The sequence below is a fragment of the Musca autumnalis genome, unplaced genomic scaffold (assembly GCF_047663935.1).
Source record: "Musca autumnalis isolate F117 unplaced genomic scaffold, ASM4766393v1 scaffold_4, whole genome shotgun sequence".
In the NCBI taxonomy this organism is placed as follows: domain Eukaryota; kingdom Metazoa; phylum Arthropoda; class Insecta; order Diptera; family Muscidae; genus Musca; species Musca autumnalis.
In genome coordinates, this window is record NW_027411977.1 from 192,489,481 (window position 1) to 192,633,659 (window position 144,179).

The following is a 144,179-nucleotide window of genomic DNA, read 5'->3' on the forward strand; positions in this document are numbered from 1 at the left end:
AAGTTCACCGGGCATGACTTTCCCAATACAAAAGTTCACCGGGCATGACTTTCCCAATACAAAAGTTCACCGGAGATGACTTTTCCCATACAAAAGTTCACCGGGCATGACTTTCCCAATACAAAAGTTCACCGGGCATGACTTTTCCCATACAAAAGTTCACCGGGCATGACTTTCCCAATACAAAAGTTCACCGGGCATGACTTTTCCCATACAAAAGTTCACCGGGCATGACTTTCCCAATACAAAAGTTCACCGGGCATGACTTTTCCCATACAAAAGTTCACCGGAGATGACTTTTCCCATACAAAAGTTCACCGGGTATGACTTTTCCAATACAAAAGTTCGCCGGGCATGACTTTCCCAATACAAAAGTTCACCGGAGATGACTTTTCCCATACAAAAATTCACCGGGCATGACTTTCCCAATACAAAAGTTCACCGGGCATGACTTTTCCCATACAAAAGTTCACCGTAGATGACTTTCCCATACAAAAGTTCACCGGGCATGACTTTCCCATACAAAAGTTCACCGGGCATGACTTTCCCAATACAAAAGTTCACCGGGCATGACTTTCCCAAAACAAAAGTTCACCGGGCATGACTTTTCCCATACAAAAGTTCACCGGAGATGACTTTCCCAATACAAAAGTTCACCGGGCATGACTTTCCCAATACAAAAGTTCACCGGGCATGACTTTCCCAAAACAAAAGTTCACCGGGCATGACTTTTCCCATACAAAAGTTCACCGGGCATGACTTTCCCAATACAAAAGTTCACCGGGCATGACTTTCCCCATACAAAAGTTCACCGGAGATGACTTTTCCCATACAAAAGTTCACCGGGCATGACTTTTCCAATACAAAAGTTCACCGGGCATGACTTTCCCAATACAAAAGTTCCCAATACAAAAGTTCACCGGAGATGACTTTTCCCATACAAAAGTTCACCGGGCATGACTTTCCCAATACAAAAGTTCACCGGGCATGACTTTCCCAATACAAAAGTTCACCGGGCATGACTTTCCCAATATAAAAGTTCACCGGAGATGACTTTTCCAATACAAAAGTTCACCGGGCATGACTTTCCCAATACAAAAGTTCACTGGGCATGACTTTCCCAATACAAAAGTTCACCGGGCATGACTTTCCCAATACAAAAGTTCACCGGGCATGGCTTTCCCAATACAAAAGTTCACCGGAGATGATTTTCCCAATACAAACTTTCACCGGGCATGACTTTCCCAATACAAAAGTTCACCGGGCATGACTTTACCAATACAAAAGTTCACCGGACATGACTTTTCTCATACAAAAGTTCACCGGAGATGACTTTCCCAATACAAAATTTCACCGGGCATGACTTTCCCAATACAAAAGTTCACCGGGCATGACTTTCCCAATACAAAAGTTCACCGGGCATGACTTTCCCAATACAAAAGTTCACCGGGCATGACTTTCCCAATACAAAAGTTCACCGGGCATGACTTTCCCAATACAAAAGTTCACCGGGCATGACTTTCCGAATACAAAAGTTCACCGGGCATGGCTTTCCCAATACAAAAGTTCACCGGAGATGATTTTCCCAATAAAAAAGTTCACCGGGCATGACTTTCCCAATCCAAAAGTTCACCGGGCATGACTTTCCCAATACAAAAGTTCACCGGACATGACTTTTCCCATACAAAAGTTCACCGGAGATGACTTTTTCCATACAAAAGTTCACCGGGCATGACTTTCCCAATACAAAAGTTCACCGGGCATGACTTTTCCAATACAAAAGTTCACCGGGCATGACTTTCCCAATACAAAAATTCACCGGAGATGACTTTTCCCATACAAAAGTTCACCGGAGATGACTTTCCCAATACAAAAGTTCACCGGTCATGACTTTTCCCATACAAAAGTTCACCGGAGATGACTTTCCCAATACGAAAGTTCACCGGGCATGACTTTCCCAATACAAAAGTTCACCGGAGATGAATTTTCCCATACAAAAGTTCACCAGGAATGACTTTCCCAATACAAAAGTTCACCGGGCATGACTTTCCAAATACAAAAATTCACCGGGCATGACTTTCCCAATATAAAAGTTCACCGGAGATGACTTTCCCAATACAAAAGTTCACCGGACATGACTTTCCCAATACAAAAGTTCACCGGAGATGACTTTCCCAATACAAAAGTTCACCGCGCATGACTTTCCCAATACAGAAGTTCACCGGGCATGACTTTTCCCATACAAAAGTTCACCGGGCATGACTTTCCCAATACAAAAGTTCACCGGGCATGACTTTTCCCATACAAAAGTTCACCGGGCATTCTTTTCCAATACAAAAGTTCACCGGGCATGACTTTCCCAATACAAAAGTTCACCGGACATGACTTTCCCAATACAAAAGTTCACTGGGCATGACTTTTCCAATACAAAAGTTCACCGGGCATGACTTTCCCAATACAAAAGTTCATCAGGAATTACTTTCCCAATACAAAAGTTCACCGGGCATGACTTTCCAAATACAAAAATTCACCGGGCATGACTTTCCCAATATAAAAGTTCACCGGAGATGACTTTCCCAATACAAAAGTTCACCGGGCATGACTTTCCTAATACAAAAGTTCACCGGAGATGACTTTCCCAATACAAAAGTTCACCGCGCATGACTTTCCCAATACAGAAGTTCACCGGGCATGACTTTTCCCATACAAAAGTTCACCGGGCATGACTTTCCCAATACAAAAGTTCACCGGGCATGACTTTTCCCATACAAAAGTTCACCGGGCATGACTTTCCCAATACAAAAGTTCACCGGGCATGACTTTCCCAATACAAAAGTTCACCGGGCATGACTTTCCCAACACAAAAGTTCACCGGGCATGACTTTCCCAATACAAAAGTTCACCGGGCATGACTTTCCCAATACAAAAGTTCACCGGAGATGACTTTTCCCATACAAAAGTTCACCGGGCATGACTTTCCCAATACAAAAGTTCACCGGGCATGACTTTTCCCATACAAAAGTTCACCGGGCATGACTTTCCCAATACAAAAGTTCACCGGGCATGACTTTTCCCATACAAAAGTTCACCGGGCATGACTTTCCCAATACAAAAGTTCACCGGGCATGACTTTTCCCATACAAAAGTTCACCGGAGATGACTTTTCCCATACAAAAGTTCACCGGGCATGACTTTTCCAATACAAAAGTTCACCGGGCATGACTTTCCCAATATAAAAGTTCACCAGAGATGACTTTTCCAATACAAAAGTTCACCGGGCATGACTTTCCCAATACAAAAGTTCACCGGAGATGACTTTTCCCATACAAAAGTTCACCGGGCATGACTTTCCCAATACAAAAGTTCACCGGGCATGACTTTTCCCATACAAAAGTTCACCGGGCATGACTTTCCCAATACAAAAGTTCACCGGGCATAACTTTCCCAATACAAAAGTTCACCGGGCATGACTTTCCCAATACAAATGTTCAACGGGCATGACTTTCCCAATACAAAAGTTCACCGGGCATAACTTTCCCAATACAAAAGTTCACCGGAGATGACTTTTCCCATACAAAAGTTCACCTGGCATGACTTTCCCAATACAAAAGTTCACCGGGCATGACTTTTCCCATACAAAAGTTCACCGGGCATGACTTTTCCAATACAAAAGTTCACCGGGCATGACTTTCCCAATACAAAGGTTCACCGGGCATGACTTTCCCAATACAAAAGTTCACCGGGCATGACTTTTCCCATACAAAAGTTCACCGTAGATGACTTTCCCATACAAAAGTTCACCGGGCATGACTTTCCCAATACAAAAGTTCACCGGGCATGACTTTCCCAATACAAAAGTTCACCGGGCATGACTTTCCCAATACAAAAGTTCACCGGAGATGACTTTTCCCATACAAAAGTTCACCGGAGATGACTTTCCCAATACAAAAGTTCACCGGGCATGACTTTCCCAATACAAAAGTTCACCGGGCATGACTTTCCCAATACAAAAGTTCACCGGGCATGACTTTCCCAATACAAAAGTTCACCGGGCATGACTTTCCCAATACAAAAGTTCACCGGGCATGACTTTTCCAATACAAAAGTTCACCGGGCATGGCTTTCCCAATACAAAAGTTCACCGGGCATGGCTTTCCCAATACAAAAGTTCACCGGAGATGATTTTCCCAATACAAAAGTTCACCGGGCATGACTTTCCCAATACAAAAGTTCACCGGGCATGACTTTCCCAATACAAAAGTTCACCGGGCATGACTTTCCCAATACAAAAGTTCACCGGACATGACTTTTCCCATACAAAAGTTCACCGGAGATGACTTTCCCAATACAAAAGTTCACCGGGCATGACTTTCCCAATACAAAAGTTCACCGGGCATGACTTTCCCAATACAAAAGTTCACCGGGCATGACTTTCCCAATACAAAAGTTCACCGGGCATGGCTTTCCCAATACAAAAGTTCACCGGAGATGATTTTCCCAATACAAAAGTTCACCGGGCATGACTTTCCCAATACAAAAGTTCACCGGGCATGACTTTCCCAATACAAAAGTTCACCGGAGATGACTTTTCCCATACAAAAGTTCACCGGAGATGACTGTCCCAATACAAAAGTTGACCGGGCATGACTTTTCCCATACAAAAGTTCACCGGAGATGACTTTCCCAATACAAAAGTTCACCGGGCATGACTTTCCCAATACAAAAGTTCACCGGAGATGACTTTTCCCATACAAAAGTTCACCGGGCATGACTTTCCCAATACAAAAGTTCACCGGGCATGACTTTTGCCATACAAAAGTTCACCGGAGATGACTTTTCCCATACAAAAGTTCACCGTGCATGACTTTTCCAATACAAAAGTTCACCGGGCATGACTTTCCCAATACAAATGTTCCCAATACAAAAGTTCACCGGAGATGACTTTTCCCATACAAAAGTTCACCGGGCATGACTTTCCCAATAGAAAAGTTCACCGGGCATGACTTTCCCAATACAAAAGTTCACCGGGCATGACTTTCCCAATATAAAAGTTCACCGGAGATGACTTTCCCAATACAAAAGTTCACCGGGCATGACTTTCCCAATACAAAAGTTCACCAGAGATGACTTTTCCCATACAAAAGTTCACCGGGCATGACTTTTCCCATACAAAAGTTCACCGGAGATGACTTTTCCCATACAAAAGTTCACCGGGCATGACTTTTCCAATACAAAAGTTCACCGGGCATGACTTTCCCAATACAAAAGTTCACCGGGCATGACTTTCCCAATACAAAAGTTCACCGGAGATGACTTTTCCCATACAAAAGTTCACCGGGCATGACTTTTCCAATACAAAAGTTCACCGGGCATGACTTTTCCCATACAAAAGTTCACCGGAGATGACTTTTCCCATACAAAAGTTCACCGGGCATGACTTTTCCAATACAAAAGTTCACTGGGCATGACTTTCCCAATACAAAAGTTCACCGGGCATGACTTTTCCAATATAAAAGTTCACCGGGCATGATTTTCCCATACAAAAGTTCACCGGGCATGACTTTCCCAATACAAAAGTTCACCGGGCATGACTTTCCCAATACAAAAGTTCACCGGGCATGACTTTCCCAATACAAAAGTTCACCGGGCATGACTTTCCCAATACAAAAGTTCACCGGGCATGACTTTCCCAATACAAAAGTTCACCGGAGATGACTTTTCCCATACAAAAGTTCACCGGGCATGACTTTCCCAATACAAAAGTTCACCGGGCATGACTTTTCCCATACAAAAGTTCACCGGAGATGACTTTTCCCATACAAAAGTTCACCGGGCATGACTTTTCCAATACAAAAGTTCACCGGGCATGAGTTTCCCAATACAAAAGTTCACCGGAGATGACTTTCCCAATACAAAAGTTCACCGGGCATGACTTTCCCAATACAAAAGTTCACCGGGCATGACTTTCCCAATACAAAAGTTCACCGGGCATGACTTTCCCAATACAAAAGTTCACCGGGCATGACTTTCCCAATACAAAAGTTCACCGGAGATGACTTTTCCCATACAAAAGTTAACCGGAGATGACTTTCCCAATACAAAAGTTCACCGGGCATGACTTTCCCAATACAAAAGTTCACCGGGCATTACTTTCCCAATATAAAAGTTCACCGGGTATGACTTTCCCAATACAAAAGTTCACCGGGCATGACTTTCCCAATACAAAAGTTCTCCGGAGATGTCTTTCCCAATACAAAAGTTCACCGGGCATGACTTTCCCAATACAAAAGTTCACCGGGCATGACTTTCCCAATATAAAAGTTCACCGGGCATGACTTTCCCAATAAAAAAGTTCACCGGGCATGACTTTCCCAATACAAAAATTCACCGGCATGACTTTCCCAATACAAAAGTTCACCGGGCATGACTTTTCCCATACAAAAGTTCACCGGAGATGACTTTTCCCATAGAAAAGTTCACCGGGCATGACTATCCCAATACAAAAGTTCACCGGGCATGACTTTTCCCATACAAAAGTTCACCGGGCATGACTTTTCCCATACAAAAGTTCACCGGGCATGACTTTTTCAATATAAAAGTTCACCGGTCATGACTTTTTCAATATAAAAGTTCACCGGGCATGACTTTTCCCATACAAAAGTTTACCGGGCATGACTTTTCCAATACAAAAGTTCACCGGGCATGACTTTCCTAATACAAAAATTCACCGGAGATAACTTTCCCAATACAAAAATTCACCGGGCATGACTTTCCCAATACAAAAGTTCACCGGGCATGACTTTCCCAATACAAAAGTTCACCGGGCATGACTTTCCCAATACAAAAGTTCACCGGGCATGACTTTCCCAATACAAAAGTTCACCGGACATGACTTTTCCCATACAAAAGTTCACCGGAGATGACTTTTCCAATACAAAAGTTCACCGGGCATGACTTTCCCAATACAAAAGTTCACCGGGCATGACTTTCCCAATACAAAAGTTCACCGGGCATGACTTTCCCAAAACAAAAGTTCACCGGGCATGACTTTCCTAATACAAAAATTCACCGGAGATAACTTTCCCAATACAAAAGTTCACCGGGCATGACTTTCCCAATACAAAAGTTCACCGGGCATGACTTTCCCAATACAAAAGTTCACCGGGCATGACTTTCCCAATACAAAAGTTCACCGGGCATGACTTTCCCAATACAAAAGTTCACCGGACATGACTTTTCCCATACAAAAGTTCACCGGAGATGACTTTCCCAATACAAAAGTTCACCGGGCATGACTTTCCCAATACAAAAGTTCACCGGGCATGACTTTCCCAATACAAAAGTTCACCGGGCATGACTTTCCCAATACAAAAGTTCACCGGGCATGGCTTTCCCAATACAAAAGTTCACCGGAGATGATTTTCCCAATACAAAAGTTCACCGGGCATGACTTTCCCAATACAAAAGTTCACCGGAGATGACTTTTCCCATACAAAAGTTCACCGGAGATGACTGTCCCAATACAAAAGTTGACCGGGCATGACTTTTCCCATACAAAAGTTCACCGGAGATGACTTTCCCAATACAAAAGTTCACCGGGCATGACTTTCCCAATACAAAAGTTCACCGGAGATGACTTTTCCCATACAAAAGTTCACCGGGCATGACTTTCCCAATACAAAAGTTCACCGGGCATGACTTTTGCCATACAAAAGTTCACCGGAGATGACTTTTCCGATACAAAAGTTCACCGTGCATGACTTTTCCAATACAAAAGTTCACCGGGCATGACTTTCCCAATACAAAAGTTCCCAATACAAAAGTTCACCGGAGATGACTTTTCCCATACAAAAGTTCACCGGGCATGACTTTCCCAATAGAAAAGTTCACCGGGCATGACTTTCCCAATACAAAAGTTCACCGGGCATGACTTTCCCAATATAAAAGTTCACCGGAGATGACTTTCCCAATACAAAAGTTCACCGGGCATGACTTTCCCAATACAAAAGTTCACCGGAGATGACTTTTCCCATACAAAAGTTCACCGGGCATGACTTTCCCAATACAAAAGTTCACCGGCATGACTTTTCCCATACAAAAGTTCACCGGAGATTTCCCATACAAAAGTTCACCGGGCATGACTTTTCCAATACAAAAGTTCACCGGGCATGACTTTCCCAATACAAAAGTTCACCGGGCATGACTTTCCCAATACAAAAGTTCACCGGAGATGACTTTTCCCATACAAAAGTTCACCGGGCATGACTTTTCCCATACAAAATTTCACCGGAGATGACTTTTCCCATACAAAAGTTCACCGCGCATGACTTTTCCAATACAAAAGTTCACTGGGCATGACTTTCCCAATACAAAAGTTCACCGGGCATGACTTTCCCAATATAAAAGTTCACCGGGCATGATTTTCCCATACAAAAGTTCACCGGGCATGACTTTCCCAATACAAAAGTTCACCGGGCATGACTTTCCCAATACAAAAGTTCACCGGGCATGACTTTCCCAATACAAAAGTTCACCGGGCATGACTTTCCCAATACAAAAGTTCACCGGGCATGACTTTCCCAATACAAAAGTTCACCGGAGATGACTTTTCCCATACAAAAGTTCACCGGGCATGACTTTTCCAATACAAAAGTTCACCGGGCATGACTTTTCCAATACAAAAGTTCACCGGGCATGACTTTTCCCATACAAAAGTTCACCGGAGATGACTTTTCCATACAAAAGTTCACCGGGCATGACTTTTCCAATACAAAAGTTCACCGGGCATGAGTTTCCCAATACAAAAGTTCACCGGAGATGACTTTCCCAATACAAAAGTTCAGTGGGCATGACTTTCCCAATACAAAAGTTCACCGGGCATGACTTTCCCAATACAAAAGTTCACCGGGCATGACTTTCCCAATACAAAAGTTCACCGGACATGACTTTCCCAATACAAAAGTTCACCGGAGATGACTTTTCCCATACAAAAGTTAACCGGAGATGACTTTCCCAATACAAAAGTTCACCGGGCATGACTTTCCCAATACAAAAGTTCACCGGGCTTTACTTTCCCAATATAAAAGTTCACCGGGTATGACTTTCCCAATACAAAAGTTCACCGGGCATGACTTTCCCAATACAAAAGTTCACCGGAGATGTCTTTCCCAATACAAAAGTTCACCGGGCATGACTTTCCTAATACAAAAATTCACCGGAGATAACTTTCCCAATACAAAAGTTCACCGGGCATGACTTTCCCAATACAAAAGTTCACCGGGCATGACTTTCCCAATACAAAAGTTCACCGGGCATGACTTTCCCAATACAAAAGTTCACCGGGCATGACTTTCCCAATACAAAAGTTCACCGGACATGACTTTTCCCATACAAAAGTTCACCGGAGATGACTTTCCCAATACAAAAGTTCACCGGGCATGACTTTCCCAATACAAAAGTTCACCGGGCATGACTTTCCCAATACAAAAGTTCACCGGGCATGACTTTCCCAATACAAAAGTTCACCGGGCATGACTTTCCTAATACAAAAATTCACCGGAGATAACTTTCCCAATACAAAAGTTCACCGGGCATGACTTTCCCAATACAAAAGTTCACCGGGCATGACTTTCCCAATACAAAAGTTCACCGGGCATGACTTTCCCAATACAAAAGTTCACCGGGCATGACTTTCCCAATACAAAAGTTCACCGGACATGACTTTTCCCATACAAAAGTTCACCGGAGATGACTTTCCCAATACAAAAGTTCACCGGGCATGACTTTCCCAATACAAAAGTTCACCGGGCATGACTTTCCCAATACAAAAGTTCACCGGGCATGACTTTCCCAATACAAAAGTTCACCGGGCATGGCTTTCCCAATACAAAAGTTCACCGGAGATGATTTTCCCAATACAAAAGTTCACCGGGCATGACTTTCCCAATACAAAAGTTCACCGGAGATGACTTTTCCCATACAAAAGTTCACCGGAGATGACTGTCCCAATACAAAAGTTGACCGGGCATGACTTTTCCCATACAAAAGTTCACCGGAGATGACTTTCCCAATACAAAAGTTCACCGGGCATGACTTTCCCAATACAAAAGTTCACCGGAGATGACTTTTCCCATACAAAAGTTCACCGGGCATGACTTTCCCAATACAAAAGTTCACCGGGCATGACTTTTGCCATACAAAAGTTCACCGGAGATGACTTTTCCGATACAAAAGTTCACCGTGCATGACTTTTCCAATACAAAAGTTCACCGGGCATGACTTTCCCAATACAAAAGTTCCCAATACAAAAGTTCACCGGAGATGACTTTTCCCATACAAAAGTTCACCGGGCATGACTTTCCCAATAGAAAAGTTCACCGGGCATGACTTTCCCAATACAAAAGTTCACCGGGCATGACTTTCCCAATATAAAAGTTCACCGGAGATGACTTTCCCAATACAAAAGTTCACCGGGCATGACTTTCCCAATACAAAAGTTCACCGGAGATGACTTTTCCCATACAAAAGTTCACCGGGCATGACTTTCCCAATACAAAAGTTCACCGGCATGACTTTTCCCATACAAAAGTTCACCGGAGATTTCCCATACAAAAGTTCACCGGGCATGACTTTTCCAATACAAAAGTTCACCGGGCATGACTTTCCCAATACAAAAGTTCACCGGGCATGACTTTCCCAATACAAAAGTTCACCGGAGATGACTTTTCCCATACAAAAGTTCACCGGGCATGACTTTTCCAATACAAAAGTTCACCGGGCATGACTTTTCCCATACAAAATTTCACCGGAGATGACTTTTCCCATACAAAAGTTCACCGCGCATGACTTTTCCAATACAAAAGTTCACTGGGCATGACTTTCCCAATACAAAAGTTCACCGGGCATGACTTTCCCAATATAAAAGTTCACCGGGCATGATTTTCCCATACAAAAGTTCACCGGGCATGACTTTCCCAATACAAAAGTTCACCGGGCATGACTTTCCCAATACAAAAGTTCACCGGGCATGACTTTCCCAATACAAAAGTTCACCGGGCATGACTTTCCCAATACAAAAGTTCACCGGGCATGACTTTCCCAATACAAAAGTTCACCGGAGATGACTTTTCCCATACAAAAGTTCACCGGGCATGACTTTTCCAATACAAAAGTTCACCGGGCATGACTTTTCCCATACAAAAGTTCACCGGAGATGACTTTTCCCATACAAAAGTTCACCGGGCATGACTTTTCCAATACAAAAGTTCACCGGGCATGAGTTTCCCAATACAAAAGTTCACCGGAGATGACTTTCCCAATACAAAAGTTCAGTGGGCATGACTTTCCCAATACAAAAGTTCACCGGGCATGACTTTCCCAATACAAAAGTTCACCGGGCATGACTTTCCCAATACAAAAGTTCACCGGACATGACTTTCCCAATACAAAAGTTCACCGGAGATGACTTTTCCCATACAAAAGTTAACCGGAGATGACTTTCCCAATACAAAAGTTCACCGGGCATGACTTTCCCAATACAAAAGTTCACCGGGCTTTACTTTCCCAATATAAAAGTTCACCGGGTATGACTTTCCCAATACAAAAGTTCACCGGGCATGACTTTCCCAATACAAAAGTTCACCGGAGATGTCTTTCCCAATACAAAAGTTCACCGGGCATGACTTTCCCAATACAAAAGTTCACCGGGCATGACTTTCCTAATACAAAAATTCACCGGAGATAACTTTCCCAATACAAAAGTTCACCGGGCATGACTTTCCCAATACAAAAGTTCACCGGGCATGACTTTCCCAATACAAAAGTTCACCGGGCATGACTTTCCCAATACAAAAGTTCACCGGGCATGACTTTCCCAATACAAAAGTTCACCGGACATGACTTTTCCCATACAAAAGTTCACCGGAGATGACTTTCCCAATACAAAAGTTCACCGGGCATGACTTTCCCAATACAAAAGTTCACCGGGCATGACTTTCCCAATACAAAAGTTCACCGGGCATGACTTTCCCAATACAAAAGTTCACCGGGCATGGCTTTCCCAATACAAAAGTTCACCGGAGATGATTTTCCCAATACAAAAGTTCACCGGGCATGACTTTCCCAATACAAAAGTTCACCGGAGATGACTTTTCCCATACAAAAGTTCACCGGAGATGACTGTCCCAATACAAAAGTTGACCGGGCATGACTTTTCCCATACAAAAGTTCACCGGAGATGACTTTCCCAATACAAAAGTTCACCGGGCATGACTTTCCCAATACAAAAGTTCACCGGAGATGACTTTTCCCATACAAAAGTTCACCGGGCATGACTTTCCCAATACAAAAGTTCACCGGGCATGACTTTTGCCATACAAAAGTTCACCGGAGATGACTTTTCCGATACAAAAGTTCACCGTGCATGACTTTTCCAATACAAAAGTTCACCGGGCATGACTTTCCCAATACAAAAGTTCCCAATACAAAAGTTCACCGGAGATGACTTTTCCCATACAAAAGTTCACCGGGCATGACTTTCCCAATAGAAAAGTTCACCGGGCATGACTTTCCCAATACAAAAGTTCACCGGGCATGACTTTCCCAATATAAAAGTTCACCGGAGATGACTTTCCCAATACAAAAGTTCACCGGGCATGACTTTCCCAATACAAAAGTTCACCGGAGATGACTTTTCCCATACAAAAGTTCACCGGGCATGACTTTCCCAATACAAAAGTTCACCGGCATGACTTTTCCCATACAAAAGTTCACCGGAGATTTCCCATACAAAAGTTCACCGGGCATGACTTTTCCAATACAAAAGTTCACCGGGCATGACTTTCCCAATACAAAAGTTCACCGGGCATGACTTTCCCAATACAAAAGTTCACCGGAGATGACTTTTCCCATACAAAAGTTCACCGGGCATGACTTTTCCAATACAAAAGTTCACCGGGCATGACTTTTCCCATACAAAATTTCACCGGAGATGACTTTTCCCATACAAAAGTTCACCGCGCATGACTTTTCCAATACAAAAGTTCACTGGGCATGACTTTCCCAATACAAAAGTTCACCGGGCATGACTTTCCCAATATAAAAGTTCACCGGGCATGATTTTCCCATACAAAAGTTCACCGGGCATGACTTTCCCAATACAAAAGTTCACCGGGCATGACTTTCCCAATACAAAAGTTCACCGGGCATGACTTTCCCAATACAAAAGTTCACCGGGCATGACTTTCCCAATACAAAAGTTCACCGGGCATGACTTTCCCAATACAAAAGTTCACCGGAGATGACTTTTCCCATACAAAAGTTCACCGGGCATGACTTTTCCAATACAAAAGTTCACCGGGCATGACTTTTCCCATACAAAAGTTCACCGGAGATGACTTTTCCCATACAAAAGTTCACCGGGCATGACTTTTCCAATACAAAAGTTCACCGGGCATGAGTTTCCCAATACAAAAGTTCACCGGAGATGACTTTCCCAATACAAAAGTTCAGTGGGCATGACTTTCCCAATACAAAAGTTCACCGGGCATGACTTTCCCAATACAAAAGTTCACCGGGCATGACTTTCCCAATACAAAAGTTCACCGGACATGACTTTCCCAATACAAAAGTTCACCGGAGATGACTTTTCCCATACAAAAGTTAACCGGAGATGACTTTCCCAATACAAAAGTTCACCGGGCATGACTTTCCCAATACAAAAGTTCACCGGGCTTTACTTTCCCAATATAAAAGTTCACCGGGTATGACTTTCCCAATACAAAAGTTCACCGGGCATGACTCTCCCAATACAAAAGTTCACCGGAGATGTCTTTCCCAATACAAAAGTTCACCGGGCATGACTTTCCCAATACAAAAGTTCACCGGGCATGACTTTCCCAATATAAAAGTTCACCGGGCATGACTTTCCCAATAAAAAAGTTCACCGGGCATGACTTTCCCAATACAAAAGTTCACCGGGCATGACTTTCCCAATACAAAAGTTCACCGGGCATGACTTTTCCCATACAAAAGTTCACCGGAGATGACTTTTCCCATACAAAAGTTCACCGGGCATGACTATCCCAATACAAAAGTTCACCGGGCATGACTTTTCCCATACAAAAGTTCACCGGAGATGACTTTTCCCATACAAAAGTTCACCGGGCATGACTTTTTCAATATAAAAGTTCACCGGTCATGACTTTCCCAATACAAAAGTTTACCGGGCATGACTTTTCCAATACAAAAGTTCACCGGGCATGACTTTCCCAATACAAAAGTTCACCGGAGATGACTTTCCCAATACATAAGTTCACCGGGCATGACTTTCCCAATACAAAAGTTCACCGGGCATGACTTTCCCAATACAAAAGTTCACCGGGCATGACTTTCCCAATACAAAAGTTCACCGGGCATGACTTTCCCAATATAAAAGTTCACCGGGCATGACTTTCCCAATAAAAAAGTTCACCGGGCATGACTTTCCCAATAAAAAAGTTCACCGGGCATGACTTTCCCAATACAAAAGTTCACCGGGCATGACTTTTCCCATACAAAAGTTCACCGGAGATGACTTTTCCCATACAAAAGTTCACCGGGCATGACTTTCCCAATACAAAAGTTCACCGGGCATGACTTTCCCAATACAAAAGTTCACCGGGCATGACTTTCCCAATACAAAAGTTCACCGGGCATGACTTTCCCAATACAAAAGTTCACCGGGCATGACTTTTCCCATAAAAAAGTTAACCGGAGATGAATTTCCCAATACAAAAGCTCACCGGGCATGACTTTCCCAATACAAAAGTTCACCGGGCATGACTTTCCCAATATAAAAGTTCACCGGGCATGACTTTCCCAATACAAAAGTTCACCGGGCATGACTTTCCCAATACAAAAGTTCACCGGGAATGACTTTCCCAATACAAAAGTTCACCGGAGATGACTTTTCCAATACAAAAGTTCACCGGGCATGACTTTCCCAATACAAAAGTTCACCGGTATGACTTTCCCAATACAAAAGTTCACCGGAGATGACTTTTCCAATACAAAAGTTCACCGGGCATGACTTTCCCAATACAAAAGTTCACCGGTATGACTTTCCCAATACAAAAGTTCACCGGAGATGACTTTTCCCATACAAAAGTTCACCGGGCATGACTTTCCCAATACAAAAGTTCACCGGGCATGACTTTTTCCATACAAAATTTCACCGGAAATGACTTTTCCCATACAACAGTTCATCGGGCATGACTTTCCCAATACAAAAGTTCACCGGGCATGACTTTCCCAATACAAAAGTTCACCGGGCATGACTTTCCCAATACAAAAGTTCACCGGGCATGACTTTCCCAATACAAAAGTTCACCGGGCATGACTTTTCCCATACAAAAGTTAACCGGAGATGACTTTCCCAATACAAAAGTTCACCGGGCATGACTTTCCCAATATAAAGGTTCACCGGGCATGACTTTCCCAATACAAAAGTTCACCGGGCATGACTTTCCCAATACAAAAGTTCCCCGGGCATGACTTTCCCAATACAAAAGTTCACCGGGCATGACTTTCCAAATACAAAAGTTCACCGGGCATGACTTTCCCAATACAAAAGTTCACCGGGCATGACTTTTCCCATACAAAAGTTAACCGGAGATGACTTTCCCAATACAAAAGTTCACCGGGCATGACTTTCCCAATACAAAAGTTCACCCGGCATGACTTTCCCAAAACAAAAGTTCACCGGGCATGACTTTCCCAATGTAAAAGTTCACCGGGCATGACTTTCCCAATACAAAAGTTCACCGGGCATGACTTTCCCAATACAAAAGTTCACCCGGCATGACTTTCCCAATACAAAAGTTCACCAGGCATGACTTTCCCAATACAAAAGTTCACCGGGCATGACTTTCCCAATATAAAAGTTTACCGGGCATGACTTTCCCAATACAAAAGTTCACCGGGCATGACTTTCCCAATACAAAAATTCACCGGGCATGACTTTCCCAATACAAAAGTTCACCGGGCATGAATTTCCCAATACAAAAGTTCACCGGGCATGACTTTCCCAATACAAAAGTTCACCGGGCATGACTTTCCCAATACAAAAGTTCACCGGGCATGACTTTCCCAATACAAAAGTTCACCGGGCATGACTTTTCCCATACAAAAGTTAACCGGAGATGACTTTCCCAATACAAAAGTTCACCGGGCATGACTTTCCCGATACAAAAGTTCACCGGGCATGACTTTTCCCATACAAAAGTTAACCGGAGATGACTTTCCCAATATAAAAGTTCACCGGGCTTGACTTTCCCAATACAAAAGTTCACCGGGCATGACTTTCCCAATACAAAAGTTCACCGGGCATGACTTTCCCAATACAAAAGTTCACCGGGCATGACTTTCCCAATATACAAGTTCACCGGGCATGACTTTCCCAACACAAAAGTTCACCGGGCATGACTTTCCCAATACAAAAGTTCACCGGGCATGACTTTTCCAATACAAAAGTTCAACGGGCATGACTTTCCCAATACAAAAGTTCACCGGGCATGACTTTCCCAATACAAAAGTTCACCGGGCATGACTTTCCCAATATAAAAGTTCGCCGGAGATGACTTTCCCAATACAAAAGTTCACCGGGCATGACTTTCCCAATACAAAAGTTCACCGGAGATGACTTTCCCAATACAAAAGTTCACCGGGAATGACTTTCCCAATACAAAAGTTCACCGGGCATGACTTTCCCAATACAAAAGTTCACCGGAGATGACTTTTCCCATACAAAAGTTCACCGGAGATGACTGTCCCAATACAAAAGTTGACCGGGCATGACTTTTCCCATACAAAAGTTCACCGGAGATGACTTTCCCAATACAAAAGTTCACCGGAGATGACTTTCCCAATACAAAAGTTCACCGGGCATGACTTTCCCAATATAAAAGTTCACCGGGCATGACTTTCCCAATATACAAGTTCACCGGGCATGACTTTCCCAATACAAAAGTTCCCCGGGCATGACTTTCCCAATACAAAAGTTCACCGGGCATGACTTTCCCAATATAAAAGTTCGCCGGGCATGGGTTTCCCAATACAAAAGTTCACCGGGCATGACTTTCCCAATACAAAAGTTCACCGGGCATGACTTTCCCAATATAAAAGTTCGCCGGAGATGACTTTCCCAATACAAAAGTTCACCGGGCATGACTTCCCCAACACAAAAGTTCACCGGGCATGACTTTCCCAATACAAAAGTTCACCGGGCATGACTTTTCCAATACAAAAGTTCACCGGGCATGACTTTTCTCATACAAAAGTTCACCGGAGATGACATTTCCCATACAAAATTTCACCGGGCATGACTTTCCCAACACAAAAGTTCACCGGGCATGACTTTTCCCATACAAAAGTTTACCGGAGATGACTTTTCCCATACAAAAGTTCACCGGGCATGACTTTCCCAATACAAAAGTTCACCGGGCATGACTTTTCCCATACAAAAGTTCACCGGAGATGACTTTTCCCATACAAAAGTTCACCGGGCATGACTTTCCCAATACAAAAGTTCACCGGGCATGACTTTCCCAATACAAAAGTTCACCGGGCATGACTTTACCAATACAAAAGTTCACCGGGCATGACTTTCCCAATATAAAAGTTCACCGGGCATGACTTTCCCAATATAAAAGTTCGCCGGAGATGACTTTCCCAATACAAAAGTTCACCGGGCATGACTTTCCCAATACAAAAGTTCACCGGAGATGACTTTCCCAATACAAAAGTTCACCGGGCATGACTTTTCCAATACAAAAGTTCACCGCGCATGACTTTTCTCATACAAAAGTTCACCGGAGATGACTTTTCCCATACAAAATTTCACCGGGCATGACTTTCCCAACACAAAAGTTCACCGGGCATGACTTTTCCCATACAAAAGTTTACCGGAGATGACTTTTCCCATACAAAAGTTCACCGGGCATGACTTTCCCAATACAAAAGTTCACCGGGCATGACTTTCCCAATACAAAAATTCACCGGGCACGACTTTCCCAATACAAAAGTTCACCGGGCATGAATTTCCCAATACAAAAGTTCACCGGGCATGACTTTCCCAATACAAAAGTTCACCGGGCATGACTTTCCCAATGCAAAAGTTCACCGGGCATGACTTTCCCAATACAAAAGTTCACCGGGCATGACTTTTCCCATACAAAAGTTAACCGGAGATGACTTTCCCAATACAAAAGTTCACCGGGCATGACTTTCCCGATACAAAAGTTCACCGGGCATGACTTTTCCCATACAAAAGTTAACCGGAGATGACTTTCCCAATATAAAAGTTCACCGGGCTTGACTTTCCCAATACAAAAGTTCACCGGGCATGACTTTCCCAATACAAAAGTTCACCGGGCATGACTTTCCCAATACAAAAGTTCACCGGGCATGACTTTCCCAATATACAAGTTCACCGGGCATGACTTTCCCAACACAAAAGTTCACCGGGCATGACTTTCCCAATACAAAAGTTCACCGGGCATGACTTTTCCAATACAAAAGTTCAACGGGCATGACTTTCCCAATACAAAAGTTCACCGGGCATGACTTTCCCAATACAAAAGTTCACCAGGCATGACTTTCCCAATATAAAAGTTCGCCGGAGATGACTTTCCAAATACAAAAGTACACCGGGCATGACTTTCCCAATACAAAAGTTCACCGGAGATGACTTTCCCAATACAAAAGTTCACCGGGAATGACTTTCCCAATACGAAAGTTCACCGGGCATGACTTTCCCAATACAAAAGTTCCCCGGGCATGACTTTCCCAATACAAAAGTTCACCGGGCATGACTTTCCCAATATAAAAGTTCACCGGGCATGGCTTTCCCAATACAAAAGTTCACCGGGCATGACTTTCCCAATACAAAAGTTCACCGGGCATGACTTTCCCAATATAAAAGTTCGCCGGAGATGACTTTCCCAATACAAAAGTTCACCGGGCATGACTTTCCCAACACAAAAGTTCACCGGGCATGACTTTCCCAATACAAAAGTTCACCGGGCATGACTTTTCCAATACAAAAGTTCACCGGGCATGACTTTTCTCATACAAAAGTTCACCGGAGATGACTTTTCCCATACAAAATTTCACCGGGCATGACTTTCCCAACACAAAAGTTCACCGGGCATGACTTTTCCCATACAAAAGTTTACCGGAGATGACTTTTCCCATACAAAAGTTCACCGGGCATGACTTTCCCAATACAAAAGTTCACCGGGCATGACTTTTCCCATACAAAAGTTCACCGGAGATGACTTTTCCCATACAAAAGTTCACCGGGCATGACTTTCCCAATACAAAAGTTCACCGGGCATGACTTTCCCAATACAAAAGTTCACCGGGCATGACTTTACCAATACAAAAGTTCACCGGGCATGACTTTCCCAATATAAAAGTTCACCGGGCATGACTTTCCCAATATAAAAGTTCGCCGGAGATGACTTTCCCAATACAAAAGTTCACCGGGCATGACTTTCCCAATACAAAAGTTCACCGGAGATGACTTTCCCAATACAAAAGTTCACCGGGCATGACTTTTCCAATACAAAAGTTCACCGCGCCTGACTTTTCTCATACAAAAGTTCACCGGAGATGACTTTTCCCATACAAAATTTCACCGGGCATGACTTTCCCAATACAAAAGTTCACCGGGCATGACTTTCCCAATACAAAAGTTCACCGGGCATGACTTTCCCAATACAAAAGTTCACGGGAGATGACTTTCCCATACAAAAGTTTACCGGAGATGACTTTTCCCATACAAAAGTTCACCGGAGATGACTTTTCCCAATACAAAAGTTCACCGGGCATGACTTTTCCCATACAAAAGTTCACCGGAGATGACTTTTCCCATACAAAAGTTTACCGGAGATGACTTTTCCCATACAAAAGTTCACCGGAGATGACTTTTCCCAATACAAAAGTTCACCGGAGATGACTTTTCCCAATACAAAAGTTCACCGGGCATGACTTTCCCAATACAAAATTTCACCGGGCATGACTTTCCCAATACAAAAGTTCACCGGGCATGACTTTCCCAATACAAAAGTTCACCGGGCATGACTTTCCCAATACAAAAGTTCACCGGAGATGACTTTCCCATACAAAAGTTTACCGGAGATGACTTTTCCCATACAAAAGTTCACCGGAGATGACTTTTCCCAATACAAAAGTTCACCGGAGATGACTTTTCCCAATACAAAAGTTCACCGGGCATGACTTTTCCCATACAAAAGTTCACCGGAGATGACTTTTCCCATACAAAAGTTCACCGGGCATGACTTTCCCAATACAAAAGTTCACCGGGCATGACTTTCCCAATACAAAAGTTCACCGGGCATGACTTTACCAATACAAAAGTTCACCGGGCATGACTTTCCCAATATAAAAGTTCACCGGGCATGGCTTTCCCAATACAAAAGTTCACCGGGCATGACTTTCCCAATACAAAAGTTCACCGGGCATGACTTTTCCCATACAAAAGTTAACCGGAGATGACTTTCCCAATATAAAAGTTCACGGGGCATGACTTTCCCAATACAAAAGTTCACCGGGCATGACTTTCCCAATACAAAAGTTCACCGGGCATGACTTTCCCAATACAAAAGTTCACCGGGCATGACTTTCCCAATACAAAAGTTCACCGGGCATGACTTTCCCAATACAAAAGTTCACCGGGCATGACTTTCCCAATACAAAAGTTCACCGGAGATGACTTTTCCCATACAAAAGTTCACCGGGCATGACTTTCCCAATACAAAAGTTTACCGGGCATGACTTTTTCTATACAAAAGTTTACCGGAGATGACTTTTCCATACAAAAGTTCACTAGGTATGACTTTCCCAATACAAAAGTTCACCGGGCATGACTTTCCCAATACAAAAGTTCACCGGGCATGACTTTCCCAATATAAAAGTTCGCCGGAGATGACTTTCCCAATACAAAAGTTCACCGGGCATGACTTTCCCAATACAAAAGTTCACCGGAGATGACTTTCCCAATACAAAAGTTCACCGGGCATGACTTTCCCAATACAAAAGTTCACCGGAGATGACTTTCCCAATATAAAAGTTCACCGGGCATGACTTTCCCAATACAAAAGTTCACCGGGCATGACTTTCCCAATACAAAAGTTCACCGGGCATGACTTTCCCAACACAAAAGTTCACCGGGCATGACTTTTCCCATACAAAAGTTTACCGGAGATGACTTTTCCCATACAAAAGTTCACCGGGCATGACTTTCCCAATACAAAAGTTCACCGGGCATGACTTTTCCCATACAAAAGTTCACTGGAGATGACTTTTCCCATACAAAAGTTCACCGGGCATGACTTTCCCAATACAAAAGTTCACCGGGCATGACTTTCCCAATACAAAAGTTCACCGGGCATGACTTTACCAATACAAAAGTTCACCGGGCATGACTTTCCCAATATAAAAGTTCACCGGGCATGGCTTTCCCAATACAAAAGTTCACCGGGCATGACTTTCCCAATACAAAAGTTCACCGGGCATGACTTTTCCCATACAAAAGTTAACCGGAGATGACTTTCCCAATATAAAAGTTCACCGGGCATGACTTTCCCAATACAAAAGTTCACCGGGCATGACTTTCCCAATACAAAAGTTCACCGGGCATGACTTTCCCAATACAAAAGTTCACCGGGCATGACTTTCCCAATACAAAAGTTCACCGGGCATGACTTTCCCAATACAAAAGTTCACCGGGCATGACTTTCCCAATACAAAAGTTCACCGGAGATGACTTTTCCCATACAAAAGTTCACCGGGCATGACTTTCCCAATACAAAAGTTTACCGGGCATGACTTTTCCCATTCAAAAGTTTACCGGAGATGACTTTTCCATACAAAAGTTCACTAGGCATGACTTTCCCAATACAAAAGATCACCGGGCATGACTTTCCCAATACAAAAGTTCACCGGGCATGACTTTCCCAATATAAAAGTTCGCCGGAGATGACTTTCCCAATACAAAAGTTCACCGGGCATGACTTTCCCAATACAAAAGTTCACCGGAGATGACTTTCCCAATACAAAAGTTCACCGGGCATGACTTTCCCAATACAAAAGTTCACCGGAGATGACTTTCCCAATATAAAAGTTCACCGGGCATGACTTTCGCAATACAAAAGTTCACCCGGCATGACTTTCCCAATACAAAAGTTCACCGGGCATGACTTTCGCAATACAAAAGTTCACCCGGCATGACTTTCCCAATACAAAAGTTCACCGGGCATGACTTTCCCAATACAAAAGTTCACCGGGCATGACTTTCCCAATACAAAAGTTCACCGGAGATGACTTTTCCCATACAAAAGTTCACCGGGCATGACTTTCCCAATACAAAAGTTTACCGGGCATGACTTTTCCCATACAAAAGTTTACCGGAGATGACTTTTCCATACAAAAGTTCACTAGGCATGACTTTTCCAATACAAAAGTTCACCGGGCATGACTTTCCCAATACAAAAGTTCACCGGGCATGACTTTCCCAATACAAAAGTTCACCGGGCATGACTTTCCCAATACAAAAGTTCACCGGGCATGACTTTTCCCATACAAAAGTTCACCGGAGATGACTTTTCCCATACAAAAGTTCACCGGGCATGACTTTCCCAATACAAAAGTTCACCGGGCATGACTTTCCCAATACAAAAGTTCACCGGGCATGACTTTCCCAATATAAAAGTTCACCGGGCATGACTTTCCCAATATAAAAGTTCGCCGGAGATGACTTTCCCAATACAAAAGTTCACCGGGCATGACTTTCCCAATACAAAAGTTCACCGGAGATGACTTTCCCAATACAAAAGTTCACCGGGCATGACTTTTCCAATACAAAAGTTCACCGCGCATGACTTTTCTCATACAAAAGTTCACCGGAGATGACTTTTCCCATACAAAATTTCACCGGGCATGACTTTCCCAACACAAAAGTTCACCGGGCATGACTTTTCCCATACAAAAGTTTACCGGAGATGACTTTTCCCATACAAAAGTTCACCGGGCATGACTTTCCCAATACAAAAGTTCACCGGGCATGACTTTTCCCATACAAAAGTTCACCGGAGATGACTTTTCCCATACAAAAGTTCACCGGGCATGACTTTCCCAATACAAAAGTTCACCGGGCATGACTTTCCCAATACAAAAGTTCACCGGGCATGACTTTACCAATACAAAAGTTCACCGGGCATGACCTTCCCAATATAAAAGTTCACCGGGCATGGCTTTCCCAATACAAAAGTTCACCGCGCATGACTTTCCCAATACAAAAGTTCACCGGGCAAGACTTTTCCCATACAAAAGTTAACCGGAGATGACTTTCCCAATATAAAAGTTCACCGGGCATGACTTTCCCAATACAAAAGTTCACCGGGCATGACTTTCCCAATACAAAAGTTCACCGGGCATGACTTTCCCAATACAAAAGTTCACCGGGCATGACTTTCCCAATACAAAAGTTCACCGGGCATGACTTTCCCAATACAAAAGTTCACCGGGCATGACTTTCCCAATACAAAAGTTCACCGGAGATGACTTTTCCCATACAAAAGTTCACCGGGCATGACTTTCCCAATACAAAAGTTTACCGGGCATGACTTTTTCCATACAAAAGTTTACCGGAGATGACTTTTCCATACAAAAGTTCACTAGGCATGACTTTCCCAATACAAAAGTTCACCGGGCATGACTTTCCCAATACAAAAGTTCACCGGGCATGACTTTCCCAATATAAAAGTTCGCCGGAGATGACTTTCCCAATACAAAAGTTCACCGGGCATGACTTTCCCAATACAAAAGTTCACCGGAGATGACTTTCCCAATACAAAAGTTCACCGGGCATGACTTTCCCAATACAAAAGTTCACCGGAGATGACTTTCCCAATATAAAAGTTCACCGGGCATGACTTTCCCAATACAAAAGTTCACCGGGCATGACTTTCCCAATACAAAAGTTCACCGGGCATGACTTTCCCAACACAAAAGTTCACCGGGCATGACTTTTCCCATACAAAAGTTTACCGGAGATGACTTTTCCCATACAAAAGTTCACCGGGCATGACTTTCCCAATACAAAAGTTCACCGGGCATGACTTTTCCCATACAAAAGTTCACCGGAGATGACTTTTCCCATACAAAAGTTCACCGGGCATGACTTTCCCAATACAAAAGTTCACCGGGCATGACTTTCCCAATACAAAAGTTCACCGGGCATGACTTTACCAATACAAAAGTTCACCGGGCATGACTTTCCCAATATAAAAGTTCACCGGGCATGGCTTTCCCAATACAAAAGTTCACCGGGCATGACTTTCCCAATACAAAAGTTCACCGGGCATGACTTTTCCCATACAAAAGTTAACCGGAGATGACTTTCCCAATATAAAAGTTCACCGGGCATGACTTTCCCAATACAAAAGTTCACCGGGCATGACTTTCCCAATACAAAAGTTCACCGGGCATGACTTTCCCAATACAAAAGCTCACCGGGCATGACTTTCCCAATACAAAAGTTCACCGGGCATGACTTTCCCAATACAAAAGTTCACCGGGCATGACTTTCCCAATACAAAAGTTCACCGGAGATGACTTTTCCCATACAAAAGTTCACCGGGCATGACTTTCCCAATACAAAAGTTTACCGGGCATGACTTTTCCCATTCAAAAGTTTACCGGAGATGACTTTTCCATACAAAAGTTCACTAGGCATGACTTTCCCAATACAAAGTTCACCGGGCATGACTTTCCCAATACAAAAGTTCACCGGGCATGACTTTCCCAATATAAAAGTTCGCCGGAGATGACTTTCCCAATACAAAAGTTCACCGGGCATGACTTTCCCAATACAAAAGTTCACCGGAGATGACTTTCCCAATACAAAAGTTCACCGGGCATGACTTTCCCAATACAAAAGTTCACCGGAGATGACTTTCCCAATATAAAAGTTCACCGGGCATGACTTTCCCAATACAAAAGTTCACCGGGCATGACTTTCCCAATACAAAAGTTCACCGGGCATGACTTTCCCAATACAAAAGTTCACCGGGCATGACTTTCCCAATACAAAAGTTCACCGGGCATGACTTTCCCAATACAAAAGTTCACCGGAGATGACTTTTCCCATACAAAAGTTCACCGAGCATGACTTTCCCAATACAAAAGTTTACCGGGCATGACTTTTCCCATACAAAAGTTTACCGGAGATGACTTTTCCATACAAAAGTTCACTAGGCATGACTTTTCCAATACAAAAGTTCACCGGGCATGACTTTCCCAATACAAAAGTTCACCGGGCATGACTTTCCCAATACAAAAGTTCACCGGGCATGACTTTCCCAATACAAAAGTTCACCGGGCATGACTTTCCCAATACAAAAGTTCACCGGGCATGACTTTCCCAATACAAAAGTTCACCGGGCATGACTTTCCCAATACAAAAGTTCACCGGGCATGACTTTCCCAATACAAAAGTTCACCGGGCATGACTTTCCCAATACAAAAGTTCACCGGGCATGACTTTCCCAATACAAAAGTTCACCGGGCATGACTTTCCCAATACAAAAGTTCACCGGGCATGACTTTCCCAATACAAAAGTTCACCGGGCATGACTTTCCCAATACAAAATTTCACCGGAGATGACTTTTCCCAATACAAAAGTTCACCGGGCATGACTTTTCCAATACAAAAGTTCACCGGGCATGACTTTCCCAATACAAAAGTTCACCGGAGATGACTTTCCCAATACAAAAGTTTACCGGAGATGACTTTTCCATACAAAAGTTCACTGGGCATGACTTTTCCAATACAAAAGTTCACCGGGCATGACTTTCCCAATACAAAAGTTCACCGGAGATGACTTTCCCAATACAAAAGTTCACCGGGCATGACTTTTCCTATACAAAAGTTCACCGGAGATGACTTTCCCAATACAAAAGTTCACCGGGCATGACTTTCCCAATACAAAAGTTCACCGGGCATGACTTTCCCAATACAAAAGTTCACCGGGCATGACTTTCCCAATACAAAAGTTCACCGGGCATGACTTTCCCAATACAAAAGTTCACCGGGCATGACTTTCCCAATATAAAAGTTCACCGGGCATGACTTTCCCAATACAAAAGTTCACCGGGCATGACTTTCCCAATACAAAAGTTCACCGGGCATGACTTTCCCAATACAAAAGTTCACCGGGCATGACTTTCCCAACACAAAAGTTCACCGGGCATGACTTTCCCAATACAAAAGATAACCGGGCATGACTTTTCCCATACAAAAGTTCACCGGAGATGACTTTTCCCATACAAAAGTTCACCGGGCATGACTTTCCCAATACAAAAGTTCACCGGGCATGACTTTCCTAATACTAAAGTTCACCGGGCATGACTTTCCCAATACAAAAGTTCACCGGGCATGACTTTCCCAATACAAAAGTTCACCGGGCATGACTTTCCCAATACAAAAGTTCACCGGGCATGACTTTCCCAATACAAAAGTTCACCGGGCATGACTTTCCCAATACAAAAGTTCACCGGGCATGACTTTCCCAATACAAAAGTTCACCGGGCATGACTTTTCCCATACAAAAGTTAACCGGAGATGACTTTCCCAATATAAAAGTTCACCGGGCATGACTTTCCCAATACAAAATTTCACCGGGCATGACTTTCCCAATACAAAAGTTCACCGGGCATGACTTTCCCAATACAAAAGTTCACCGGGCATGACTTTCCCAATATAAAAGTTCGCCGGAGATGACTTTCCCAATACAAAAGTTCACCGGGCATGACTTTCCCAATACAAAAGTTCACCGGAGATGACTTTCCCAATACAAATGTTCACCGGGCATGACTTTCCCAATACAAAAGTTCACCGGGCATGACTTTCCCAATACAAAAGTTCACCGGGCATGACTTTCACAATACAAAAGTTCACCGGGCATGACTTTCCCAATATAAAAGTTCACCGGGCATGGCTTTCCCAATACAAAAGTTCACCGGGCATGACTTTCCCAATACAAAAGTTCACCGGGCATGACTTTCCCAATACAAAAGTTCACCGGAGATGACTTTCCCAATACAAAAGTTCACCGGGCATGACTTTTCCAATACAAAAGTTCACCGGGCATGACTTTTCCCATACAAAAGTTCACCGGAGATGACTTTTCCCATACAAAATTTCACCGGGCATGACTTTCCCAACACAAAAGTTCACCGGGCATGACTTTTCCCATACAAAAGTTTACCGGAGATGACTTTTCCCATACAAAAGTTCACCGGGCATGACTTTCCCAATACAAAAGTTCACCGGGCATGACTTTTCCCGTACAAAAGTTCACCGGAGATAACTTTTCCCATACAAAAGTTCACCGGGCATGACTTTCCCAATACAAAAGTTCACCGGGCATGACTTTCCCAATACAAAAGTTCACCGGGCATGACTTTCCCAATACAAAAGTTCACCGGGCATGACTTTCCCAATATAAAAGTTCACCGGGCATGGCTTTCCCAATACAAAAGTTCACCGGGCATGACTTTCCCAATACAAAAGTTCACCGGGCATGACTTTCCCAATATAAAAGTTCGCCGGAGATGACTTTCCCAATACAAAAGTTCACCGGACATGACTTTCCCAATACAAAAGTTCACCGGGCATGACTTTCCCAATACAAAATTTCACCGGAGATGACTTTTCCCATACAAAAGTTCACCGGGCATGACTTTCCGAACACAAAATTTTCACCGGGCATGACTTTTCCCATACAAAAGTTCACCGGAGATGACTTTTCCCATACAAAAGTTCACCGGGCATGACTTTCCCAATACAAAAGTTCACCGGGCATGACTTTTCCCATACAAAAGTTCACCGGAGATGACTTTTCCCATACAAAAGTTCACCGGGCATGACTTTCCCAATACAAAAGTTCATCGGGCATGACTTTTCCAATACAAAAGTTCACCGGACATGACTTTCCCAATACAAAAGTTAACCGGGCATGACTTTCCCAATACAAAAGTTCACCGGGCATGTCTTTCCCAATACAAAAGTTCACCGGGCATGACTTTCCCAATACAAAAGTTCACCGGGCATGACTTTCCCAATATAAAAGTTCACCAGGCATGACTTTCCCAATACAAAAGTTCACCGGGCATGACTTTCCCAATACAAAAGTTCACCGGGCATGACTTTCCCAATACAAAAGTTCACCGGGCATGACTTTCCCAATATAAAAGTTCACCGGGCATGACTTTCCCAACACAAAAGTTCACCGGGCATGACTTTCCCAATACAAAAGTTCACCGGGCATGACTTTTCCAATACAAAAGTTCAACGGGCATGACTTTCCCAATACAAAAGTTCACCGGGCATGACTTTCCCAATACAAAAGTTCACCGGGCATGACTTTCCCAATATAAAAGTTCGCCGGAGATGACTTTCCCAATACAAAAGATCACCGGGCATGACTTTCCCAATACAAAAGTTCACCGGGCATGACTTTCCCAATAGAAAAGTTCACCGGGCATGACTTTCCCAATACAAAATTTCACCGGAGATGACTTTTCCCATACAAAAGTTCACCGGGCATGACTTTCCCAACACAAAAGTTCACCGGGCATGACTTTTCCCATAAAAAAATTTTACCGGAGATGACTTTTCCCATACAAAAGTTCACCGGGCATGACTTTCCCAATACAAAAGTTCACCGGGCATGACTTTTCCCATACAAAAGTTCACCGGAGATGAATTTTCCCATACAAAAGTTCACCGGGCATGACTTTCCCAATACAAAAGTTCACCGGGCATGACTTTTCCAATACAAAAGTTCACCGGGCATGACTTTCCCAATACAAAAGTTAACCGGGCATGACTTTCCGAATACAAAAGTTCACCGGGCATGACTTTCCCAATACAAAAGTTCACCGGGCATGACTTTCCCAATACAAAAGTTCACCGGGCATGACTTTTCCCATACAAAAGTTAACCGGAGATGACTTTCCCAATACAAAAGTTCACCGGAGATGACTTTTCCCATACAAAAGTTCACCGGGCATGACTTTCCCAATACAAAAGTTCACCGGGCATGACTTTCCCAATACAAAAGTTCACCGGGCATGACTTTCCCAATACAAAAGTTCACCGGGCATGACTTTCCCAATACAAAAGTTCAGCGGGCATGACTTTCCCAATACAAAAGTTCACCGTGCATGACTTTCCCAATACAAAAGTTCACGGCATGACTTTCCCAATACAAAAGTTCACCGGAGATGACTTTTCCCATACAAAAGTTCACCGGGCATGACTTTCCCAATACAAAAGTTTACCGGGCATGACTTTTCCCAATACAAAAGTTCACCGGGCATGACTTTCCCAATACAAAAGTTCACCGGGCATGACTTTCCCAATACAAAAGTTCACCGGGCATGACTTTCCCAATACAAAAGTTCAGCGGGCATGACTTTCCCAATACAAAAGTTCACCGTGCATGACTTTCCCAATACAAAAGTTCACCGGAGATGACTTTTCCCATACAAAAGTTCACCGGGCATGACTTTCCCAATACAAAAGTTTACCGGGCATGACTTTTCCCATACAAAAGTTTACCGGAGATGACTTTTCCATACAAAAGTTCACTGGGCATGACTTTTCCAATACAAAAGTTCACCGGGCATGACTTTCGCAATACAAAAGTTCACCGGGCATGACTTTCCCAATACAAAAGTTCACCGGAGATGACTTTTCCCATACAAAAGTTCACCGGGCATGACTTTCCCAATACAAAAGTTCACCGGGCATGACTTTCCCAATTAAAAAGTTCACCGGGCATGACTTTCCCAATACAAAAGTTCACAGGGCATGACTTTCCCAATATAAAAGTTCACCGGGCATGACTTTCCCAATACAAAAGTTCACCGGGCATGACTTTCCCAATACAAAAGTTCACCGGGCATGACTTTCCCAATACAAAAGTTCACCGGGCATGACTTTCTCAATATAAAAGTTCACCGGGCATGACTTTCCCAACACAAAAGTTCACCGGGCATGACTTTCCCAATACAAAAGTTCACCGGGCATGACTTCTCCAATACAAAAGTTCAACGGGCATGACTTTCCCAATACAAAAGTTCACCGGGCATGACTTTCCCAATACAAAAGTTCACCGGGCATGACTTTCCTAATACAAAAGTTCACCGGGCATGACCTTCCCAATACAAAAGTTCACCGGGCATGATTTTCCCAATATAAAAGTTCACCGGAGATGACTTTCCCAATACAAAAGTTCACCGGGCATGACTTTCCCAATACAAAAGTTCACCGGAGATGACTTTCCCAATACAAAAGTTCACCGGGCATGACTTTCCCAATACAAAAGTTCACCGGGCATGACTTTCCCAATACAAAAGTTCACCGGGCATGACTTTCCCAATACAAAAGTTCACCGGGCATGACTTTCCCAATACAAAAGTTCACCGGGCATGACTTTTCCCATACAAAAGTTCACTGGAGATGACTTTTTCCATACAAAAGTTCACCGGGCATGACTTTTCCAATACAAAAGTTCACCGGGCATGACTTTCCCAATACAAATTTCACCGGGCATGACTTTCCCAATACAAAAGTTCACCGGGCATGACTTTTTCAATACAAAAGTTCACCGGGCATGACTTTCCCAATACAAAAGTTCACCGGGCATGACTTTTCCCATACAAAAGTTCACCGGAGATGACTTTTCCCATACAAAATTCACCGGGCATGACTTTTCCAATACAAAAGTTCACCGGGCATGACTTTCCCAATACAAAAGTTCACCGGGCATGACTTTCCCAATACAAAAGTTCACCGGGCATGACTTTTCCCATACAAAAGTTCACCGGGCATGACTTTCCCAATACAAAAGTTAACCGGGCATGACTTTCCCAATACAAAAGTTCACCGGGCATGACTTTTCCTATACAAAAGTTCACCGGGCATGACTTTCCCAATATAAAAGTTCACCGGGCATGACTTTCCCAATACAAAAGTTCACCGGGCATGACTTTCCCAATACAAAAATTCACCGGGCATGACTTTCCCAATACAAAAGTTCACCGGGCATGACTTTCCCAATACAAAAGTTCACCGGGCATGATTTTCCCAATACAAAAGTTCACCGGGCATGACTTTCTCAATATAAAAGTTCACCGGGCATGACTTTCCCAACACAAAAGTTCACCGGGCATGACTTTCCCAATACAAAAGTTCACCGGGCATGACTTTTCCAATACAAAAGTTCAACGGGCATGACTTTCCCAATACAAAAGTTCACCGGGCATAACTTTCCCAATACAAAAGTTCACCGGGCATGACTTTCCCAATACAAAAGTTCACCGGGCATGACTTTCCCAATACAAAAGTTCACCGGGCATGACTTGCCCAATATAAAAGTACACCGGAGATGACTTTCCCAATACAAAAGTTCACCGGGCATGACTTCCCCAATACAAAAGTTCACCGGAGATGACTTTCCCAATACAAAAGTTCACCGGGCATGACTTTCCCAATACAAAAGTTCACCGGGCATGACTTTCCCAATACAAAAGTTCACCGGAGATGATTTTCCCAATACAAAAGTTCACCGGGCATGACTTTCCCAATACAAAAGTTCACCGGGCATGACTTTCCCAATACAAAAGTTCACCGGGCATGACTTTCCCAATATAAAAGTTCACCGGAGATGACTTTCCCAATACAAAAGTTCACCGGGCATGACTTTCCCAATACAAAAGTTCACCGGAGATGACTTCCCAATACAAAAGTTCACCGGGCATGACTTTCCCAATACAAAAGTTCACCGGGCATGACTTTCCCAATACAAAAGTTCACCGGGCATGACTTTCCCAATACAAAAGTTCACCGGGCATGACTTTTCACATACAAAAGTTCAGTGAGATGACTTTTCCCATACAAAAGTTCACCGGGCATGACTTTTCCAATACAAAAGTTCACCGGGCATGATTTTCCAATACAAAAGTTCACCGGGCATGACTTTCCCAATACAAATGTTCACCGGAGATGACTTTCCCAATACAAAAGTTCACCGGGCATGACTTTCCCAATACAAAAGTTCACCGGGCATGACTTTCCCAATACAAAAGTTCACCGGGCATGACTTTCCCAATACAAAAGTTCACCGGGCATGACTTTCCCAATACAAAAGTTCACCGGGCATGACTTTCCCAATACAAAAGTTCACCGGGCATGACTTTCCCAATATAAAAGTTCACCGGAGATGACTTTCCCAACACAAAAGTTCACCGGGCATGACTTTCCCAATACAAAAGTTCACCGGAGATGACTTTCCCAATACAAAAGTTCACCAGGCATGACTTTCCCAATACAAAAGTTCACCGGAGATGACTTTCCCAATACAAAAGTTCACCGGGCATGACTTTCCCAATACAAAAGTTCACCGGGCATGACTTTCCCAATATAAAAGTTCACCGGGCATGATTTTTCCCATACAAAAGTTCAGTGGAGATGACTTTTCCCATACAAAAGTTCACCGGGCATGAGTTTTCCAATACAAAAGTTCACCGGGCATGACTTTCCCAATACAAAAGTTCACCGGAGATGACTTTCCCAATACAAAAGTTCACCGGGCATGACTTTCCCAATACAAAAGTTGACCAGGCATGACTTTTCCCATACAAAAGTTCACCGGAGATGACTTTTCCCATACAAAAGTTCACCGGGCATGACTTTTCCAATACAAAAGTTCACCGGAGATGACTTTCCCAATACAAAAGTTCACTTTTCCTATACAAAAGTTCACCGGGCACGACTTTCCCAATACAAAAGTTCACCGGGCATGACTTTCCCAATACAAAAGTTCACCGGGCATGACTTTCCCAATACAAAAGTTCACCGGGCATGATTTTCCCAATACAAAAGTTCACCGGGCATGACTTTCCCAATACAAAAGTTCACCGGGCATGACTTTCCCAATACAAAAGTTCACTGGGCATGACTTTCCCAATACAAAAGTTCACCGGGCATGACTTTCCCAATATAAAAGTTCACCGGGCATGACTTTCCCAATACAAAAGTTCACCGGGCATGACTTTCCCAATACAAAAGTTCACCGGGCATGACTTTCCCAATACAAAAGTTCACCGGGCATGACTTTCCCAATACAAAAGTTCACCGAGCATGACTTTCCCAATACAAAAGTTCACCGGGCATGACTTTCCCAATATAAAAGTTCTCCGAGCATGACTTTCCCAATACAAAAGTTCACCGGGCATGACTTTTCCCATACAAAAGTTCACCGGAGATGACTTTCCCAAAACAAAAGTTCACTGGGCATGACTTTTCCCATACAAAAGTTCACCGGGCATGACTTTCCCAATACAAAAATTCACCGGGCATGACTTTTCCCATACAAAAGTTCACCCGGCTTGACTTTCCCAATACAAAAGTTCACCGGGCATGACTTTCCCAATACAAAAGTTCACCGGGCATGACTTTCCCAATACAAAAGTTCACCGGGCATGACTTTCCCAATACAAAAGTTCACCGGGCATGACTTTCCCAATACAAAAGTTCACCGGGCATGACTTTCCCAATACAAAAGTTCACCGGGCATGACTTTCCCAATACAAAAGTTCACCGGGCATGACTTTTCCCATACAAAAGTTCAGTGGAGATGACTTTTCCCATACAAAAGTTCACCGGGCATGACTTTTCCAATACAAAAGTTCACCGGGCATGACTTTTCCAATACAAAAGTTCACCGGGCATGACTTTCCCAATACAAAAGTTCACCGGGCATGACTTTCCCAATACAAAAGTTCACCGGGCATGACTTTTCCCATACAAAAGTTCAGTGGAGATGACTTTTCCCATACAAAAGTTCACCGGGCATGACTTTTCCAATACAAAAGTTCACCGGGCATGACTTTTCCAATACAAAAGTTCACCGGGCATGACTTTCCCAATACAAATGTTCACCGGAGATGACTTTCCCAATACAAAAGTTCACCGGGCATGACTTTCCCAACACAAAAGTTCACCGGGCATGACTTTCCCAATACAAAAGTTCACCGGGCATGACTTTCCCAATACAAATGTTCACCGGGCATGACTTTCCCAATACAAAAGTTCAACGGACATGACAAAAGTTCACCGGAGATGACTTTCCCAATACAAAAGTTCACCGGGCATGACTTTCCCAATACAAAAGTTCACCGGGCATGATTTTCCCAATACAAAAGTTCACCGGGCATGACTTTCCCAATACAAAAGTTCACCGGGCATGACTTTCCCAATACAAAAGTTCACTGGGCATGACTTTTCCCATACAAAAGTTAACCGGAGATGACTTTCCCAATGCAAAAGTTCACCGGGCATGACTTTCCCAATACAAAAGTTCACCGGGCATGACTTTCCCAATATAAAAGTTCACCGGGCATGACTTTCCCAATACAAAAGTTCACCGGGCATGACTTTCCCAATACAAAAGTTCACCGGGCATGACTTTCCCAATACAAAAGTTCACCGGGCATGACTTTCCCAATACAAAAGTTCAACGAGCATGACTTTCCCAATACAAAAGTTCACCGGGCATGACTTTCCCAATATAAAAGTTCTCCGAGCATGACTTTCCCAATACAAAAGTTCACCGGGCATGACTTTCCCAATACAAAAGTTCACCGGGCATGACTTTTCCCATACAAAAGTTCACCGGAGATGACTTTCCCAAAACAAAAGTTCACTGGGCATGACTTTTCCAATACAAAAGTTCACCGGGCATGACTTTCCCAATACAAAAATTCACCGGGCATGACTTTTCCCATACAAAAGTTCACCGGGCTTGACTTTCCCAATACAAAAGTTCACCGGGCATGACTTTCCCAATACAAAAGTTCACCGGGCATGACTTTCCCAATACAAAAGTTCACCGGGCATGACTTTCCCAATACAAAAGTTCACCGGGCATGACTTTCCCAATACAAAAGTTCACCGGGCATGACTTTCCCAATACAAAAGTTCACCGGGCATGACTTTCCCAATACAAAAGTTCACCGGGCATGACTTTCCCAATACAAAAGTTCACCGGGCATGACTTTCCCAATACAAAAGTTCACCGGGCATGAATTTTCCCAATACAAAAGTTCACCGGGCATGACTTTTCCCATACAAAAGTTCAGTGGAGATGACTTTTCCCATACAAAAGTTCACCGGGCATGACTTTTCCAATACAAAAGTTCACCGGGCATGACTTTTCCAATACAAAAGTTCACCGGGCATGACTTTCCCAATACAAATGTTCACCGGAGATGACTTTCCCAATACAAAAGTTCACCGGGCATGACTTTCCCAATACAAAAGTTCACCGGGCATGACTTTCCCAATACAAAAGTTCACCGGGCATGACTTTCCCAATACAAAAGTTCACCGGGCATGACTTTCCCAATACAAAAGTTCACCGGGCATGACTTTCCCAATACAAAAGTTCACCGGGCATGACTTTCCCAATATAAAAGTTCACCGGAGATGACTTTCCCAATACAAAAGTTCACCGGGCATGACTTTCCCAATACAAAAGTTCACCGGAGATGACTTTCCCAATACAAAAGTTCACCGGGCATGACTTTCCCAATACAAAAGTTCACCGGGCATGACTTTCCCAATACAAAAGTTCACCGGGCATGACTTTCCCAACACAAAAGTTCACAGGGCATGACTTTCCCAATATAAAAGTTCACCGGGCATGACTTTTCCAATACAAAAGTTCACCGGGCATGACTTTCCCAATACAAAAGTTCACCGGAGATGACTTTCCCAATACAAAAGTTCACCGGGCATGACTTTCCCAATACAAAAGTTCACCAGGCATAACTTTTCCCATACAAAAGTTCACCGGAGATGACTTTTCCCATACAAAAGTTCACCGGGCATGACTTTTCCAATACAAAAGTTCACCGGAGATGACTTTCCCAATACAAAAGTTCACTTTTCCTATACAAAAGTTCACCGGGCATGACTTTCCCAATATAAAAGTTCACCGGGCATGACTTTCCCAATACAAAAGTTCACCGAGCACGACTTTCCCAATACAAAAGTTCACCGGGCATGACTTTTCCAATACAAAAGTTCACCGGGCATGACTTTCCCAATACAAAAGTTCACCGGGCATGACTTTCCCAATACAAAAGTTCACCGGACATGACTTTCCCAATACAAATGTTCACCGGGCATGTCTTTCCCAATACAAAAGTTCAACGGGCATGACAAAAGTTCGCCGGAGATGACTTTCCCAATACAAAAGTTCACCGGGCATGACTTTCTCAATACAAAAGTTCACCGGGCATGATTTTCCCAATACAAAAGTTCACCGGGCATGACTTTCCCAATACAAAAGTTCACCGGGCATGACTTTCCCAATACAAAAGTTCACTGGGCATGACTTTTCCCATACAAAAGTTAACCGGAGATGACTTTCCCAATGCAAAAGTTCACCGGGCATGACTTTCCCAATACAAAAGTTCACCGGGCATGACTTTCCCAATATAAAAGTTCACCGGGAGATGACTTTCCCAATACAAAAGTTCACCGGGCATGACTTTCCCAATGCAAAAGTTCACCGGGCATGATTTTCCCAATACAAAAGTTCACCGGGCATGACTTTCCCAATACAAAAGTTCACCGAGCATGACTTTCCCAATAGAAAAGTTCACCGGGCATGACTTTCCCAATATAAAAGTTCACCGAGCATGACTTTCCCAATACAAAATTTCACCGGGCATGACTTTCCCAATACAAAAGTTCACCGGGCATGACTTTTCCCATACAAAAGTTCACCGGAGATGACTTTCCCAAAACAAAAGTTCACTGGGCATGACTTTTCCCATACAAAAGTTCACCGGGCATGACTTCCCCAATACAAAAATTCACCGGGCATGACTTTTCCCATACAAAAGTTCACCGGGCTTGACTTTCCCAATACAAAAGTTCACCGGGCATGACTTTCCCAATACAAAAGTTCACCGGGCATGACTTTCCCAATACAAAAGTTCACCGGGCATGACTTTCCCAATACAAAAGTTCACCGGGCATGACTTTCCCAATACAAAAGTTCACCGGGCATGACTTTCCCAATACAAAAGTTCACCGGGCATGACTTTCCCAATACAAAAGTTCACCGGGCATGACTTTCCCAATACAAAAGTTCACCGGGCATGACTTTCCCAATACAAAAGTTCACCGGGCATGACTTTCCCAATACAAAAGTTCACCGGGCATGACTTTCCCAATACAAAAGTTCACCGGGCATGACTTTTCCCATACAAAAGTTCAGTGGAGATGACTTTTCCCATACAAAAGTTCACCGGGCATGACTTTTCCAATACAAAAGTTCACCGGGCATGACTTTTCCAATACAAAAGTTCACCGGGCATGACTTTCCCAATACAAATGTTCACCGGAGATGACTTTCCCAATACAAAAGTTCACCGGGCATGACTTTCCAAATACAAAAGTTCACCGGGCATGACTTTCCCAATACAAAAGTTCACCGGGCATGACTTTCCCAATACAAAAGTTCACCGGGCATGACTTTCCCAATACAAAAGTTCACCGGGCATGACTTTCCCAATATAAAAGTTCACCGGAGATGACTTTCCCAATACAAAAGTTCACCGGGCATGACTTTCCCAATACAAAAGTTCACCGGGCATGACTTTCCCAATACAAAAGTTCACCGAGCATGACTTTCCCAATACAAAAGTTCACCGGGCATGACTTTCCCAATATAAAAGTTCACCGAGCATGACTTTCCCAATACAAAAGTTTACCGGGCATGACTTTCCCAATACAAAAGTTCACCGGGCATGACTTTTCCCATACAAAAGTTCACCGGAGATGACTTTCCCAAAACAAAAGTTCACTGGGCATGACTTTTCCCATACAAAAGTTCACCGGGCATGACTTTCCCAATACAAAAATTCACCGGGCATGACTTTTCCCATACAAAAGTTCACCGGGCTTGACTTTCCCAATACAAAGGTTCACCGGGCATGACTTTCCCAATACAAAAGTTCACCGGGCATGACTTTCCCAATACAAAAGTTCACCGGGCATGACTTTCCCAATACAAAAGTTCACCGGGCATGACTTTCCCAATACAAATGTTCACCGGGCATGACTTTCCCAATACAAAAATTCACCGGAGATGACTTTCCCAATACAAAAGTTCACCGGGCATGACTTTCCCAATACAAAAGTTCACCGGAGATGACTTTCCCAATACAAAAGTTCACCGGGCATGACTTTCCCAATACAAAAGTTCACCGGGCATGACTTTTCGCATACAAAAGTTCACCGGAGATGACTTTCCCAATACAAAAGTTCACCGGGCATGACTTTCCCAATACAAAAGTTCACTGGGCATGACTTTTCCCATACAAAAGTTAACCGGAGATGACTTTCCCAATACAAAAGTTCACCGGGCATGACTTTCCCAATATAAAAGTTCACCGGGCATGACTTTCCCAATACAAAAGTTCACCGGACATGACTTTCCCAATACAAAAGTTCACCGGGCATGACTTTCCCAATACAAAAGTTCAACGGGCATGACAAAAGTTCACCGGAGATGACTTTCCCAATACAAAAGTTCACCGGGCATGACTTTCCCAATACAAAAGTTCACCGGAGATGACGTTTCCCATACAAAAGTTCACCGGAGATGACATTTCCCATACGAAAGTTCACCGGGCATGACTTTTCCAATACAAAAGTTCACCGGGCATGACTTTCCCAATACAAAAGTTCACCGAGCATGACTTTCCCAATACAAAAGTTCACCGGGCATGACTTTCCCAATATAAAAGTTCACCGAGCATGACTTTCCCAATACAAAAGTTCACCGGGCATGACTTTCCCAATACAAAAGTTCACCGGGCATGACTTTTCCCATACAAAAGTTCACCGGAGATGACTTTCCCCATACAAAAGTTCACCGGGCATTCTTTTCCAATACAAAAGTTCACCGGGCATGAATTTCCCAATACAAAAGTTCACCGGGCATGACTTTCCCTAAACAAAAGTTCACTGGGTATGACTTTTCCCATACAAAAGTTCACCGGGCATGATTTTCCCAATACAAAAATTCACCGGAGATGACTTTCCCAACACAAAAGTTCACCGGGCATGACTTTTCCCATACAAAAGTTCACCGGAGATGAGTTTTCCCATACAAAAGTTCAATGGGCATGACTTTCCCAATATAAAAGTTCACAGAGCATGACTTTCCCAATACAAAAGTTCACCGGGCATGACTTTCCCAATACAAAAGTTCACCGGGCATGACTTTCCCAACACAAAAATTCACCGGGCATGACTTTCCCAATATAAAAGTTCACCGGGCATGACTTTCCCAATACAAAAGTTCACCGGGCATGACTTTCCCAATACAAAAGTTCACCGGGCATGACTTTTCCAATACAAAAGTTCACCGGGCATGACTTTCTCAATACAAAAGTTCACCGGGCATGACTTTCCCAATACAAAAGTTCACCGGGCATGACTTTCCCAATACAAAAGTTCACCGGGCATGACTTTCCCAATACAAAAGTTCAACGGACATGACAAAAGTTCACCGGAGATGACTTTCCCAATACAAAAGTTCACCGGGCATGACTTTCCCAATACAAAAGTTCACCGGGCATGATTTTCCCAATACAAAAGTTCACCGGGCATGACTTTCCCAATACAAAAGTTCACCGGGCATGACTTTCCCAATACAAAAGTTCACTGAGCATGACTTTTCCCATACAAAAGTTAACCGGAGATGACTTTCCCAATACAAAAGTTCACCGGGCATGACTTTCCCAATACAAAAGTTCACCGGGCATGACTTTCCCAATATAAAAGTTCACCGGGCATGACTTTCCCAATACAAAAGTTCACCAGGCATGACTTTCCCAATACAAAAGTTCACCGGGCATGACTTTCCCAATATAAAAGTTCACCGGGCATGACTTTCCCAATACAAAAGTTCACCGGGCATGACTTTCCCAATACAAAAGTTCACCGGAGATGACTTTTCCCATACAAAAGTTCACCGGGCATGACTTTCCCAATACAAAAGTTCACCGGGCATGACTTTTCCCATACAAAAGTTCACCGGGCATGACTTTCCCAATACAAAAGTTCACCGGAGATGACTTTTCCCATACAAAAGTTCACCGGGCATGACTTTTCCAATTCAAAAGTTCACCGGGCATGACTTTCCCAATACAAAAGTTCACCGAGCATGACTTTCCCAATACAAAAGTTCACCGGGCATGACTTTCCCAATATAAAAGTTCACCGAGCATGACTTTCCCAATACAAAAGTTCACCGGGCATGACTTTCCCAATACAAAAGTTCACCGGGCATGACTTTTCCCATACAAAAGTTCACCGGAGATGACTTTCCCCATACAAAAGTTCACCGGGCATTTTTTCCAATACAAAAGTTCACCGGACATGACTTTCCCAATACTAAAGTTCACCGGGCATGACTTTCCCAAAACAAAAGTTCACTGGGCATGACTTTTCCCATACAAAAGTTCACCGGGCATGACTTTCCCAATACAAAAATTCACCGGGCATGACTTTTCCCATACAAAAGTTCACCGGGCTTGACTTTCCCAATACAAAAGTTCACCGGGCATGACTTTCCCAATACAAAAGTTCACCGGGCATGACTTTCCCAATACAAAAGTTCACCGGGCATGACTTTCCCAATACAAAAGTTCACCGGGCATGACTTTCCCAATACAAAAGTTCACCGGGCATGACTTTCCCAATATAAAAGTTCACCGGAGATGACTTTCCCAATACAAAAGTTCACCGGGCATGACTTTCCCAATACAAAAGTTCACCGGAGATGACTTTCCCAATACAAAAGTTCACCGGGCATGACTTTCCCAATATAAAAGTTCACCGGGCATGACTTTCCCAATACAAAAGTTCAACGGGCATGACTTTCCCAATATAAAAGTTCACCGGAGATGACTTTCCCAATACAAAAGTTCACCGGGCATGACTTTCCCAATACAAAAGTTCACCGGAGATGACTTTCCCAATACAAAAGTTCACCGGGCATGACTTTCCCAATACAAAAGTTCACCGGGCATGACTTTCCCAATACAAAAGTTCACCGGGCATGACTTTCCCAATACAAAAGTTCACCGGGCATGACTTTCCCAATATAAAAGTCCACCGGAGATGACTTTCCCAATACAAAAGTTCACCGGGCATGACTTTCCCAATACAAAAGTTCACCGGGCATGACTTTCCCAATACAAAAGTTCACCGGGCATGACTTTCCCAATATAAAAGTTCACCGGAGATGACTTTCCCAATACAAAAGTTCACCGGGCATGACTTTCCCAATATAAAAGTTCACCGGAGATGACTTTCCCAATACAAAAGTTCACCGGGCATGACTTTCCCAATACAAAAGTTCACCGGAGATGACTTTCCCAATACAAAAGTTCACCGGGCATGACTTTCCCAATACAAAAGTTCACCGGGCATGACTTTCCCAATACAAAAGTTCACCGGGCATGACTTTCCCAATACAAAAGTTCACCGGGCATAACTTTCCCAATACAAAAGTTCACCGGGCATGACTTTTCCCATACAAAAGTTCAGTGGAGATGACTTTTCCCATACAAAAGTTCACCGGGCATGACTTTTCCAATACAAAAGTTCACCGGGCATGAATTTTCCAATACAAAAGTTCACCGGGCATGACTTTCCCAATACAAATGTTCACCGGAGATGACTTTCCCAATACAAAAGTTCACCGGGCATGACTTTCCCAATACAAAAGTTCACCGGGCATGACTTTCCCAATACAAAAGTTCACCGGGCATGACTTTCCCAATACAAAAGTTCACCGGGCATGACTTTCCCAATACAAAAGTTCACCGGGCATGACTTTCCCAATACAAAAGTTCACCGGGCATGACTTTCCCAATATAAAAGTTCACCGGAGATGGCTTTCCCAATACAAAAGTTCACCGGGCATGACTTTCCCAATACTAAAGTTCACCGGAGATGACTTTCCCAATACAAAAGTTCACCGGGCATGACTTTCCCAATACAAAAGTTCACCGGGCATGACTTTCCCAATACAAAAGTTCACCGGGCATGACTTTCCCAATACAAAAGTTCACCGGGCATGACTTTCCCAATATAAAAGTTCACCGGGCATGACTTTTCCCATACAAAAGTTCAGTGGAGATGACTTTTCCCATACAAAAGTTCACCGGGCATGACTTTTTCAATACAAAAGTTCACCGGGCATGACTTTCCCAATACAAAAGTTCACCGGAGATGACTTTCCCAATACAAAAGTTCACCGGGCATGACTTTCCCAATACAAAAGTTCACCAGGCATGACTTTTCCCATACAAAAGTTCACCGGAGATGACTTTTCCCATACAAAAGTTCACCGGGCATGACTTTTCCAATACAAAAGTTCACCGGAGATGACTTTCCCAATACAAAAGTTCACTTTTCCTATACAAAAGTTCACTGGGCATGACTTTCCCAATATAAAAGTTCACCGGGCATGACTTTCCCAATACAAAAGTTCGCCGAGCATGACTTTCCCAATACAAAAGTTCACCGGGCATGACTTTTCCAATACAAAAGTTCACCGGGCATGACTTTCCCAATACAAAAGTTCACCGGGCATGACTTTCCCAATACAAAAGTTCACCGGGCATGACTTTCCCAATACAAAAGTTCAACGGGCATGACAAAAGTTCACCGGAGATGACTTTCCCAATACAAAAGTTCACCGGGCATGACTTTCCCAATACAAAAGTTCACCGGGCATGATTTTCCCAATACAAAAGTTCAACGGGCATGACTTTCCCAATACAAAAGTTCACCGGGCATGACTTTCCCAATACAAAAGTTCACTGAGCATGACTTTTCCCATACAAAAGTTAACCGGAGATGACTTTCCCAATACAAAAGTTCACCGGGCATGACTTCCCCAATACAAAAGTTCACCGGGCATGACTTTTCCCATACAAAAGTTCACCGGAGATGACTTTCCCCATACAAAAGTTCACCGGGCATTTTTTCCAATACAAAAGTTCACCGGGCATGATTTTTCCAATACTAAAGTTCACCGGGCATGACTTTCCCAAAACAAAAGTTCACTGGGCATGACTTTTCCCATACAAAAGTTCACCGGGCATGACTTTCCCAATACAAAAATTCACCGGGCATGACTTTTCCCATACAAAAGTTCACCGGGCTTGACTTTCCCAATACAAAAGTTCACCGGGCATGACTTTCCCAATATAAAAGTTCACCGGGCATGACTTTCCCAATACAAAAGTTCACCGGGCATGACTTTCCCAATATAAAAGTTCACCGGAGATGACTTTCCCAATACAAAAGTTCACCGGGCATGACTTTCCCAATATAAAAGTTCACCGGAGATGACTTTCCCAATACAAAAGTTCACCGGGCATGACTTTCCCAATACAAAAGTTCACCGGAGATGACTTTCCCAATACAAAAGTTCACCGGGCATGACTTTCCCAATACAAAAGTTCACCGGGCATGACTTTCCCAATACAAAAGTTCACCGGGCATGACTTTCCCAATACAAAAGTTCACCGGGCATGACTTTCCCAATACAAAAGTTCACCGGGCATGACTTTCCCAATATAAAAGTTCACCGGAGATGACTTTCCCAATACAAAAGTTCACCGGGCATGACTTTCCCAATACAAAAGTTCACCGGATATGACTTTCCCAATACAAAAGTTCACCGGGCATGACTTTCCGAATACAAAAGTTCACCGGGCATGACTTTTCGCATACAAAAGTTCACCGGAGATGACTTTCCCAATACAAAAGTTCACCGGAGATGACTTTCCCAATACAAAAGTTCACCGGGCATGACTTTCCCAATACAAAAATTCACCGGGCATGACTTTTCCCATACAAAAGTTCACCGGGCTTGACTTTCCCAATACAAAAGTTCACCGGGCATGACTTTCCCAATACAAAAGTTCACCGGGCATGACTTTCCCAATACAAAAGTTCACCGGAGATGACTTTTCCCATACAAAAGTTCACCGGGCATGACTTTCCCAATACAAAAGTTCACCGGGAATGACTTTTCCCATACAAAAGTTCACCGGAGATGACATTTCCCATACAAAAGTTCACCGGAGATGACATTTCCCATACAAAAGTTCACCGGGCATGACTTTTCCAATACAAAAGTTCACCGGGCATGACTTTCCCAATACAAAAGTTCACCGAGCATGACTTTCCCAATACAAAAGTTCACCGGGCATGACTTTCCCAATATAAAAGTTCACCGAGCATGACTTTCCCAATACAAAAGTTCACCGGGCATGACTTTCCCAATACAAAAGTTCACCGGGCATGACTTTTCCCATACAAAAGTTCACCGGAGATGACTTTCCCCATACAAAAGTTCACCGGGCATTCTTTTCCAATACAAAAGTTCACCGGGCATGACTTTCCCAATACAAAAGTTCACCGGGCATGACTTTCCCAAAACAAAAGTTCACTGGGCATGACTTTTCCCATACAAAAGTTCACCGGGCATGACTTTCCCAATACAAAAATTCACCGGGCATGACTTTTCCCATACAAAAGTTCACCGGGCTTGACTTTCCCAATACAAAACTTCACCGGGCATGACTTTCCCAATACAAAAGTCCACCGGGCATGACTTTCCCAATACAAAAGTTCACCGGGCATGACTTTCCCAATACAAAAGTTCACCGGGCATGACTTTCCCAATATAAAAGTTTACCGGAGATGACTTTCCCAATACAAAAGTTCACCGGGCATGACTTTCCCAATACAAAAGTTCACCGGAGATGACTTTCCCAATACAAAAGTTCACCGGGCATGACTTTCCCAATACAAAAGTTCACCGGGCATGACTTTTCGCATACAAAAGTTCACCGGAGATGACTTTTCCCATACAAAAGTTCACCGGAGTTGACTTTTCCCATACAAAAGTTCACCGGGCATGACTTTCCCAATACAAAAGTTCACTGGGCATGACTTTCCCAATACAAAAGTTCACCGGGCATGACTTTCCCAATATAAAAGTTCACCGGGCATGAGTTTCCCAATACAAAAGTTCACCGGGCATGACTTTCCCAATACAAAAGTTCGCCGGGCATGACTTTCCCAATACAAAAGTTCACCGGGCATGACTTTCCCAATACAAAAGTTCACCGGGCATGACTTTTCCAATACAAAAGTTCACAGGGCATGACTTTCCCAATACAAAAGTTCACCGGGCATGACTTTTCCCATACAAAAGTTCACCGGGCATGACTTTCCCAATACAAAAGTTCACCGGGCATGACTTTTCCCATACAAAAGTTCACCGGAGATGACTTTTCCCATACAAAAGTTCACCGGGCATGACTTTTCCAATACAAAAGTTCACCGGGCATGACTTTCCCAATACAAAAGTTCATCGGGCATGGCTTTCCCAATACAAAAGTTCACCGGAGATGACTTTTCCCATACAAAAATTCACCGGGCATGACTTTCCCAATACAAAAGTTCACCGGGCATGACTTTTCCCATACAAAAGTTCACCGGAGATGACTTTCCTCATACAAAAGTTCATCGGGCATCCTTTTCCAATACAAAAGTTCACCGGGCATGACCTTTCCCATACAAAAGTTCACCGGGCATGACTTTCCCAATACAAAAGTTCACCGGGCATGATTTTTCCCATACAAAAGTTCACCGGGCATGACTTTCCCAATACAAAAGTTCACCGGGCATGACTTTTCCCATACAAAAGTTCACGGATATGACTTTCCCAAACAAAAGTTCACCGGGCATGACTTTTCCAATACAAAAGTTCACCGGGCATGACTTTCCCAATACAAAAGTTCACCGGGCATGGCTTTCCCAATACAAAAGTTCACCGGATATGACTTTTCCCATACAAAAGTTCACCGGGCATGATTTTCCCATACAAAAGTTCACCGGGCATGATTTTCCCATACAAAAGTTCACCGGAGATGAATTTCCCCATACAAAAGTTCACCGGGTATTCTTTTCCAATACAAAAGTTCACCGGGCATGGCTTTCCCAATACAAAAGATCACCGGGCATGACTTTCCCAATACAAAAGTTCACCGTGCATGACTTTCCCAATACAAAAGTTCACCGGGCATAAGTTTCCCAATTCAAAAGTTCACCGGGCATGACTTTCCCAATACAAAAGTTCACCGAGCATGACTTTCCCAATACAAAAGTTTACCGGGCATGACTTTCCCAATACAAAAGTTCACCGGGCATGACTTTCCCAATACAAAAGTTACCGGGCATGACTTTTCCCATACAAAAGTTAACCGGAGATGACTTTCCCAATACAAAAGTTCACTGGGCATGACTTTCCCAATATAAAAGTTCACCCGGCATTACTTTCCCAATACAAAAGTTCACCGGGCATGACTTTCCCAATATAAAAGTTCACCCGGCATGACTTTCCCAATACAAAAGTTCACCGGGCATGACTTTCCCAATACAAAAGTTCACCGGAGATGACTTTTCCCATACAAAAGTTCACCGGGCATGACTTTTCGCATACAAAAGTTCACCGGAGATGACTTTTCCCATACAAAAGTTCACCGGGCATGACTTTTCCAATACAAAAGTTCACCGGGCATGACTTTTCCAATACAAAAGTTCACCGGGCATGACTTTCCCAATACAAAAGTTCACCGAGCATGACTTTCCCAATACAAAAGTTCACCGGGCATGACTTTTCCCATACAAAAGTTCACCGGGCATGACTTTCCCAATACAAAAGTTCACCGGGCATGACTTTTCCCATACAAAAGTTCACCGGAGATGACTTTTCCCATACAAAAGTTCACCGGGCATGACTTTTCCAATACAAAAGTTCACCGGGTATGACTTTCCCAATACAAAAGTTCACCGGGCATGGCTTTCCCAATACAAAAGTTCACCGGAGATGATTTTTCCCATACAAAAGTTCACCGGGCATGACTTTCCCAATACAAAAGTTCACCGGGCATGACTTTTCCCATACAAAAGTTCACCGGAGATGACTTTCCCCATACAAAAGATCATCGGGCATTCTTTTCCAATACAAAAGTTCACCGGGCATGACTTTTCCTATACAAAAGTTCACCGGGCATGACTTTCCCAATACAAAAGTTCACCGGGCATGACTTTCCTAATACAAAAGTTCACCGGGCATGACTTTCCCAATACAAAAGTTCACCGGGCATGACTTTTCCCATACAAAAGTTCACCGGGCATGACTTTCCCAATACAAAAGTTCACCGGGCATGACTTTCCCAATACAAAAGTTCACCGGGCATGACTTTTCCCATACAAAAGTTCACCGGGCATGACTTTTCCAATACAAAAGTTCACCGGGCATGACTTTCCCAATACAAAAGTTCACCGGGCATGGCTTTCCCAATACAAAAGTTCACCGGGTATGACTTTTCCCATACAAAAGTTCACCGGGCATGACTTTCCCAATACAAAAGTTCACCGGGCATGACTTTTCCCATACAAAAGTTCACCGGGCATGACTTTTCCAATACAAAAGTTCACCGGGCATGACTTTCCCAATACAAAGTTCACCGGGCATGACTTTCCCAATACAAAAGTTCACCGGGCATGACTTTTCCCATACAAAAGTTCACCGGGCATGACTTTTCCAATACAAAAGTTCACCGGGCATGACTTTCCCAATACAAAAGTTCACCGGGCATGACTTTCCCCATACAAAAGTTCACGGGGCATTCTTTTCCAATACAAAAGTTCACCGGGCATGACTTTCCCAATACAAAAGTTCACCGGGCATGACTTTCCCAATACAAAAGTTCACCGGGCATGACTTTCCCAATTCAAAAGTTCACAGGGCATGACTTTCCCAATACAAAAGTTCACCGGGCATGACTTTCGCAATACAAAAGTTCACCGGGCATGACTTTCCCAATACAAAAGTTCACCGGACATGACTTTCCCAATACAAAAGTTCACCGGGCATGACTTTTCCCATACAAAAGTTAACCGGAGATGACTTTCCCAATACAAAAGTTCACCGAGCATGGCTTTCCCAATACAAAAGTTCACCGGGTATGACTTTTCCCATACAAAAGTTCACCGGGCATGACTTTCCCAATACAAAAGTTCACCGGGCATGACTTTTCCCATACAAAAGTTCACCGGAGATGACTTTCCCCATACAAAAGTTCACCGGGCATTCTTTTCCAATACAAAAGTTCACCGGGCATGACTTTCCCAATACAAAAGTTCACCGGGCATGACTTTCCCAATACAAAAGTTCACCGGGCATGACTTTTCCCATACAAAAGTTAACCGGAGATGACTTTCCCAATACAAAAGTTCACCGGGCATGACTTTCCCAATACAAAAGTTCACCGGGCATGACTTTCCCAATACAAAAGTTCTCCGGGTATGACTTTTCCCATACAAAAGTTCACCGGGCATGACTTTCCCAATACAAAAGTTCACCGGGCATGACTTTCCCATACAAAAGTTCACCGGGCATGACTTTCCCAATACAAAAGTTCACCGGGCATGACTTTCCCAATACAAAAGTTCACCGGGCATGACTTTCCCAATACAAAAGTTCACCGGGCATGACTTTTCCCATACAAAAGTTCACCGGGCATGACTTTCCCAATACAAAAGTTCACCGGGCATGACTTTTCCCATACAAAAGTTCACCGGATATGACTTTTCCCATACAAAAGTTCACCGGGCATGACTTTTCCAATACAAAAGTTCACCCGGCATGACTTTCCCAATACAAAAGTTCACCGGGCATGGCTTTCCCAATACAAAAGTTCACCGGATATGACTTTTCCCATACAAAAGTTCACCGGGCATGACTTTCCCAATACAAAAGTTCACCGGGCATGACTTTTCCCATACAAAAGTTCACCGGAGATGACTTTCCCCATAAAAAAGTTCACCGGGCATTCTTTTCCAATACAAAAGTTCACCGGGCATGACTTTCCCAATACAAAAGATCACCGGGCATGACTTTCCCAATACAAAAGTTCACCGTGCATGACTTTCCCAATACAAAAGTTCACCGGGCATAAGTTTCCCAATTCAAAAGTTCACCGGGCATGACTTTCCCAATACAAAAGTTCACCGGGCATGACTTTCCCAATACAAAAGTTCACCGGGCATGACCTTCCCAATACAAAAGTTACCGGGCATGACTTTTCCCATACAAAAGTTCACCGGAGATGACTTTCCCCATACAAAAGTTCACCGGGCATTCTTTTCCAATACAAAAGTTCACCGGGCATGACTTTCCCAATACAAAAGATCACCGGGCATGACTTTCCCAATACAAAAGTTCACCGTGCATGACTTTCCCAATACAAAAGTTCACCGGGCATAAGTTTCCCAATTCAAAAGTTCACCGGGCATGACTTTCCCAATACAAAAGTTCACCGGGCATGACTTTCCCAATACAAAAGTTCACCGGGCATGACTTTCCCAATACAAAAATTCACCGGGCATGACTTTCCCAATACAAAAGTTCACCGGGCATGACTTTCCCAATATAAAAGTTCACCCGGCATGACTTTCCCAATACAAAAGTTTACCGGAGATGACTTTTCCCATACAAAAGTTCACCGGGCATGACTTTTCGCATACAAAAGTTCACCGGAGATGACTTTTCCCATACAAAAGTTCACCGGGCATGACTTTTCCAATACAAAAGTTCACCGGGAATGACTTTTCCAATACAAAAGTTCACAGGGCATGACTTTCCCAATACAAAAGTTCACCGAGCATGACTTTCCCAATACAAAAGTTCACCGGGCATGACTTTTCCCATACAAAAGTTCACCGGGCATGACTTTCCCAATACAAAAGTTCACCGGGCATGACTTTTCCAATACAAAAGTTCACCGGGAATGACTTTTCCAATACAAAAGTTCACCGGGCATGACTTTCCCAATACAAAAGTTCACCGAGCATGACTTTCCCAATACAAAAGTTCACCGGGCATGACTTTCCCAATACAAAAGTTCACCGGGCATGACTTTTCCCATACAAAAGTTCACCGGAGATGACTTTTCCCATACAAAAGTTCACCGGGCATGACTTTTCCAATACAAAAGTTCACCGGGTATGACTTTCCCAATACAAAAGTTCACCGGGCATGGCTTTCCCAATACAAAAGTTCACCGGAGATGATTTTTCCCATACAAAAGTTCACCGGGCATGGCTTTCCCAATACAAAAGTTCACCGGGCATGACTTTTCCCATACAAAAGTTCACCGGAGATGACTTTCCCCATACAAAAGATCATCGGGCATTCTTTTCCAATACAAAAGTTCACTGGGCATGACTTTTCCTATACAAAAGTTCACCGGGCATGACTTTCCCAATACAAAAGTTCACCGGGCATGACTTTCCCAATACAAAAGTTCACCGGGCATGACTTTTCCCATACAAAAGTTCACCGGGCATGACTTTCCCAATACAAAATATTCACCGGGCATGACTTTTCCCATACAAAAATTCACCGGAGATGACTTTTCCCATACAAAAGTTCACCGGGCATGACTTTTCCAATACAAAAGTTCACCGGGCATGACTTTCCCAATACAAAAGTTCACCGGGCATGGCTTTCCCAATACAAAAGTTCACCGGGTATGACTTTTCCCATACAAAAGTTCACCGGGCATGACTTTCCCAATACAAAAGTTCACCGGGCATGACTTTCCCAATACAAAAGTTCACCGGGCATGACTTTTCCCATACAAAAGTTCACCGGAGATGACTTTCCCCATACAAAAGTTCACCGGGCATTCTTTTCCAATACAAAAGTTCACCGGGCATGACTTTCCCAATACAAAAGTTCACCGGGCATGACTTTCCCAATACAAAAGTTCACCGGGCATGACTTTCCCAATTCAAAAGTTCACCGGGCATGACTTTCCCAATACAAAAGTTCACCGGGCATGACTTTCCCAATACAAAAGTTCACCGGGCATGACTTTCCCAATACAAAAGTTCACCGGACATGACTTTCCCAATACAAAAGTTCACCGGGCATGACTTTTCCCATACAAAAGTTAACCGGAGATGACTTTCCCAATACAAAAGTTCACCGAGCATGGCTTTCCCAATACAAAAGTTCACCGGGTATGACTTTTCCCATACAAAAGTTCACCGGGCATGACTTTCCCAATACAAAAGTTCACCGGGCATGACTTTTCCCATACAAAAGTTCACCGGAGATGACTTTCCCCATGTAAAAGTTCACCGGGCATTCTTTTCCAATACAAAAGTTCACCGGGCATGACTTTCCCAATACAAAAGTTCACCGGGCATGACTTTCCCAATACAAAAGTTCACCGGGCATGACTTTTCCCATACAAAAGTTAACAGGAGATGACTTTCCCAATACAAAAGTTCACCGGGCATGACTTTCCCAATACAAAAGTTCACCGGGCATGACTTTCCCAATACAAAAGTTCACCGGGCATGACTTTCCCAATATAAAAGTTCACCGGTTATGACTTTCCCAATACAAAAGTTCACCGGGCATGACTTTCCCAATACAAAAGTTCACCGGAGATGACTTTTCTCATACAAAAGTTCACTGGGCATGACTTTCCCAATACAAAAGTTCACCGGACATGACTTTTCCCATACAAAAGTTCACCGGAGATGACTTTTCCCATACAAAAGTTCACCGGGCATGACTTTCCCAATACAAAAGTTCACCGGGCATGACTTTCCCAATACAAAAGTTCACCGGGCATGACTTTCCCAATACAAAAGTTCACCGGGCTTACTTTCCCAATACAAAAGTTCACCGGGCATGACTTTCCCAATACAAAAGTTCACCGGAGATGACTTTTCCCATACAAAAGTTCACCGGGCATGACTTTTCCAATACAAAAGTTCACCGGGCATGACTTTCCCAATACAAAAGTTCACCGGGCATGACTTTCCCAATACAAAAGTTCACCGGAGATGACTTTTCCCATACAAAAGTTCACCGCGCACGAATTTCCCAATACAAAAGTTCACTGGGCATGACTTTTCCCATACAAAAGTTCACCGGAGATGACTTTTCCCATACAAATGTTCACCGGGCTTGACTTTTCCAATACAAAAGTTCACCGGGCATGACTTTCCCAATACAAAAGTTCACCGGGCATGACTTTCCCAATACAAAAGTTCACCGGGCATGACTTTCCCAATACAAAAGTTGACCGGGCATGACTTACCCAATACAAAAGTTCACCGGGCATGACTTTCCCAATACAAAAATTCACCGGGCATGACTTTCCCAATACAAAAGTTCACCGGGCATGACTTTCCCAATACAAAAGTTCACCGGGCATGACTTTTCCCATACAAAAGTTAACCGGAGATGACTTTCCCAATACAAAAGTTCACCGGGCATGACTTTCCAATATAAAAGTTCACCGGGCATGACTTTCCCAATACAAAAGTTCACCGGGCATGACTTTCCCAATACAAAAGTTCACCGGAGATGACTTTTCCCATACAAAAGTTCACTGGGCATGACTTTCCCAATACAAAAGTTCACCGGGCATGACTTTCCCATACAAAAGTTCACAGGAGATGACTTTTCCCATACAAAAGTTTACCGGGCATGGCTTTCCCAATACAAAAGTTCACCGGAGATGACTTTTCCCATACAAAAGTTCACCGGAGATGACTTTTCCCATACAAAAGTTCACCGGGCATGACTTTCCCAATACAAAAGTTCACCGGGCATGACTTTTCCCATACAAAAGTTCACCGGAGATGACTTTCCCCATACAAAAGATCATCGGGCATTCTTTTCCAATACAAAAGTTCACCGGGCATGACTTTTCCTATACAAAAGTTCCCCGGGCATGACTTTCCCAATACAAAAGTTCATCGGGCATGACTTTCCCAATAAAAAGTTCACCGGGCATGACTTTCCCAATACAAAAGTTCACCGGAGATGACTTTTCCCATACAAAAGTTCACCGGGCATGACTTTTCCAATACAAAAGTTCACCGGGAATGACTTTTCCAATACAAAAGTTCACAGGGCATGACTTTCCCAATACAAAAGTTCACCGAGCATGACTTTCCCAATACAAAAGTTCACCGGGCATGACTTTTCCCATACAAAAGTTCACCGGGCATGACTTTCCCAATACAAAAGTTCACCGGGCATGACTTTTCCAATACAAAAGTTCACCGGGAATGACTTTTCCAATACAAAAGTTCACCGGGCATGACTTTCCCAATACAAAAGTTCACCGAGCATGACTTTCCCAATACAAAAGTTCACCGGGCATGACTTTCCCAATACAAAAGTTCACCGGGCATGACTTTTCCCATACAAAAGTTCACCGGAGATGACTTTTCCCATACAAAAGTTCACCGGGCATGACTTTTCCAATACAAAAGTTCACCGGGTATGACTTTCCCAATACAAAAGTTCACCGGGCATGGCTTTCCCAATACAAAAGTTCACCGGAGATGATTTTTCCCATACAAAAGTTCACCGGGCATGACTTTCCCAATACAAAAGTTCACCGGGCATGACTTTTCCCATACAAAAGTTCACCGGAGATGACTTTCCCCATACAAAAGATCATCGGGCATTCTTTTCCAATACAAAAGTTCACTGGGCATGACTTTTCCTATACAAAAGTTCACCGGGCATGACTTTCCCAATACAAAAGTTCACCGGGCATGACTTTCCCAATACAAAAGTTCACCGGGCATGACTTTTCCCATACAAAAGTTCACCGGGCATGACTTTCCCAATACAAAATATTCACCGGGCATGACTTTTCCCATACAAAAATTCACCGGAGATGACTTTTCCCATACAAAAGTTCACCGGGCATGACTTTTCCAATACAAAAGTTCACCGGGCATGACTTTCCCAACACAAAAGTTCACCGGGCATGGCTTTCCCAATACAAAAGTTCACCGGGTATGACTTTTCCCATACAAAAGTTCACCGGGCATGACTTTCCCAATACAAAAGTTCACCGGGCATGACTTTCCCAATACAAAAGTTCACCGGGCATGACTTTTCCCATACAAAAGTTCACCGGAGATGACTTTCCCCATACAAAAGTTCACCGGGCATTCTTTTCCAATACAAAAGTTCACCGGGCATGACTTTCCCAATACAAAAGTTCACCGGGCATGACTTTCCCAATACAAAAGTTCACCGGGCATGACTTTCCCAATTCAAAAGTTCACCGGGCATGACTTTCCCAATACAAAAGTTCAGCGGGCATGACTTTCCCAATACAAAAGTTCACCGGGCATGACTTTCCCAATACAAAAGTTCACCGGACATGACTTTCCCAATACAAAAGTTCACCGGGCATGACTTTTCCCATACAAAAGTTAACCGGAGATGACTTTCCCAATACAAAAGTTCACCGAGCATGGCTTTCCCAATACAAAAGTTCACCGGGTATGACTTTTCCCATACAAAAGTTCACCGGGCATGACTTTCCCAATACAAAAGTTCACCGGGCATGACTTTTCCCATACAAAAGTTCACCGGAGATGACTTTCCCCATGTAAAAGTTCACCGGGCATTCTTTTCCAATACAAAAGTTCACCGGGCATGACTTTCCCAATACAAAAGTTCACCGGGCATGACTTTCCCAATACAAAAGTTCACCGGGCATGACTTTTCCCATACAAAAGTTAACAGGAGATGACTTTCCCAATACAAAAGTTCACCGGGCATGACTTTCCCAATACAAAAGTTCACCGGGCATGACTTTCCCAATACAAAAGTTCACCGGGCATGACTTTCCCAATATAAAAGTTCACCGGTTATGACTTTCCCAATACAAAAGTTCACCGGGCATGACTTTCCCAATACAAAAGTTCACCGGAGATGACTTTTCTCATACAAAAGTTCACTGGGCATGACTTTCCCAATACAAAAGTTCACCGGACATGACTTTTCCCATACAAAAGTTCACCGGAGATGACCTTTCCCATACAAAAGTTCACCGGGCATGACTTTCCCAATACAAAAGTTCACCGGGCATGACTTTCCCAATACAAAAGTTCACCGGGCATGACTTTCCCAATACAAAAGTTCACCGGGCTTACTTTCCCAATACAAAAGTTCACCGGGCATGACTTTCCCAATACAAAAGTTCACCGGAGATGACTTTTCCCATACAAAAGTTCACCGGGCATGACTTTTCCAATACAAAAGTTCACCGGGCATGACTTTCCCAATACAAAAGTTCACCGGGCATGACTTTCCCAATACAAAAGTTCACCGGAGATGACTTTTCCCATACAAAAGTTCACCGCGCACGAATTTCCCAATACAAAAGTTCACTGGGCATGACTTTTCCCATACAAAAGTTCACCGGAGATGACTTTTCCCATACAAATGTTCACCGGGCTTGACTTTTCCAATACAAAAGTTCACCGGGCATGACTTTCCCAATACAAAAGTTCACCGGGCATGACTTTCCCAATACAAAAGTTCACCGGGCATGACTTTCCCAATACAAAAGTTGACCGGGCATGACTTACCCAATACAAAAGTTCACCGGGCATGACTTTCCCAATACAAAAATTCACCGGGCATGACTTTCCCAATACAAAAGTTCACCGGGCATGACTTTCCCAATACAAAAGTTCACCGGGCATGACTTTTCCCATACAAAAGTTAAGCGGAGATGACTTTCCCAATACAAAAGTTCACCGGGCATGACTTTCCAATATAAAAGTTCACCGGGCATGACTTTCCCAATACAAAAGTTCACCGGGCATGACTTTCCCAATACAAAAGTTCACCGGAGATGACTTTTCCCATACAAAAGTTCACTGGGCATGACTTTCCCAATACAAAAGTTCACCGGGCATGACTTTCCCATACAAAAGTTCACAGGAGATGACTTTTCCCATACAAAAGTTCACCGGGCATGACTTTTACAATACAAAAGTTCACCGGGCATGATTTTCCCAATATAAAAGTTCACCGGGCATGACTTTCCCAATACAAAAGTTCACCGGGCATGACTTTCCCAATACAAAAGTTCACCGGAGATGACTTTTCCCATACAAAAGTTTACCGGGCATGGCTTTCCCAATACAAAAGTTCACCGGAGATGACTTTTCCCATACAAAAGTTCACCGGAGATGACTTTTCCCATACAAAAGTTCACCGGGCATGACTTTCCCAATACAAAAGTTCACCGGGCATGACTTTTCCCATACAAAAGTTCACCGGAGATGACTTTCCCCATACAAAAGATCATCGGGCATTCTTTTCCAATACAAAAGTTCACCGGGCATGACTTTTCCTATACAAAAGTTCCCCGGGCATGACTTTCCCAATACAAAAGTTCATCGGGCATGACTTTCCCAATAAAAAGTTCACCGGGCATGACTTTCCCAATACAAAAGTTCACCGGGCATGACTTTTCCCATACAAAAGTTCACCGGGCATGACTTTCCCAATACAAAAGTTCACCGGGCATGACTTTTCCCATACAAAAGTTCACCGGGCATGACTTTCCCAATACAAAAGTTCACCGGGCATGGCTTTCCCAATACAAAAGTTCACCGGGTATGACTTTTCCCATACAAAAGTTCACCGGGCATGATTTTCCCAATACAAAAGTTCACCGGGCATGACTTTTCCCATACAAAAGTTCACCGGAGATGACTTTCCCCATACAAAAGTTCACCGGGCATTCTTTTCTAATACAAAAGTTCACCGGGCATGACTTTCCCAAAACAAAAGTTCACCGAGCATGACTTTCCCAATACAAAAGTTCACCGGGCATGACTTTCCCAATACAAAAGTTCACCGGGCATGACTTTCCCAATACAAAAGTTCACCGGGCATGACTTTCCCAATACAAAAGTTCACCGGGCATGACTTTCCCAATACAAAAGTTCACCGGACATGACTTTCCCAATACAAAAGTTCACCGGGCATGACTTTTCCCATACAAAAGTTAACCGGAGATGACTTTCCCAATACAAAAGTTCACCGAGCATGGCTTTCCCAATACAAAAGTTCACCGGGTATGACTTTTCCCATACAAAAGTTCACCGGGCATGACTTTCCCAATACAAAAGTTCACCGGGCATGACTTTTCCCATACAAAAGTTCACCGGAGATGACTTTCCCCATGTAAAAGTTCACCGGGCATTCTTTTCCAATACAAAAGTTCACCGGGCATGACTTTCCCAATACAAAAGTTCACCGGGCATGACTTTCCCAATACAAAAGTTCACCGGGCATGACTTTTCCCATACAAAAGTTAACAGGAGATGACTTTCCCAATACAAAAGTTCACCGGGCATGACTTTCCCAATACAAAAGTTCACCGGGCATGACTTTCCCAATACAAAAGTTCACCGGGCATGACTTTCCCAATATAAAAGTTCACCGGTTATGACTTTCCCAATACAAAAGTTCACCGGGCATGACTTTCCCAATACAAAAGTTCACCGGAGATGACTTTTCTCATACAAAAGTTCACTGGGCATGACTTTCCCAATACAAAAGTTCACCGGACATGACTTTTCCCATACAAAAGTTCACCGGAGATGACTTTTCCCATACAAAAGTTCACCGGGCATGACTTTCCCAATACAAAAGTTCACCGGGCATGACTTTCCCAATACAAAAGTTCACCGGGCATGACTTTCCCAATACAAAAGTTCACCGGGCTTACTTTCCCAATACAAAAGTTCACCGGGCATGACTTTCCCAATACAAAAGTTCACCGGAGATGACTTTTCCCATACAAAAGTTCACCGGGCATGACTTTTCCAATACAAAAGTTCACCGGGCATGACTTTCCCAATACAAAAGTTCACCGGGCATGACTTTCCCAATACAAAAGTTCACCGGAGATGACTTTTCCCATACAAAAGTTCACCGCGCACGAATTTCCCAATACAAAAGTTCACTGGGCATGACTTTTCCCATACAAAAGTTCACCGGAGATGACTTTTCCCATACAAATGTTCACCGGGCTTGACTTTTCCAATACAAAAGTTCACCGGGCATGACTTTCCCAATACAAAAGTTCACCGGGCATGACTTTCCCAATACAAAAGTTCACCGGGCATGACTTTCCCAATACAAAAGTTGACCGGGCATGACTTACCCAATACAAAAGTTCACCGGGCATGACTTTCCCAATACAAAAATTCACCGGGCATGACTTTCCCAATACAAAAGTTCACCGGGCATGACTTTCCCAATACAAAAGTTCACCGGGCATGACTTTTCCCATACAAAAGTTAACCGGAGATGACTTTCCCAATACAAAAGTTCACCGGGCATGACTTTCCAATATAAAAGTTCACCGGGCATGACTTTCCCAATACAAAAGTTCACCGGGCATGACTTTCCCAATACAAAAGTTCACCGGAGATGACTTTTCCCATACAAAAGTTCACTGGGCATGACTTTCCCAATACAAAAGTTCACCGGGCATGACTTTCCCATACAAAAGTTCACAGGAGATGACTTTTCCCATACAAAAGTTCACCGGGCATGACTTTTACAATACAAAAGTTCACCGGGCATGATTTTCCCAATATAAAAGTTCACCGGGCATGACTTTCCCAATACAAAAGTTCACCGGGCATGACTTTCCCAATACAAAAGTTCACCGGAGATGACTTTTCCCATACAAAAGTTTACCGGGCATGGCTTTCCCAATACAAAAGTTCACCGGAGATGACTTTTCCCATACAAAAGTTCACCGGAGATGACTTTTCCCATACAAAAGTTCAACGGGCATGACTTTCCCAATACAAAAGTTCACCGGGCATGACTTTTCCCATACAAAAGTTCACCGGAGATGACTTTCCCCATACAAAAGATCATCGGGCATTCTTTTCCAATACAAAAGTTCACCGGGCATGACTTTTCCTATACAAAAGTTCCCCGGGCATGACTTTCCCAATACAAAAGTTCATCGGGCATGACTTTCCCAATAAAAAGTTCACCGGGCATGACTTTCCCAATACAAAAGTTCACCGGGCATGACTTTTCCCATACAAAAGTTCACCGGGCATGACTTTCCCAATACAAAAGTTCACCGGGCATGACTTTTCCCATACAAAAGTTCACCGGGCATGACTTTCCCAATACAAAAGTTCACCGGGCATGGCTTTCCCAATACAAAAGTTCACCGGGTATGACTTTTCCCATACAAAAGTTCACCGGGCATGATTTTCCCAATACAAAAGTTCACCGGGCATGACTTTTCCCATACAAAAGTTCACCGGAGATGACTTTCCCCATACAAAAGTTCACCGGGCATTCTTTTCTAATACAAAAGTTCACCGGGCATGACTTTCCCAATACAAAAGTTCACCGAGCATGACTTTCCCAATACAAAAGTTCACCGGGCATGACTTTCCCAATACAAAAGTTCACCGGGCATGACTTTCCCAATACAAAAGTTCACCGGGCATGACTTTCCCAATACAAAAGTTCACCGGGCATGACTTTCCCAATACAAAAGTTCACCGGGCATGACTTTCCCAATACAAAAGTTCACCGGGCATGACTTTCCCAATACAAAAGTTCACCGGGCATGACTTTTCCCATACAAAATTAACCGGAGATGACTTTCCCAATACAAAAGTTCACCGGGCATGACTTTCCCAATACAAAAGTTCACCGGGCATGACTTTCCCAATACAAAAGTTCACCGGGCATGACTTTTCCCATACAAAATTAACCGGAGATGACTTTCCCAATACAAAAGTTCACCGGGCATGACTTTCCCAATACAAAAGTTCACCGGGCATGACTTTCCCAATACAAAAGTTCACCGGGCATGACTTTCCCAATATAAAAGTTCACCGGGCATGACTTTCCCAATACAAAAGTTCACCGGGCATGACTTTCCCAATACAAAAGTTCACCGGAGATGACTTTTCTCATACAAAAGTTCACTGGGCATGACTTTCCCAATACAAAAGTTCACCGGGCGTGACTTTCCCATACAAAAGTTCACAGGAGATGACTTTTCCCATACAAAAGTTCACCGGGCATGACTTTTACAATACAAAAGTTCACCGGGCATGATTTTCCCAATATAAAAGTTCACCGGGCATGACTTTCCCAATACAAAAGTTCACCGGGCATGACTTTCCCAATACAAAAGTTCACCGGAGATGACTTTTCCCATACAAAAGTTCACCGGGCATGACTTTTCCTATACAAAAGTTCCCCGGGCATGACTTTCCCAATACAAAAGTTCATCGGGCATGACTTTCCCAATACAAAAGTTCACCGGGCATGACTTTCCCAATACAAAAGTTCACCGGGCATGACTTTTCCCATACAAAAGTTCACCGGGCATGACTTTCCCAATACAAAAGTTCACCGGGCATGACTTTTCCCATACAAAAGTTCACCGGGCATGACTTTCCCAATACAAAAGTTCACCGGGCATGGCTTTCCCAATACAAAAGTTCACCGGGTATGACTTTTCCCATACAAAAGTTCACCGGGCATGACTTTCCCAATACAAAAGTTCACCGGGCATGACTTTTCCCATACAAAAGTTCACCGGAGATGACTTTCCCCATACAAAAGTTCACCGGGCATTCTTTTCTAATACAAAAGTTCAGCGGGCATGACTTTCCCAATACAAAAGTTCACCGAGCATGACTTTCCCAATACAAAAGTTCACCGGGCATGACTTTCCAAATACAAAAGTTCACCGGGCATGACTTTCCCAATTCAAAAGTTCACCGGGCATGACTTTCCCAATACAAAAGTTCACCGGGCATGACTTTCCCAATACAAAAGTTCACCGGGCATGACTTTCCCAATACAAAAGTTCACCGGGCATGACTTTCCCAATACAAAAGTTCACCGGGCAGGACTTTTCCCATACAAAATTAACCGGAGATGACTTTCCCAATACAAAAGTTCACCGGGCATGACTTTCCCAATACAAAAGTTCACCGGGCATGACTTTCCCAATACAAAAGTTCACCGGGCATGACTTTCCCAATATAAAAGTTCACCGGGCATGACTTTCCCAATACAAAAGTTCACCGGGCATGACTTTCCCAATACAAAAGTTCACCGGAGATGACTTTTCTCATACAAAAGTTCACTGGGCATGACTTTCCCAATACAAAAGTTCACCGGGCATGACTTTTCCCATACAAAAGTTCACCGGAGATGACTTTTCCCATACAAAAGTTCACCGGGCATGACTTTTCCAATACAAAAGTTCACCGGGCATGACTTTTCCAATACAAAAGTTCACCGGACCTGACTTTCCCAATACAAAAGTTCACCGGGCTTACTTTCCCAATACAAAAGTTCACCGGGCATGACTTTCCCAATACAAAAGTTCACCGGAGATGACTTTTCCCATACAAAAGTTCACCGGGCATGACTTTTCCAATACAAAAGTTCACCGGGCATGACTTTCCCAATACAAAAGTTCACCGGGCATGACTTTCCCAATACAAAAGTTCACCGGAGATGACTTTCCCAATACAAAAGTTCACCGGGCATGACTTTCCCAATACAAAAGTTCACCGGGCATGACTTTTCCCATACAAAAGTTCACCGGAGATGACTTTCCCCATACAAAAGTTCACCGGGCATTCTTTTCCAATACAAAAGTTCACCGGGCATGACTTTCCCAATACGAAAGTTCACCGGGCATGACTTTCCCAATACAAAAGTTCACCGGGCATGACTTTCCCAATTCAAAAGTTCACCGGGCATGACTTTCCCAATACAAAAGTTCACCGGGCATGACTTTCCCAATACAAAAGTTCACCGGGCAAGACTTTCCCAATACAAAAGTTCACCGGGCATGACTTTCCCAATACAAAAGTTCACCGGGCATGACTTTCCCAATACAAAAGTTCACCGGAGATGACTTTTCTCATACAAAAGTTCACTGGGCATGACTTTCCCAATACAAAAGTTCACCGGGCATGACTTTTCCCATACAAAAGTTCACCGGAGATGACTTTTCCCATACAAAAGTTCACCGGGCATGACTTTTCCAATACAAAAGTTCACCGGGCATGACTTTTCCAATACAAAAGTTCACCGGACATGACTTTCCCAATACAAAAGTTCACCGGGCTTACTTTCCCAATACAAAAGTTCACCGGGCATGACTTTCCCAATACAAAAGTTCACCGGAGATGACTTTTCCCATACAAAAGTTCACCGGGCATGACTTTTCCAATACAAAAGTTCACCGGGCATGACTTTCCCAATACAAAAGTTCACCGGGCATGACTTTCCCAATACAAAAGTTCACCGGAGATGACTTTCCCAATACAAAAGTTCACCGGGCATGACTTTCCCAATACAAAAGTTCACCGGGCATGACTTTTCCCATACAAAAGTTCACCGGAGATGACTTTTCCCATACAAAAGTTCACCGGGCATGACTTTTCCAATACAAAAGTTCACCGGGCATGACTTTTCCCATACAAAAGTTAACCGGAGATGACTTTCCCAATACAAAAGTTCACCGGGCATGACTTTCCCAATACAAAAGTTCACCGGGCATGACTTTCCCAATACAAAAGTTCACCGGGCATGACTTTTCCCATACAAAAGTTCACCGGAGATGACTTTCCCCATACAAAAGTTCACCGGGCATTCTTTTCCAATACAAAAGTTCACCGGGCATGACTTTCCCAATACAAAAGTTCACCGGGCATGACTTTCCCAATACAAAAGTTCACCGGGCATGACTTTCCCAATTCAAAAGTTCACCGGGCATGACTTTCCCAATACAAAAGTTCACCGGGCATGACTTTCCCAATACAAAAGTTCACCGGGCATGACTTTCCCAATACAAAAGTTCACCGGACATGACTTTCCCAATACAAAAGTTCACCGGGCATGACTTTTCCCATACAAAAGTTAACCGGAGATGACTTTCCCAATACAAAAGTTCACCGAGCATGGCTTTCCCAATACAAAAGTTCACCGGGTATGACTTTTCCCATACAAAAGTTCACCGGGCATGACTTTCCCAATACAAAAGTTCACCGGGCATGACTTTTCCCATACAAAAGTTCACCGGAGATGACTTTCCCCATGTAAAAGTTCACCGGGCATTCTTTTCCAATACAAAAGTTCACCGGGCATGACTTTCCCAATACAAAAGTTCACCGGGCATGACTTTCCCAATACAAAAGTTCACCGGGCATGACTTTTCCCATACAAAAGTTAACAGGAGATGACTTTCCCAATACAAAAGTTCACCGGGCATGACTTTCCCAATACAAAAGTTCACCGGGCATGACTTTCCCAATACAAAAGTTCACCGGGCATGACTTTCCCAATATAAAAGTTCACCGGTTATGACTATCCCAATACAAAAGTTCACCGGGCATGACTTTCCCAATACAAAAGTTCACCGGAGATGACTTTTCTCATACAAAAGTTCACTGGGCATGACTTTCCCAATACAAAAGTTCACCGGACATGACTTTTCCCATACAAAAGTTCACCGGAGATGACTTTTCCCATACAAAAGTTCACCGGGCATGACTTTCCCAATACAAAAGTTCACCGGGCATGACTTTCCCAATACAAAAGTTCACCGGGCATGACTTTCCCAATACAAAAGTTCACCGGGCTTACTTTCCCAATACAAAAGTTCACCGGGCATGACTTTCCCAATACAAAAGTTCACCGGAGATGACTTTTCCCATACAAAAGTTCACCGGGCATGACTTTTCCAATACAAAAGTTCACCGGGCATGACTTTCCCAATACAAAAGTTCACCGGGCATGACTTTCCCAATACAAAAGTTCACCGGAGATGACTTTTCCCATACAAAAGTTCACCGCGCACGAATTTCCCAATACAAAAGTTCACTGGGCATGACTTTTCCCATACAAAAGTTCACCGGAGATGACTTTTCCCATACAAATGTTCACCGGGCTTGACTTTTCCAATACAAAAGTTCACCGGGCATGACTTTCCCAATACAAAAGTTCACCGGGCATGACTTTCCCAATACAAAAGTTCACCGGGCATGACTTTCCCAATACAAAAGTTGACCGGGCATGACTTACCCAATACAAAAGTTCACCGGGCATGACTTTCCCAATACAAAAATTCACCGGGCATGACTTTCCCAATACAAAAGTTCACCGGGCATGACTTTCCCAATACAAAAGTTCACCGGGCATGACTTTTCCCATACAAAAGTTAACCGGAGATGACTTTCCCAATACAAAAGTTCACCGGGCATGACTTTCCAATATAAAAGTTCACCGGGCATGACTTTCCCAATACAAAAGTTCACCGGGCATGACTTTCCCAATACAAAAGTTCACCGGAGATGACTTTTCCCATACAAAAGTTCACTGGGCATGACTTTCCCAATACAAAAGTTCACCGGGCATGACTTTCCCATACAAAAGTTCACAGGAGATGACTTTTCCCATACAAAAGTTCACCGGGCATGACTTTTACAATACAAAAGTTCACCGGGCATGATTTTCCCAATATAAAAGTTCACCGGGCATGACTTTCCCAATACAAAAGTTCACCGGGCATGACTTTCCCAATACAAAAGTTCACCGGAGATGACTTTTCCCATACAAAAGTTTACCGGGCATGGCTTTCCCAATACAAAAGTTCACCGGAGATGACTTTTCCCATACAAAAGTTCACCGGAGATGACTTTCCCCATACAAAAGATCATCGGGCATTCTTTTCCAATACAAAAGTTCACCGGGCATGACTTTTCCTATACAAAAGTTCCCCGGGCATGACTTTCCCAATACAAAAGATCATCGGGCATTCTTTTCCAATACAAAAGTTCACCGGGCATGACTTTTCCTATACAAAAGTTCCCCGGGCATGACTTTCCCAATACAAAAGTTCATCGGGCATGACTTTCCCAATACAAAAGTTCACCGGGCATGACTTTCCCAATACAAAAGTTCACCGGGCATGACTTTTCCCATACAAAAGTTCACCGGAGATGACTTTCCCCATACAAAAGATCATCGGGCATTCTTTTCCAATACAAAAGTTCACCGGGCATGACTTTTCCTATACAAAAGTTCCCCGGGCATGACTTTCCCAATACAAAAGTTCATCGGGCATGACTTTCCCAATACAAAAGTTCACCGGGCATGACTTTCCCAATACAAAAGTTCACCGGGCATGACTTTTCCCATACAAAAGTTCACCGGGCATGACTTTCCCAATACAAAAGTTCACCGGGCATGACTTTTCCCATACAAAATTTCACCGGGCATGACTTTCCCAATACAAAAGTTCACCGGGCATGGCTTTCCCAATACAAAAGTTCACCGGGTATGACTTTTCCCATACAAAAGTTCACCGGGCATGATTTTCCCAATACAAAAGTTCACCGGGCATGACTTTTCCCATACAAAAGTTCACCGGAGATGACTTTCCCCATACAAAAGTTCACCGGGCATTCTTTTCTAATACAAAAGTTCACCGGGCATGACTTTCCCAATACAAAAGTTCACCGAGCATGACTTTCCCAATACAAAAGTTCACCGGGCATGACTTTCCCAATACAAAAGTTCACCGGGCATGACTTTCCCAATACAAAAGTTCACCGGGCATGACTTTCCCAATACAAAAGTTCACCGGGCATGACTTTCCCAATACAAAAGTTCACCGGGCATGACTTTCCCAATACAAAAGTTCACCGGGCATGACTTTCCCAATACAAAAGTTCACCGGGCATGACTTTTCCCATACAAAATTAACCGGAGATGACTTTCCCAATACAAAAGTTCACCGGGCATGACTTTCCCAATACAAAAGTTCACCGGGCATGACTTTCCCAATACAAAAGTTCACCGGGCATGACTTTTCCCATACAAAATTAACCGGAGATGACTTTCCCAATACAAAAGTTCACCGGGCATGACTTTCCCAATACAAAAGTTCACCGGGCATGACTTTCCCAATACAAAAGTTCACCGGGCATGACTTTCCCAATATAAAAGTTCACCGGGCATGACTTTCCCAATACAAAAGTTCACCGGGCATGACTTTCCCAATACAAAAGTTCACCGGAGATGACTTTTCTCATACAAAAGTTCACTGGGCATGACTTTCCCAATACAAAAGTTCACCGGGCGTGACTTTCCCATACAAAAGTTCACAGGAGATGACTTTTCCCATACAAAAGTTCACCGGGCATGACTTTTACAATACAAAAGTTCACCGGGCATGATTTTCCCAATATAAAAGTTCACCGGGCATGACTTTCCCAATACAAAAGTTCACCGGGCATGACTTTCCCAATACAAAAGTTCACCGGAGATGACTTTTCCCATACAAAAGTTCACCGGGCATGACTTTTCCTATACAAAAGTTCCCCGGGCATGACTTTCCCAATACAAAAGTTCATCGGGCATGACTTTCCCAATACAAAAGTTCACCGGGCATGACTTTCCCAATACAAAAGTTCACCGGGCATGACTTTCCCAATACAAAAGTTCACCGGGCATGACTTTTCCCATACAAAAGTTCACCGGGCATGACTTTCCCAATACAAAAGTTCACCGGGCATGACTTTTCCCATACAAAAGTTCACCGGGCATGACTTTCCCAATACAAAAGTTCACCGGGCATGGCTTTCCCAATACAAAAGTTCACCGGGTATGACTTTTCCCATACAAAAGTTCACCGGGCATGACTTTCCCAATACAAAAGTTCACCGGGCATGACTTTTCCCATACAAAAGTTCACCGGAGATGACTTTCCCCATACAAAAGTTCACCGGGCATTCTTTTCTAATACAAAAGTTCAGCGGGCATGACTTTCCCAATACAAAAGTTCACCGAGCATGACTTTCCCAATACAAAAGTTCACCGGGCATGACTTTCCCAATACAAAAGTTCACCGGGCATGACTTTCCCAATTCAAAAGTTCACCGGGCATGACTTTCCCAATACAAAAGTTCACCGGGCATGACTTTCCCAATACAAAAGTTCACCGGGCACGACTTTCCCAATACAAAAGTTCACCGGGCATGACTTTCCCAATACAAAAGTTCACCGGGCAGGACTTTTCCCATACAAAATTAACCGGAGATGACTTTCCCAATACAAAAGTTCACCGGGCATGACTTTCCCAATACAAAAGTTCACCGGGCATGACTTTCCCAATACAAAAGTTCACCGGGCATGACTTTCCCAATATAAAAGTTCACCGGGCATGACTTTCCCAATACAAAAGTTCACCGGGCATGACTTTCCCAATACAAAAGTTCACCGGAGATGACTTTTCTCATACAAAAGTTCACTGGGCATGACTTTCCCAATACAAAAGTTCACCGGGCATGACTTTTCCCATACAAAAGTTCACCGGAGATGACTTTTCCCATACAAAAGTTCACCGGGCATGACTTTTCCAATACAAAAGTTCACCGGGCATGACTTTTCCAATACAAAAGTTCACCGGACATGACTTTCCCAATACAAAAGTTCACCGGGCTTACTTTCCCAATACAAAAGTTCACCGGGCATGACTTTCCCAATACAAAAGTTCACCGGAGATGACTTTTCCCATACAAAAGTTCACCGGGCATGACTTTTCCAATACAAAAGTTCACCGGGCATGACTTTCCCAATACAAAAGTTCACCGGGCATGACTTTCCCAATACAAAAGTTCACCGGAGATGACTTTTCCCATACAAAAGTTCACCGGGCATGAATTTCCCAATACAAAAGTTCACCGGGCATGACTTTTCCCATACAAAAGTTCACCGGAGATGACTTTGCCCATACAAATGTTCACCGGGCATGACTTTTCCAATACAAAAGTTCACCGGGCATGACTTTCCCAATACAAAAGTTCACCGGGCATGACTTTCCCAATACAAAAGTTCACCGGGCATGACTTTCCCAATACAAAAGTTCACCGGGCATGACTTTCCCAATACAAAAGTTCACCGGGCATGACATTCCCAATACAAAAGTTCACCGGGCAAGACTTTCCCAATACAAAAGTTCACCGGGCATGACTTTCCCAATACAAAAGTTCACCGGGCATGACTTTTCCCATACAAAAGTTAACCGGAGATGACTTTCCCAATACAAAAGTTCACCGGGCATGACTTTCCCAATACAAAAGTTCACCGGGCATGACTTTCCCAATACAAAATTTCACCGGGCATGACTTTCCCAATATAAAAGTTCACCGGGCATGACTTTCCCAATACAAAAGTTCACCGGGCATGACTTTCCCAATACAAAAGTTCACCGGAGATGACTTTTCCCATACAAAAGTTCACCGGGCATGACTTTCCCAATACAAAAGTTCACCGGGCATGACTTTCCCATACAAAAGTTCACCGGAGATGACTTTTCCCATACAAAAGTTCACCGGGCACGACTTTTCCAATACAAAAGTTCACCGGGCATGACTTTCCCAATACAAAAGTTCACCGGGCATGACTTTCCCAATACAAAAGTTCACCGGGCATGACTTTCCCAATACAAAAGTTCACCGGGCATGACTTTCCCAATACAAAAGTTCACCGGAGATGACTTTTCCCATACAAAAGTTCATCGGGCATGACTTTCCCAATACAAAAGTTCACCGGGCATGACTTTTCCCATACAAAAGTTAACCGGAGATGACTTTCCCAATACAAAAGTTCACCGGGCATGACTTTCCCAATATAAAAGTTCACCGGGCATGACTTTCCCAATACAAAAGTTCACCGGGCATGACTTTCCCAATACAAAAGTTCACCGGGCATGACTTTCCCAATACAAAAGTTCACCGGGCATGGCTTTCCCCATACAAAAGTTCACCGGGCATGACTTTCCCAATATAAAAGTTCACCGGGCATGACTTTCCCAATACAAAAGTTCACCGGGCATGACTTTTCCAATACAAAAGTTCACCGGGCATGACTTTTCCAATACAAAAGTTCACCGGGCATGACTTTCCCAATACAAAAGTTCCCCGGGCATGATTTTTCCCATACAAAAGTTAACCGGAGATTTCTTTCCCAATACAAAAGTTCACCTGGCATGACTTTCCCAATACAAAAGTTCACCGGGCATGACTTTCCCAATATAAAAGTTCACCGGGCATGACTTTCCCAATACAAAAGTTCACCGGGCATGACTTTCCCAATACAAAAGTTCACAGGGCATGATTTTCCCAATACAAAAGTTCACCGGGCATGACTTTTCCAATACAAAAGTTCACCGGGCATGACTTTTCCCATAAAAAAGTTCACCGGGCATGACTTTTCCAATACAAAAGTTCACCGGGCATGACTTTTCCCAATACAAAAGTTCACCGGGCATGACTTTCCCAATACAAAAGTTCACCGGGCATGACTTTCCCAATACAAAAGTTCACCGGAGATGACTTTCCCAATACAAAAGTTCACCGGGCATGACTTTTCCCAATACAAAAGTTCACCGGAGATGACTTTCCCAATACAAAAGTTCATCGGGCATGACTTTCCCAATACAAAAGTTCACCGGGCATGACTTTCCCAATACAAAAGTTCACCGGGCATGACTTTCCCAATATAAAAGTTAACCGGGCATGACTTTTCCCATACAAAAGTTCACCGGAGATGACTTTTCCCATACAAAAGTTCACCGGGCATGACTTTTCCAATATTAAAGTTCACCGAACATGACTTTCCCAATACAAAAGTTCACCGGGCATGACTTTCCCAATACAAAAGTTCACCGGGCATGACTTTCCCAATATAAAAGTTCACCGGGCATGACTTTCCCAATACAAAAGTTCACCGGGCATGACTTCTCCAATACAAAAGTTCACCGGGCATGACTTTTCCAATATAAAAGTTCACCGGGCATGACTATCCCAATGCAAAAGTTCACCAGGCATGACTTTCCCAATACAAAAGTTCACCGGGCATGACTTTCCCAATACAAAAGTTCACCGGGCATGACTTTCCCAATACAAAAGTTCACCGGGCATGATTTTCCCATACAAAAGTTCACCGGGCATTACTTTCCCAATACAAAAGTTCACCGGAGATGACTTTCCCAATACAAAAGTTCTCCGGGCATGACTTTCCCAATACAAAAGTTCACCGGGCATGACTTTCCCAATACAAAAGTTCACCGGAGATGACTTTCCCAATACAAAAGTTCACCGGGCATGACTTTCCCAATACAAAAGTTCACCGGGCATGACTTTTCCCATACAAAAGTTCACCGGAGATGACTTTTCCCATACAAAAGTTCACCGGGCATGACTTTCCCAATACAAAAGTTCACCGGGCATGACTTTTCCCATACAAAAGTTCACCGGAGATGACTTTTCCCATACAAAAGTTCACCGGGCATGACTTTCCCAATACAAAAGTTCACCGAGCATGACTTTCCCAATACAAAAGTTCACCGGGCATGCCTTTCCCAATACAAAAGTTCACCGGGCATGACTTTTCCCATACAAAAGTTCACCGGGCATTCTTTTCCAATACAAAAGTTCACCGGGCATGACTTTCCCAATACAAAAGTTCACCGGGCATGACTTTCCCAATACAAAAGTTCACTGGGCATGACTTTTCCCATACAAAAGTTCACCGGGCATGACTTTCCCAATACAAAAGTTCACCGGGCATGACTTTTCCCATGCAAAAGTTCACCGGGCATGACTTTCTCAATACAAACTTCACCGGGCATGACTTTCCCAATACAAAAGTTCACCGGGCATGACTTTCCCAATACAAAAGTTCACTGGGCATGACTTTCCCAATACAAAAGTTCACCGGGCATGACTTTCCCAATACAAAAGTTCACCGGGCATGACTTTCCCAATATAAAAGTTCACCGGAGATGACTTTCCCAATACAAAAGTTCACCGGGCATGACTTTCCCAATACAAAAGTTCACCGGAGATGACTTTCCCAATACAAAAGTTCACCGGGCATGACTTTCCCAATACAAAAGTTTACCGGGCATGACTTTTCCCATACAAAAGTTCACCGGGCATGACTTTTCCAATACAAAAGTTCACCGGGCATGACTTTCCCAATACAAAAGTTCACCGGGCATGACTTTCCCAATACAAAAGTTCACCGGAGATGACTTTTCCCATACAAAAGTTCACCGGGCATGACTTTCCCAATACAAAAGTTCACCGGGCATGACTTTCCCAATACAAAAGTTCTCCGGGCATGACTTTCCCAATACAAAAGTTCACCGGGCATGACTTTCCCAATACAAAAGTTCACCGGGCATGACTTTCCCAATACAAAAGTTCACCGGGCATGACTTTCCCAATACAAAAGTTCACCGGGCATGACTTTCCGAATACAAAAGTTCACCGGGCATGACTTTCCCAATACAAAAGTTCACCGGGCATGACTTTCCCAATACAAAAGTTCACCGGGCATGACTTTCCCAATACAAAAGTTCACCGGATATGACTTTCCCAATACAAAAGTTCACCGGGCATGACTTCCCCAATACAAAAGTTCACCGGAGATGACTTTCCCAATACAAAAGTTCACCGGGCATGACTTTCCCAATACAAAAGTTCACCGGGTATGACTTTCCCAATACAAAAGTTCACCGGGCATGACTTTCCCAATACAAAAGTTCACCGGGCATGATTTTCCCTTACAAAAGTTCACCGGGCATTACTTTCCCAATACAAAAGTTCACCGGAGATGACTTTCCCAATACAAAAGTTCACCGGGCATGACTTTCCCAATACAAAAGTTCACCGGGCATGACTTTTCCCATACAAAAGTTCACCGGAGATGACTTTTCCCATACAAAAGTTCACCGGGCAGGACTTTCCCAATACAAAAGTTCACCGAGCATGACTTTCCCAATACAAAAGTTCACCGGGCATGACTTTCCCAATACAAAAGTTAACCGGGCATGACTTTTCCCATGCAAAAGTTCACCGGACATTCTTTTCCAATACAAAAGTTCACCGGGCATGACTTTCCCAATACAAAATTTCACCGGGCATGACTTTCCCAATACAAAAGTTCACTGGGCATGACTTTTCCCATACAAAAGTTCACCGGGCATGACTTTCCCAATACAAAAGTTCACCGGGCATGACTTTTCCCATACAAAAGTTCACCGGGCATGACTTTCCCAATACAAATTTCACCGGGCATGACTTTCCCAATACAAAAGTTCACCGGGCATGACTTTCCCAATACAAAAGTTCACCGGGCATGACTTTCCCAATACAAAAGTTCACCGGGCATGACTTTCCCAATACAAAAGTTCACCGGGCATGACTTTCCCAATATAAAAGTTCACCGGAGATGACTTTCCCAATACAAAAGTTCACCGGGCATGACTTTCCCAATACAAAAGTTCACCGGAGATGACTTTCCCAATACAAAAGTTCACCGGGCATGACTTTCCCAATACAAAAGTTCACCGGGCATGACTTTTCCCATACAAAAGTTCACCGGGCATAAATTTTCCAATACAAAAGTTCACCGGGCATGACTTTCCCAATACAAAAGTTCACCGGGCATGACTTTTCCAATACAAAAGTTCACCGGAGATGAATTTTCCCACACAAAAGTTCACCGGGCATGACATTCCCAATACAAAAGTTCACCGGGCATGACTTTCCCAATACAAAAGTTCTCCGGGCATGACTTTCCCAATACAAAAGTTCACCGGATATGACTTTCCCAATACAAAAGTTCACCGGGCATGACTTCCCCAATACAAAAGTTCACCGGAGATGACTTTCCCAATACAAAAGTTCACCGGGCATGACTTTCCCAATACAAAAGTTCACCGGGCATGACTTTCCCAATACAAAAGTTCACCGGGCATGACTTTCCCAATACAAAAGTTCACCGGGCATGATTTTCCCTTACAAAAGTTCACCGGGCATTACTTTCCCAATACAAAAGTTCACCGGGCATGACTTTCCCAATACAAAAGTTCACCGGGCATGACTTTCCCAATATAAAAGTTCACCGGAGATGACTTTCCCAATACAAAAGTTCACCGGGCATGACTTTCCCAATACAAAAGTTCACCGGAGATGACTTTCCCAATACAAAAGTTCACCGGGCATGACTTTCCCAATACAAAAGTTTACCGGGCATGACTTTTCCCATACAAAAGTTCACCGGGCATGACTTTTCCAATACAAAAGTTCACCGGGCATGACTTTCCCAATACAAAAGTTCACCGAGCATGACTTTCCCAATACAAAAGTTCACCGGAGATGACTTTCCCATACAAAAGTTCACCGGGCATGACTTTCCCAATACAAAAGTTCACCGGGCAGGACTTTTCCCATACAAAAGTTCACCGGGCATGACTTTTCCAATACAAAAGTTCACCGGGCATGACTTTCCCAATACAAAAGTTCACCGGGCATGACTTTCCCAATACAAAAGTTCACCGGGCATGACTTTTCCCATACAAAAGTTCACCGGAGATGACTTTTCCCATACAAAAGTTCACCGGGCAGGACTTTCCCAATACAAAAGTTCACCGAGCATGACTTTCCCAATACAAAAGTTCACCGGGCATGACTTTCCCAATACAAAAGTTAACCGGGCATGACTTTTCCCATGCAAAAGTTCACCGGACATTCTTTTCCAATACAAAAGTTCACCGGGCATGACTTTCCCAATACAAAATTTCACCGGGCATGACTTTCCCAATACAAAAGTTCACTGGGCATGACTTTTCCCATACAAAAGTTCACCGGGCATGACTTTCCCAATACAAAAGTTCACCGGGCATGACTTTTCCCATACAAAAGTTCACCGGGCATGACTTTCCCAATACAAATTTCACCGGGCATGACTTTCCCAATACAAAAGTTCACCGGGCATGACTTTCCCAATACAAAAGTTCACCGGGCATGACTTTCCCAATACAAAAGTTCACCGGGCATGACTTTCCCAATACAAAAGTTCACCGGGCATGACTTTCCCAATATAAAAGTTCACCGGAGATGACTTTCCCAATACAAAAGTTCACCGGGCATGACTTTCCCAATACAAAAGTTCACCGGAGATGACTTTCCCAATACAAAAGTTCACCGGGCATGACTTTCCCAATACAAAAGTTCACCGGGCATGACTTTTCCCATACAAAAGTTCACCGGGCATAAATTTTCCAATACAAAAGTTCACCGGGCATGACTTTCCCAATACAAAAGTTCACCGGGCATGACTTTTCCAATACAAAAGTTCACCGGAGATGAATTTTCCCACACAAAAGTTCACCGGGCATGACATTCCCAATACAAAAGTTCACCGGGCATGACTTTCCCAATACAAAAGTTCTCCGGGCATGACTTTCCCAATACAAAAGTTCACCGGATATGACTTTCCCAATACAAAAGTTCACCGGGCATGACTTCCCCAATACAAAAGTTCACCGGAGATGACTTTCCCAATACAAAAGTTCACCGGGCATGACTTTCCCAATACAAAAGTTCACCGGGCATGACTTTCCCAATACAAAAGTTCACCGGGCATGAGTTTCCCAATACAAAAGTTCACCGGGCATGATTTTCCCTTACAAAAGTTCACCGGGCATTACTTTCCCAATACAAAAGTTCACCGGGCATGACTTTCCCAATACAAAAGTTCACCGGGCATGACTTTCCCAATATAAAAGTTCACCGGAGATGACTTTCCCAATACAAAAGTTCACCGGGCATGACTTTCCCAATACAAAAGTTCACCGGAGATGACTTTCCCAATACAAAAGTTCACCGGGCATGACTTTCCCAATACAAAAGTTTACCGGGCATGACTTTTCCCATACAAAAGTTCACCGGGCATGACTTTTCCAATACAAAAGTTCACCGGGCATGACTTTCCCAATACAAAAGTTCACCGGGCATGACTTTCCCAATACAAAAGTTCACCGGAGATGACTTTTCCCATACAAAAGTTCACCGGGCATGACTTTCCCAATACAAAAGTTCACCGGGCATGACTTTCCCAATACAAAAGTTCTCCGGGCATGACTTTCCCAATACAAAAGTTCACCGGGCATGACTTTCCCAATACAAAAGTTCACCGGGCATGACTTTCCCAATACAAAAGTTCACCGGGCATGACTTTCCCAATACAAAAGTTCACCGGGCATGACTTTCCGAATACAAAAGTTCACCGGGCATGACTTTCCCAATACAAAAGTTCACCGGGCATGACTTTCCCAATACAAAAGTTCACCGGGCATGACTTTCCCAATACAAAAGTTCACCGGATATGACTTTCCCAATACAAAAGTTCACCGGGCATGACTTCCCCAATACAAAAGTTCACCGGAGATGACTTTCCCAATACAAAAGTTCACCGGGCATGACTTTCCCAATACAAAAGTTCACCGGGCATGACTTTCCCAATACAAAAGTTCACCGGGCATGACTTTTCCCATACAAAAGTTCACCGGAGATGACTTTTCCCATACAAAAGTTCACCGGGCAGGACTTTCCCAATACAAAAGTTCACCGAGCATGACTTTCCCAATACAAAAGTTCACCGGGCATGACTTTCCCAATACAAAAGTTCACCGGGCATGACTTTTCCCATGCAAAAGTTCACCGGACATTCTTTTCCAATACAAAAGTTCACCGGGCATGACTTTCCCAATACAAAATTTCACCGGGCATGACTTTCCCAATACAAAAGTTCACTGGGCATGACTTTTCCCATACAAAAGTTCACCGGGCATGACTTTCCCAATACAAAAGTTCACCGGGCATGACTTTTCCCATACAAAAGTTCACCGGGCATGACTTTCCCAATACAAATTTCACCGGGCATGACTTTCCCAATACAAAAGTTCACCGGGCATGACTTTCCCAATACAAAAGTTCACCGGGCATGACTTTCCCAATACAAAAGTTCACCGGGCATGACTTTCCCAATACAAAAGTTCACCGGGCATGACTTTCCCAATATAAAAGTTCACCGGAGATGACTTTCCCAATACAAAAGTTCACCGGGCATGACTTTCCCAATACAAAAGTTCACCGGAGATGACTTTCCCAATACAAAAGTTCACCGGGCAATACTTTCCCAATACAAAAGTTCACCGGGCATGACTTTTCCCATACAAAAGTTCACCGGGCATAAATTTTCCAATACAAAAGTTCACCGGGCATGACTTTCCCAATACAAAAGTTCACCGGGCATGACTTTTCCAATACAAAAGTTCACCGGAGATGAATTTTCCCACACAAAAGTTCACCGGGCATGACATTCCCAATACAAAAGTTCACCGGGCATGACTTTCCCAATACAAAAGTTCTCCGGGCATGACTTTCCCAATACAAAAGTTCACTGGGCATGACTTTCCCAATACAAAAGTTCACCGGGCATGACTTTCCCAATACAAAAGTTCACGGGGCATGACTTTCCCAATACAAAAGTTCACCGGGCATGACTTTCCCAATACAAAAGTTCACCGGGCATGACTTTTCCCATAAAAAAGTTCACCGAGCATGACTTTTCCAATACAAAAGTTCACCGGGCATGACTTTCCCAATACAAAAGTTCACCGGGCATGACTTTCCCAATACAAAAGTTCACCGGGCATGACTTTCCCAATACAAAAGTTCACCGGAGATGACTTTCCCAATACAAAAGTTCACCGGGCATGACTTTTCCCAATACAAAAGTTCACCGGAGATGACTTTCCCAATACAAAAGTTCACCGGGTATGACTTTCCCAATACAAAAGTTCACGGGGCATGACTTTCCCAATACAAAAGTTCACCGGGCATGACTTTCCCAATACAAAAGTTCACGGGGCATGACTTTCCCAATACAAAAGTTCACCGGGCATGACTTTCCCAATACAAAAGTTCACCGGGCATGACTTTTCCCATAAAAAAGTTCACCGGGCATGACTTTTCCAATACAAAAGTTCACCGGGCATGACTTTTCCAATACAAAAGTTCACCGGGCATGACTTTCCCAATACAAAAGTTCACCGGGCATGACTTTCCCAATACAAAAGTTCACCGGAGATGACTTTCCCAATACAAAAGTTCACCGGGCATGACTTTCCCAATACAAAAGTTCACCGGGCATGACTTTCCCAATACAAAAGTTCACCGGGCATGACTTTCCCAATATAAAAGTTCACCAGGCATGACTTTTCCCATACAAAAGTTCACCGGAGGTGACTTTTCCCATACAAAAGTTCACCGGGCATGACTTTTCCAATATTAAAGTTCACCGGGCATGACTTTCCCAATACAAAAGTTCACCGGGCATGACTTTCCCAATACAAAAGTTCACCGGGCATGACTTTCCCAATATAAAAGTTCACCGGGCATGACTTTCCCAATACAAAAGTTCACCGGGCATGACTTTCCCAATACAAAAGTTCACCGGGCATGACTTTCCCAATACAAAAGATCACCGGGCATGACTTTCCCAATACAAAAGTTCACCGGAGATGACTTTCCCAATACAAAAGTTCACCGGGCATGACTATCCCAATACAAAAGTTCACCAGGCATGACTTTCCCAATACAAAAGTTCACCGGGCATGACTTTCCCAATACAAAAGTTGACCGGGCATGACTTTCCCAATATAAAAGTTCACCGGGCATGACTTTCCCAACACAAAAGTTCACCGGGCATGACTTTCCCAATACAAAAGTTCACCGGGCATGACTTTTCCAATACAAAAGTTCAACGGGCATGACTTTCCCAATACAAAAGTTCACCGGGCATGACTTTCCCAATACAAAAGTTCACCGGGCATGACTTTCCCAATACAAAAGTTCACCGGGCATGACTTTCCAATACAAAAGTTCACCGGGCATGACTTTCCCAATACAAAAGTTCACCGGGCATGACTTTCCCAATACAAAAGTTCACCGGGCATGATTTTCCCATGCAAAAGTTCACCGGGCATTACTTTCCCAATACAAAAGTTCACCGGAGATGACTTTCCCAATACAAAAGTTCACCGGGCATGACTTTCCCAATACAAAAGTTCACCGGGCATGACTTTTCCCATACAAAAGTTCACCGGAGATGACTTTTCCCATACAAAAGTTCACCGGGCATGACTTTCCCAATACAAAAGTTCACCGAGCATGACTTTCCCAAAACAAAAGTTCACCGGGCATGACTTTCCCAATACAAAAGTTCACCGGGCATGACTTTTCCCATACAAAAGTTCACCGGGCATTCTTTTCCAATACAAAAGTTCACCGGGCATGACTTTCCCAATACAAAAGTTCACCGGGCATGACTTTCCCAATACAAAAGTTCACTGGGCATGACTTTTCCCATACAAAAGTTCACCGGGCATGACTTTCCCAATACAAAAGTTCACCGGGCATGACTTTCCCAATACAAATTTCACCGGGCATGACTTTCCCAATACAAAAGTTCACCGGGCATGACTTTCCCAATATAAAAGTTCACCGGAGATGACTTTCCCAATACAAAAGTTCACCGGGCATGACTTTCCCAATACAAAAGTTCACCGGAGATGACTTTCCCAATACAAAAGTTCACCGGGCATGACTTTCCCAATACAAAAGTTCACCGGGCATGACTTTTCCCATACAAAAGTTCACCGGGCATGACTTTTCCAATACAAAAGTTCACCGGGCATGACTTTCCCAATACAAAAGTTCACCGGGCATGACTTTCCCAATACAAAACTTCACCGGAGATGACTTTTCCCATACAAAAGTTCACCGGGCATGACTTTCCCAATACAAAAGTTCACCGGGCATGGCTTTCCCAATACAAAAGTTCTCCGGGCATGACTTTCCCAATACAAAAGTTCACCGGGCATGACTTTCCCAATATAAAAGTTCACCGGGCATGACTTTCCCAATACAAAAGTTCACCGGGCATGACTTTCCCAATACAAAAGTTCACCGGGCATGACTTTCCCAATACAAAATTTCTCCGGGCATGACTTTCTCAATATAAAAGTTCACCGGGCATGACTTTCCCAACACAAAAGTTCACCGGGCATGACTTTCCCAATACAAAAGTTCACCGGGCATGACTTTTCCAATACAAAAGTTCAACGGGCATGACTTTCCCAATAGAAAAGTTCACCGGGCATGACTTTCCCAATACAAAAGTTCACCGGGCATGACTTTCCCAATACAAAAGTTCACCGGGCATGACTTTCCCAATATAAAAGTTCACCGGAGATGACTTTCCCAATACAAAAGTTCACCGGGCATGACTTTCCCAATACAAAAGTTCACCGGAGATGACTTTCCCAATACAAAAATTCACCGGGCATGACTTTCCCAATACAAAAGTTCACCGGGCATGACTTTCCCAATACAAAAGTTCACCGGGCATGACTTTCCCAATACAAAAGTTCACCGGGCATGACTTTCCCAATATAAAAGTTCACCGGACATGACTTTTCCCGTACAAAAGTTCAGTGGAGACGACTTTTCCCATACAATAGTTCACCGGGCATGACTTTTCCAATACAAAAGTTCACCGGGCATGACTTTCCCAATACAAAAGTTCACCGGAGATGACTTTCCCAATACAAAATTTCACCGGGCATGACTTTCCCAATACAAAAGTTCACCGGGCATGACTTTTCCCATACAACAGTTCACCGGAGATGACTTTTCCCATACAAAAGTTCACCGGGCATGACTTTTCCAATACAAAGTTCACCGGAGATGAATTTACCAATACAAAAGTTCACCGGGCATGACTTTTCCTATACAAAAGTTCACCGGGCATGACTTTCCCAATATAAAAGTTCACCGGGCATGACTTTCCCAAAACAAAAGTTCACCGGGCATGACTTTCCCAATACAAAAGTTCACCGGGCATGACTTTTCCAATACAAAAGTTCACCGGGCATGACTTTCCCAATACAAAAGTTCACCGGGCATGACTTTCCCAATACAAAAGTTCACCGGGCATGACTTTCCCAATACAAAAGTTCACCGGGCATGACTTTCCCAATACAAAAGTTCACCGGGCATGACTTTCCCAATATAAAAGTTCACCGGGCATGACTTTCCCAATACAAAAGTTCACCGGAGATGACTTTCCCAATACAAAAGTTCACCGGGCATGACTTTCCCAATACAAAAGTTCACCGGGCATGACTTTTCCCATACAAAAGTTCACCGGAGATGACTTTTCCCATACAAAAGTTCACCGGGCATGACTTTTCCAATACAAACGTTCACCGGAGATGACTTTCCCAATACAAAAGTTCACCGGGCATGACTTTTCATATACAAAAGTTCACCGGGCATGACTTTCCCAATATAAAAGTTCACCGGGCATGACTTTCCCAATACAAAAGTTCACCGGGCATGACTTTCCCAATACAAAAGTTCACCGGGCATGACTTTTCCAATACAAAAGTTCACCGGGCATGACTTTCCCAATACAAAAGTTCACCGGGCATGACTTTCCCAATACAAAAGTTCACCGGGCATGACTTTCCCAATACAAAAGTTCACCGGGCATGACTTTCCCAATACAAAAGTTCAACGGGCATGACTTTCCCAATATAAAAGTTCACCGGAGATGACTTTCCCAATACAAAAGTTCACCGGGCATGACTTTCCCAATACAAAAGTTCACCGGAGATGACTTTCCCAATACAAAAGTTCACCGGGCATGACTTTCCCTGTACAAAAGTTCACCGGGCATGATTTTAACAATACAAAAGTTCACCGGGCATGACTTTCCCAATACAAAAGCTCACCGGGCATGACTTTCCCAATACAAAAGTTCACTGGGCATGACTTTTCCCATACAAAAGTTAACCGGAGATGACTTTCCCAATACAAAAGTTCACCGGGCATGACTTTCCCAATACAAAAGTTCACCGGGCATGACTTTCCCAATATAAAAGTTCACCGGGCATGACTTTCCCAATACAAAAGTTCACCGGGCATGACTTTCCCAATACAAAAGTTCACCGGGCATGACTTTCCCAATACAAAAGTTCACCGGAGATGACTTTTCCCATACAAAATTTCACCGGAGATGACTTTCCCAATACAAAAGTTCACCGGAGATGACTTTTCCCATACAAAAGTTCACCGGGCATGACTTTCCCAATACAAAAGTTCACCGGGCATGACTTTCCCAATACAAAAGTTCACCGGAGATGACTTTTCCCATACAAAATTTCACCGGAGATGACTTTCCCAATACAAAAGTTCACCGGAGATGACTTTTCCCATACAAAAGTTCACCGGGCATGACTTTCCCAATACAAAAGTTCACCGGGCATGACTTTCCCAATACAAAAGTTCACCGGAGATGACTTTTCCCATACAAAAGTTCACCGGGCATGACTTTCCCAATACAAAAGTTCACCGGGCATGACTTTCCCAATACAAAAGTTCACCGGGCATGACTTTTCCAATACAAAAGTTCACCGGGCATGACTTTCCCAATACAAAAGTTCACCGGGCATGACTTTCCCAATACAAAAGTTCACCGGAGATGACTTTTCCCATACAAAAGTTCACCGGGCATGACTTTCCCAATTGAAAAGTTCACCGGGCATGACTTTTCCCATACAAAAGTTCACCGGAGATGACATTTCCCATACAAAAGTTCACCGGAGATGACTTTTCCCATACAAAAATTTCCCAATACAAAAGTTCACCGGGCATGACTTTCCCAATACAAAAGTTCACCGGGCATGACTTTCCCAATATAAAAGTTCACCGGAGATGACTTTCCCAATACAAAAGTTCACCGGGCATGACTTTCCCAATACAAAAGTTCACCGGAGATGACTTTCCCAATACAAAAGTTCACCGGGCATGACTTTCCCAATACAAAAGTTCACCGGGCATGACTTTTCCCATACAAAAGTTCACCGGGCATGACTTTTCCAATACAAAAGTTCACCGGGCATGACTTTCCCAATACAAAAGTTCACCGGGCATGACTTTCCCAATACAAAACTTCACCGGAGATGACTTTTCCCATACAAAAGTTCACCGGGCATGACTTTCCCAATACAAAAGTTCACCGGGCATGGCTTTCCCAATACAAAAGTTCTCCGGGCATGACTTTCCCAATACAAAAGTTCACCGGACATGACTTTCCCAATATAAAAGTTCACCGGGCATGACTTTCCCAATACAAAAGTTCACCGGGCATGACTTTCCCAATACAAAAGTTCACCGGGCATGACTTTCCCAATACAAAATTTCACCGGGCATGACTTTCTCAATATAAAAGTTCACCGGGCATGACTTTCCCAACACAAAAGTTCACCGGGCATGACTTTCCCAATACAAAAGTTCACCGGGCATGACTTTTCCAATACAAAAGTTCAACGGGCATGACTTTCCCAATACAAAAGTTCACCGGGCATGACTTTCCCAATACAAAAGTTCACCGGGCATGACTTTCCCAATACAAAAGTTCACCGGGCATGACTTTCCCAATATAAAAGTTCACCGGAGATGACTTTCCCAATACAAAAGTTCACCGGGCATGACTTTCCCAATACAATAGTTCACCGGAGATGACTTTCCCAATACAAAAATTCACCGGGCATGACTTTCCCAATACAAAAGTTCACCGGGCATGACTTTTCCAATACAAAAGTTCACCGGGCATGACTTTCCCAATACAAAAGTTCACCGGGCATGACTTTCCCAATATAAAAGTTCACCGGACATGACTTTTCCCGTACAAAAGTTCAGTGGAGACGACTTTTCCCATACAATAGTTCACCGGGCATGACTTTTCCAATACAAAAGTTCACCGGGCATGACTTTCCCAATACAAAAGTTCACCGGAGATGACTTTCCCAATACAAAAGTTCACCGGGCATGACTTTCCCAATACAAAAGTTCACCGGGCATGACTTTTCCCATACAAAAGTTCACCGGAGATGACTTTTCCCATACAAAAGTTCACCGGGCATGACTTTTCCAATACAAAGTTCACCGGAGATGAATTTCCCAATACAAAAGTTCACCGGGCATGACTTTTCCTATACAAAAGTTCACCGGGCATGACTTTCCCAATATAAAAGTTCACCGGGCATGACTTTCCCAAAACAAAAGTTCACCGGGCATGACTTTCCCAATACAAAAGTTCACCGGGCATGACTTTTCCAATACAAAAGTTCACCGGGCATGACTTTCCCAATACAAAAGTTCACTGGGCGTGACTTTCCCAATACAAAAGTTCACCGGGCATGACTTTCCCAATACAAAAGTTCACCGGGCATGACTTTCCCAATACAAAAGTTCACCGGGCATGACTTTCCCAATACAAAAGTTCACCGGGCATGACTTTCCCAATACAAAAGTTCAACGGGCATGACTTTCCCAATATAAATGTTCACCGGAGATGACTTTCCCAATACAAAAGTTCACCGGGCATGACTTTCCCAATACAAATGTTCACCGGAGATGACTTTCCCAATACAAAAGTTCACCGGGCATGACTTTCCCTGTACAAAAGTTCACCGGGCATGATTTTCCCAATACAAAAGTTCACCGGGCATGACTTTCCCAATACAAAAGTTCACCGGGCATGACTTTCCCAATACAAAAGTTCACTGGGCATGACTTTTCCCATACAAAAGTTAACCGGAGATGACTTTCCCAATACAAAAGTTCACCGGGCATGACTTTCCCAATACAAAAGTTCACCGGGCATGACTTTCCCAATATAAAAGTTCACCGGGCATGACTTTCCCAATACAAAAGTTCACCGGGCATGACTTTCCCAATACAAAAGTTCACCGGGCATGACTTTCCCAATTCAAAAGTTCACCGGAGATGACTTTTCCCATACAAAATTTCACCGGAGATGACTTTCCCAATACAAAAGTTCACCGGAGATGACTTTTCCCATACAAAAGTTCACCGGGCATGACTTTCCCAATACAAAAGTTCACCGGAGATGACTTTTCCCATACAAAAGTTCACCGGGCATGACTTTCCCAATACAAAAGTTCACCGGGCATGACTTTCCCAATACAAAAGTTCACCGGAGATGACTTTTCCCATACAAAAGTTCACCGGGCATGACTTTCCCAATACAAAAGTTCACCGGGCATGACTTTCCCAATACAAAAGTTCACCGGGCATGACTTTTCCAATACAAAAGTTCACCGGGCATGACTTTCCCAATACAAAAGTTCACCGGGCATGACTTTCCCAATACAAAAGTTCACCGGAGATGACTTTTCCCATACAAAAGTTCACCGGGCATGACTTTCCCAATTGAAAAGTTCACCGGGCATGACTTTTCCCATACAAAAGTTCACCGGAGATGACATTTCCCATACAAAAGTTCACCGGAGATGACTTTTCCCATACAAAAATTTCCCAATACAAAAGTTCACCGGGCATGACTTTCCCAATACAAAAGTTCACCGGGCATGACTTTCCCAATATAAAAGTTCACCGGAGATGACTTTCCCAATACAAAAGTTCACCGGGCATGACTTTCCCAATACAAAAGTTCACCGGAGATGACTTTCCCAATACAAAAGTTCACCGGGCATGACTTTCCCAATACAAAAGTTCACCGGGCATGACTTTTCCCATACAAAAGTTCACCGGGCATGACTTTTCCAATACAAAAGTTCACCGGGCATGACTTTCCCAATACAAAAGTTCACCGGGCATGACTTTCCCAATACAAAACTTCACCGGAGATGACTTTTCCCATACAAAAGTTCACCGGGCATGACTTTCCCAATACAAAAGTTCACCGCGCATGGCTTTCCCAATACAAAAGTTCTCCGGGCATGACTTTCCCAATACAAAAGTTCACCGGACATGACTTTCCCAATATAAAAGTTCACCGGGCATGACTTTCCCAATACAAAAGTTCACCGGGCATGACTTTCCCAATACAAAAGTTCACCGGGCATGACTTTCCCAATACAAAATTTCACCGGGCATGACTTTCTCAATATAAAAGTTCACCGGGCATGACTTTCCCAACACAAAAGTTCACCGGGCATGACTTTCCCAATACAAAAGTTCACCGGGCATGACTTTTCCAATACAAAAGTTCAACGGGCATGACTTTCCCAATACAAAAGTTCACCGGGCATGACTTTCCCAATACAAAAGTTCACCGGGCATGACTTTCCCAATACAAAAGTTCACCGGGCATGACTTTCCCAATATAAAAGTTCACCGGAGATGACTTTCCCAATACAAAAGTTCACCGGGCATGACTTTCCCAATACAATAGTTCACCGGAGATGACTTTCCCAATACAAAAATTCACCGGGCATGACTTTCCCAATACAAAAGTTCACCGGGCATGACTTTTCCAATACAAAAGTTCACCGGGCATGACTTTCCCAATACAAAAGTTCACCGGGCATGACTTTCCCAATATAAAAGTTCACCGGACATGACTTTTCCCGTACAAAAGTTCAGTGGAGACGACTTTTCCCATACAATAGTTCACCGGGCATGACTTTTCCAATACAAAAGTTCACCGGGCATGACTTTCCCAATACAAAAGTTCACCGGAGATGACTTTCCCAATACAAAAGTTCACCGGGCATGACTTTCCCAATACAAAAGTTCACCGGGCATGACTTTTCCCATACAAAAGTTCACCGGAGATGACTTTTCCCATACAAAAGTTCACCGGGCATGACTTTTCCAATACAAAGTTCACCGGAGATGAATTTCCCAATACAAAAGTTCACCGGGCATGACTTTTCCTATACAAAAGTTCACCGGGCATGACTTTCCCAATATAAAAGTTCACCGGGCATGACTTTCCCAAAACAAAAGTTCACCGGGCATGACTTTCCCAATACAAAAGTTCACCGGGCATGACTTTTCCAATACAAAAGTTCACCGGGCATGACTTTCCCAATACAAAAGTTCACTGGGCGTGACTTTCCCAATACAAAAGTTCACCGGGCATGACTTTCCCAATACAAAAGTTCACCGGGCATGACTTTCCCAATACAAAAGTTCACCGGGCATGACTTTCCCAATACAAAAGTTCACCGGGCATGACTTTCCCAATACAAAAGTTCAACGGGCATGACTTTCCCAATATAAAAGTTCACCGGAGATGACTTTCCCAATACAAAAGTTCACCGGGCATGACTTTCCCAATACAAATGTTCACCGGAGATGACTTTCCCAATACAAAAGTTCACCGGGCATGACTTTCCCTGTACAAAAGTTCACCGGGCATGATTTTCCCAATACAAAAGTTCACCGGGCATGACTTTCCCAATACAAAAGTTCACCGGGCATGACTTTCCCAATACAAAAGTTCACTGGGCATGACTTTTCCCATACAAAAGTTAACCGGAGATGACTTTCCCAATACAAAAGTTCACCGGGCATGACTTTCCCAATACAAAAGTTCACCGGGCATGACTTTCCCAATATAAAAGTTCACCGGGCATGACTTTCCCAATACAAAAGTTCACCGGGCATGACTTTCCCAATACAAAAGTTCACCGGGCATGACTTTCCCAATTCAAAAGTTCACCGGAGATGACTTTTCCCATACAAAATTTCACCGGAGATGACTTTCCCAATACAAAAGTTCACCGGAGATGACTTTTCCCATACAAAAGTTCACCGGGCATGACTTTCCCAATACAAAAGTTCACCGGGCATGACTTTCCCAATACAAAAGTTCACCGGAGATGACTTTTCCCATACAAAATTTCACCGGAGATGACTTTCCCAATACAAAAGTTCACCGGAGATGACTTTTCCCATACAAAAGTTCACCGGGCATGACTTTCCCAATACAAAAGTTCACCGGGCATGACTTTCCCAATACAAAAGTTCACCGGAGATGAATTTTCCCATACAAAAGTTCACCGGGCATGACTTTCCCAATACAAAAGTTCACCGGGCATGACTTTCCCAATACAAAAGTTCACCGGGCATGACTTTTCCAATACAAAAGTTCACCGGGCATGACTTTCCCAATACAAAAGTTCACCGGGCATGACTTTCCCAATACAAAAGTTCACCGGAGATGACTTTTCCCATACAAAAGTTCACCGGGCATGACTTTCCCAATAGAAAAGTTCACCGGGCATGACTTTTCCCATACAAAAGTTCACCGGAGATGACATTTCCCATACAAAAGTTCACCGGAGATGACTTTTCCCATACAAAAATTCACCGGGCATGACTTTTCCAATACAAAAGTTCACCGAGCATGACTTTCCCAATACAAAAGTTCACCGGGCATGACTTTCCCAATATAAAAGTTCACCGAGCATGACTTTCCCAATACAAAAGTTCACCGGGCATGACTTTCCCAATACAAAAGTTCACCGGGCATGACTTTTCCCATACAAAAGTTCACCGGTGATGACTTTCCCCATACAAAAGTTCACCGGGCATTCTTTTCCAATACAAAAGTTCACCGGGCATGACTTTCCCAATACAAAAGTTCACCGGGCATGACTTTCCCAAAACAAAAGTTCACTGGGCATGACTTTTCCCATACAAAAGTTCACCGGGCATGACTTTTCCAATACAAAAATTCACCGGGCATGACTTTTCCCATACAAAAGTTCACCGGGCTTGACTTTCCCAATACAAAAGTTCACCGGGCATGACTTTCCCAATACAAAAGTTCACCGGGCATGACTTTCCCAATACAAAAGTTCACCGGGCATGACTTTCCCAACACAAAAGTTCACCGGGCATGACTTTCCCAATACAAAAGTTCACCGGGCATGACTTTTTCAATACAAAAGTTCACCGGGCATGACTTTCCCAAAACAAAAGTTCACTGGGCATGACTTTTCCCATACAAAAGTTCACCGGGCATGACTTTCCCAATACAAAAATTCACCGGGCATGACTTTTCCCATACAAAAGTTCACCGGGCTTGACTTTCCCAATACAAAAGTTCACCGGGCATGACTTTCCCAATACAAAAGTTCACCGGGCTTGACTTTCCCAATACAAAAGTTCACCGGGCATGACTTTCCCAACACAAAAGTTCACCGGGCATGACTTTCCCAATACAAAAGTTCACCGGGCATGACTTTCCCAATACAAAAGTTCTCCGGGCATGACTTTCCCAATACAAAAGTTCACCGGGCATGACTTTTCCCATACAAAAGTTCACCGGAGATGACTTTTCCCATACAAAAGTTCACCGGGCATGTCTTTCCCAATACAAAAGTTCGCCAAGCATGACTTTCCCAATACAAAAGTTCACCGGGCATGACTTTCCCAATACAAAAGTTCACCGGGCATAACTTTTCCCATACAAAAGTTCACCGGACATGACTTTCCCAATACAAAAGTTCACTGGGCATGACTTTTCCCATACAAAATTTCACCGGGCATGACTTTCCCAATACAAAAGTTCACCGGGCATGACTTTTCCCATACAAAAGTTCACCGGGCATGACTTTCCCAATACAAATTTCACCGGGCATGACTTTCCCAATACAAAAGTTCACCGGGCATGACTTTTCCCATACAAAAGTTCACCGGGCATGACTTTCCCAATACAAATTTCACCGGGCATGACTTTCCCAATACAAAAGTTCACCGGGCATGACTTTCCCAATACAAAAGTTCACCGGAGATGACTTTCCCAATACAAAAGTTCACCGGAGATGACTTTCCCAATAAAAAAGTTCACCGGACATGACTTTTCCCATACAAAAGTTCACGGGCATGACTTTTCCAATACAAAAGTTCACCGGGCATGATTTTCCCAATACAAAAGTTCACCGGGCATGACTTTCCCAATACAAAAGTTCACCGGAAATGACTTTTCCCATACAAAAGTTCACCGGGCATGACTTTCCCAATACAATAGTTCACCGGGCATGACTTTCCCAATACAAAAGTTCTCCGGGCATGACTTTCCCAATACAAAAGTTCACCGGGCATGACTTTCCCAATATAAAAGTTCACCGGGCATGACTTTCCTAATACAAAAGTTCACCAGGCATGACTTTCCCAATACAAAAGTTCACCGGGCATGACTTTCCCAATACAAAAGTTCACCGGGCATGACTTTCTCAATATAAAAGTTCACCGGGCATGACTTTCCCAACACAAAAGTTCACCGGGCATGACTTTCCCAATACAAAAGTTCACCGGGCATGACTTTTCCAATATAAAAGTTCACCGGAGATGACTTTCCCAATACAAAAGTTCACCGGGCATGACTTTCCCAATACAAAAGTTCACCGGGCATGACTTTCCCAATACAAAAGTTCACCGGGCATGACTTTCCCAATACAAAAGTTCACAGGAGATGACTTTTCCCATACAAAAGTTCACCGGGCATGACTTTTCCAATACAAAAGTTCACCGGGCATGATTTTCCCAATACAAAAGTTCACCGGGCATGACTTTCTCAATACAAAAGTTCACCGGAGATGACTTTCCCAATACAAAAGTTCACCGGGCATGACTTTCCCAATACAAAAGTTCACCGGGCATGACTTTCCCAATACAAAAGTTCACCGGAGATGACTTTCCCAATACAAAAGTTCACCGGGCATGACTTTCCCAATACAAAAGTTCACCGGGCATGACTTTCCCAATACAAAAGTTCTCCGGGCATGACTTTCCCAATACAAAAGTTCACCGGGCATGACTTTCCCAATATAAAAGTTCACCGGGCATGACTTTCCCAATACAAAAGTTCACCGGGCATGACTTTCCCAATACAAAAGTTCACCGGGCATGACTTTCCCAATACAAAAGTTCACCGGGCATGACTTTCTCAATATAAAAGTTCACCGGGCATGACTTTCCCAACACAAAAGTTCACCGGGCATGACTTTCCCAATACAAAAGTTCACCGGGCATGACTTTCCCAATACAAAAGTTCACCGGGCATGACTTTCCCAATACAAAAGTTCACCGTGTATGACTTTCCCAATACAAAAGTTCACCGGGCATGACTTTCCCAATATAAAAGTTCACCGGAGATGACTTTCCCAATACAAAAGTTCACCGGAGATGACTTTCCCAATACAAAAGTTCACCGGAGATGACTTTCCCAATACAAAAGTTCACCGGGTATGACTTTCCCAATACAAAAGTCCACCGGGCATGACTTTCCCAATACAAAAGTTCACCGGGCATGACTTTCCCAATACAAAAGTTCACCGGGCATGACTTTCCCAATACAGAAGTTCACCGGGCATGACTTTCCCAATATAAAAGTTCACCGGGGATGATTTTTCCCATACAAAAGTTCAGTGGAGACGACTTTTCCCATACAAAAGTTCACCGGGCATGACTTTTCCAATACAAAAGTTCACCGGGCATGACTTTCCCAATACAAAAGTTCACCGGAGATGACTTTCCCAATACAAAAGTTCACCGGGCATGACTTTCCCAATACAAAAGTTCACCGGGCATGACTTTTCCCATACAAAAGTTCACCGGAGATGACTTTTCCCATACAAAAGTTCACCGGGCATAACTTTTCCAATACAAAAGTTCACCGGAGATGACTTTCCCAATACAAAAGTTCACCGGGCATGACTTTTCCTATACAAAAGTTCACCGGGCATGACTTTCCCAATATAAAAGTTCACCGGGCATGACTTTCCCAATACAAAAGTTCACCGGGCATGACTTTCCCAATACAAAAGTTCACCGGGCATGACTTTTCCAATACATAAGTTCACCGGGCATGACTTTCCCAATACAAAAGTTCACCGGGCATGACTTTCCCAATACAAAAGTTCACCGGAAATGACTTTTCCCATACAAAAGTTCACCGGGCATGACTTTCCCAATACAAATTTCACCGGGCATGACTTTCCCAATACAAAAGTTCACCGGGCATGACTTTCCCAATACAAAAGTTCACCGGAGATGACTTTCCCAATACAAAAGTTCACCGGACATGACTTTTCCCATACAAAAGTTCACGGGCATGACTTTTCCAATACAAAAGTTCACCGGGCATGATTTTCCCAATACAAAAGTTCACCGGGCATGACTTTCCCAATACAAAAGTTCACCGGAAATGACTTTTCCCATACAAAAGTTCACCGGGCATGACTTTCCCAATACAATAGTTCACCGGGCATGACTTTCCCAATACAAAAGTTCTCCGGGCATGACTTTCCCAATACAAAAGTTCACCGGGCATGACTTTCCCAATATAAAAGTTCACCGGGCATGACTTTCCCAATACAAAAGTTCACCGGGCATGACTTTCCCAATACAAAAGTTCACCGGGCATGACTTTCCCAATACAAAAGTTCACCGGGCATGACTTTCTCAATATAAAAGTTCACCGGGCATGACTTTCCCAACACAAAAGTTCACCGGGCATGACTTTCCCAATACAAAAGTTCACCGGGCATGACTTTTCCAATATAAAAGTTCACCGGAGATGACTTTCCCAATACAAAAGTTCACCGGGCATGACTTTCCCAATACAAAAGTTCACCGGAGATGACTTTCCCAATACAAAAGTTCACCGGGCATGACTTTCCCAATACAAAAGTTCACAGGAGATGACTTTTCCCATACAAAAGTTCACCGGGCATGACTTTTCCAATACAAAAGTTCACCGGGCATGATTTTCCCAATACAAAAGTTCACCGGGCATGACTTTCTCAATACAAAAGTTCACCGGAGATGACTTTCCCAATACAAAAGTTCACCGGGCATGACTTTCCCAATACAAAAGTTCACCGGGCATGACTTTCCCAATACAAAAGTTCACCGGAGATGACTTTCCCAATACAAAAGTTCACCGGGCATGACTTTCCCAATACAAAAGTTCACCGGGCATGACTTTCCCAATACAAAAGTTCTCCGGGCATGACTTTCCCAATACAAAAGTTCACCGGGCATGACTTTCCCAATATAAAAGTTCACCGGGCATGACTTTCCCAATACAAAAGTTCACCGGGCATGACTTTCCCAATACAAAAGTTCACCGGGCATGACTTTCCCAATACAAAAGTTCACCGGGCATGACTTTCTCAATATAAAAGTTCACCGGGCATGACTTTCCCAACACAAAAGTTCACCGGGCATGACTTTCCCAATACAAAAGTTCACCGGGCATGACTTTCCCAATACAAAAGTTCACCGGGCATGACTTTCCCAATACAAAAGTTCACCGTGTATGACTTTCCCAATACAAAAGTTCACCGGGCATGACTTTCCCAATATAAAAGTTCACCGGAGATGACTTTCCCAATACAAAAGTTCACCGGAGATGACTTTCCCAATACAAAAGTTCACCGGAGATGACTTTCCCAATACAAAAGTTCACCGGGCATGACTTTCCCAATACAAAAGTTCACCGGGCATGACTTTCCCAATACAAAAGTTCACCGGGCATGACTTTCCCAATACAAAAGTTCACCGGGCATGACTTTCCCAATACAAAAGTTCACCGGGCATGACTTTCCCAATATAAAAGTTCACCGGGCATGATTTTTCCCATACAAAAGTTCAGTGGAGACGACTTTTCCCATACAAAAGTTCACCGGGCATGACTTTTCCAATACAAAAGTTCACCGGGCATGACTTTCCCAATACAAAAGTTCACCGGAGATGACTTTCCCAATACAAAAGTTCACCGGGCATGACTTTCCCAATACAAAAGTTCACCGGGCATGATTTTTCCCATACAAAAGTTCACCGGAGATGACTTTTCCCATACAAAAGTTCACCGGGCATAACTTTTCCAATACAAAAGTTCACCGGAGATGACTTTCCCAATACAAAAGTTCACCGGGCATGACTTTTCCTATACAAAAGTTCACCGGGCATGACTTTCCCAATATAAAAGTTCACCGGGCATGACTTTCCCAATACAAAAGTTCACCGGGCATGACTTTCCCAATACAAAAGTTCACCGGGCATGACTTTTCCAATACATAAGTTCACCGGGCATGACTTTCCCAATACAAAAGTTCACCGGGCATGACTTTCCCAATACAAAAGTTCACCGGGCATGACTTTCCCAATACAAAAGTTCGCCGGGCATGACTTTCCCAATACAAAAGTTCAACGGGCATGACTTTCCCAATATAAAAGTTCACCGGGCATGACTTTCCCAATACAAAAGTTCACCGGGCATGACTTTCCCAATACAAAAGTTCACCGGGCATGAATTTCCCAATACAAAAGTTCACCGGGAATGACTTTCCCAATACAAAAGTTCACCGGCATGACTTTTCCCATACAAAAGTTAACCGGAGATGACTTTCCCAACACAAAAGTTCACCGGGCATGACTTTCCCAATACAAAAGTTCACCGGGCATGACTTTCCCATACAAAAGTTCACCGGGCATGACTTTCCCAATACAAAAGTTCACCGGGTATGACTTTCCCAATACAAAAGTTCACCGGGCATGACTTTCCCAATACAAACGTTCACCGGGCATGACTTTCCCAATGCAAAAGTTCACCGGGCATGACTTTCCCAATACAAAAGTTCACCGGAGATGACTTTCCCAATACAAAAGTTCACCGGAGATGACTTTCCCAATACAAAAGTTCACCGGGCATGACTTTCCCAATACAAAAGTTCACCGGGCATGACTTTCCCAATACAAAAGTTCACCGGGCATGACTTTCCCAATATAAAAGTTCACCGGGCATGACTTTCCCAATATAAAAGTTCACCGGGCATGACTTTCCCAAAACAAAAGTTCACCGGGCATGACTTTCCCAATACAAAAGTTCACCGGAGATGACTTTTCCCAAACAAAAGTTCACCGGGCATGAATTTCCCAATACAAAAGTTCACCGGGAATGACTTTCCCAATACAAAAGTTCAGCGGCATGACTTTTCCCATACAAAAGTTAACCGGAGATGACTTTCCCAATACAAAAGTTCACCGGGCATGACTTTCCAAATACAAAAGTTCACCGGGCATGACTTTCCCATACAAAAGTTCACCGGGCATGACTTTCCCAATACAAAAGTTCACCGGGTATGACTTTCCCAATACAAAAGTTCACCGGGCATGACTTTCCCAATACAAAAGTTCACCGAGCATGACTTTCCCAATACAAAAGTTCACCGGGCATGACTTTCCCAATACAAAAGTTCACCGGGCATGACACTTCCCATACAAAAGTGAACCGGAGATGACTTTCCCAATACAAAAGTTCACCGGGCATGACTTTCCCAATACAAAAGTTCACCGGGCATGACTTTCCCAATACAAAAGTTCACCGAGCATGACTTTCCCAATACAAAAGTTCACCGGGCATGACTTTCCCAATACAAAAGTTCACCGGGCATGACACTTCCCATACAAAAGTGAACCGGAGATGACTTTCTCAATATAAAAGTTCACCGGGCATGACTTTCCCAACACAAAAGTTCACCGGGCATGACTTTCCCAATACAAAAGTTCACCGGGCATGACTTTTCCAATATAAAAGTTCACCGGAGATGACTTTCCCAATACAAAAGTTCACCGGGCATGACTTTCCCAATACAAAAGTTCACCGGAGATGACTTTCCCAATACAAAAGTTCACCGGGCATGACTTTCCCAATACAAAAGTTCACAGGAGATGACTTTTCCCATACAAAAGTTCACCGGGCATGACTTTTCCAATACAAAAGTTCACCGGGCATGATTTTCCCAATACAAAAGTTCACCGGGCATGACTTTCTCAATACAAAAGTTCACCGGAGATGACTTTCCCAATACAAAAGTTCACCGGGCATGACTTTCCCAATACAAAAGTTCACCGGGCATGACTTTCCCAATACAAAAGTTCACCGGAGATGACTTTCCCAATACAAAAGTTCACCGGGCATGACTTTCCCAATACAAAAGTTCACCGGGCATGACTTTCCCAATACAAAAGTTCTCCGGGCATGACTTTCCCAATACAAAAGTTCACCGGGCATGACTTTCCCAATATAAAAGTTCACCGGGCATGACTTTCCCAATACAAAAGTTCACCGGGCATGACTTTCCCAATACAAAAGTTCACCGGGCATGACTTTCCCAATACAAAAGTTCACCGGGCATGACTTTCTCAATATAAAAGTTCACCGGGCATGACTTTCCCAACACAAAAGTTCACCGGGCATGACTTTCCCAATACAAAAGTTCACCGGGCATGACTTTCCCAATACAAAAGTTCACCGGGCATGACTTTCCCAATACAAAAGTTCACCGTGTATGACTTTCCCAATACAAAAGTTCACCGGGCATGACTTTCCCAATATAAAAGTTCACCGGAGATGACTTTCCCAATACAAAAGTTCACCGGAGATGACTTTCCCAATACAAAAGTTCACCGGAGATGACTTTCCCAATACAAAAGTTCACCGGGCATGACTTTCCCAATACAAAAGTTCACCGGGCATGACTTTCCCAATACAAAAGTTCACCGGGCATGACTTTCCCAATACAAAAGTTCACCGGGCATGACTTTCCCAATACAAAAGTTCACCGGGCATGACTTTCCCAATATAAAAGTTCACCGGGCATGATTTTTCCCATACAAAAGTTCAGTGGAGACGACTTTTCCCATACAAAAGTTCACCGGGCATGACTTTTCCAATACAAAAGTTCACCGGGCATGACTTTCCCAATACAAAAGTTCACCGGAGATGACTTTCCCAATACAAAAGTTCACCGGGCATGACTTTCCCAATACAAAAGTTCACCGGGCATGACTTTTCCCATACAAAAGTTCACCGGAGATGACTTTTCCCATACAAAAGTTCACCGGGCATAACTTTTCCAATACAAAAGTTCACCGGAGATGACTTTCCCAATACAAAAGTTCACCGGGCATGACTTTTCCTATACAAAAGTTCACCGGGCATGACTTTCCCAATATAAAAGTTCACCGGGCATGACTTTCCCAATACAAAAGTTCACCGGGCATGACTTTCCCAATACAAAAGTTCACCGGGCATGACTTTTCCAATACATAAGTTCACCGGGCATGACTTTCCCAATACAAAAGTTCACCGGGCATGACTTTCCCAATACAAAAGTTCACCGGGCATGACTTTCCCAATACAAAAGTTCGCCGGGCATGACTTTCCCAATACAAAAGTTCAACGGGCATGACTTTCCCAATATAAAAGTTCACCGGGCATGACTTTCCCAATACAAAAGTTCACCGGGCATGACTTTCCCAATACAAAAGTTCACCGGGCATGAATTTCCCAATACAAAAGTTCACCGGGAATGACTTTCCCAATACAAAAGTTCACCGGCATGACTTTTCCCATACAAAAGTTAACCGGAGATGACTTTCCCAACACAAAAGTTCACCGGGCATGACTTTCCCAATACAAAAGTTCACCGGGCATGACTTTCCCATACAAAAGTTCACCGGGCATGACTTTCCCAATACAAAAGTTCACCGGGTATGACTTTCCCAATACAAAAGTTCACCGGGCATGACTTTCCCAATACAAACGTTCACCGGGCATGACTTTCCCAATGCAAAAGTTCACCGGGCATGACTTTCCCAATACAAAAGTTCACCGGAGATGACTTTCCCAATACAAAAGTTCACCGGAGATGACTTTCCCAATACAAAAGTTCACCGGGCATGACTTTCCCAATACAAAAGTTCACCGGGCATGACTTTCCCAATACAAAAGTTCACCGGGCATGACTTTCCCAATATAAAAGTTCACCGGGCATGACTTTCCCAATATAAAAGTTCACCGGGCATTACTTTCCCAAAACAAAAGTTCACCGGGCATGACTTTCCCAATACAAAAGTTCACCGGAGATGACTTTTCCCAAACAAAAGTTCACCGGGCATGAATTTCCCAATACAAAAGTTCACCGGGAATGACTTTCCCAATACAAAAGTTCAGCGGCATGACTTTTCCCATACAAAAGTTAACCGGAGATGACTTTCCCAATACAAAAGTTCACCGGGCATGACTTTCCAAATACAAAAGTTCACCGGGCATGACTTTCCCATACAAAAGTTCACCGGGCATGACTTTCCCAATACAAAAGTTCACCGGGTATGACTTTCCCAATACAAAAGTTCACCGGGCATGACTTTCCCAATACAAAAGTTCACCGAGCATGACTTTCCCAATACAAAAGTTCACCGGGCATGACTTTCCCAATACAAAAGTTCACCGGGCATGACACTTCCCATACAAAAGTGAACCGGAGATGACTTTCCCAATACAAAAGTTCACCGGGCATGACTTTCCCAATACAAAAGTTCACCGGGCATGACTTTCCAATAAAAAAGTTCAGCGGGCATGACTGTGCCCATACAAAAGTTCACCGGAGATGACTTTTCCCATACAAAAGTTCACCGGGCATGACTTTTCCAATACAAAAGTTCCCCGGGCATGACTTTCCCAATACAAAAGTTCACCGGGCATGACTTTCCCAATACAAAAGTTCACCGGGCATGATTTTCCGAATATAAAAGTTCACCGGGCATGACTTTCCCAATACAAAAGTTCACCGGGCATGACTTTCCCAATACAAAAGTTCACCGGGCATGACTTTCCCAATACAAAACTTCACCGGGCATGACTTTCCCAATACAAAAGATCACCGGGCATGACTTTCCCAATATAAAAGTTCACCGGGCATGACTTTCCCAATACAAAAGTTCACCGGGCATGACTTTCCCAATACAAAAGTTCACCGGGCATGACTTTCCCAATACAAAAGTTCACCGGAGATGACTTTCCCAATACAAAAGTTCACCGGAGATGACTTTCCCAATACAAAAGTTCACCGGGCATGACTTTCCCAATACAAAAGTTCACCGGGCATGACTTTCCCAATACAAAAGTTCACCGGGCATGACTTTCCCAATATAAAAGTTCACCGGGCATGACTTTCCCAATATAAAAGTTCACCGGGCATGACTTTCCCAATACAAAAGTTCACCGGGCATGACTTTCCCAATACAAAAGTTCACCGGAGATGACTTTTCCCATACAAAAGTTCACCGGGCATGACTTTCCCAATACAAAAGTTCACCGGGCATGACTTTCCCAATACAAAAGTTCACCGGGCATGACTTTCCCAATACAAAAGTTCACCGGAGATGACTTTCCCAATACAAAAGTTCACCGGGCATGACTTTCCCAATACAAAAGTTCACCGGCATGACTTTTCCCATACAAAAGTTAACCGTAGATGACTTTCCCAATACAAAAGTTCACCGGGCATGACTTTCCCAATACAAAAGTTCACCGGGCATGACTTTCCCATACAAAAGTTCACCGGGCATGACTTTCCCAATACAAAAGTTCACCGGGTATGACTTTCCCAATACAAAAGTTCACCGGGCATGACTTTCCCAATACAAACGTTCACCGGGCATGACTTTCCCAATGCAAAAGTTCACCGGGCATGACTTTCCCAATACAAAAGTTCACCGGAGATGACTTTCCCAATACAAAAGTTCACCGGAGATGACTTTCCCAATACAAAAGTTCACCGGGCATGACTTTCCCAATACAAAAGTTCACCGGGCATGACTTTCCCAATACAAAAGTTCACCGGGCATGACTTTCCCAATATAAAAGTTCACCGGGCATGACTTTCCCAATATAAAAGTTCACCGGGCATGACTTTCCCAAAACAAAAGTTCACCGGGCATGACTTTCCCAATACAAAAGTTCACCGGAGATGACTTTTCCCAAACAAAAGTTCACCGGGCATGAATTTCCCAATACAAAAGTTCACCGGGAATGACTTTCCCAATACAAAAGTTCAGCGGCATGACTTTTCCCATACAAAAGTTAACCGGAGATGACTTTCCCAATACAAAAGTTCACCGGGCATGACTTTCCCAATACAAAAGTTCACCGGGCATGACTTTCCCATACAAAAGTTCACCGGGCATGACTTTCCCAATACAAAAGTTCACCGGGTATGACTTTCCCAATACAAAAGTTCACCGGGCATGACTTTCCCAATACAAAAGTTCACCGGGCATGACTTTCCCAATACAAAAGTTCACCGGGCATGACTTTCCCAATACAAAAGTTCACCGGGCATGACACTTCCCATACAAAAGTGAACCGGAGATGACTTTCCCAATACAAAAGTTCACCGGGCATGACTTTCCCAATACAAAAGTTCACCGGGCATGACTTTCCAATAAAAAAGTTCAGCGGGCATGACTGTGCCCATACAAAAGTTCACCGGAGATGACTTTTCCCATACAAAAGTTCACCGGGCATGACTTTTCCAATACAAAAGTTCCCCGGGCATGACTTTCCCAATACAAAAGTTCACCGGGCATGACTTTCCCAATACAAAAGTTCACCGGGCATGACTTTCCGAATATAAAAGTTCACCGGGCATGACTTTCCCAATACAAAAGTTCACCGGGCATGACTTTCCCAATACAAAAGTTCACCGGGCATGACTTTCCCAATACAAAACTTCACCGGGCATGACTTTCCCAATACAAAAGATCACCGGGCATGACTTTCCCAATATAAAAGTTCACCGGGCATGACTTTCCCAATACAAAAGTTCACCGGGCATGACTTTCCCAATACAAAAGTTCACCGGGCATGACTTTCCCAATACAAAAGTTCACCGGAGATGACTTTCCCAATACAAAAGTTCACCGGAGATGACTTTCCCAATACAAAAGTTCACCGGGCATGACTTTCCCAATACAAAAGTTCACCGGGCATGACTTTCCCAATACAAAAGTTCACCGGGCATGACTTTCCCAATATAAAAGTTCACCGGGCATGACTTTCCCAATACAAAAGTTCACCGGGCATGACTTTCCCAATACAAAAGTTCACCGGAGATGACTTTTCCCATACAAAAGTTCACCGGGCATGACTTTCCCAATACAAAAGTTCACCGGGCATGACTTTCCCAATACAAAAGTTCACCGGGCATGACTTTCCCAATACAAAAGTTCACCGGGCATGACTTTCCCAATACAAAAGTTCACCGGGCATGACTTTCCCAATATAAAAGTTCACCGGGCATGACTTTCCCAATATAAAAGTTCACCGGGCATGACTTTCCCAATACAAAAGTTCACCGGGCATGACTTTCCCAATACAAAAGTTCACCGGAGATGACTTTTCCCATACAAAAGTTCACCGGGCATGACTTTCCCAATACAAAAGTTCACCGGGCATGACTTTCCCAATACAAAAGTTCACCGGGCATGACTTTCCCAATACAAAAGTTCACCGGGCATGATACTTCCCATACAAAAGTGAACCGGAGATGACTTTCCCAATACAAAAGTTCACCGGGCATGACTTTCCCAATACAAAAGTTCACCGGGCATGACTTTTCCAATACAAAAGTTCACCGGGCATGATTTTCCCAATACAAAAGTTCACCGGGCATGACTTTCTCAATACAAAAGTTCACCGGAGATGACTTTCCCAATACAAAAGTTCACCGGGCATGACTTTCCCAATACAAAAGTTCACCGGGCATGACTTTCCCAATACAAAAGTTCACCGGAGATGACTTTTCCCATACAAAAGTTCACCGGGCATGACTTTCCCAATACAAAAGTTCACCGGGCATGACTTTCCCAATACAAAAGTTCACCGGGCATGACTTTCCCAATACAAAAGTTCACCGGGCATGATACTTCCCATACAAAAGTGAACCGGAGATGACTTTCCCAATACAAAAGTTCACCGGGCATGACTTTCCCAATACAAAAGTTCACCGGGCATGACTTTTCCAATACAAAAGTTCACCGGGCATGATTTTCCCAATACAAAAGTTCACCGGGCATGACTTTCTCAATACAAAAGTTCACCGGAGATGACTTTCCCAATACAAAAGTTCACCGGGCATGACTTTCCCAATACAAAAGTTCACCGGGCATGACTTTCCCAATACAAAAGTTCACCGGAAATGACTTTCCCAATACAAAAGTTCACCGGGCATGACTTTCCCAATACAAAAGTTCACCGGGCATGATACTTCCCATACAAAAGTGAACCGGAGATGACTTTCCCAATACAAAAGTTCACCGGGCATGACTTTCCCAATACAAAAGTTCACCGGGCATGACTTTTCCAATACAAAAGTTCACCGGGCATGATTTTCCCAATACAAAAGTTCACCGGGCATGACTTTCTCAATACAAAAGTTCACCGGAGATGACTTTCCCAATACAAAAGTTCACCGGGCATGACTTTCCCAATACAAAAGTTCACCGGGCATGACTTTCCCAATACAAAAGTTCACCGGAAATGACTTTCCCAATACAAAAGTTCACCGGGCATGACTTTCCCAATACAAAAGTTCACCGGGCATGACTTTCCCAATACAAAAGTTCTCCGGGCATGACTTTCCCAATACAAAAGTTCACCGGGCATGACTTTCCCAATATAAAAGTTCACCGGGCATGACTTTCCCAATACAAAAGTTCACCGGGCATGACTTTCCCAATACAAAAGTTCACCGGGCATGATACTTCCCATACAAAAGTGAACCGGAGATGACTTTCCCAATACAAAAGTTCACCGGGCATGACTTTCCCAATATAAAAGTTCACCGGGCATGACTTTTCCAATACAAAAGTTCACCGGGCATGATTTTCCCAATACAAAAGTTCACCGGGCATGACTTTCTCAATACAAAAGTTCACCGGAGATGACTTTCCCAATACAAAAGTTCACCGGGCATGACTTTCTCAATACAAAAGTTCACCGGAGATGACTTTCCCAATACAAAAGTTCACCGGGCATGACTTTCCCAATACAAAAGTTCACCGGGCATGACTTTCCCAACACAAAAGTTCACCGGGCATGACTTTCCCAATACAAAAGTTCTCCGGGCATGACTTTCCCAATACAAAAGTTCACCGGGCATGACTTTCCCAATATAAAAGTTCACCGGGCATGACTTTCCCAATACAAAAGTTCACCGGGCATGACTTTCCCAATACAAAAGTTCACCGGGCATGACTTTCCCAATACAAAAGTTCACCGGGCATGACTTTCTCAATATAAAAGTTCACCGGGCATGACTTTCCCAATATAAAAGTTCACCGGGCATGACTTTCCCAATACAAAAGTTCACCGGGCATGACTTTCCCAATACAAAAGTTCACCGGAGATGACTTTTCCCATACAAAAGTTCACCGGGCATGACTTTCCCAATACAAAAGTTCACCGGGCATGACTTTCCCAATACAAAAGTTCACCGGGCATGACTTTCCCAATACAAAAGTTCACCGGGCATGATACTTCCCATACAAAAGTGAACCGGAGATGACTTTCCCAATACAAAAGTTCACCGGGCATGACTTTCCCAATACAAAAGTTCACCGGGCATGACTTTTCCAATACAAAAGTTCACCGGGCATGATTTTCCCAATACAAAAGTTCACCGGGCATGACTTTCTCAATACAAAAGTTCACCGGAGATGACTTTCCCAATACAAAAGTTCACCGGGCATGACTTTCCCAATACAAAAGTTCACCGGGCATGACTTTCCCAATACAAAAGTTCACCGGAAATGACTTTCCCAATACAAAAGTTCACCGGGCATGACTTTCCCAATACAAAAGTTCACCGGGCATGACTTTCCCAATACAAAAGTTCTCCGGGCATGACTTTCCCAATACAAAAGTTCACCGGGCATGACTTTCCCAATATAAAAGTTCACCGGGCATGACTTTCCCAATACAAAAGTTCACCGGGCATGACTTTCCCAATACAAAAGTTCACCGGGCATGACTTTCCCAATACAAAAGTTCACCGGGCATGACTTTCTCAATATAAAAGTTCACCGGGCATGACTTTCCCAACACAAAAGTTCACCGGGCATGACTTTCCCAATACAAAAGTTCACCGGGCATGACTTTCCCAATACAAAAGTTCACCGGGCATGACTTTCCCAATACAAAAGTTCACCGTGTATGACTTTCCCAATACAAAAGTTCACCGGGCATGACTTTCCCAATATAAAAGTTCACCGGAGATGACTTTCCCAATACAAAAGTTCACCGGAGATGACTTTCCCAATACAAAAGTTCACCGGAGATGACTTTCCCAATACAAAAGTTCACCGGGCATGACTTTCCCAATACAAAAGTTCACCGGGCATGACTTTCCCAATACAAAAGTTCACCGGGCATGACTTTCCCAATACAAAAGTTCACCGGGCATGACTTTCCCAATACAAAAGTTCACCGGGCATGACTTTCCCAATATAAAAGTTCACCGGGCATGATTTTTCCCATACAAAAGTTCAGTGGAGACGACTTTTCCCATACAAAAGTTCACCGGGCATGACTTTTCCAATACAAAAGTTCACCGGGCATGACTTTCCCAATACAAAAGTTCACCGGAGATGACTTTCCCAATACAAAAGTTCACCGGGCATGACTTTCCCAATACAAAAGTTCACCGGGCATGACTTTTCCCATACAAAAGTTCACCGGAGATGACTTTTCCCATACAAAAGTTCACCGGGCATAACTTTTCCAATACAAAAGTTCACCGGAGATGACTTTCCCAATACAAAAGTTCACCGGGCATGACTTTTCCTATACAAAAGTTCACCGGGCATGACTTTCCCAATATAAAAGTTCACCGGGCATGACTTTCCCAAAACAAAAGTTCACCGGGCATGACTTTCCCAATACAAAAGTTCACCGGGCATGACTTTTCCAATACATAAGTTCACCGGGCCTGACTTTCCCAATACAAAAGTTCACCCGGCATGACTTTCCCAATACAAAAGTTCACCGGGCATGACTTTCCCAATACAAAAGTTCGCCGGGCATGACTTTCCCAATACAAACTTTCCCAATACAAAAGTTCACCGGGCATGACTTTCCCAATACAAAAGTTCACCGGGCATGACTTTCCCAATATAAAAGTTCACCGGGCATGACTTCCCAATACAAAAGTTCACCGGGCATGACTTTCCCAATACAAAAGTTCACCGGGCATGAATTTCCCAATACAAAAGTTCACCGGGAATGACTTTCCCAATACAAAAGTTCACCGGCATGACTTTTCCCATACAAAAGTTAACCGGAGATGACTTTCCCAATACAAAAGTTCACCGGGCATGACTTTCCCAATACAAAAGTTCACCGGGCATGACTTTCCCATACAAAAGTTCACCGGGCATGACTTTCCCAATACAAAAGTTCACCGGGTATGACTTTCCCAATACAAAAGTTCACCGGAGATGACTTTCCCAATACAAAAGTTCACCGGAGATGACTTTCCCAATACAAAAGTTCACCGGGCATGACTTTCCCAATACAAAAGTTCACCGGGCATGACTTTCCCAATACAAAAGTTCACCGGGCATGACTTTCCCAATATAAAAGTTCACCGGGCATGACTTTCCCAATATAAAAGTTCACCGGGCATGACTTTCCCAAAACAAAAGTTCACCGGGCATGACTTTCCCAATACAAAAGTTCACCGGAGATGACTTTTCCCATACAAAAGTTCACCGGGCATGAATTTCCCAAAACAAAAGTTCACCGGGCATGACTTTCCCAATACAAAAGTTCACCGGAGATGACTTTTCCCATACAAAAGTTCACCGGGCATGAATTTCCCAATACAAAAGTTCACCGGGAATGACTTTCCCAATACAAAAGTTCAGCGGCATGACTTTTCCCATACAAAAGTTAACCGGAGATGAATTTCCCAATACAAAAGTTCACCGGGCATGACTTTCCCAATACAAAAGTTCACCGGGCATGACTTTCCCATACAAAAGTTCACCGGGCATGACTTTCCCAATACAAAAGTTCACCGGGTATGACTTTCCCAATACAAAAGTTCACCGGGCATGACTTTCCCAATACAAAAGTTCACCGGGCATGACTTTCCCAATACAAAAGTTCACCGGGCATGACTTTCCCAATACAAAAGTTCACCGGGCATGACACTTCCCATACAAAAGTGAACCGGAGATGACTTTCCCAATACAAAAGTTCACCGGGCATGACTTTCCCAATACAAAAGTTCACCGGGCATGACTTTCCAATAAAAAAGTTCAGCGGGCATGACTGTGCCCATACAAAAGTTCACCGGAGATGACTTTTCCCATACAAATTTCACCGGGCATGACTTTTCCAATACAAAAGTTCCCCGGGCATGACTTTCCCAATACAAAAGTTCACCGGGCATGACTTTCCCAATACAAAAGTTCACCGGGCATGACTTTCCCAATATAAAAGTTCACCGGGCATGACTTTCCCAATACAAAAGTTCACCGGGCATGACTTTCCCAATACAAAAGTTCACCGGGCATGACTTTCCCAATACAAAACTTCACCGGGCATGACTTTCCCAATACAAAAGATCACCGGGCATGACTTTCCCAATATAAAAGTTCACCGGGCATGACTTTCCCAATACAAAAGTTCACCGGGCATGACTTTCCCAATACAAAAGTTCACCGGGCATGACTTTCCCAATACAAAAGTTCACCGGAGATGACTTTCCCAATACAAAAGTTCACTGGAGATGACTTTCCCAATACAAAAGTTCACCGGGCATGACTTTCCCAATACAAAAGTTCACCGGGCATGACTTTCCCAATACAAAAGTTCACCGGGCATGACTTTCCCAATATAAAAGTTCACCGGGCATGACTTTCCCAATATAAAAGTTCACCGGGCATGACTTTCCCAATACAAAAGTTCACCGGGCATGACTTTCCCAATACAAAAGTTCACCGGAGATGACTTTTCCCATACAAAAGTTCACCGGGCATGACTTTCCCAATACAAAAGTTCACCGGGCATGACTTTCCCAATACAAAAGTTCACCGGGCATGACTTTCCCAATACAAAAGTTCACCGGGCATGATACTTCCCATACAAAAGTGAACCGGAGATGACTTTCCCAATACAAAAGTTCACCGGGCATGACTTTCCCAATACAAAAGTTCACCGGGAATGACTTTCCAATAAAAAAGTTCAGCGGACATGACTGTGCCCATACAAAAGTTCACCGGAGATGACTTTTCCCATACAAAAGTTCACCGGGCATGACTTTTCCAATACAAAAGTTCCCCGGGCATGACTTTCCCAATACAAAAGTTCACCGGGCATGACTTTCCCAATACAAAAGTTCACCGGGCATGACTTTCCCAATATAAAAGTTCACCGGGCATGACTTTCCCAATACAAAAGTTCACCGGGCATGACTTTCCCAATACAAAAGTTCACCGGGCATGACTTTCCCAATACAAAAGATCACCGGGCATGACTTTCCCAATATAAAGGTTCACCGGGCATGACTTTCCCAATACAAAAGTTCACCGGGCATGACTTTCCCAATACAAAAGTTCACCGGGCATGACTTTCCCAATTCAAAAGTTCACCGGGCATGACTTTCCCAATATAAAAGTTCACCGGACATGACTTTCCCAATACAAAAGTTCACCGGGCATGACTTTCCCAATACAAAAGTTCACCGGGCATGACTTTTCCCATACAAAAGATAACCGGAGATGACTTTCCCAATACAAAAGTTCGCCGGGCATGACTTTCCCAATACAAAAGTTCACCGAGCATGACTTCCCAATATAAAAGTTCACCGGGCATGACTTTCCCAATACAAAAGTGCACCGGGCATGACTTTCCCAATACAAAAGTTCACCGGGCATGACTTTCCCAATACAAAAGTTCACCGTTCATGACTTTCCCAATACAAAAGTTCACCGGAGATGACTTTTTCCATACAAAAGTTCACCGGGCATGACTTTCCCAATACAAAAGTTCACCGGGCATGACTTTTCTGATACAAAAGTTCACCGGGCATGACTTTTCCAATACAAAAGTTCACCGGGCATGACTTTCCCAATACAAAAGTTCACCGGGCATGATTTTTCCCATACAAAAGTTCAGTGGAGACGACTTTTCCCATACAAAAGTTCACCGGGCATGACTTTTCCAATACAAAAGTTCACCGGGCATGACTTTCCCAATACAAAAGTTCACCGGAGATGACTTTCCCAATACAAAAGTTCACCGGGCATGACTTTCCCAATACAAAAGTTCACCGGGCATGACTTTTCCCATACAAAAGTTCACCGGAGATGACTTTTCCCATACAAAAGTTCACCGGGCATAACTTTTCCAATACAAAAGTTCACCGGAGATGACTTTCCCAATACAAAAGTTCACCGGGCATGACTTTTCCTATACAAAAGTTCACCGGGCATGACTTTCCCAATATAAAAGTTCACCGGGCATGACTTTCCCAATACAAAAGTTCACCGGGCATGACTTTTCCAATACATAAGTTCACCGGGCATGACTTTCCCAATACAAAAGTTCACCGGGCATGACTTTCCCAATACAAAAGTTCACCGGGCATGACTTTCCCAATACAAAAGTTCGCCGGGCATGACTTTCCCAATACAAAAGTTCAACGGGCATGACTTTCCCAATATAAAAGTTCACCGGGCATGACTTTCCCAATACAAAAGTTCACCGGGCATGACTTTCCCAATACAAAAGTTCACCGGGCATGAATTTCCCAATACAAAAGTTCACCGGGAATGACTTTCCCAATACAAAAGTTCACCGGCATGACTTTTCCCATACAAAAGTTAACCGGAGATGACTTTCCCAATACAAAAGTTCACCGGGCATGACTTTCCCAATACAAAAGTTCACCGGGCATGACTTTCCCATACAAAAGTTCACCGGGCATGACTTTCCCAATACAAAAGTTCACCGGAGATTACTTTCCCAATACAAAAGTTCACCGGGCATGACTTTCCCAATACAAACGTTCACCGGGCATGACTTTCCCAATGCAAAAGTTCACCGGGCATGACTTTCCCAATACAAAAGTTCACCGGAGATGACTTTCCCAATACAAAAGTTCACCGGAGGTTACTTTCCCAATACAAAAGTTCGCCGGGCATGACTTTCCCAATACAAAAGTTCACCGGGCATGACTTTCCCAATACAAAAGTTCACCGGGCATGACTTTCCCAATATAAAAGTTCACCGGGCATGACTTTCCCAATATAAAAGTTCACCGGGCATGACTTTCCCAATACAAAAGTTCACCGGGCATAACTTTCCCAATACAAAAGTTCACCGGAGATGACTTTTCCCATACAAAAGTTCACCGGGCATGACTTTCCCAATACAAAAGTTCACCGGGCATGACTTTCCCAATACAAAAGTTCACCGGGCATGACACTTCCCATACAAAAGTGAACCCGAGATGACTTTCCCAATACAAAAGTTCACCGGGCATGACTTTCCCAATACAAAAGTTCACCGGGCATGACTTTCCAATAAAAAAGTTCAGCGGTCATGACTGTGCCCATTCAAAAGTTCACCGGAGATGACTTTTCCCATACAAAAGTTCACCGGGCATGACTTTTCCAATACAAAAGTTCCCCGGGCATGACTTTCCCAATACAAAAGTTCACCGGGCATGACTTTCCCCATACAAAAGTTCACCGGGCATGACTTTCCCAATATAAAAGTTCACCGGGCATGACTTTCCCAATACAAAAGTTCACCGGGCATGACTTTCCCAATACAAAAGTTCACCGGGCATGACTTTCCCAATACAAAAGTTCACCGGGCATGACTTTCCCAATACAAAAGATCACCGGGCATGACTTTCCCAATATAAAAGTTCACCGGGCATGACTTTCCCAATACAAAAGTTCACCGGGCATGAATTTCCCAATACAAAAGTTCACCGGGCATGACTTCCCAATTCAAAAGTTCACCGGGCATGACTTTCCCAATATAAAAGTTCACCGGACATGACTTTCCCAATACAAAAGTTCACCGGGCATGACTTTCCCAATACAAAAGTTCACCGGGCATGACTTTTCCCATACAAAAGATAACCGGAGATGACTTTCCCAATACAAAAGTTCGCCGGGCATGACTTTCCCAATACAAAAGTTCACCGAGCATGACTTCCCAATATAAAAGTTCACCGGGCATGACTTTCCCAATACAAAAGTGCACCGGGCATGACTTTCCCAATGCAAAAGTTCACCGGGCATGACTTTCCCAATACAAAAGTTCACCGTGCATGACTTTCCCAATACAAAAGTTCACCGGAGATGACTTTTCCTATACAAAAGTTCACCGGGCATGACTTTCCCAATACAAAAGTTCACCGGGCATGACTTTTCTGATACAAAAGTTCACCGGGCATGACTTTTCCAATACAAAAGTTCACGGGGCATGACTTTCCCAATACAAAAGTTCACCGGAGATGAATTTCCCAATACAAAAGTTCACCGGGCATGACTTTTCCAATACAAAAGTTCACCGGGCATGACTTTCCCAATACAAAATTCACCGGGCATGACTTTCCCAATACAAAAGTTCACCGGGCATGACTTTTCCAATACAAAAGTTCACCGGGCATGTCTTTCCCAATACAAAAGTTCACCGCGCATGACTTTCCCAATACAAAAGTTCACCGGGCATGACTTTCCCAATACAAAAGTTCACCGGAGATGACTTTTCCCATACAAAAGTTCACCGGGCATGACTTTCCCAATACAAAAGTTCACTGGGCATGACTTTTCCCATACAAAAGTTCACCGGGCATGACTTTTCCAATACAAAAGTTCACCGGGCATGACTTTCCCAATACAAAAGTTCACCGGGCATGACTTTTCCCATACAAAAGTTAAACGGAGATGACTTTCCCAATACAAAAGTTCACCGGGCATGACTTTCCCAATACAAAAGTTCACCGGGCATGACTTTCCCAATACAAAAGTTCACCGGGCATGACTTTCCCAATACAAAAGTTCACCGGGCATGACTTTTCCAATACAAAAGTTCACCGGGCATGACTTTCCCAATACAAAAGTTCACCGGGCATGACTTTTCCCATACAAAAGTTAAACGGAGATGACTTTTCCCATACAAAAGTTCACCGGAGACGACTTCCCAATACAAAAGTTCACCGGGCATGAATTTCCCAATACAAAAGTTCACCGCAGATGACTTTCCCAATACAAAAGTTCACCGGGCATGACTTTCCCAATACAAAAGTTCACCGGGCATGACTTTCCCAATTCAAAAGTTCACCGGGCATGACTTTCCCAATACAAAAGTTCACCGGGCATGACTTTCCCAATACAAAAGTTCACCGGGCATGACTTTCCCAATTCAAAAGTTCACCGGGCATGACTTTCCCAATACAAAAGTTCACCGGGCATGACTTTCCCAATACAAAAGTTCACCGGGCATGACTTTCCCAATATATAAGTTCACCGGGCATGACTTTCCCAATACAAAAGTTCACCGGGCATGACTTTCCCAATACAAAAGTTCACAGGGCATGACTTTCCCAATACAAAAGTTCACCGGGCATGACTTTCCCAATATAAAATTGACCGGGCATGACTTTCCCAATACAAAAGTTCACCGGGCATGACTTTCCCAATATAAAAGTTCACCGGGCATGACTTCCCAATACAAAAGTTCACCGGGCATGACTATCCCAATACAAAAGTTCACCGGGCAGGACTTTCCCAATATAAAAGTTCACCGGGCATGACTTTCCCAATACAAAAGTTCACCGGGCATGACTTTCCCAATACAAAAGTTCACCGGGCATGACTTTCCCAATACAAAAGTTCACCGGGCATGACTTTCCCAATACAAAAGTTCACCGGAGATGACTTTTCCCATACAAAAGTTCACCGGAGACGACTTCCCAATACAAAAGTTCACCGGGCATGAATTTCCCAATACAAAAGTTCACCGCAGATGACTTTCCCAATACAAAAGTTCACCGGGCATGACTTTCCCAATACAAAAGTTCACCGGGCATGACTTTCCCAATTCAAAAGTTCACCGGGCATGACTTTCCCAATACAAAAGTTCACCGGGCATGATTTTCCCAATACAAAAGTTCACCGGGCATGACTTTCCCAAAACAAAAGTTCACCGGGCATGACTTTCCCAATACAAAAGTTCACCGGGCATGACTTTCCCAATACAAAAGTTCACCGGGCATGACTTTCCCAATATAAAAGTTCACCGGGCATGACTTTCCCAATACAAAAGTTCACCGGGCATGACTTTCCCAATACAAAAGTTCACAGGGCATGACTTTCCCAATACAAAAGTTCACCGGGCATGACTTTCCCAATATAAAATTGACCGGGCATGACTTTCCCAATACAAAAGTTCACCGGGCATGACTTTCCCAATATAAAAGTTCACCGGGCATGACTTCCCAATACAAAAGTTCACCGGGCATGACTATCCCAATACAAAAGTTCACCGGGCAGGACTTTCCCAATATAAAAGTTCACCGGGCATGACTTTCCCAATACAAAAGTTCACCGGGCATGACTTTCCCAATACAAAAGTTTACCGGGCATGACTTTCCCAATACAAAAGTTCACCGGGCATGACTTTCCCAATACAAAAGTTCACCGGGCATGACTTTCCCAATACAAAAGTTCACCGGGCATAACTTTCCCAATACAAAAGTTCACCGGAGATGACTTTTCCCATACAAAAGTTCACCGGGCATGACTTTCCCAATACAAAAGTTCACCGGGCATGACTTTCCCAATACAAAAGTTCACCGGGCATGACACTTCCCATACAAAAGTGAACCGGAGATGACTTTCCCAATACAAAAGTTCACCGGGCATGACTTTCCCAATACAAAAGTTCACCGGGCATGACTTTCCAATAAAAAAGTTCAGCGGGCATGACTGTGCCCATTCAAAAGTTCACCGGAGATGACTTTTCCCATACAAAAGTTCACCGGGCATGACTTTTCCAATACAAAAGTTCCTCGGGCATGACTTTCCCAATACAAAAGTTCACCGGGCATGACTTTCCCAATACAAAAGTTCACCGGGCATGACTTTCCCTATATAAAAGTTCACCGGGCATGACTTTCCCAATACAAAAGTTCACCGGGCATGACTTTCCCAATACAAAAGTTCACCGGGCATGACTTTCCCAATACAAAAGTTCACCGGGCATGACTTTCCCAATACAAAAGATCACCGGGCATGACTTTCCCAATATAAAAGTTCACCGGGCATGACTTTCCCAATACAAAAGTTCACCGGGCATGAATTTCCCAATACAAAAGTTCACCGGGCATGACTTTCCCAATTCAAAAGTTCACCGGGCATGACTTTCCCAATATAAAAGTTCACCGGACATGACTTTCCCAATACAAAAGTTCACCGGGCATGACTTTCCCAATACAAAAGTTCACCGGGCATGACTTTCCCAATACAAAAGTTCACCGGGCATGACTTTCCCAATACAAAAGTTCACCGGGCATGACTTTCGCAATACAAAAGTTCACCGGGCATGACTTTCCCAATATAAAAGTTCACCGGGCATGACTTTCCCAATATAAAAGTTCACCGGGCATGACTTTCCCAATATAAAAGTTCACCGGGCATGACTTTCCCAATACAAAAGTTCACCGGGCATGACTTTCCCAATACAAAAGTTCACCGGGCATGACTTTCCCAATACAAAAGTTCACCGGGCATGACTTTCCCAATACAAAAGTTCACCGGGCATGACTTTCCCAATACAAAAGTTCACCGGAGATGACTTTCCCAATACAAAAGTTCACCGGAGATGACTTTCCCAATACAAAAGTTCACCGGGCATGACTTTCCCAATACAAAAGTTCACCGGGCATGACTTTCCCAATACAAAAGTTCACCGGGCATGACTTTCCCAATACAAAAGTTCACCGGGCATGACTTTCCCAATACAAAAGTTCACCGGGCATGGCTTTCTCAATACAAAAGTTCACCGGGCATGACTTTCCCAATACAAAAGTTCACCGGGCATGACTTTTCCCATACAAAAGTTCACCGGGCATGGCTTTCCCAATACAAATGTTCACCGGGCATGACTTTCCCAATATAACAGTTCACCGGGCATGACTTTTCCCATACAAAAGTTCACCGGGCATGACTTCCCCAATACAAAAGTTCACCGAACATGACTTTCCCAATACAAAAGTTCACCGGGCATGACTTTCCCAATACAAAAGTTCACCGGGCATGACTTTCCCAATACAAAAGTTCACCGGGCATGACTTTCCCAATACAAATGTTCACCGCAGATGACTTTCCCAATACAAAAGTTCACCGGGCATGACTTTCCCAACACAAAAGTTCACCGGGCATGACTTTCCCAATACAAAAGTTCGCCGGGCATGACTTTCCCAATATAAAAGTTCACCGGGCATGACTTTCCCAATACAAAAGTTCACCGGGCATGACTTTCCCAATACAAAAGTTCACAGGGCATGACTTTCCCAATACAAAAGTTCACCGGGCATGACTTTCCCAATATAAAATTGACCGGGCATGACTTTCCCAATACAAAAGTTCACCGGGCATGACTTTCCCAATATAAAAGTTCACCGGGCATGACTTCCCAATACAAAAGTTCACCGGGCATGACTATCCCAATACAAAAGTTCACCGGGCAGGACTTTCCCAATATAAAAGTTCACCGGGCATGACTTTCCCAATACAAAAGTTCACCGGGCATGACTTTCCCAATACAAAAGTTCACCGGGCATGACTTTCCCAATACAAAAGTTCACCGGGCATGACTTTCCCAATACAAAAGTTCACCGGGCATGACTTTCCCAATACAAAAGTTCACCGGGCATAACTTTCCCAATACAAAAGTTCACCGGAGATGACTTTTCCCATACAAAAGTTCACCGGGCATGACTTTCCCAATGCAAAAGTTCACCGGGCATGACTTTCCCAATACAAAAGTTCACCGGGCATGACACTTCCCATACAAAAGTGAACCGGAGATGACTTTCCCAATACAAAAGTTCACCGGGCATGACTTTCCCAATACAAAAGTTCACCGGGCATGACTTTCCAATAAAAAAGTTCAGCGGGCATGACTGTGCCCATTCAAAAGTTCACCGGAGATGACTTTTCCCATACAAAAGTTCACCGGGCATGACTTTTCCAATACAAAAGTTCCTCGGGCATGACTTTCCCAATACAAAAGTTCACCGGGCATGACTTTCCCAATACAAAAGTTCACCGGGCATGACTTTCCCTATATAAAAGTTCACCGGGCATGACTTTCCCAATACAAAAGTTCACCGGGCATGTCTTTCCCAATACAAAAGTTCACCGGGCATGACTTTCCCAATACAAAAGTTCACCGGGCATGACTTTCCCAATACAAAAGATCACCGGGCATGACTTTCCCAATATAAAAGTTCACCGGGCATGACTTTCCCAATACAAAAGTTCACCGGGCATGAATTTCCCAATACAAAAGTTCACCGGGCATGACTTTCCCAATTCAAAAGTTCACCGGGCATGACTTTCCCAATATAAAAGTTCACCGGACATGACTTTCCCAATACAAAAGTTCACCGGGCATGACTTTCTCAATACAAAAGTTCACCGGGCATGACTTTCCCAATACAAAAGTTCACCGGGCATGACTATCCCAATACAAAAGTTCACCGGGCATGACTTTCGCAATACAAAAGTTCACCGGGCATGACTTTCCCAATATAAAAGTTCACCGGGCATGACTTTCCCAATATAAAAGTTCACCGGGCATGACTTTCCCAATATAAAAGTTCACCGGGCATGACTTTCCCAATACAAAAGTTCACCGGGCATGACTTTCCCAATACAAAAGTTCACCGGGCATGACTTTCCCAATACAAAAGTTCACCGGGCATGACTTTCCCAATACAAAAGTTCACCGGGCATGACTTTCCCAATACAAAAGTTCACCGGAGATGACTTTCCCAATACAAAAGTTCACCGGAGATGACTTTCCCAATACAAAAGTTCACCGGGCATGACTTTCCCAATACAAAAGTTCACCGGGCATGACTTTCCCAATACAAAAGTTCACCGGGCATGACTTTCCCAATACAAAAGTTCACCGGGCATGACTTTCCCAATACAAAAGTTCACCGGGCATGGCTTTCTCAATACAAAAGTTCACCGGGCATGACTTTCCCAATACAAAAGTTCACCGGGCATGACTTTTCCCATACAAAAGTTCACCGGGCATGGCTTTCCCAATACAAATGTTCACCGGGCATGACTTTCCCAATATAACAGTTCACCGGGCATGACTTTTCCCATACAAAAGTTCACCGGGCATGACTTTCCCAATACAAAAGTTCACCGAACATGACTTTTCCAATACAAAAGTTCACCGGGCATGACTTTCCCAATACAAAAGTTCACCGGGCATGACTTTCCCAATAGAAAAGTTCACCGGGCATGACTTTCCCAATACAAATGTTCACCGCAGATGACTTTCCCAATACAAAAGTTCACCGGGCATGACTTTCCCAACACAAAAGTTCACCGGGCATGACTTTCCCAATACAAAAGTTCACCGGGCATGACTTTCCCAATACAAAAGTTCACCGGGCATGACTTTCCCAATACAAAAGTTCACCGGGCATGACTTTCCCAATACAAAAGTTCACCGGGCATGACTATCCCAATACAAAAGTTCACCGGGCATGACTTTCCCAATACAAAAGTTCACCGGGCATGACTTTCCCAATACAAAAGTTCACCGGGCATGACTTTCCCAATACAAAAGTTCACCGGGCATGACTTTCCCAATACAAAAGTTCACCGGGCAAGACTTTCCCAATACAAAAGTTCACCGGGCATGACTTTCCCAATACAAACGTTCACCGGGCATGACTTTCCTAATATAAAAGTTCACCGGCATGACTTTCCCAATATAAAAGTTCACCGGGCATGACTTTCCCAATATAAAAGTTCACCGGGCATGACTTTCCCAATACAAAAGTTCACCGGGCATGACTTTCCCAATACAAAAGTTCACCGGTCATGACTTTCCAATAAAAAAGTTCAGCGGGCATGACTGTGCCCATACAAAAGTTCACCGGAGATGACTTTTCCCATACAAAAGTTCACCGGGCATGACTTTTCCAATACAAAAGTTCCCCGGGCATGACTTTCCCAATACAAAAGTTCACCGGGCATGACTTTCCCAATACAAAAGTTCACCGGGCATGACTTTCCCAATATAAAAGTTCACCGGGCATGACTTTCCCAATACAAAAGTTCACCGGGCATGACTTTCCCAATACAAAAGTTCACCGGGCATGACTTTCCCAATACAAAAGTTCACCGGGCATGACTTTCCCAATACAAAAGATCACCGGGCATGACTTTCCCAATATAAAAGTTCACCGGGCATGACTTTCCCAATACAAAAGTTCACCGGGCATGACTTTCCCAATACACAAGTTCACCGGGCATGACTTTCCCAATTCAAAAGTTCACCGGGCATGACTTTCCCAATATAAAAGTTCACCGGACATGACTTTCCCAATACAAAAGTTCACCGGGCATGACTTTCCCAATACAAAAGTTCACCGGGCATGACTTTTCCCATACAAAAGATAACCGGAGATGACTTTCCCAATACAAAAGTTCACCGGGCATGTCTTTCCCAATACAAAAGTTCACCGCGCATGACTTTCCCAATACAAAAGTTCACCGGGCATGACTTTCCCAATACAAAAGTTCACCGGAGATGACTTTTCCCATACAAAAGTTCACCGGGCATGACTTTCCCAATACAAAAGTTCACTGGGCATGACTTTTCCCATACAAAAGTTCACCGGGCATGACTTTTCCAATACAAAAGTTCACCGGGCATGGCTTTCCCAATACAAAAGTTCACCGGGCATGACTTTTCCCATACAAAAGTTAAACGGAGATGACTTTCCCAATACCAAAGTTCACCGGGCATGACTTTCCCAATACAAAAGTTCACCGGGCATGACTTTCCCAATACAAAAGTTCACCGGGCATGACTTTTCCCATACAAGAGTTAACCGGAGATGACTTTTCCCATACAAAAGTTCACCGGGCATGACTTTCCCAATACAAAAGTTTAACGGGCATGACTTTCCCAATACAAAAGTTCACCGGAGATGACTTTTCCCATACAAAAGTTCACCGGAGACGACTTCCCAATACAAAAGTTCACCGGGCATGAATTTCCCAATACAAAAGTTCACCGCAGATGACTTTCCCAATACAAAAGTTCACCGGGCATGACTTTCCCAATACAAAAGTTCACCGGGCATGACTTTCCCAATTCAAAAGTTCACCGGGCATGACTTTCCCAATACAAAAGTTCACCGGGCATGACTTTCCCAATACAAAAGTTCACCGGGCATGACTTTCCCAAAACAAAAGTTCACCGGGCATGACTTTCCCAATACAAAAGTTCACCGGGCATGACTTTCCCAATACAAAAGTTCACCGGAGATGACTTTCCCAATACAAAAATTCACTGGAGATGACTTTCCCAATACAAAAGTTCACCGGGCATGACTTTCCCAATACAAAAGTTCACCGGACATTACTTTCCCAATACAAAAGTTCACCGGGCATGACTTTCCCAATACAAAAGTTCACCGGGCATGACTTTCCCAATACAAAAGTTCACCGGGCATGGCTTTCCCAATACAAAAGTTCACTGGGCATGACTTTCCCAATACAAAAGTTCACCGGGCATGACTTTTCCAATACAAAAGTTCACCGGGCATGGCTTTCCCAATACAAATGTTCACCGGGCATGACTTTCCCAATATAACAGTTCACCGGGCATGACTTTTCCCATACAAAAGTTCACCGGGCATGACTTTCCCAATACAAAAGTTCACCGGACATGACTTTCCCAATACAAAAGTTCACCGGGCATGACTTTCCCAATACAAAAGTTCACCGGGCATGACTTTCCCAATACAAATGTTCACCGCAGATGACTTTCCCAATACAAAAGTTCACCGGGCATGACTTTTCCAACACAAAAGTTCACCGGGCATGACTTTCCCAATACAAAAGTTCACCGGGCATGACTTTTCCAATACAAAAGTTCACCGGGCATGACTTTCCCAATACAAAAGTTCACCGGGCATGACTTTCCCAATACAAAAGTTCACCGGGCATGACTATCCCAATACAAAAGTTCACCGGGCATGACTTTTCCAATACAAAAGTTCACCGGGCATGACTTTCCCAATACAAAAGTTCACCGGGCATGACTTTCCCAATACAAAAGTTCACCGGGCATGACTTTCCCAATACAAAAGTTCACCGGGCAAGACTTTCCCAATACAAAAGTTCACCGGGCATGACTTTCCCAATACAAAAGTTCACCCTGCATGACTTTCCTAATATAAAAGTTCACCGGGCATGTCTTTCCCAATATAAAAGTTCACCGGGCATGACTTTCCCAATATAAAAGTTCACCGGGCATGACTTTCCCAATACAAAAGTTCACCGGGCATGACTTTCCCAATACAAAAGTTCACCGGTCATGACTTTCCCAATACAAAAGTTCACCGGGCATGACTTTCCCAATACAAAAGTTCACCGGAGATGACTTTTCCCATACAAAAGTTCACCGGGCATGAGTTTCCCAATACAACAGTTCACCGGAGATGACTTTCCCAATACAAAAGTTCACCGGGCATGACGTTCCCAATACATAAGTTCACCGGGCATGACTTTTCCAATACAAAATTTCACCGGGCATGACTTTGCCAATACAAAAGTTCACCGGGCATGACTTTCCCAATACAAAAGTTCACCGGGCATGGCTTTCCCAATACAAAAGTTCACCGGGCATGACTTTTCCCATACAAAAGTTAACCGGAGATGACTTTCCCAATACAAAAGTTCACCGGGCATGACTTTCCCAATACAAAAGTTCACCGGGAATGACTTTCCCAATACAAAAGTTCACCGGGCATGACTTTTCCCATACAAAAGTTCACCGGGCATGACTTTTCCCATACAAAAGTTCACCGGGCATGACTTTCCCAATTCAAAAGTTCACCGGGCATGACTTTCCCAATACAAAAGTTCACCGGGCATGACTTTCCCAATACAAAAGTTCACCGGGCATAACTTTCCCAATACAAAAGTTCACCGTGTATGACTTTCCCAATACAAAAGTTCACCGGGCATCACTTTCCCAATATAAAAGTTCACCGGGCATGACTTTCCCAATACAAAAGATCACCGGGCATGACTTTCCCAATACAAAAGTTCACCGGGCATGACATTCCCAATACAAAAGTTCACCGGGCATGATTTTCCCAATACAAAAGTTCACCGGGCATGACTTTCCCAATACAAAAGTTCACCGGGCATGACTTTCCTAATACAAAAGTTCACCGGGCATGACTTTCTCAATACAAAAGTTCACCGGGCATGACTTTCCCAATACAAAAGTTCACCGGGCATAACTTTCCCAATACAAAAGTTCACCGTGTATGACTTTCCCAATACAAAAGTTCACCGGGCATGACTTTCCCAATATAAAAGTTCACCGGGCATGACTTTCCCAATACAAAAGTTCACCGGGCATGACTTTCCCAATACAAAAGTTCACCGGGCATGACTTTTCCCATACAAAAGTTAACCGGAGATGACTTTCCCAATACAAAAGTTCACCGGGCATGACCTTCCCAATACAAAAGTTCACCGGGCATGACTTTCCCAATACAAAAGTTCACCGGGCATGACTTTCCCAATATAAAAGTTCACCGGGCATGACTTTCCCAATACAAAAGTTCACCGGGCATGACTTTCCCAATACAAAAGTTCACCGGGCATGACTTCCCCAATACAAAAGTTCACCGGGCATGACTTTCCCAATACAAAAGTTCACCGGGCATGACTTTCCCAATACAAAAGTTCACCGGGAATGACTTTCCCAATACAAAAGTTCACCGGGCATGACTTTCCCAATACAAAAGTTCACCGGAGATGACTTTTCCCATACAAAAGTTCACCGGGCATGACTTTCCCAATACAAAAGTTCACCGGGCATGCCCTTTCCCATACAAAAGTTCACCCGGCATGACTTTCCCAATACAAAAGTTCACCGGGCATGACTTTCCCAATACAAAAGTTCACCGGGCATGACTTTCCCAATACAAAAGTTCACCGGGCATGACTTTTCCCATACAAAAGTTAACCGGAGATGACTTTCCCAATACAAAAGTTCACCGGGCATGACTTTCCCAATACAAAAGTTCACCGGGCATGACTTTCCCAATATAAAAGTTCACCGGGCATGACTTTTCCCATACAAAAGTTCACCGGAGATGGCTTTTCCCATACAAAAGTTCACCGGGCATGACTTTTCCAATACAAAAGTTCACCGGGCATGACTTTCCCAATACAAAAATTCACCGGTCATGACTTTCAAAATACAAAAGTTCACCGGGCATGACTTTCCCAATATAAAAGTTCACCGGGCATGACTTTCCCAATACAAAAGTTCACCGGAGATGACTTTCCCAATACAAAAGTTCACCGGGCATGCCCTTTCCCAATATAAAAGTTCACTGGGCATGACTTTCCCAATACAAAAGTTCACCGGGCATGACTTTTCCCATACAAAAGTTCACCGGAGATGACTTTCCCAATACAAAAGTTCACCGGGCATGACTTTTCCAATACAAAAGTTCACCGGGCATGACTTTCCCAATACAAAAGTTCACCGGGCATGACTTTCCCAATACAAAAGTTCACCGGAGATGACTTTTCCCATACAAAAGTTCACCGGGCATGACTTTTCCAATACAAAAGTTCACCGGGCATGCCTTTTCCCATACAAAAGTTCACCGGGCATGACTTTCCCAATACAAAAGTTCACCGGGCATGACTTTCCCAATACAAAAGTTCACCGGGCATGACTTTCCCAATATAAAAGTTGACCGGAGATGACTTTTCCTATACAAAAGTTCACCGGGCATGACTTTTCCCATACAAAAGTTCACCGGAGATGACTTTCCCAATACAAAAGTTCACCGGGCATGACTTTTCCAATACAAAAGTTCACCGGGCATGACTTTCCCAATACAAAAGTTCACCGGGCATGAATTTCCCAATACAAAAGTTCACCGGAGATGACTTTTCCCATACAAAAGTTCACCGGGCATGACTTTTCCAATACAAAAGTTCACCGGGCATGCCTTTTCCCATACAAAAGTTCACCGGGCATGACTTTCCCAATACAAAAGTTCACCGGAGATGAATTTCCCTATACAAAAGTTCACCGGGCATGACTTTTCCAATACAAAAGTTCGCCGGGCATGACTTTCCCAATACAAAAGTTCACCGGGCATGACATTCCCAATACAAAAGTTAACCGGGCATGACTTTCCCAATACAAAAGTTCACCGGGCATGACTTTCCCAATACAAAAGTTCACCGGGCATGACTTTCCCAATACAAAAGTTCACCGGGTATGACTTTTCAAATACAAAAGTTCACCGGAGATGACTTTCCCTATACAAAAGTTCACCGGGAGTGACTTTACCAATACAAAAGTTCACCGGAGATGACTTTTCCCATGCAAAAGTTCACCGGGCATGACTTTTCCAATACAAAAATTCACCGGGCATGACTTTCCCAATACAAAAGTTCACCGGAGATGGCTTTCCCAATACAAAAGTTCAGAGGGCATGACTTTGCCAATACAAAAGTTCACCGGGCATGACTTTCCCAATACAAAAGTTCACCGGGCATGACTTTCCCAATACAAAAGTTCACCGGGCATGACTTTCCCAATACAAAAGTTCACCGGGTATGACTTTTCAAATACAAAAGTTCACCGGGCATGACTTTGCCAATACAAAAGTTCACCGGGAGTGACTTTCCCAATACAAAAGTTCACCGGAGATGACTTTTCCCATGCAAAAGTTCACCGGGCATGACTTTTCCAATACAAAAATTCACCGGGCATGACTTTCCCAATACAAAAGTTCACCGGAGATGGCTTTCCCAATACAAAAGTTCAGAGGGCATGACTTTGCCAATACAAAAGTTCACCGGGCATGACTTTCCCAATACAAAAGTTCACCGGGCATGACTTTCCCAATACAAAAGTTCACCGGGCATGACTTTCCCAATACAAAAGTTCACCGGGCATGACTTTCCCAATATAAAAGTTCACCGGGCATGACTTTCCCAATACAAAAGTTCACCGGGCATGAATTTCCCAATATAAAAGTTCTCCGGGCATGACTTTCCCAATACAAAAGTTCACCGCAGATGACTTTCCCAATACAAAAGTTCACCGGGCATGACTTTCCCAATACAAAAGTTCACCGGGCATGACTTTCCCATACAAAAGTTCACCGGGCATGACTTTCCCAATACAAAAGTTCACCGGGCATGACTTTCCCAATACAAAAGTTCACCGGGCATGACTTTCCCAATACAAAAGTTCACCGGGCATGACTTTCCCAATACAAAAGTTCACCGTGTATGACTTTCCCAATACAAAAGTTCACCGGGCATGACTTTCCCAATACAAAAGTTTACCGGGCATGACTTTCCCAATACAAAAGTTCACCGGGCATGACTTTCCCAATACAAAAGTTCACCGGAGATGACTTTTCCCATACAAAAAATTCACCGGAGATGACTTTTCCCATACAAAAGTTCACAGGGCATGACTTTCCCAATACAAAAGTTCACCGGAGATGGCTTTCCCAATACACAAGTTCACCGGAGATGACTTTTCCCATACAAAAGTTCACCGGGCATGACTTTCCCAATACAAAAGTTCACCGGGCATGACTTTCCCAATACAAAAGTTCACCGGGCATGACTTTCCCAATACAAAAGTTCACGGGGCATGACTTTCCCAATACAAAAGTTCACCGGGCATGACTTTCCCAATACAAAAGTTCACCGGGCATGACTTTCCCAATATAAAAGTTCACCGGGCATGACTTTCCCAATACAAAAGTTCACCGGGCATGACTTACCCAATACAAAAGTTCACCGGGCATGACTTTCCCAATACAAAAGTTCACCGGGCATGACTTTCCCAATACAAAAGTTCACCGGGCATGACTTTTCTCATACAAAAGTTCACTGGGCATGACTTTCCCAATACAAATGTTCACCGGGCATGACTTTCCCAATATAAAAGTTCACAGGGCATGACTTTTCCCATACAAAAGTTCACCGGGCATGACTTTCCCAATACAAAAGTTCACCGGGCATGACTTTCCCAATACAAAATTTCACCGGGCATGACTTTCCCAATACAAAAATTCACCGGGCATGACTTTCCCAATACAAAAGTTCACCGGGCATGACTTTCCCAATACAAAAGTTCACCGGGCATGACTTTCCCAATATAAAAGTTCACCGGGCATGACTTTCCCAATACAAAAGTTCACCGGGCAAGACTTTCCCAATACAAAAGTTTACCGGGCATGACTTTCCCAATACAAAAGTTCACCGGGCATGATATTCCCAATACAAAAGTTCACCGGGCATGACTTTCCCAATACAAAAGTTCACCGGGCATGACTTTCCTAATACAAAAGTTCACCGGGCATGACTTTTGTATGGGAAAAGTAATCTAAAAGTCATGACTTTTCCAATACAAAAGTTCACCGGGCATGACTTTTCCCATATAAAAGTTAACCGGAGATGACTTTCCCAATACAAAAGTTCACCGGGCATGACTTTCCCAATACAAAAGTTCACCGGGCATGACTTTCCCAATACAAAAGTTCACCGGCCATGACTTTCCCAATACAAAAGTTCACCGGGCATGACTTTCCCAATACAAAAGTTCACCGGGCATGACTTTCCCAATATAAAAGTTCACCGGGCATGACTTTCCCAATACAAAAGTTCACCGCAGATGACTTTCCCAATACAAAAGTTCACCGGGCATTACTTTCCCTTACAAAAGTTCACCGGGCATGACTTTCCCAATACAAAAGTTCACCGGGCATGACTTTCCCAATACAAAAGTTCACCGGGCATGACTTTCCTAATACAAAAGTTCACCGCAGATGACTTTCCCAATACAAAAGTTCACCGGGCATGACTTTCCCATACAAAAGTTCACCGGGCATGACTTTCCCAATACAAAAGTTCACCGGGCATGACTTTCCCAATACAAAAGTTCACCGGGCATGACTTTTCCAATACAAAAGTTCACCGGGCATGACTTTCACAATACAAAAGTTCACCGGGCATGACTTTTCCCATACAAAATTTCACCGGGCATGACTTTCCCAATACAAAAGTTCACCGGAGATGAATTTCCCAATACAAAAGTTCACCGGGCATGACTTTCCCAATATAAAAGTTCACCGGTCATGACTTTCCCAATACAAAAGTTCACCGGGCATGACTTTTCAAATACAAAAGTTCACCGGAGATGACTTTCCCAATACAAAAGTTCACCGGGCATGACTTTTCCAATACCAAATTTCACCGGGCATGACTTTCCCAATACAAAAGTTCACCATGCATGACTTTCCCAATACAAAAGTTCACCGGAAATGACTTTTCCCATGCAAAAGTTCACCGGGCATGACTTTCCAATACAAAAGTTCACCGGGCATGACTTTCCCAATACAAAAGTTCACCGGGCATGACTTTCCCAATATAAAAGTTCACCGGGCATGACTTTCCCAATACAAAAGTTCACCGCAGATGACTTTCCCAATACAAAAGTTCACCGGGCATGACTTTCCCAATACAAAAATTCACCGGGTATGACTTTCCCATACAAAAGTTCACCGGGCATGACTTTCCCAATACAAAAGTTCACCGGGCATGACTTTCCCAATACAAAAGTTCACCGGGCATGACTTTCCCAATACAAAAGTTCACCGGAGATGACTTTTCCCATACAAAAAATTCACCGGAGATGACTTTTCCCATACAAAAGTTCACCGGGCATGACTTTCCCAATACAAAAGTTCACCGGAGATGACTTTCCCAATACAAAAGTTCACCGGAGATGACTTTTCCCAAACAAAAGTTCACCGGGCATGACTTTCCCAATACAAAAGTTCACCGGGCATGACTTTCCCAATACAAAAGTTCACCGGGCATGACTTTTCCCATACAAAAGTTAACCGGGCATGACTTTCCCAATACAAAAGTTCACCGGGCATGACTTTCCCAATACAAAAGTTCACCGGGCATGACTTTCCCAATACAAAAGTTCACCGGGCATGACTTTCCCAATACAAAAGTTCACCGGGCATGACCTTCCCAATACAAAAGTTCACCGGAGATGACTTTTCCCATACAAAAGTTCACCGGGCATGACTTTCCCAATACAAAAGTTCACCGGACGTGACTTTTCCCATACAAAAGTTCACCGGAGATGAATTTTCCCATACAAAAGTTCACCGGGCATGGCTTTTCCAATACAAAAGTTCACCGGGCATGACTTTCCCAATACAAAAGTTCACCGGGCACGACTTTCCCAATACAAAAGTTCACCGGAGATGACTTTTCCCATACAAAAAATTCACCGGAGATGACTTTTCCCATACATAAGTTCACCGGGCATGACTTTCCCAATACAAAAGTTCACCGGAGATGACTTTCCCAATACAAAAGTTAACCGGAGATGACTTTTCCCATACAAAAGTTCACCGGGCATGACTTTCCCAATACAAAAGTTCACCGGGCATGACTTTCCCAATATAAAAGTTCACCGGGCATGACTTTCCCAATACAAAAGTTCACCGGGCATGACTTTCCCAATACAAAAGTTCACCGGGCATGACTTTCCCAATACAAAAGTTCACCGGGCATGACTTTCCCAATATAAAAGTTCACCGGGCATGACTTTCCAAATATAAAAGTTCACCGGGCATGACTTTCCCAATATAAAAGTTCACCGGGCATGACTTTCCCAATACAAAAGTTCACCGGGCATGACTTTCCCAATACAAAAGTTCACCTGGCATGACTTTCCCAATACAAAAGTTCACCGGGCATGATTTTCCCAATACAAAAGTTCACCGGAGATGACTTTCCCAATACAAAAGTTCACCAGAGATGACTTTCCCAATACTAAAGTTCACTGGGCATGACTTTCCCAATACAAAAGTTCACCGGGCATGACTTTCCCAATACAAAAGTTCACCGGGCATGACTTTCCCAATATAAAAGTTCACCGGGCATGACTTTCCCAATACAAAAGTTCACCGGGCATGACTTACCCAATACAAAAGTTCACCGGGCATGACTTTCCCAATCCAAAAATTCACCGGGCATGACTTTCCCAATATAAAAGTTCACCGGGCATGACTTTTCCCATATAAAAGTTCACCGGGCATGACTTTCCCAATACAAAAGTTCACCGGGCATGACTTTCCCAATACAAAAGTTCACCGGGCATGACTTTCCCAATACAAAAATTCACCGGGCATGACTTTCCCAATACAAAAGTTCACCGGGCATGACTTTCCCAACACAAAAGTTCACCGGGCATGACTTTTCCCATACAAAAGTTAACCGGAGATGACTTTCCCAATACAAAGGTTCACCGGGCATGACTTTCCCAATACAAGAGTTCACCGAGCATGACTTTCCCAATACAAAAGTTCACCGGGCATGACTTTCCCAATACAAAAGTTCACCGGGCATGACTTTCCCAATACAAAAGTTCACCGGGCATGACTTTCCCAGTACAAAAGTTCACCGGGCATGACTTTTCCCATACAAAAGTTAACCGGAGATGACTTGCCCAATACAAAAGTTCACCGGGCATGACTTTCCCAATACAAAAGTTCACCGGGCATGACTTCCCCAATATAAAAGTTCACCGGGCATGACTTTTCCCATACAAAAGTTCACCGGAGATGACTTTTCCCATACAAAAGTCCACTGGGCATGACTTTTCCCATACAAAAGTTCACCGGGCATGACTTTCCCAATACAAAAGTTCACCGGGCATGACATTCCCAATACAAAAGTTCACCGGGCATGACTTTCCCAATACAAAAGTTCACCGGGCATGACTTTCCCAATACAAAAGTTCACCGGGCATGACTTTCCCAAACAAAAGTTCACCGGGCATGACTTTCCCAATACAAAAGTTCACCGGGCATGACTTTCCCAATACAAAAGTTCACCGGGCATGACTTTCCCAATACAAAAGTTCACCGGGCATGACTTTCCCAATACAAAAGTTCACCGGGCATGACTTTCCCAATACAAAAGTTCACCGGGCATGACTTTCCCAATACAAAAGTTCACCGGGCATGACTTTCCCAATACAAAAGTTCACCGGGCATGACTTTCCCAATACAAAAGTTCACCGGGCATGACTTTCCCAATACAAAAGTTCACCGAGCATGACTTTCCCAATACAAAAGTTCACCGGGCATGACTTTCCCAATACAAAAGTTCACCGGGCATGACTTTCCCAATATAAAAGTTCACCGGCCATGACTTTCCCAAAACAAAAGTTCATCGGGTAAGACTTTCCCAATACAAAAGTTCACCGGGCATGAATTTCCCAATACAAAAGTTCACCGGGCATGACTTTCCCAATACAAAAGTTCACCGGGCATGACTTTCCCAATACAAAAGTTCACCGGGCATGACTTTCCTAATACAAAAGTTCACCGGGCATGACTTTCCCAATACAAACGTTCACCGGGCATGACTTTCCCAATACAAAAGTTCACCGGGCATGACTTTCCCAATACAAAAGTTCACCGGGCATGACTTTCCCAATACAAAAGTTCACTGGGCATGACTTTCCCAATACAAAAGTTCACCGGGCATGACTTTCCCAATACAAAAGTTCACCGGGCATGACTTTCCCAATACAAAAGTTCACCGGGCATGACTTTCCCAATACAAAAGTTCACCGGGCATGACTTTCCCAATACAAACGTTCACCGGGCATGACTTTTCCCATACAAACGTTAACCGGAGATGACTTTCCCAATACAAAAGTTCACCGGGCATGACTTTCCCAATACAAAAGTTCACCGGGCATGACTTTCCCAATACAAAAGTTCACCGGGCATGACTTTTCCCATACAAAAGTTCACCGGAGATGACTTTTCCCATACAAAAGTTCACCGGGCATGACTTTTCCCATACAAAAGTTCACCGGGCATGACTTTCCCAATACAAAAGTTCAGCGGGCATGACTTTCCCAATACAAAAGTTCACCGGGCATGACTTTCCCAATACAAAAGTTCACCGGGCATGAATTTCCCAATACAAAAGTTCACCGGAGATGACTTTCCCAATACAAAAGTTCACCGGGCATGACTTTCCCAATACAAAAGTTCACCGGGCATGACTTTTCCCATACAAACGTTAACCGGAGATGACTTTCCCAATACAAAAGTTCACCGGGCATGACTTTCCCAATACAAAAGTTCACCGGGCATGACTTTCCCAATACAAAAGTTCACCGGGCATGACTTTCCCAATACAAAAATTCACCGGGCATGACTTTCCCAATACAAAAGTTCACCGGGCATGACTTTCCCAACACAAAAGTTCACCGGGCATGACTTTTCCCATACAAAAGTTAACCGGAGATGACTTTCCCAATACAAAGGTTCACCGGGCATGACTTTCCCAATACAAGAGTTCACCGAGCATGACTTTCCCAATACAAAAGTTCACCGGGCATGACTTTCCCAATACAAAAGTTCACCGGGCATGACTTTCCCAATACAAAAGTTCACCGGGCATGACTTTCCCAGTACAAAAGTTCACCGGGCATGACTTTTCCCATACAAAAGTTAACCGGAGATGACTTGCCCAATACAAAAGTTCACCGGGCATGACTTTCCCAATACAAAAGTTCACCGGGCATGACTTCCCCAATATAAAAGTTCACCGGGCATGACTTTTCCCATACAAAAGTTCACCGGAGATGACTTTTCCCATACAAAAGTCCACTGGGCATGACTTTTCCCATACAAAAGTTCACCGGGCATGACTTTCCCAATACAAAAGTTCACCGGGCATGACATTCCCAATACAAAAGTTCACCGGGCATGACTTTCCCAATACAAAAGTTCACCGGGCATGACTTTCCCAATACAAAAGTTCACCGGGCATGACTTTCCCAAACAAAAGTTCACCGGGCATGACTTTCCCAATACAAAAGTTCACCGGGCATGACTTTCCCAATACAAAAGTTCACCGGGCATGACTTTCCCAATACAAAAGTTCACCGGGCATGACTTTCCCAATACAAAAGTTCACCGGGCATGACTTTCCCAATACAAAAGTTCACCGGGCATGACTTTCCCAATACAAAAGTTCACCGGGCATGACTTTCCCAATACAAAAGTTCACCGGGCATGACTTTCCCAATACAAAAGTTCACCGAGCATGACTTTCCCAATACAAAAGTTCACCGGGCATGACTTTCCCAATACAAAAGTTCACCGGGCATGACTTTCCCAATATAAAAGTTCACCGGCCATGACTTTCCCAAAACAAAAGTTCATCGGGTAAGACTTTCCCAATACAAAAGTTCACCGGGCATGAATTTCCCAATACAAAAGTTCACCGGGCATGACTTTCCCAATACAAAAGTTCACCGGGCATGACTTTCCCAATACAAAAGTTCACCGGGCATGACTTTCCTAATACAAAAGTTCACCGGGCATGACTTTCCCAATACAAACGTTCACCGGGCATGACTTTCCCAATACAAAAGTTCACCGGGCATGACTTTCCCAATACAAAAGTTCACCGGGCATGACTTTCCCAATACAAAAGTTCACTGGGCATGACTTTCCCAATACAAAAGTTCACCGGGCATGACTTTCCCAATACAAAAGTTCACCGGGCATGACTTTCCCAATACAAAAGTTCACCGGGCATGACTTTCCCAATACAAAAGTTCACCGGGCATGACTTTCCCAATACAAACGTTCACCGGGCATGACTTTTCCCATACAAACGTTAACCGGAGATGACTTTCCCAATACAAAAGTTCACCGGGCATGACTTTCCCAATACAAAAGTTCACCGGGCATGACTTTCCCAATACAAAAGTTCACCGGGCATGACTTTCCCAATACAAAAGTTCACCGGGCATGACTTTTCCCATACAAAAGTTCACCGGAGATGACTTTTCCCATACAAAAGTTCACCGGGCATGACTTTTCCCATACAAAAGTTCACCGGGCATGACTTTCCCAATACAAAAGTTCAGCGGGCATGACTTTCCCAATACAAAAGTTCACCGGGCATGACTTTCCCAATACAAAAGTTCACCGGGCATGAATTTCCCAATACAAAAGTTCACCGGAGATGACTTTCCCAATACAAAAGTTCACCGGGCATGACTTTCCCAATACAAAAGTTCACCGGGCATGACTTTTCCCATACAAAAGTTAACCGGAGATGACTTTCCCAATACAAAAGTTCAGCGGGCATGACTTTCCCAATACAAAAGTTCACCGTGCATGACTTTCCCAATATAAAAGTTCACCGGGCATGACTTTTCCCATACAAAAGTTCACCGGAGATGACTTTTCCCATACAAAAGTTCACTGGGCATGACTTTTCCCATACAAAAGTTCACCGGGCATGACTTTCCCAATACAAAAGTTCACCGGGCATGACTTTCCCAATACAAAAGTTCACCGGGCATGACTTTCCCAATATAAAAGTTCGCCGGGCATGACTTTCCCAATACAAAAGTTCACCGGGCATGACTTTCCCAATACAAAAGTTCACCGGGCATGACTTTTCCCATACAAAAGTTCACCGGAGATGACTTTTCCCATACAAAAGTTCACCGGGCATGACTTTTCCCATACAAAAGTTCACCGGGCATGACTTTCCCAATACAAAAGTTCACCGGGCATGACTTTCCCAATACAAAAGTTCACCGGGCATGACTTTCCCAATACAAAATTTCACCTGGCATGACTTTCCCAATACAAAAGTTCACCGGGCATGACTTTCCCAATACAAAAGTTCACCGGGCATGACTTTCCCAATACAAAAGTTCACCTGGCATGACTTTCCCAATATAAAAGTTCACCGGGCATGACTTTCCAAATATAAAAGTTCACCGGGCATGACTTTCCCAATATAAAAGTTCACCGGGCATGACTTTCCCAATACAAAAGTTCACCGGGCATGACTTTCCCAATACAAAAGTTCACCGGGCATGAGTTTCCCAATACAAAAGTTCACCGGGCATGATTTTCCCAATACAAAAGTTCACCGGAGATGACTTTCCCAATACAAAAGTTCACCAGAGATGACTTTCCCAATACTAAAGTTCACTGGGCATGACTTTCCCAATACAAAAGTTCACCGGGCATGACTTTCTCAATACAAAAGTTCACCGGGCATGACTTTCCCAATATAAAAGTTCACCGGGCATGACTTTCCCAATACAAAAGTTCACCGGGCATGACTTACCCAATACAAAAGTTCACCGGGCATGACTTTCCCAATCCAAAAATTCACCGGGCATGACTTTCCCAATACAAAAGTTCACCGGGCATGACTTTCCCAATACAAATGTTCACCGGGCATGACTTTCCCAATATAAAAGTTCACCGGGCATGACTTTTCCCATATAAAAGTTCACCGGGCATGACTTTCCCAATACAAAAGTTCACCGGGCATGACTTTCCCAATACAAAAGTTCACCGGGCATGACTTTCCCAATACAAAAATTCACCGGGCATGACTTTCCCAATACAAAAGTTCACCGGGCATGACTTTCCCAATACAAAAGTTCACCGGGCATGACTTTTCCCATACAAAAGTTAACCGGAGATGACTTTCCCAATACAAAGGTTCACCGGGCATGACTTTCCCAATACAAGAGTTCACCGAGCATGACTTTCCCAATACAAAAGTTCACCGGGCATGACTTTCCCAATACAAAAGTTCACCGGGCATGACTTTCCCAATACAAAAGTTAACCGGAGATGACTTTCCCAATACAAAGGTTCACCGGGCATGACTTTCCCAATACAAGAGTTCACCGAGCATGACTTTCCCAATACAAAAGTTCACCGGGCATGACTTTCCCAATACAAAAGTTCACCGGGCATGACTTTCCCAATACAAAAGTTCACCGGGCATGACTTTCCCAGTACAAAAGTTCACCGGGCATGACTTTTCCCATACAAAAGTTAACCGGAGATGACTTTCCCAATACAAAAGTTCACCGGGCATGACTTTCCCAATACAAAAGTTCACCGGGCATGACTTTCCCAATACAAAAGTTCACCGGGCATGACTTTCCCAATACAAAAATTCACCGGGCATGACTTTCCCAATACAAAAGTTCACCGGGGATGACTTTCCCAATACAAATGTTCACCGGGCATGACTTTCCCAATATAAAAGTTCACCGGGCATGACTTTTCCCATATAAAAGTTCACCGGGCATGACTTTCCCAATACAAAAGTTCAACGGGCATGACTTTCCCAATACAAAAGTTCACCGGGCATGACTTTCCCAATACAAAAATTCACTGGGCATGACTTTCCCAATACAAAAGTTCACCGGGCATGACTTTCCCAATACAAAAGTTCACCGGGCATGACTTTTCCCATACAAAAGTTAACCGGAGATGACTTTCCCAATACAAAGGTTCACCGGGCATGACTTTCCCAATACAAGAGTTCACCGAGCATGACTTTCCCAATACAAAAGTTCACCGGGCATGACTTTCCCAATATAAAAGTTCACCGGGCATGACTTTTCCCATACAAAAGTTCACCGGAGATGACTTTTCCCATACAAAAGTTCACTGGGCATGACTTTTCCCATACAAAAGTTCACCGGGCATGACTTTCCCAATACAAAAGTTCACCGGGCATGACTTTCCCAATACAAAAGTTCACTGGGCATGACTTTCCCAATACAAAAGTTCACCGGGCATGACTTTCCCAATATAAAAGTTAACCGGGCATGACTTTTCCCATACAAAAGTTCACCGGGCATGACTTTTCCGATACAAAAGTTCACCGGAGATGACTTTTCCCATACAAAAGTTCACCGAGCATGACTTTTCCAATACAAAAGTTCACCGGGCATGACTTTCCCAATACAAAAGTTCACCGGGCATAACTTTCCCAACACAAAAGTTTACCGGAGATGACTTTTCCCATACAAAAGTTCACCGGGCATGACTTTCCCAATACAAAAGTTCACCGGGCATGACTTTCCCGATATAAAAGTTCACCGAGCATGACTTTCCCAATACAAAAGTTCACCGAGCATGACTTTCCCAATACAAAAGTTCACCGGGCATGACTTTTCCCATACAAAAGTTCAGAGGAGATGAATTTTCCCAATACAAAAGTTCACCGGGCATGACTTTTCCCGTACAAAAGTTCACCGGAGATGACTTTTCCCATACAAAAGTTCACCGGGCATGACTTTTCCAATACAAATGTTCACCGGGCATGACTTTCCCAATACAAAAGTTCACCGGGCATGACTTTCCCAATACAAAAGTTCACCGGGCATGACTTTTCCTATACAAAAGTTCCCGGAGATGACTTTCCCAATACAAAAGTTCACCGGGCATGACTTTCCCAATAAAAAAGTTCACCGGGCACGACTTTCCCAATACAAAAGTTCACCGGGCATGACTTTCCCAATACAAAAGTTCAACGGGCATGACTTTCCCAATACAAAAGTTCACCGGAGATGACTTTCCCAATACAAAAGTTCACCGGGCATGACTTTCCCAATACAAAAGTTCTCCGGGCATGATTTTCCCAATACAAAAGTTCACCGGGCATGACTTTCCCAATACAAAAGTTCACCGGGCATGACTTTCCCAATATATAAGTTCACCGGGCATGACTTTCCCAATACAAAAGTTCACCGGAGATGACTTTCCCAATACAAAAGTTCACCGGGCATGACTTTCCCAATACAAAAGTTCACCGGGCATGACTTTCCCAATACAAAAGTTCACCGGGCATGACTTTCCCAATATAAAAGTTCAACGGGCATGACTTTCCCAATACAAAAGTTCACCGGGCATGACTTTTCCCATACAAAAGTTCACCGGGCATGACTTTCCCAATACAAAAGTTCACCGGGCATGACTTTCCCAATACAAAATTTCACCTGGCATGACTTTCCCAATACAAAAGTTCACCGGGCATGACTTTCCCAATACAAAAGTTCACCGGGTATGACTTTCCCAATACAAAAGTTCACCTGGCATGACTTTCCCAATATAAAAGTTCACCGGGCATGACTTTCCAAATATAAAAGTTCACCGGGCATGACTTTCCCAATATAAAAGTTCACCGGGCATGACTTTCCCAATACAAAAGTTCACCGGGCATGACTTTCCCAATACAAAAGTTCACCGGGCATGACTGTCCCAATATAAAAGTTCACCGGGCATGATTTTCCCAATACAAAAGTTCACCGGAGATGACTTTCCCAATACAAAAGTTCACCAGAGATGACTTTCCCAATACTAAAGTTCACTGGGCATGACTTTCCCAATACAAAAGTTCACCGGGCATGACTTTCTCAATACAAAAGTTCACCGGGCATGACTTTCCCAATATAAAAGTTCACCGGGCATGACTTTCCCAATACAAAAGTTCACCGGGCATGACTTACCCAATACAAAAGTTCACCGGGCATGACTTTCCCAATCCAAAAATTCACCGGGCATGACTTTCCCAATACAAAAGTTCACCGGGCATGACTTTCCCAATACAAATGTTCACCGGGCATGACTTTCCCAATATAAAAGTTCACCGGGCATGACTTTTCCCATATAAAAGTTCACCGGGCATGACTTTCCCAATACAAAAGTTCACCGGGCATGACTTTCCCAATACAAAAGTTCACCGGGCATGACTTTCCCAATACAAAAATTCACCGGGCATGACTTTCCCAATACAAAAGTTCACCGGGCATGACTTTCCCAATACAAAAGTTCACCGGGCATGACTTTTCCCATACAAAAGTTAACCGGAGATGACTTTCCCAATACAAAGGTTCACCGGGCATGACTTTCCCAATACAAGAGTTCACCGAGCATGACTTTCCCAATACAAATGTTCACCGGGCATGACTTTCCCAATACAACAGTTCACCGGGCATGACTTTCCCAATACAAAAGTTAACCGGAGATGACTTTCCCAATACAAAGGTTCACCGGGCATGACTTTCCCAATACAAGAGTTCACCGAGCATGACTTTCCCAATACAAAAGTTCACCGGGCATGACTTTCCCAATACAAAAGTTCACCGGGCATGACTTTCCCAATACAAAAGTTCACCGGGCATGACTTTCCCAGTACAAAAGTTCACCGGGCATGACTTTTCCCATACAAAAGTTAACCGGAGATGACTTTCCCAATACAAAAGTTCACCGGGCATGACTTTCCCAATACAAAAGTTCACCGGGCATGACTTTCCCAATACAAAAGTTCACCGGGCATGACTTTCCCAATACAAAAATTCACCGGGCATGACTTTCCCAATACAAAAGTTCACCGGGGATGACTTTCCCAATACAAATGTTCACCGGGCATGACTTTCCCAATATAAAAGTTCACCGGGCATGACTTTTCCCATATAAAAGTTCACCGGGCATGACTTTCCCAATACAAAAGTTCAACGGGCATGACTTTCCCAATACAAAAGTTCACCGGGCATGACTTTCCCAATACAAAAATTCACTGGGCATGACTTTCCCAATACAAAAGTTCACCGGGCATGACTTTCCCAATACAAAAGTTCACCGGGCATGACTTTTCCCATACAAAAGTTAACCGGAGATGACTTTCCCAATACAAAGGTTCACCGGGCATGACTTTCCCAATACAAGAGTTCACCGAGCATGACTTTCCCAATACAAAAGTTCACCGGGCATGACGTTCCCAATATAAAAGTTCACCGGGCATGACTTTTCCCATACAAAAGTTCACCGGAGATGACTTTTCCCATACAAAAGTTCACTGGGCATGACTTTTCCCATACAAAAGTTCACCGGGCATGACTTTCCCAATACAAAAGTTCACCGGGCATGACTTTCCCAATACAAAAGTTCACTGGGCATGACTTTCCCAATACAAAAGTTCACCGGGCATGACTTTCCCAATATAAAAGTTAACCGGGCATGACTTTTCCCATACAAAAGTTCACCGGGCATGACTTTTCCGATACAAAAGTTCACCGGAGATGACTTTTCCCATACAAAAGTTCACCGAGCATGACTTTTCCAATACAAAAGTTCACCGGGCATGACTTTCCCAATACAAAAGTTCACCGGGCATAACTTTCCCAACACAAAAGTTCACCGGAGATGACTTTTCCCATACAAAAGTTCACCGGGCATGACTTTCCCAATACAAAAGTTCACCGGGCATGACTTTCCCGATATAAAAGTTCACCGAGCATGACTTTCCCAATACAAAAGTTCACCGAGCATGACTTTCCCAATACAAAAGTTCACCGGGCATGACTTTTCCCATACAAAAGTTCAGAGGAGATGAATTTTCCCAATACAAAAGTTCACCGGGCATGACTTTTCCCGTACAAAAGTTCACCGGAGATGACTTTTCCCATACAAAAGTTCACCGGGCATGACTTTTCCAATACAAATGTTCACCGGGCATGACTTTCCCAATACAAAAGTTCACCGGGCATGACTTTCCCAATACAAAAGTTCACCGGGCATGACTTTTCCTATACAAAAGTTCCCGGAGATGACTTTCCCAATACAAAAGTTCACCGGGCATGACTTTCCCAATAAAAAAGTTCACCGGGCACGACTTTCCCAATACAAAAGTTCACCGGGCATGACTTTCCCAATACAAAAGTTCAACGGGCATGACTTTCCCAATACAAAAGTTCACCGGAGATGACTTTCCCAATACAAAAGTTCACCGGGCATGACTTTCCCAATACAAAAGTTCTCCGGGCATGATTTTCCCAATACAAAAGTTCACCGGGCATGACTTTCCCAATACAAAAGTTCACCGGGCATGACTTTCCCAATATATAAGTTCACCGGGCATGACTTTCCCAATACAAAAGTTCACCGGAGATGACTTTCCCAATACAAAAGTTCACCGGGCATGACTTTCCCAATACAAAAGTTCACCGGGCATGACTTTCCCAATACAAAAGTTCACCGGGCATGACTTTCCCAATATAAAAGTTCACCGGGCATGACTTTCCCAATACAAAAGTTCACCGGGCATGACTTTTCCCATACAAAAGTTCACCGAGCATGACTTTCCCAATACAAAAGTTCACCAGGCATGACTTTCCCAATACAAAAGTTCACCGGGCATGACTTTCCCAATATAAAAGTTAACCGGGCATGACTTTTCCCATACAAAAGTTCACCGGGCATGACTTTCCCAATACAAAAGTTCACCAGGCATGACTTTCCCAATACAAAAGTTCTTGACTTTCCCAATACTTTTGTATGGGAAAAGTCATCTCCTGTGAACTTTTGTATTGGGAAAGTCATCTCCGGTGAACTTTTGTATGGAAAAGTCATCTCCGGTGAACTTTTGTATTGGGAAAGTCATCTCCGGTGAACTTTTGTATGGGAAAAGTCATCTCCGGTGAACTTTTGTACGGGAAAAGTCATGCCCGGTTAACTTTTATATTGGGAAAGTCATGCCCGGTGAACTTTTGTATTGGGAAAGTCATGCCTGGTGAACTTTTGTATTGGGAAAGTCATGCTCGGTGAACTTTTGTATGGGAAAAGTCATGCCCGGTGAACTTTTGTATTGGGAAAGTCATGCCCGGTGAACTTTTATATTGGGAAAGTCATGCCCGGTGAACTTTTGTATTGGGAAAGTCATGCCCGGTGAACTTTTGTATTGGGAAAGTCATGCCCGGTGAACTTTTGTATTGGGAAAGTCATCTCCGGTGAACTTTTGTATTGGGAAAGTCATGCCCGGTGAACTTATATATTGGGAAAAGTCATCTCCGGTGAACTTTTGTATTGGGAAAGTCATCTCCGGTGAACTTTTGTATTGGGAAAGTCATCTCCGGTGAACTTTTGTATTGGGAAAGTCATCTCCGGTGAACTTTTGTATGGGAAAAGTCATCTCCGGTGAACTTTTGTATTGGGAAAGTCATCTCCGGTGAACTTTTGTATTGGGAAAGTCATCTCCGGTGAACTTTTGTATTGGGAAAGTCATCTCCGGTGAACTTTTGTATGGGAAAAGTCATCTCCGGTGAACTTTTATATTGGGAAAGTCATCTCCGGTGAACTTTTGTATTGGGAAAGTCATCTCCGGTGAACTTTTGTATTGGGAAAAGTCATCTCCGGTGAACTTTTGTATGGGAAAAGTCATCTCCGGTGAACTTTTGTATTGGGAAAGTCATCTCCGGTGAACTTTTGTATTGGGAAAGTCATCTCCGGTGAACTTTTGTATGGGAAAAGTCATCTCCGGTGAACTTTTGTATTGGGAAAGTCATCTCCGGTGAACTTTTGTATTGGGAAAGTCATCTCCGGTGAACTTTTGTATTGGGAAAGTCATCTCCGGTGAACTTTTGTATGGGAAAAGTCATCTCCGGTGAACTTTTGTATTGGGAAAGTCATCTCCGGTGAACTTTTGTATGGGAAAGTCATCTCCGGTGAACTTTTATATTGGGAAAGTCATCTCCGGTGAACTTTTGTATTGGGAAAGTCGTGCCCGGTGAACTTTTGTATTGGGAAAGTCATCTCCGGTGAACTTTTGTATTGGGAAAGTCATCTCCGGTGAACTTTTGTATGGGAAAAGTCATCTCCGGTGAACTTTTGTATTGGGAAAGTCATCTCCGGTGAACTTTTGTATTGGGAAAGTCATCTCCGGTGAACTTTTGTATGGGAAAAGTCATCTCCGGTGAACTTTTGTATTGGGAAAGTCATCTCCGGTGAACTTTTGTATTGGGAAAGTCATCTCCGGTGAACTTTTGTATTGGGAAAGTCATGCCCGGTGAACTTTTGTATTGGGAAAGTCATCTCCGGTGAACCTTTGTATGGGAAATGTCATCTCCGGTGAACTTTTGTATTGGGAAAGTCATCTCCGGTGAACTTTTGTATGGGAAAAGTTATCTCCGGTGAACTTTTGTATTGGGAAAGTCATCTCCGGTGAACTTTTGTATGGGAAAAGTCATCTCCGGTGAACTTTTGTATTGGGAAAGTCATCTCCGGTGAACTTTTGTATTGGGAAAGTCATCTCCGGTGAACTTTTGTATGGGAAAAGTCATCTCCGGTGAACTTTTGTATTGGGAAAGTCATCTCCGGTGAACTTTTGTATTGGGAAAGTCATCTCCGGTGAACTTTTGTATGGGAAAAGTCATCTTCGGTGAACTTTTATATTGGGAAAGTCATCTCCGGTGAACTTTTGTATGGGAAAAGTCATCTCCGGTGAACTTTTGTATGGGAAAAGTCATCTCCGGTGAACTTTTGTATTGGGAAAGTCATCTCCGGTGAACTTTTGTATTGGGAAAGTCATCTCCGGTGAACTTTTGTATGGGAAAAGTCATCTCCGGTGAACTTTTATATTGGGAAAGTCATCTCCGGTGAACTTTTGTATTGGGAAAGTCGTGCCCGGTGAACTTTTGTATTGGGAAAGTCATCTCCGGTGAACTTTTGTATTGGGAAAGTCATCTCCGGTGAACTTTTGTATTGGGAAAGTCATCTCCGGTGAACTTTTGTATGGGAAAAGTCATCTCCGGTGAACTTTTGTATTGGGAAAGTCATCTCCGGTGAACTTTTGTATTGGGAAAGTCATCTCCGGTGAACTTTTGTATGGGAAAAGTCATCTCCGGTGAACTTTTGTATTGGGAAAGTCATCTCCGGTGAACTTTTGTATGGGAAAAGTCATCTCCGGTGAACTTTTGTATTGGGAAAGTCATCTCCGGTGAACTTTTGTATTGGGAAAAGTCATCTCCGGTGAACTTTTGTATTGGGAAAGTCATCTCCGGTGAACTTTTGTATTGGGAAAGTCATCTCCGGTGAACTTTTGTATGGGAAAAGTCATCTCCGGTGAACTTTTGTATTGGGAAAGTCATCTCCGGTGAACTTTTGTATTGGGAAAGTCATCTCCGGTGAACTTTTGTATTGGGAAAGTCATCTCCGGTGAACTTTTGTATGGGAAAAGTCATCTCCGGTGAACTTTTATATTGGGAAAGTCATCTCCGGTGAACTTTTGTATTGGGAAAGTCGTGCCCGGTGAACTTTTGTATTGGGAAAGTCATCTCCGGTGAACTTTTGTATTGGGAAAGTCATCTCCGGTGAACTTTTGTATTGGGAAAAGTCATCTCCGGTGAACTTTTGTATGGGAAAAGTCATCTCCGGTGAACTTTTGTATTGGGAAAGTCATCTCCGGTGAACGTTTGTATTGGGAAAGTCATCTCCGGTGAACTTTTGTATGGGAAAAGTCATCTCCGGTGAACTTTTATATTGGGAAAGTCATCTCCGGTGAACTTTTGTATTGGGAAAGTCGTGCCCGGTGAACTTTTGTATTGGGAAAGTCATCTCCGGTGAACTTTTGTATTGGGAAAGTCATCTCCGGTGAACTTTTGTATTGGGAAAGTCATCTCCGGTGAACTTTTGTATGGGAAAAGTCATCTCCGGTGAACTTTTGTATTGGGAAAGTCATCTCCGGTGAACTTTTGTATTGGGAAAGTCATCTCCGGTGAACTTTTGTATGGGAAAAGTCATCTCCGGTGAACTTTTGTATTGGGAAAGTCATCTCCGGTGAACTTTTGTATGGGAAAAGTCATCTCCGGTGAACTTTTGTATTGGGAAAGTCATCTCCGGTGAACTTTTGTATTGGGAAAAGTCATCTCCGGTGAACTTTTGTATTGGGAAAGTCATCTCCGGTGAACTTTTGTATTGGGAAAGTCATCTCCGGTGAACTTTTGTATTGGGAAAGTCATCTCCGGTGAACTTTTGTATGGGAAAAGTCATCTCCGGTGAACTTTTGTATTGGGAAAGTCATCTCCGGTGAACTTTTGTATTGGGAAAGTCATCTCCGGTGAACTTTTGTATTGGGAAAGTCATCTCCGGTGAACTTTTGTATGGGAAAAGTCATCTCCGGTGAACTTTTATATTGGGAAAGTCATCTCCGGTGAACTTTTGTATTGGGAAAGTCATCTCCGGTGAACTTTTGTATTGGGAAAAGTCATCTCCGGTGAACTTTTGTATGGGAAAAGTCATCTCCGGTGAACTTTTGTATTGGGAAAGTCATCTCCGGTGAACTTTTGTATTGGGAAAGTCATCTCCGGTGAACTTTTGTATGGGAAAAGTCATCTCCGGTGAACTTTTGTATTGGGAAAGTCATCTCCGGTGAACTTTTGTATTGGGAAAGTCATCTCCGGTGAACTTTTGTATTGGGAAAGTCATCTCCGGTGAACTTTTGTATGGGAAAAGTCATCTCCGGTGAACTTTTGTATTGGGAAAGTCATCTCCGGTGAACTTTTGTATGGGAAAGTCATCTCCGGTGAACTTTTATATTGGGAAAGTCATCTCCGGTGAACTTTTGTATTGGGAAAGTCGTGCCCGGTGAACTTTTGTATTGGGAAAGTCATCTCCGGTGAACTTTTGTATTGGGAAAGTCATCTCCGGTGAACTTTTGTATTGGGAAAAGTCATCTCCGGTGAACTTTTGTATGGGAAAAGTCATCTCCGGTGAACTTTTGTATGGGAAAAGTCATCTCCGGTGAACTTTTGTATGGGAAAAGTCATCTCCGGTGAACTTTTGTATTGGGAAAGTCATCTCCGGTGAACTTTTGTATGGGAAAAGTCATCTCCGGTGAACTTTTGTATTGGGAAAGTCATCTCCGGTGAACTTTTGTATTGGGAAAAGTCATCTCCGGTGAACTTTTGTATTGGGAAAGTCATCTCCGGTGAACTTTTGTATTGGGAAAGTCATCTCCGGTGAACTTTTGTATGGGAAAAGTCATCTCCGGTGAACTTTTGTATTGGGAAAGTCATCTCCGGTGAACTTTTGTATTGGGAAAGTCATCTCCGGTGAACTTTTGTATGGGAAAAGTCATCTCCGGTGAACTTTTGTATTGGGAAAGTCATGCCCGGTGAACTTTTGTATGGGAAAAGTCATCTCCGGTGAACTTTTGTATTGGGAAAGTCATCTCCGGTGAACTTTTGTATGGGAAAAGTCATCTCCGGTGAACTTTTGTATTGGGAAAGTCATCTCCGGTGAACTTTTGTATTGGGAAAGTCATCTCCGGTGAACTTTTGTATGGGAAAAGTCATCTCCGGTGAACTTTTGTATTGGGAAAGTCATCTCCGGTGAACTTTTGTATTGGGAAAGTCATCTCCGGTGAACTTTTGTATTGGGAAAGTCATCTCCGGTGAACTTTTGTATGGGAAAAGTCATCTCCGGTGAACTTTTGTATTGGGAAAGTTATCTCCGGTGAACTTTTGTATTGGGAAAGTCATCTCCGGTGAACTTTTGTATGGGAAATGTCATCTCCGGTGAACTTTTGTATTGGGAAAGTCGTGCCCGGTGAACTTTTGTATTGGGAAAGTCATCTCCGGTGAACTTTTGTATGGGAAAAGTCATCTCCGGTGAACTTTTGTATTGGGAAAGTCATCTCCGGTGAAATTTTGTATGGGAAAAGTCATCTCCGGTGAACTTTTGTATTGGGAAAGTCGTGCCCGGTGAACTTTTGTATTGGGAAAGTCATGCCCGGTGAACTTTTGTATGGGAAAAGTCATCTCCGGTGAACTTTTGTATTGGGAAAGTCATCTCCGGTGAACTTTTGTATTGGGAAAGTCATCTCCGGTGAACTTTTGTATGGGAAAAGTCATCTCCGGTGAACTTTTGTATTGGGAAAGTCATCTCCGGTGAACTTTTGTATTGGGAAAGTCATCTCCGGTGAACTTTTGTATGTGAAAAGTCATCTCCGGTGAACTTTTGTATTGGGAAAGTCATCTCCGGTGAACTTTTGTATTGGGAAAGTCATCTCCGGTGAACTTTTGTATTGGGAAAGTCATCTCCGGTGAACTTTTGTATTGGGAAAGTCATCTCCGGTGAACTTTTGTATTGGGAAAGTCATCTCCGGTGAACTTTTGTATGGGAAAAGTCATCTCCGGTGAACTTTTGTATGGGAAAAGTCATCTCCGGTGAACTTTTGTATTGGGAAAGTCATCTCCGGTGAACTTTTGTATTGGGAAAGTCATCTCCGGTGAACTTTTGTATGGGAAAAGTCATCTCCGGTGAACTTTTGTATTGGGAAAGTCATCTCCGGTGAACTTTTGTATGGGAAAAGTCATCTCCGGTGAACTTTTGTATTGGGAAAGTCATCTCCGGTGAACTTTTGTATGGGAAAAGTCATCTCCGGTGAACTTTTGTATTGGGAAAGTCATCTCCGGTGAACTTTTGTATGGGAAAAGTCATCTCCGGTGAACTTTTGTATGGGAAAAGCCATCTCCGGTGAACTTTTGTATTGGGAAAGTCATCTCCGGTGAACTTTTGTATGGGAAAAGTCATCTCCGGTGAACTTTTGTATTGGGAAAGTCATCTCCGGTGAACTTTTGTATTGGGAAAAGTCATCTCCGGTGAACTTTTGTATTGGGAAAGTCATGCCCGGTGAACTTTTGTATTGGGAAAGTCATGCCCGGTGAACTTTTGTATTGGGAAAGTCGTGCCCGGTGAACTTTTGTATTGGGAAAGTCATGCCCGGTGAACTTTTGTATTGGGAAAGTCATCTCCGGTGAACTTTTGTATGGGAAAAGTCATCTCCAGTGAACTTTTGTATTGGGAAAGTCATGCCCGGTGAACTTTTGTATTGGGAAAGTCATCTCCGGTGAACTTTTGTATGGGAAAAGTCATCTCCGGTGAACTTTTGTATTGGGAAAGTCATCTCCGGTGAACTTTTGTATGGGAAAAGTCATCTCCGGTGAACTTTTGTATTGGGAAAGTCATCTCCGGTGAACTTTTGTATTGGGAAAGTCATGCCCGGTGAACTTTTGTATGGGAAAAGTCATCTCCGGTGAACTTTTGTATTGGGAAAGTCATGCCCGGTGAACTTTTGTATTGGGAAAGTCATCTCCGGTGAACCTTTGTATGGGAAATGTCATCTCCGGTGAACTTTTGTATTGGGAAAGTCATCTCCGGTGAACTTTTGTATTGGGAAAGTCATCTCCGGTGAACTTTTGTATTGGGAAAGTCATCTCCGGTGAACTTTTGTATGGGAAAAGTCATCTCCGGTGAACTTTTGTATT